The sequence below is a fragment of the Melospiza georgiana genome, chromosome Z, assembly GCF_028018845.1.
Source record: "Melospiza georgiana isolate bMelGeo1 chromosome Z, bMelGeo1.pri, whole genome shotgun sequence".
In the NCBI taxonomy this organism is placed as follows: Eukaryota; Metazoa; Chordata; class Aves; order Passeriformes; family Passerellidae; genus Melospiza; species Melospiza georgiana.
In genome coordinates this window covers 81133715-81255610 of record NC_080465.1, presented here as the reverse complement: position 1 = coordinate 81255610, position 121896 = coordinate 81133715, and the positions used below count along the sequence as shown (strand labels likewise).

General features: G+C 49.5%; 1 protein-coding gene across 1 annotated transcript; it reads left to right on the top strand.

The window, feature by feature from the left end:
• Positions 1 to 12890: 12890 nt before the first annotated feature.
• On the top strand, positions 12891 to 102165 carry ZBTB7C (zinc finger and BTB domain containing 7C). Its single transcript, XM_058044158.1, has 4 exons — positions 12891 to 12945; positions 29895 to 29952; positions 94905 to 96098; positions 101529 to 102165. The coding sequence occupies exons 1-4, from the start codon at positions 12894 to 12896 to the stop codon at positions 102163 to 102165; spliced, it is 1941 nt and encodes a 646-aa protein (XP_057900141.1). The 5' UTR covers positions 12891 to 12893.
• Positions 102166 to 121896: the final 19731 nt, after the last annotated feature.

The following is a 121896-nucleotide window of genomic DNA, read 5'->3' as shown; positions in this document are numbered from 1 at the left end:
GAGCTCTTGCTCCGCGTGTGCAGAGCAGATTTCTTTCAACAAGCCAAAAGAAACGACACAGCTATAGACTAAAAAGGGCAAAAAACCCCACATGCTGTGCTATTTTGGTAGTAGCAAATTATGCGTCCTACAAATTACCATTGGTTATGAACATTGTCCGTCTGTCTGGGCGACAATGTCCCGCTTTCAGACCACTGCTAATGCGTTTAGAATTAGGGTAATACTCATTGAACTCCAAAGCGGCTCCTCTTTTCTTCGCCCTGATTTATTCCTACCAGCAAATGTCACATGCAAGTGGAAGTTTTATGGCTGGATAATTCACAGCCTGTTGGGCATCTTATTAGGAAGGGCTCGGACTTTTAAAAAAAGTGACTTGAGGTTGTTCTTTTAGTGTTGGGAAAGTATCGATTCCCCAAGTTTTCTTGCTTGCTGACTTTCTTTTTAAATTTTTTTTCTTTTCTTAACCTCGCCCTTTTTTTTTTTTTACTTTTTGCTCTCCCTTTCTGTTTCCCTCTTTGTTTTCTCATCCCTTTTTTATCCCCCTTTCTTTCACCCCATTTTCTTTTCCCTCTTTTCTTGTCTCCCCTTTTATTTCACCCCTTTTCTTTTCCCCTTTTCCTTTCCCTCTTTTCTTCCCCCTTCCCACTCTTTCTTTCTCTTTTTTCTTTCCTCTTTCTTTCTTTCTTTCTTTCTTTCTTTCTTCTCTTTCTTTCTTTCTTTCTTTCTTTCTTTCTTTCTTTCTTTCTTTCTTTCTTTCTTTCTTTCTTTCTTTCTTTCTTTCTTTCTTTCTTTCTTTCTTTCTTTCTTTCTTTCTTTCTTTCTTTCTTTCTTTCTTTCTTTCTTTCTTTCTTTCTTTCTTTCTTTCTTTCTTTCTTTCTTTCTTTTTCTTTCTTTCTCTCTTTCTCTCTCTTTCTTTCTCTCTCTCTTTTAATCTTTCCCTCTTTCTCTTTCTCCCTCTTTCTCTCTCTTTCTCTCTCTTTCTCTCTCTTTCTCTCCTGTTTTTTTTTTTTTTTTTTTTAATTTTCCCTTCATTTTGCTTCCTATTTTTTTGTTTATCTTATTTTCTCTGTTCTTTCCTTTTCATTCTTTCTAGTGGAGCACAAGTTGAACTGAGGGCTGGCTCACCTTTCCATCTGAGCTTCATGAACATCAGCTCTGAAATATGACTCCAAATCCACAGCGAGGACTGTGATACTATAAGAAATAGATGTAACACTGTAAGAAATGGATGAGGATTGCAAATAATGATTTTCCCACTACAGTATCACAAGCATATTCACCATTTCATTTGCCTTTCAGAGGTGGTTCAGGCCCACATCTTGACCTGTGGCTGGTCTTTTTGGGCAGTGTAGAGTGAATACCCTAAGCAGATATTTCCAGATGTGACATTGCATGGGGGGTTCATGGGCAGGGCTGGGAGTAGGGTGAAGACTCTGGTGCTCCAGCTCAGTGATGGGGTGTCTGTGTGTGCTGGTGAATCCCAGCACAGGAATACCCAGCTTTGTCCTCTCCTACAAGTCCTCTCTGGACCAGAGTGTCCCCTGCAGCCACGCCAAGGGCAGGTTATGCCCTTTCCAGCTGTGAGGCTTGAGAACAGATGGTGTCTTGTTCCACTTTCACACCACCCCTGCCTTCCTTTCCAATTTTCCTGAGTCACCTTTTTCACAAAAGGGATTGAAAGGAAGAGACTGGCATGTCCACGGGGGCAGTAGCTTTTTCCCTCCCGTGCTGCCTGGCACATTGCAGTTGCAGAGTGTCTGATTGGGGTTTCTGCAGCCTCTCTCTGCCCAGCGTGTCCCTGCTTCTCCTCTCGGGGCTTTCCATGCTGGCTGTGTGTGCCAAGCAGGAGACAGGAGGTGAGCTGCTTTGGACTGTCTGGGGGGAAAACAGTGCTGTGGCCTCGTTTTGTGTCAGATGGATTCAGGCATTGCTCCACAATTAATTCAAAGACTGATTCCTTCCTTCTCTTCCTCCCCCTCTTCTTTCTCTCCTCCTCATCCTCCTCTGCTTCCTCTCCTTTGGTGCTTCCTTTCCTTCTCCTCCTCTCCTTTTTCTCCTTCTCATTTTCTGCCTTCTCCACCCTTCCTTCCTCTCCACCTTTTCCTTCTTTCCCTCCTTTTTTCCCCTTTCCTTCCCCTCCTTCCTCTCCTTCTCCTGCCTTTCTCTCATTCTTTCCTCTCCTTCCTTCTCTCCTTCCTCCTACTCCACCTCTGTCACAACCACTACCACATGCTTGTGCTGCTGCAGGATCCAGATGCTGCACAAATCCAGAGCAACATTCCCAGCTCTGACAGTCCACAGCCCTTATCCCATGCCAGAGCTCTCTCCCCCTTGCACTGCAGTGGCAGCTCTTGCAGAATTTGGGAGACCCCAGAGCATCCCAGCAGAGGGCTGGTGCTGTGGGACCCCAGGAGTGCTTTTGAAGGCTCCTCCCTTCAGGTCCCAGGGGTGTTTGTTGCCAGGATCAGTCCCATTGTCACCCTCCAGTTGCTGCTGGGGTGGCCAAACAGGACAGCAGCCTTTTATCTCCTGGTTTACACCCGTGGGTACAAGAAAGGTGTGAAACCCCATGATTATGAAGGTGCTTTCAGAGGGCTCCTTGCACAGGGACCCATTTTCTACAGTCCTCTATCCCCTGCAGGATGAGGGCAGGGCTGGCTGGGCTGCATCCTCAGATGTTCAGGAGCTGCTTTGGGTGGTGTTTCAGGTCATAAAACCCAAGTGCTGTGCCTGGACAGACAGATTGCTGCCACAGCATAAACAAATCTATAGAGCCCAGGCAGCCAGCAGATTCACCATGTGCAACGTGTGTGTCCCTCCGCCCCTCTTGTGCTTTCCTGTCCAAGCTGAGAATGGCTTGAGCATTGAAGGAAAATCCTGTGGGGAGGGGATGAAGGAACTGGGGGGGCTCAGCCTGGAGCAAAGGAGGCTCAGGGGGCCCTTGTGGCTCTGCACAGCTCCTGACAGGAGGGGACAGCCGGGGCTCTGCTCCCAGGGAACAGGGACAGGAGGAGAGGACATAGGCTGCGCCAGGGAATGCTCAGGTTGGACATGAGGAATTTTTTCACACAACCGGTGGTTAAAAATTGGAAGAGGCCTCCCAGGGAGGTGTTGGAGTCCCCACCCCTGGAGGTGTCCAAGGAAGGCCTGGAAAGGGCCCTCAGTGCTCAGGGCCGGTGACAAGGTGGGGATCAGGCACAGCTTGGACTCCATGGTCTTGGAACTCTTTTTCAACCAAGATGATTCTGGATTCTCTGATTGCTGCCCTCTGGAGAGGGAGAGAGATGATGTGTATCACAGGCAGGTGGCTGTTACTTACAGTGAGCCCCACATGGAGCTGGGACTGGCATGAGGTGGCACTAAAGCTTTGTCAGAGCCTTTGTCATTCCATCTGCGTCAAGCCCCTGGAGCAGGAGTGAATCTGCTGTCCTCCAGGTGGTTTTGCAGGAGCTGTGTAATGATTGCTGGACTGTGGATGTGCAAATCCCTCCTTGCAGGTCCCTGAACCTGTGGCAGTGGGTAGGAATTAAAGGCTGTTTCTGCTGAAGGATTGATGAGCTGTGGCTGACGCTGCTCTTTTGTACACCTTTTCCATCCCCTGATGGGTAGGGTGCAGTGGCCACTGGCAAACTGAGCAAAAGCTCTTCAGAGCACTGAAAAGGGCTGTGTCTGTGTGTCTATGGGCTGCAGAGGGGCGATGCACACCCACTTGGGGGCTAGCAGTGCTTAGAAATGGAGGTTTTCCTTTGGAAGCCTGTGTGAGCACCATTTCCCGGGAACTGCCTAATTTAAATCATCTTTGCTCTGTTTTGTCCTATCCATTATTTTCAGCTGTCAACATTAAGTGCCACAAAGACCCTGTAATAGGCTTCTTTCTGCTTCCCTCTAATAATCCCAGAAACAGTCACTGGGCCCTTTGTCTGGGGCTCTGTGATGGCTCTCAGTGTTCAATTTGCTGGAGAGGAACCACTTTGTGGAACAGTAGGACAATCAGTGAGGCAGTGGCTCAAGTGCTGCCATCCTCCCTTTGAAGAGGCAGGAGAGGAGTGAGATGGAATTGTGTTTTGCCCATCATGGTTAATGACTTCTAAGAAAAGCTTCAGTGGCAGCTCAACAAAAGTGGTCCTGGCTTGCAAAAATAGATGCATTTAATTTGCCCCAGAAGTTGTTGGGGTTCAGAGTGATCCTTGGAGCTGAATGAGAACAGTGAGATCTGGTGGTCAGGTCTGGGTTAGGACTCGGAGTCCGTGTCCAGCAGGAGGGTCCAAGCCTTGTATGTCATGGCCAGGATGAAATGCAGCAGAGGTGAGTGTTGCCAGAATTCCTTGGCTTTTTTAGGCATTGGTAGGACCCAGTGAAAGGTCTTTACACTGATAGCAGGTCCTCTAAAGAAGAGGTGAAAAATGAAACAGCAGGGTCCCGTCAATGCTGTGGATACATCTTTGGCAGTCCTGAACTACACAGACATTTCTTACGTGTCCTCAGGGATGCCTGCTTGGGCTGGGGGTGAACCCGGAGGCTTCTTCAGGGCTCTTTCAGTATTTGGATGCTTCAGACTTTATCTCTTCCTTGGGGTTGTGTAAGGCATCCCATTCCTAACTCAGCATAGATTGAGGAAACTTTACCTTGGTTTCTTACTCCTCGTCTTTTACTGAAGTGGAGGAACAGGAAGTGCCTCCATTGCATGAAATATCTCAAGACATCCAGCGTTCCATGTGATTCTATACAGATTTTGTGCTAAGTTTTCCTTATCTTACTTGTGCTGCTGCCCTCAGCCGTGCCCATCTCCTGCCCCTTCTGCCATCAGTTCTTGCTCCAGGTCTGCCCTCCCAGTATGGGGGACTCTGTTTCAAAACTATGCTTCAAAATTTCTGCTTCACAAATTCCTCTTGTCCTCCCAGTCCGAGGGAGTCTGATTCAAAATTCTTCTTCAAAATTTCTGCTTCAAAAATTCCCCTTGTCAAGGGATCAGCTCAAGGCAGCTAAAAGTGCCCAGATTACAACTAAAAGTACCTTAACAGTGCTGCACTGGGGATTAAAAGGCTGTTTGTCTTCACTGGTCAAGAATGGCTCTGTAACAACCTTCTTCCAGAGATTTTAGGGAGAGTAAAGGTGTGAGGATGGAGCTTGGTGTGTTTTTGAGGAGCTCCTCCATGCACTGCCTGTCATACCTTTCTTGCTCAGCCCTCTTGGTCCTGGATGGGAAAGGTACCAAGATGGAGGGAGTCAGGGATGGCTTAGAAAGCAGGTGAAGAAAACTAATAATTCAGCTTTTTCATAAGTGCATAAACTAGCTATTATGATGGGAACATAAATAATAAGGAGAAAAAGAAGTTTCCAAGTAAGTGTTGCAAGAAATAACTTTGATTTTTAAATTTGAGCTGTGCATGCAGAAGCACAGGATGGTTTCTTCTGAGTCTATTTATCCTGAAACTTAATTCTTACAGGGACCATTGTCAGGGTTTGGTTGGTTTTTTTTTTTTTTTTTTGCATTGGTTTTATGTTGACTGGTGCTACATTTAATCTGCCACCACTCTGCTCAGACCCTTTGCCTGCTGCTTGGCTTTCTTGAGTCCTGCTGGAGTGTCTGATGGGTTTTTGTGGCCTCGAAGCCTTATTCCACTCCGTGCTAAGACAGCAGCTTTAGGAATTAAAAACGAGTTCAAAAATGCCATTAAAGAAAAGCTGTTGGTGTGACATGATTTTTCCTCAGTCCCATATGGCTTGGGGGTCCTAGGCTCATTAAAAAACCCACTCAAAGTGTGCCCTGCCTCACAAATGTCCCACAAATATCCCCTTGATGTTAGCATGGCCCACAGCTACACCTGGGTGCTTCCCATGAAGTCCCAGGTCTGCAGTTGGGTGGAAAGCTAAAAATCCAAGGAAAACTGTCATGACAAAATCCAGGCTTGTTTTTGCCCATTTGGTTGTGGAAAGAAAAGTTGCAAACTGGACCTCTGAGCAATCCCAAAGGAAAAGAAAAACAATGTGTTAGAAGGAGGAAAAATAAGCCCAAAAAGAGCTGTAAGTGTTGAAGGCAGTGTCATGAGCTTGGGATGGCGTGAGCACTCAGCTCTGGCCAGGGCTGGCAGTAAAGCTGAAGCTGTGGTTGAGAGCTCGCCCTTGGGCTCTTCCTTGGAGTCAAGGAAGGTGGATTGTTTTCCAGCAATGAAATTTCCTATTGAAAAATTGAATGTTTCCTTCTCTCCCTTGTGAATGGGATGCCCGGGAAGCGAAGCATGCTGGTTCCAATTACCAGCACAGCCAGCCCAGGTGCTGCAGTCAGTCAGGAATTTATACCTTTTCATACGTTCTAGAAAAGATAAAAACTTTTTTATGATTATTATTTTTTTATTCTTTTCTCTTTTTCGATGTATGTAATGAATTCAAAGCGGGAGCCCAGCCAGACTGCTTTTGATTTGTTCCCATATTAATGTTTTATGTCTGAATATGTGCCTGGTCACTCAAATAAGTCAAACTTGCTACTGCAGTTGAGCCCAAAAATACGGTCCCCAGTCAATGCAGGCTCATTGATAGGGCTGGAGCACCTCTCCTGTGCAGACAGTCTGGGAGAGCTGGGATTGTTCAGCCTGGAGAAGAGAAGGCTCTAAGATCTCTCCAGAGATCTTATTGTGGCCTTTCAATACTTAAAGGAGGCATACAAGAGAAAAAAAAAAGAGTTTTTAGTAGATAGAACAAAGGGTGATGGTTTTAAAGTGAAGAAGGGGATGACTAGAATCTAGGAATTCAGACTAGATGTAGGGAAGAAATTTTTTGCTGTGAGGATGGTGAGGCCCTGGCACAGGCTGCTCAGAGAAATGGTGGGTGCCCCATCCCTGGAAGTGTCCAAGGTTAGTCTGGACAGGGTCTGGAGCAACCTGGGACAGTGCAAGGTGTCCAAAATCCCTTCTCCCCAGGCCTTTCCCTGCCTGGCTGGGCAGGGTGGATGGCCTGATTTACAGGCAGTGCTGGCTGGAGCTGGTGTGAGCTGTGACTGCAGATGGGCCCGCAGGCCCCAGCTTTGCATGATGCCTTCTGCAGATACCTGGCAGAGCACAAAGGCCCCGTTAAGGCAGCCAGTTTGACTGCAAGTGCACACCCCTTCCAGAGCACAATTGGCTAAGTGGTGCTCCAGGACCAGGCTGCTGCACCCCCACGTTCCAGTTGATATTTAAAATAGGAGCATACATCTCTGGCATTGTTTCCATCCAGGATTGCCTACAGCTCTTCAGGCAGGATCATCCCTACTTTCCTACAGGGTTACACAAAGCCTCCACAGAGGCAAAACCTGCCCTGCAGTCTGAGAGAAGGGGTAGCAGGCAGATCATGGAATCTGAGTCCTTTACAATGGGAAAAAGATCTTTGAGTCCAGCCGTTCTCCCAGCTCTGCCAAGGCCATCCCTAACCCGTGTCTCGACACAGCTTTTAAACCCCTCCAGGGATGGGGACTTCACCACTGCCATGAGCACCCTGTGTCAGGGCTGGGCAACACTTTTCGCTAAGAAATTTCTCCCAATATCCCATGTAAACCTGCCCTGGTGCAATTGGAGGCCTTTCCCTCTCATCCTGACCCTTGTTCTCTGGGAGCAGAGCCCATTCCCAGCCTGGCTGCGCCCTCCTGTCAGGGAGCTGTGGGGAGAGAAGGTCTGTCTCCTCTCAGACTTCTTTTCTCCAGGAGTAACTGGCTGGAGGAGAATGAAAGGATACACAAAGCAGCTTACAATGCATGGAAATGTTGCATATAGATGTGTGTGAGTGCAGGAGATTCCCGTTGTACGGTTGTGTTACCGGGAGTACACGGTCATTAGGAGGGAGCTGGAGTGGGAACACCTGCAGGGCCAGAGTTGAGGGTGATTATGCATCCCAGCCCTGGCTTTTCTTCACTTTGGAGAGCTGCACAGCATAATTTCATCATGGGTTTATATACAGCTAATTGGCATATAGTTTGATATGCAAATAAAACCATATAAATATCAAGAGAAAGACCTAAAGCTGTGCTTTCCACTGTCATGCTACAGTCCTTGCTTTTCTGGTCAGTCTAATCTACTCTATTGCTCCTTTCATCATCTTGTGTTTTGAAAGCATGATATCTCTTTCAAAGAACATCTGTCAGACGTATATTAATTAGTTAATTTTTCTGCATGGAATGTAAACACGAGGGTGGAGAACCCAAAGCCCTGAGGATCCAATGAGGTGTGTGGCCAAGTAATTATTTTGGAGTAATGCAGAGATGTGGCCTGTGCTCAGTCTATAAAGGCTAGAAACAGGTTTACGAACAGATATAGTCAGTTTATGCTGAAGACTGAAGTGAAATTGTCGTGATGTGGGCACTGGAGCCTGTGTCACAGACACACCATGGAGATGGGATTTCCAAATTGAGCTTTCTAAGCCAAAGATGCTACTGGCAGTGGTGCTGAAGTATGTTTAAATTCAGTTTTTAATTAAGAATATTAAGTTTCAGTAGTTCAAGACTGGAAGATGGCATGGAGAGAGCCAGTATTTTTATGTTGAAGGAAAATTTAAGGTGTAAATTTGTTAGCTGGTAGCACCAATTTTCACTCCTGACTTGGGGCTGCCTGGATGCTTCTCATGTGGTTCACACTGAGAACCAGATTTACTGGGATTTTTGTGTTTTGATCTTGGGTGAATGGCTTTTGCTGTGAGTCTTCAATCAGATCTATTTCGTGTGATAACAAGAAATAGGTTTTTGTGTGAGGGGACTGTGACGTGGTGTACAAGCACAGCAGTTGGGCTGGAGAGGAGCTTGGTGTGCAGTTCTGGGGCCAGAGGCAGTGCTGGCAGTAGGGCAGAGGGGTGAGTTGAGGCAGGGCCATGCACAGGTAGGTGCTGTACAGGAATTCCCAGGGGGTTCCCCAATCCCAGAGCACATCACTGGCACTGGAGCATGTCTTGCCATTGGGGACATTCAGAAATCCTGCTAAGACAGGGTCCTCTCTGTCAAATCCCTCCTTGGACCTCTGGCTGAGGTGTTCCCAGGCTCACTGGTGGTCACTGAGCTGGGTTCCCATTTCTGACCCGATGTGGGACAGCTGCCCCTCTATTCTTGACAGCAAGGCTCTTCCCTTTGGCATGAAACAAACTGCAGTGTCCTTTCAGCAGCATGAATTTTGGATTTTTGCAGGTTTCACCAAAGCAGTGTTTAACTTCTACCATCTGTCTTTACCACTTCTGCCTTTCCTTATGTGTCTTTTTATATTTTTTCTTTTTTTATTTGCTTCCTGGCTTCCAGTCCACTTGGTAATGTGTTCAGTGTGGACTATTAATATATCCCAATAGAAGCAATTCTACTTATGTTTTCCTTTTGGAGTAAGGATTAAGGAATATCCCTTAGCCCTTCTTTCGCCCACTTTTTCAGTTTTTTTTTTTTCTTTTTTCCATCCTTCTCCTTCAGAGCTGAACTCCAGAGGAGGCCACGGAGCTGCTGCCAGGGCTGGAGCCCCTCTGCTCTGGAGCCAGCCTGGCACAGCTGGGGCTGCTCAGCTGCACCAGAGAAGCTCCAGGGACACCTCAGAGCCCCTGCCAGGGCCTCCAGGGGCTCCAGGAGAGCTGCACAGCCCCTGGGGACAGGGCAGGCAGGGACAGCACCCAGGCAATGGCTCCCACTGCCAGAGGGCAGGCACAGATTCTGGCACATTGGGAATTAGGAATTGCTGGCTGGGAGGGTGGGCAGGCCCTGGCCCAGGGTGCCCAGAGCAGCTGTGGCTGCCCCTGGATCCCTGGCAGTGTCCCAGGCCAGGCTGGATGGGGCTTGGAGCAGCCTGGGACAGTGGGAGGTGTCCCTGCACATGGCCCTTCCAACCCACTCCATTCTGATTCTGTGAGCTGTGTAATTCTGCAGTAGAGTGCAGATTGGTACTAAGGGCTATTTTTTTTTTTTTTTTAATAAGCATTGTTTTGTCATACCTGTCCAGCCAGATAATCACAAAAATGCCTCAAGGACAAAGGGAAGGTGGCATTCACCATCAGCTGGGGATCTGTAAAATGCCGTGTATCCCGAGATTGTCGTGAAGCCACAACACTGGCAAAGCTAGGCAGAGGATTTTTTTGCTGGGTCTCGTGGTTTCCTTGCCTTGCTGGATAAAATAAAACCTGCCAAAGCAGCGGCAGCGAGCTCCCATCTATCTGTTCTCATACTCCCAGCCGCTTCTGCCTGAATTATTCATGCTCCTTAAGTGATCTGCAAACAGCTCCTGTGATCTCCCTGTGATCTGTGGGGGTATGCCAGACTCCCCCCTGCTTAGGTCAGGGCATTTTCTTGTTTCCTTCCCCGCGGCAGGGAGTCTGTGGGAATCTCCAGATTCCTCACCGCCTCTTTCTGATTAGCCCAGACGTGTATTTATTATTTACGTGGCAGGATTTGTTCAGCTGTCCCAGGCACACGGTATTATCAGCGGATAAGCAGGAAGACTCACTGCAAACATCTGTAGTTGTTGCTTGACAAATCCTGTTTGTATAAATAATATTAAGGAGCTGCAGAGGCTGTTGTGGAGTAAATACCCTCGTGACTGGAGGCAGCACTGCCAGCTTTTCACCTGTGTGTGCGTCTCAATAGAGATTTTCTGGGCTCTTTTACACACACATATATATACACGTATAAAATACTTCAGTTTATTATTTGTTTAGTTTAAAGGCCCCTTCCAAGCCAAATTATTGTGCTATTCCAGTATATATGTGTGTATATTTTCTGTATTTGCCTTTTTTTTTTTTTTCCACAAGCTCTTTCCCTGTATTTATTTCAGCTTTTAGGGTTTTTTTCCTACTGATTTGGTCATGGAGATAGGTTGGCAAAGCCAGAGAGAAGAGCAGTTTATGGGCAGGTTATTGGCAGGTATTTTGCGTGTTCTGCTATCCATATCATTAATAAAATGGGCTGTGGGCCCGCCTCTTCCACCACCAGGTACCACTTGGATCTGCGTCTGCCTCTCCAGTGTCATCTACTTCTTTATTTTGGGATGAGGACTGGGATGTTTCAAGAACCCACTGCCAGTGGAACTGCAGCTAATGCTCTGAGCAAGGCCCCTGGTCCCCTTCTCCAGCTGAGGGAGTAATTTGGGATGAGAAAAGCTCCATTTAGGCTACCTGCTTTTTTATGCTAACCCATAGGAGGACCTGTGTCTCGTTCAGGATATCCCTCACCTACGACATAACCGGGATACAGTGAGTTTGTTAAAACGTCCTGTCTATCTGCGTTCTGGAAAGAGGATTTTCTATTAAACCTTAGGGAAATTACTGGCCTTGTTAACTAGTGTGGAAGTAATGAACCACAGCAGGGTGACTCGGGAGATTTGGGCCCTCGCTTTGTAAGGCTGCATTGTTTCTTCAAATGAGAGAAATAATTTAAGCAAACAAACGAACAAAGAATTTCTGGAAATTAAAGTACGGTACAAATGGGATGATTTGCTCATCCTCTGTTTAATAGGAGCGGTGCAGTGAACAATTGTGTGGTCGACCTCAGAAATCTATCCATGGTAACTAGTCACAGGAGAGAAAAATAGACAGCCTGCCACCAACTTGGTATTAAAGTTCTATTTTCCCTTTTTTCCACAGTTGCGGGCCAGTCAGGGACTTTCCATGAGCAATCAGCACAGCAGAAATCCCCTTCTGCTCCTTAGCAGCCATCTCTGCTCAACAATCCAAAGTGCTTTTTGTGCTGGTTTTGGCTTAAGTGGGGTTTGGTCCCAGTTTTCAGTGGGATCAGGCTGGGGCAGACCCTTCCTGAGAAATGCATCCTGCTGAAACAGGGCTGTCAGGATCACAGAATGGTTTGGGCTGAAAGGCACCTCTCAAACATCCAATTCCACCTCCTGCCATGGGCAAGGGCAGCTTCCACCTGACTGGGTTGTTCCAACCTGGCCTTGCTCCTTCTGCCCCATGGCTGATGTGTGTTTGTTGTGAAGGAACCTTTGGTGTTGTCACCTCTACCAGGTGCTGGGTGTTAAATTCCTGATGGATTTGAGGTCTGTGCAAGCCCTGCATGACCCCAGTGGCTTTGGGCAGGTCCTGCAAAGAGCCCAGAGGAAGGGCAGAAAGACACTGCCAGGCTGGAGTTCAAAAATAAACACATCAGAAATACTGGGCCTTCAGGCTCGATGGTCTGTTCCTCAAAAGACAATTTTGGAAGGCATCGCTGTGCTTTTGTTCTTCCATTAGGCAGCTGAGGGGAGAGCATTGTTTTCCTGCCCTCATCCGTTCCCCTTGTAGGGGAAGAAGGAGGACTTGGCCACCCTGAGCCGAGCATCCCAGGGGAGCTCCCAAAACAAAGGGCTGCGTGGAGGAGGATTCCGTCATCCTGTCCCCGCCGTCCCCTTCCCTCCCTTCACCCTGCCCTTGGCACGGCCGGGGAGAACGGCGAGGGGAACGTTCCTCCTCCTCCTGCTCCCTGGAAACCCAGCTAACTTCTCTTGCCTCCAGGTTTGCTGCTGCCTGTAGGCTTGGCAAGGCAGCCCCGAGTTTGTCTCCTGTCAGGAAGGTGTGTGAGCCCTGGGATGGTGTTGTGGCAATGTGACATGTCCAGGTGTGCTTGGGTAACACAGCGCTCCTGAGGAGTGTGGTGTGGGTGCTCCTGGATGTGGGTTGAGGCTCTGTGGACACATCCAGGTGTAATTCTCTCCTGCAGACATCCATCCTGATCTGCAGAGAAGGCCTGTGGGCTGGAGAGCAACTCCTCAGCCACACTCTGCGTGACCCTTGAGTTAATTCCCCAGGCAGGAAAATGTGGCTGGCTTGTGAAGCTGGAATGGTTTAGGTTTTTTTTTTTTTTTATTTTAGGTTGTGTAGGTTTATTTACAAATAGCTGGACTAACACCAACCTATCTTGTTTTGCCCAGGCTCCAAGACTGACCCTGCTGAGAGCCCCTGAGATACTGAACTCTATGAGCAGAGACCACTTGACTGCACTCAGCACCTTTCAGGACCAGGCTCTAGGTAATTGTTCTAATTCTTTGCCTGGATGATGGGGGAAATTTGCTGTGCTGGCCCATACAGGCCATCTAAAATGACATTTCTAGTTCTTTGTCCCATGAACCTGTGGATTTTTTTTTTTCCTGTTGAAGGTTGTCACTCTAGATCAGTGGCTGGGCACTACAATAAAACCCCTGACCCTTCAAACATAAAGCAAAATACCAGTCTTGCTCCCAGATGGGGAGTCATAGAATGGTTTGTGTTGCAGGAACCCTAAAGGCCATCTAATCCAAGCCACTTGTAATGGGACATATTCAACTAGACCAGGTTCCTCAGAGTCCCATCCATCTTAACTTGAATATTTCCAGGAGGAGGGAGGCATCCTGGAATTGCTGGATCACCATTCTGGTCATTGTCACCAGCTGTGGTGCTTGGGAAGTTCTCCTGAAGTTAACTTGCTGAGAGCTGTAAAAACAAGCAGTCAATGTCAAAAAAAAGTTGTTCACTACCATCAAAAGCAATCAAAGGCTTAAAATACCAATATTTTTTGGCAAGGATGCTTGTTCAGATCAGGCTTTTAAGAATTGCTTGAAACCTACAGCTGCAGGAGCCTTCTTTTTAAAATAAACTCAGCATCTTATTTGTCTGGGTTTCCAGTAGCTTTATTCTCCTCCAGACCTGACCTCGCTGTTATGCCTCTGAGGAACTTTAAATCCTTGCTCCAAGGTGGATAGATGGAAATGGAAGAGCCTGGGGCCTGGCACTGTCCTGCTCTGCATCTTCATGGAGATGAAGATGGTGCTTTGCCTGGGGGATGTGGGCAGGATTAGACCCAAGATTTGTGCTTTTATCCCAGCAAGGCCAGCTCCAACACAGAGCACCAGCTGGAGAGGTGAGGGTGGCAGGGGTGGGTTTTAAGGGGAGTAAGAAGGAAGCAGGATGCTGTGGATGTTACTCCAAAGCACTAAGGATGAAGGATTTCCTGTAGGATTGACTTCCTGAGTGAGATGACATTCCTTGCAAAATTCTCCACGCTGATAGAAGTATCAGTCAATAGAAGGTTATAATTTTTAACCTGTTTTGCTGAGTTTTTCCCCAAGTCAATAAAAACCAGCTCCACACCGATTTCAGCAGAGGCTGGAGCCCAGCTCTCAGATCAGAGCGGCACGAGGGCAGAGGGCCTTGCTGCCCCCTCTCCCAGGGCATCCTCTGTCCATGCAGCAGCAGAGGGCTTTTCTCCATCCCTTGCAGCTCTGTGTGGTGACACTTTCAGGTCTCAGGAAAGGGGACATTGACTGGGTTGTTTCCTGTTTTGACAGTCTCCATTTCAAATCCTCTGTAACACAGCTCTGTGCAGGGAATTAGGACAGCACATCCCCTGTCCTCCTCCCTTGAATATTGCACTGGGGAGCTAAGCTCATGTTTCCAGCGGGGAGGGAGAATACACAGGTCACGAAACAGGCTCAGAGAGTGAAAGAGAGGAAAATGGAGAATGAGAAAGAAGGAATACATTCAGCATCAGGGCTGCAGTGGGATGTTTTTCGTTATCCACACAGAATTTGTGGGAATGAGGTGCTCCCTCAGTGCCAGAATTCATAGGCTTTGTGTTTGAACTGCTGCTGCCAAAGCTTGGAGAATAACTCAAACGAAAAGGTTGCAGGTCAAGTGGATGTTTTCCAATTAACCAGAGCTCAATATAAATCCTGGGGAAGGAAATAACCCAACAAACATCCACCAGCCCTGTGCCCGTGTCCCCTGCTCAGGTGCTGGCTGCTGGTGGCAGCAGGTCCTACTGGGACATGCCACAGGCAGGCAGCTGCCTCAGCACCCTGAAACAGTCCTCAGGCAGCATCCCCTGCCCAACAGACTTCTGTGCAAATTTCAAATTCAGCAGGATTGGTTTCAGGTTTGCTCTAAATCAGCAATCAGGAGGGTCCAGAGGCTGCTTCAGGTGAGCATGGAAGGTGAGAGAACACCAGCCTGTGGGCTGGAGGCTCATCCTAACCCCTGCAACACATCTTTGGCCGAGGGCTGGTGTTTGCTGCTCTAAATTCAGCAGTTTTGGGTAGGAGATGCTCCAGGGGAGCATCAGGCAAATGTGTCTCTGCCACTGCTGCACATCACCCCTTGCAAACTCCCCCCACGAGGTTTTGGAGTGGCCAATTGCTCTTCCCTGAAAATAGTGATAGATAAAGGCAAAGTGTTCTGGGAGCCATGCCAAGCCAAGGCTCTGAGTTGTTAAGAGATCTGTATCTCAATAACAGATTTTTTTGGTCTTTATCAGCTTTTAAGAGAAAGCATGGTGTTTGCAGGAGCAGGTTGGGATCATCCTAAGGAATGGAGCTCTCCTTTTAAAACTGTATTGCTTTTATTACTATTATTTAATAAATAATAGTAATAATAGTAATAATAATAGTAATAATAATAGTAATAATAATAGTAATAATAATAGTAATAATAATAATAATAATAATAATAATAATAATAATAATAATAATAATAATAATAATAATAATAATAATAATAATAATAATAATAATAATAATAATATTTCTGCAGTGAAGCCATATATGAGAATGTTATTTGTGTAGGAACTGGAAACGAACCTGAAACGATCAGCGTATTTTTTTTAAAGGCGCTTTACAAGTCATTTGGCATTGGAAAAGGTACAACTATCCATCAAAGCAGGGCTTGGGGATAAAATAATTAGAAATCACACAACCATAGCAAAGGAAGATTAGTGCTAAAATTAGAAGCCATAAAGTTGTTTTTAGATTAGGCTGGAATCTGGGCTGGCTGTTTTATTGTAGCCTGTTACTTTAAAAAAATGCAAGGTGAGAGATGTGAATTGTCTGCATTTGGTTGTGTCCCAGTGGGAATGCTGTTGTGAGTGTTGGGTGGGATGATCTATAAGGTGAATTTCAGGGGAATCCTGAGGGGATGGAAGTGCAGTCCCATGTGAAAGGTGACCAGCTGCTAAAGGAGCTGGGTTCAGTGCTGAGCTCTTCTCCACAAGGGTGCCCCTGTAAGTTTGGTTTGCTCCTGGTTTTGTTTCTGGGTTGCAGTGGCCATACACCCACACTGCATCCAGAAGAGGTGGTGGGGTGGCTGGAATTGGGAATTTAGGTTGGAATTTCCACCCACAAGTGGGGGTGGGTGTGAGTTGGAGCTGCTGTGGTCCCCAGACCTGAGCTGTGCCCTTGGGTCCAGACATCAGGTGGGCAGAGCCCATGGAGCTCCATCACTTTGTTTTCCTGCTGGACCTCCTCAGGCATGAATAGGAACAAATCCTCTGTCAGAGACAAACCCAAAATCCATCAGAGAGCAGACCAGGAGAGGTGGGGCTGTTCATCCTGCACAAGAGAAGAATCCAGGGACGCCTCAGAGCCCCTGCCAGGGCCTCCAGGGCCTCCAGGAGAGCTGCACAGCCCCTGGGGACAAGGCATAGAGGGACAATGCACAGGGAGTAGTTTTACAGCAGAAGGAGAGATCCAGGCTAGATAGGAGGAAGAAATTTTTGTGATAAAGGGGGTGATGCCCTGGCACAGATTTCCCAGAGAGGTGGATGCTCCATATAGAAATCCCTTCAGGAAAAAGGGCCTTGGTACTCAAGCCCTTCTGGTATAGGTGGAAGGGTGTAACATGAGCAGAGGGCTGGAGGACAAGGTCAGGCTCATCCAGTGCTTTCACTGAGGAAGATGTCTCTATCTCAAGCAGAGATCCCTTCACCCAGAGAAACATGACTTCTTCAGGGCTGATGCCTTCAGATTTAGAGTGGGGGGTTTCTGGGACAGAAGCCCAAGCTTTGTGGGATGTGCTGCCTAAATGCGGACACAGTTAGGTGTACCTGTTCCCCGTCCCAGCAGAGGTACCGAGTGGAAAGGGTCTCGGGTTCCTGCTGTCTGGGAAGCACCAGCCCTGCTGTGGCCACCCACAGCATCTTCCCCTCACGAGCGTTTCGCTGTGCCCGCGGGGGAAAAGCGGAGTTGAGCAGACTGCCTGCTCCCCCCAGCACGCTCCCCGCTGTGCCTCCAGCTCGCTGAAAGCAGGACAACTCCTCACCGACTCTTTGTAGCCCGAGAACAGAGCCTTGGCAAAGTCCAGCAGCGGGAACTTTACTAATTCCAGCTAATGACTCCGAAAGACTGACTGAGGGGAACAATTGCGCGTCATCAAAAGTCGCAGACAAAAGAAATGCAGGGCATTGTAATAGCAAACGAAGCTGAATCTGATCTGATGGAGCACCTTTCATATTCCAGGCATTTCAAAGCCCTTGGCAGAGTAATGAGCTGCGTGCTGACAGCGGGGCCACTGGACCGGGCTTTATGTGGCCAACAAAAGCCAGCACAGTTGTTGGCAGAGGACTGCTCGTGGTGGGAGAGGGGATGGATGGTGGCTGGCGTGTTGGGGCTCTCCTGTGCTTTCCTGGTTTTTTTTAGAGCTGTTGGATCCTTGGCTGGTGTTTGTATGGGTGCTGGAGGTGACCAGGCAAAATATGCTGATCTTTCTTAAAGGGGGCTTAGAAGGAAGATGTAGACAGAGGTTTTAGTAGGGTCTGTAGTGAGAGGGCAAGTGTTGATGGTTTTAAATTAAAAGCAGGGAGATTCAGACTTGGTATGGCGGATAAAGTCTTTATGATGAGGGTGGTGAGCCCCTGGCACAGGGTGCCCAGAGCAGCTGTGGCTGCCCCTGGATCCCTGGAAGTGTCCAAAGCCAGTTTGGGTGGGGCTTGGAGCAAATCCTGGGATAGTGGAAAGTCTCCCTGGCAAGGGGTTGGAACTGGATATTAAGGTCTCCTCAATGCAAACCATTTCAGGATTCTTATTTAAGAGGGGTGGAGGGACACGTTCTGACACACACGAGGATCCCTTGGTGCAGCTGAGAATAGCCCTCGGCCTCCCAGGTCACCATCTGGCCCTCTAATCTTGTGGTCCCCGTGACAGTTTCATGAAGGCCCACGTACAACTCCAGCTCTTTAATTTTAGCTGAGCCAGAATAGCCCTGGTGCAGCTGTGGGAACAGATATCTTAGTCCTCAAACTATTCCTGTGGCAGGGAAGTTTCTTGCCAGTTGTGAGGAGAGGAAAAGGTTAATTGCGTTTTTTTTTCCTTTTTTTCTTTCCTTTTTTTTTTTCCAAAGAGGAAATAAATGTACCTACCCCACCCTAAGGGGACAGCACAAATCTGTCAGCCCTTGCAGGGTGGGGGCAGGCGGCTGGGCTGCGTTAAGGAAGTCACCCTGGGGAGGGAAGGGGTTTGGGGCAGGGCTGGGGGGCCTTGGCTGCCTGCCCCGAGCTGCAGGCACAGAGGGGGCTCTGCTCCTGGGCTGCATTGCACAAGGCTCTGGTGCTGCCTGCAGAGCCCTAGAATTGCAGAATGGTTTGTGTTGAAGGGACCTTAAAACTCATCCAGTGCCACCCCTGCCATGTGCAGGGACACCTTCCACTGTCCCAGGCTGCTCCAAGCCCCATCCAGCCTGGCCTGGGGCACTGCCAGGGATCCAGGGGCAGCCACAGCTGCTCTGGGCACCCTGGGCCAGGGCCTGCCCACCCTCCCAGCCAGCAATTCCTAATTCCCAATGTGCCAGAATCTGTGCCTGCCCTCTGGCAGTGGGAGCCATTGCCTGGGTGCTGTCCCTGCCTGCCCTGTCCCCAGGGGCTGTGCAGCTCTCCTGGAGCCCCTGGAGGCCCTGAGCTCTCCCTGGAGCCATGGGACTTCTACACAAGTTAGTCTCACCCAGGGAATAGCAGATCTGTACATAAGCCTGGTTTGGAGTTAGGAGGGGTGAAGGAGATCTCAGACCTTGTCCTGTGTGACCCAGTCCTTCACTAACTCCCTCCTTCAGCTCCCTGCTAGCCAAGACCACCAGATTCCAGCACCTTCATGGCTTTTCTGGAGGAGCCTGTGGGTTGGTGTTGGGTTTGCTGCATCGCCCCCATCCCAGCAGTCAGGGGAGGGTGGGAGGCTGAGCTGCTTTGGAAGCCTGGATCCCCCTCACTCCATCTGTGTTTCTGTGCACTCCAACTGGGTCGGGCTGATGCCATGGCAAGGCTTCCTCCTGCAGACAGCAGTCTTGCAGGCTGTCATCCTGCAGCAGGGGCTTGATGGTGTGCAGATGGATTTGCTTTCCCATTTCCCTTCCTGTTAGCCTCGTGCTGAGGCTGGCCAGCCCTGCTTCCCAGGCAGGAATATCTCAAGAGGAGCTCACCCATCTCCATCATTACCCAGCCTCGTGCAGGTGTTCTGTTTCCACTTCTGAATCAATGCCCAAAGGAGTAGTAAAGGAACCAACATTTTAAGTTTCTCGGGGAGCTGATTGCAATAAAAAAATACACAGAGCCTATCCAAATCTTTCTTTTTGTGGTTTTATATCAGCAGGGCTGGTGTGAGCAACCTGTGCTCATCATCTGAGCACATTAGGAGGCAAATCAGCTCTGGGGGATCAGGGGAGGCTGTGCTCAGAGAAGGAGCAGGGGAAGGTGGAGTTGATGTTGGTCCTGGTGGTGTGTTTGAGGTGGATTTACATCCTTACACTCCTCAGAGGAATGCTTTGCCCATGGTTCTCACTTCAGCTGAATGTTGTGGTAAGGACAGGAGGGGAGACGTTAGGAAGGGAAATGTTGGATTTTTAATTCCAAGCTGTCACTGTTTGGTCCAGGAGAGCATCAGTGGAGCCTGGGTGCCGTTTCCCAGAGCAGGGGTGGATCTGCTGAGCCTGTGGGGCTGTGGGACAGTGCTGTGCCCAAAGCTGAGCCACAGCCCTGGGGCAGAGGGGCTCTCACTGCCCCCTCTGGCACAGCTCCAGGGCAGGGGGCTCATCTGCATTCTGCCAGATAGGTTTCCTTGCCTCCTGTCTGGGATTCACCATGTGTGTGAGCTTTGAATATCACTTCACTCTGCCTCCCTACATCCCATGCCCCTGTCCCAGATGTATTTGTTTAAGTGGCTTTAATTAACTTACATTTTCCTGTGCGTGACAGCTCCTCGAGGCTTTGGTAGCTGTTTTCTGTCCTTCCACAGTTGCCACTGACATGCAGCACTTTCCCTGCAGACCAGCTTTCAAGCCTACCGTGTTCTTCCCTTCCTCTGCGGAATTAGTTTAACATGCTGAAGGGAATCGTTTCCATGTGAGCATAGTTGCACACTCTCAATTGATTATTAGGTGTGATTTTCGTGATCCCTGCTGGTATCTGCGAGGATTTTGAGCAAGGAAGCCAGAGTGGTGTGGGATGATGGCTCAGGTCAGATAGATTTATCTTCACCAGTGACAAGACTGATAACTCTGTGGTGGCATGGCTACGGGTGTTATCATTTGGGTGTCTCCTCAAGAGTGAAGGTTAATGTCTTGCCACTACTGATCCATCACCGTGTTATCTGCAGGATTTACAGGTCTTCTCGTGCCTTTCCAGCAGCAGCAGGTGCACTTTCCTGGAGCTCTGAGCTGGGTACCTGCTCCCTGCTTGCAGCAGCCATAGGGATCACGTTGGCAAGCCCTTGCTCTCGTGGATTTGTTTGGAATCAAAGTCGGGGATAATTCCTGTTTGTCACTGCTTAAGTTTTGTGGATGGACTGGGGCAAGCCCAGGGGTTCAGTGCTCTGCCAAGGGAAGGCATCACAGGATGGGTTGGGTTGGAAGGGACCTCAGAGCTGATCTCTTCCACCCCCTGCCATGGGCAGGGACACTTCACACCATCCCAGGCTGCTCCAAGGCATCAGGCAGGGGAAGGCAAGGCAGGCCTTGATCCTGCCTTCCTGAGGATCACCCAAGAAATCTGGCCAGGAGGATGGAAAAGAGCAAGGAGGGACTCAGATCTGGAGTAAAATCTCCCGGGGAAAAGAAAAAAAAAAAAAAAAAAAAAGAAAAGAGCAATAAATCCAGCAAATTAAAATGAAAAGGCAGCTAACATGAGTGACAATTGTACAGCATCAGATAACGCTGCATCCTGAATTCCAGTGGGATAGGAAATATGAAGCAAAAATCACTCAGGTGCTTCTAGATAGCGATAAGGAAAGCAATTCCCATTTACTGGTAGAAATAAAATAAGAGGTCGTGATAAACCCTCCATGACTAGACTGGATTAGGGCTCTGGCTGTGAAAATTCATTACAGGCATGCAAAAGAATGCGTATCGTGCCAGCTAAACCGACTACAAACACCATTTATTTGGAGAAGAGACGATTCAGTCAGAATAAATAGATTTCTTTCAAAGGGAAGGGAGGGTGATCTGACACAAATCTATATTCCTGCCTTGTCATTTATTATGCAAATAAGTCTCACACCTCTCTAAGACATGAGGGATGAGTTTATGTCGGAGTTTTATGTTGGAAGAATAACCCTTAACTGCTCCAAGGATTCCAGGGCCAGGCTGGGGTTTCTTGCACACAGTGGCAGGAGATGCTGATTTCAGGAGGGGTTCTGGTGGCAATGAGAGTCATACAGCTTGCTCAGATGTTTTTTCACATTTCCCAGAAACAAACCCATCCCTTCACATTTCTTCTTACTGTTTGTGGTGTTTTGCTTAGGATTATTTTATTTTATTTTATTTTATTTTATTTTATTTTATTTTATTTTATTTTATTTTATTTTAATTTTTTAAATTTTATTTTAATTTTATTTTTGCTTTGTTCTATTTTATTCTGGAGTCATAGAATCACGGAGTGGTTTAGGTTGGCAGAGACCTTAAAGATCTTCTACTTCCACCCCCCTGCCATGGCCAGGACACCTTCTACTATCCCAGGTTGCTCCAAACCCCATCCAGCCTGTCCTGGCACACTTCCAGGGATGGGGCAGTCAAAGCCTATGTGGGAAATACCTTTTCTTGTATTTTCTAGTATTTTATTTTACTTTATTTGCCCATTCTCTGCAGGAATGACTATATATGGGGGTCATGGGCAGATGGGAGCCTGTGGTGTGTTATCTGTCCTTATCTTCAGTTCTCTTTTTTTTTGGCATCAGCACCCATGAAAGCAGCATCACTCTGCTGGGCTCAGTGGAGCAGCACAAGTTTGAGGTTCAGACTCTGAGGTGGTTGTAGGTGGCAGCAGAAGCACTTAGCCTGATGTGCAGGGACCGAAAAGTGACCTAACACCTCCTGTTCTAGCAATTACATCTCTCAGGATGCTAATTTTAGATAGAGAATTGAGCTGGCAGGGGCCACAAACAGTGGATGGAACCCTGATATTCTGCTCGGCGCAGAGAGGGCTGAGCCAGTGTTAAAAGAACAAAAAACAACAACAACAAAAATGAAACAGAAAAGTATCTCTAGAAGGTTTTTTTCTCCTGACAAGAATGTTGTAATTTTTGTAGCTGTGTTTTGGAAAAAATCCTGATGAATTGTGTGGTCTTGAATTATATATGTGTGAACAGATCTCCAGGGGGGGAATCCTGACTCACAAAGCCACCAAGCTCCCATCTCTGAGATGAACTCGGGACATGTGGGTCTTCTCTCTAATGCAGCATGGAAGCCAGGGGGATGCTCGGGGAGTAGAGGGATCCAGGTGAGACATTGTGCACTTGTGGGACACCCAGAGAAACTGGGTTGTAGCAAACACACACTCAAAGGACTTCCATAAGTGCTTGATTCCTTCTCCATCACAGCCAGTCGAGGTTTTTGCGTGGATTTCTGTTTCTGGTGATCTTAGGAGAAGATGCACGGGCAATATGATGGGAGTCAAGGGCAGGGGCAGGTCGTGGATGAGCAGGAGGGACTGAGCACCCAGCTTCTCTGCAGCCAGGGAGGAGGACAGTGCCCCACGCGGGCGCCTCGCTTCTCCAGGGGTATTTCACACTCGTGCTGTGCCCCAGCATTTCTCTGCTGCTGGGCTGGCCGGGCTCTTGCGGCGCTCTGGAGAGATTCTGCTCATGGGATCTGACCTGATGGCTTTGCATGTTTTAAGTAAATTAAACACAGCTGCTAGGAAAATCCAGTAACCTTAACAGCACCACGGCTCCGTTGTCTGCATTGTAATTACAGCGGCGACCGCTGGGAAGTTCTACTTTCTGGTTTATTTTAAAATAACTTCTGAGCCACCCTTTGATCAACGGCTTCATCCCCAAGTCCTGCCTGTCCTCTCCCAAGGTTTAACCCTTGCTGTATCTTTAAGCATCTGTCTGATCACACTTTCAGTCAGTCACAAAGGCAAGCAGCTGATTGCAAAAATTACTTTTCCCCCCAAGTATATCCTGTAATTTTTCAGCTGAGGGAGAATTTTAAGCCAGAGCTTACAGGGTACATACAGACTGCAGACAATGAGCAGAGTTTTATGGCTCCTGGGGAAGGGCAACTTGAAATATGCATCTTTTTCTAATGCTTCATCCAGAATCCTTTGTGCCCTGCAGAGAAATGGGTTTTCTGTCACAGTGACAACAGCAAAAGGACTTAGATTTATGTAGGAAGCAAAATTAGGAGCCTAATTAGTTTTTCCCTTGTCAACCCTTGAGTGCAACCCATGCTGCAAAAGCCTTGGTCATCTCAAGGCACGGGCATAGCTGTGTGCTCCTTCCCTGCATTAAAAACTCACACCAGCTTCCTGTAGGAGCTGGTGGGCTTGAATTTCTGAAGGACACCCAGGATTAGGGAAATGGCTCAGGGTATTCCATCAGAGCCTGCAAAAGGCCATGAAACAGATATGCTTTGAGCATATCCCAGTGCAAGGAGGTTGGCTCAGCATCATGGGGTGCTGGTGGTACCTGGATGGCTGCGTGTTCAGGGCATCTTAGCTGCTGCACCTGAGGTGGTGTTGTATTTGATTATATAATCATGGTTGGGTTTGGGTTGGAAGGGACCTTTAGAGGCCTTCTCATTCTACCCCTGCCATGGGCAGAAACACCTTCCACTGTCCCAGGTTGCTGCAAACCCCATCCAGCCTGGCCTTGGGCACTTCCAGGGATCCAGGGGCAGCCACAGCTGCTCTGGGCACCCTCATCACCTTCATCATAAATCGTGGTTATGGCTACCCTTCATCCTGCTGGACATGGGATGAGCTGTCTCACAGAGATCTGAGGGTATGTTTTGCATCTTGTTTTCCAACCTAATTCCTTCTGTTTGCATCCAGGCTGCTCAGGACAGGCAGATCCCAGCTGTGGTGCCCTGCTCTGCTCTCCCGTCTGCCGTCAGCAGCACGTTGATGTGTGTCTGCCTTGGAGAGCAAAGAGGGTGCCTGTGCATGTGATTTGGGTGAAAACACTGGCTGAGTGTGATTGAGGCTGTAAAGTTTATGAGATTCTGCGTTTTATGGTAAATTTTAAATTGACACTGCAATCAGGAGCATTAGGGTCTGTAAAGGAAAGTCGGTGTGATGTGTTGCAGAGCACGAGGTGGTAATTTCCTCTCTTATATTGATCCTATCAACAGCAAAGAATGAAGCAGCTGCTTCTTGGAGGACTGGATTTTAATGCGTTCATTTTATGTATTTGTAGAATATTATTTATTATGTGGGGTTTTCCCCCCCTATGCTGCCTTTCCCTCTCCCCCCCATTTCTAGAAGGGTGCAGCGCAGTCTTACCTACACTCCTCACCTGTGGATCTCAAAACCCCTTTCCAGCCACAGCTGATGCTGCTGTTTCCATTTTCACAGAGGAAGGGGAAAACTGAGCATAGGAGATTGGAAAGGATGTCAGCCCAAAGATGCAGCCAGGTCTCCTTTCCTTCTGAGCACAATCCACACACTCAGTTCTTTCCGAGCTGGGAGCGATGATCTGTCTCAGGGAGGTTTTTTTTTTTGCTGGAAGAAACAGTCCCTGGCAATAAAAAAACCCCAGCAGTAATCATCCCAAACACTCTCCTAGGCAATGAAATGTCCACGTGTGCCAGGGCATGGTAGAAATGCCTTTTCAGAGTAAGTTTTCCATGTGGGATTTTCTGCAGGGGCGTGGGTGACTTGGCTCCCGTGATTCTAGAGGGCATCTCCAGGGCACTGCCCTGTTTGAGGCAACAAAGGCTTTCAGTGAAGCTCAGGAAGAGTTTGAGGAAATCAAAGACTCTTTAGAGCATATGAAGGGAATGGGCAGAGGCCTTTGGGAGGAATTTGGGGGTCACCTGGGTATGGAAGATGTGAGATGAGCTCTTCCCCAAGCTTAGACCCATTACAGATGAATCACAGCAAAGGGGTTTTTTCAAGATGTTTGGTTTTCAGACATGCCAAGAAGATTTAAAAAGAACTGATTGCAAAAGTCATGGGCATTTTAAAGTAACATTTGATGGGGATTTCTTGAAGATGCTGTAATACAGCCTACTGTAGAAGCATCTGCTTCCCAGATTAACAGAGGGTTTGCAAACAGCACTTGGGAAGCACCCTCCAAGATTATTTCAAAAGTGCAGAACAGATTTGGTGAATGATTTATGACATGGATTTGCATATCAGTTTCTATTTCTCCTTTCTTTGTCAAATTTACTTGTTTCAGTCCTATTATGCACAAGCAGTGTAACCATCCTGGGAGTGTGGATGTGCCAGGATTGTGCTGCTCATCACAGCAGGGGCCTGAGGGTGCAGAGCTGCAGGGCATCCCCATCCCATGCAAATGGGTTTTATTTAGGAGCTGCTGAAACTTAGACCACGAGCTGGAGGTAGGCTGCAGTGGCAGATAAAAATACTAACTTGGTGCTCAATCTCCTTTTAGGGTCAGTGGATGTTTGGCCAGTGAGTCTGGAGGGTGTTTCACACCCCAAGAGAGACACTGAAGTTGGGGTAACTGAATGGCTCCCCAGACACCCAAAATGGTGCAAACTGCATCCCCATGGCAGCAGTAAGAGCTGGGGCAGCCACCACACGTGTGGCCACAATTCAGCTGCTGGCCATAGTGTCCACTTTTACCCTAGGACACATTGCTTAGTCTCCCTCTGTCAGTCAGGAGGGATGCAGGCCCAGGGTTTTGCCCAAGAAAGCCAGGCATGGGTCTGGGTTAGCTCGGGGAGTCCAGTGGAGCAATGAGAACCTGCATTAAGCCACCTAAAGCCAGGATCTGTGTGGGCACCCCTGAGATGCCTGAGCTGGAGCTGAGCCCTGCCACAGGTGCCAGGGACTGGTGTGGGTTTGTCAGGCTGTCCCTGGGAGTCACCTCCAGGCCTGGACACTGGGGAGGGCATGCCCATGGTCTGTGCTGGCTGTCCATCTCCATCCTGTGCTCCAGGTGACCCAAATTCCAGCTGCTGGCTGCTCAGAGCATGGATGGCAGCCTCGGAAGGCCACTGGAAATACGTGAGTGCTTGTTCTGTTGAGGACAGTGCTGTTCCCTGGAGAAACCTCTGGTGTCCTCAGCATGGACATGGACCTGTTGGAATGTCCAGAGATGCTCCAGGAGCCCCTCTGCTCTGGAGCCAGCCTGGCACAGCTGGGGCTGTTCAGCTGCACCAGAGAAGCTCCAGGGACACCTCAGAGCCCCTGCAGTGCTTCAAGAAGGCTTAGAAGAAAGATGGAGACAAACTTAACAGGGTGTGTTACAATAGGACAAGGAGTGATGGTTTTAAACTGAAGTGGAATCAATTTAGATCAGCTTTCAGAAAGAAGTTTTTTACAGAGAGTGTGGTAAAACTGACACATGCTGCCCAGAGAAGCTGTGGATGCCCCAGTCCTGGAAACATCCAAGGTCAGGCTGGACAGGGCTCTGAGCCCCCTGGTGTAGCTGAAGATGTCCCTGCTCATGGCAGGGGGGTTGAACCAGATGGCTGTGAAGGTCCCTTCCAACCCACACTGCCCTGTGATTCTGAGATGAAGGCTGTTTCTCCACGTGGGCCTGGCCTCGGGGGCAGGGCAAGCATTCCACATCGCCCGTTCCTTTGGGAATCACCTCTCCCAGCCCCGCAGCCCAGCCCAGCCAGGTGATGGGGAGGGAGGTCAGCGTGCTGAAGGGGCAGGAGCTCCACTGCTGGGACACGTGGCGGGAGGAGCAGCCCCGTGAGGGAGCCGATGTGGCACAGCAGTGATGTACCCAGGGAGGGTAATTAGAAATCTGAGTGTCATCTGCAGGAGGGCGTGTTGGAGTCGTTCTGCAAACCGCCCCGAGAAGCTAAAAGGGGCCCTGTGGCTGAAGGGGAAGCCACAGGCAAGCCTGGTTGATTTGCAGCCTCTCATCGCACGTGTGCTTTGGGAACAGCAGAATGAAGCCTGGGCTGCCCTCAGCAATGCCCATCCTAGTTTGGAAACTGCTACAAGAGCATCAGGGCATCCCCTGGTGCAGAGGGTGGATCACGAGTGTGTTTATTCACAGCCACTCTTCTTGCAGGGTTGATGAAACTGAAACCCTCTTGGAGGGCTGAGGAAACTGTGATTCAGGTGCAGCCTTTTCTTAGCCCAGGAACTCCCATTTATTGGCCCATGAGAATTCTGCTGTGCCTCAAACAGGGCTTTAATTGTTTTAGGTGGAATTATAGAATCACAGAATGATTTATTTGGAGAAGTCCAGCCATAATCTCAGCTCTGCCAAGGCCACCACTGACCCCTGTCCCCCCATGTGCACATGGGTTTTAAATCCCTCGAGGGATGAGGACTCCACCACTGTCCTGGGCAGCCTGTGTGATGGCTGGACAGCCCATTCTTTGAGGGGATCTCTCCTCATATCCCATCTCAACCTGCCCTGGCTCACCTTGAGGCTGTTCCCCCTTGTCCTGTTGCTTGTGAGAAGACACCAACCCCACCTGCCCACAACAGGGTGTTGAATTGCAAGCTGAGCTCCCCTTGCTCTGGGGAGCAAGGCAGTGAAGGACCTGTGGAGAGAAGAAGGCTTTAGGCAGAAGTTAGAGCTGAAAGCCAACACTTCTCAAGGGAAATGTGGTGCCAGCCCCTGCCCTGGTGCTGGGGGAGGTTTTGTGCTGACCCAAGCAGAGCTCATGAGCTCTGCCATGAAGCCAGGATCCATTGCAGGGTTTCTGCAGCCTTCTCTGTGAATTTTGCCCTAAGGAAAGGCGATGGTGCTGGCCCAATGTGGGCATGTTTGCACTAAACTCTTTGCCTGCTGTTGATCACTTTCGGCTGTTGAATGGCAAACAAGCCATTAGTCCCGGACAGTGGTGGCTCCCTGTGAGTTAGGAACTGAGGTAAGGAAGGAGGCTGATGAGCTGGCTAAGGAAGGAGGTCCCGCTGGAGGGTCACAGCAGCTGGATGCTCTTGAAAGCACATGGACCCACTGGCTGCAGGGAAGTTCCATTCTTGGGGCTGATGGTGGCCCCGGGGCTGGTCTGCAGCCACTCCATGCTCTACACTCACATGTGCTCCATGAATGTCCTCAGACTGCCTAAATGTCCTCAGGCCAGTGAGAAGGAGAATTAGGGACCATCACAAAGGTTACTCTTCATGGTTTTGCTCTGTTCCTTCAGTGTATGTGCAGAGCAGTAATTTAACACTGTCATAGATTGGGTAGGGTGATCAGAGCCTGTTGGTTTCTCCATCCTGGCATCCAGGTGTCAGCCTGGCTTGGAAAATGTTGTTGACACTTCCCCATGAAAATAATAAGAATCTCATAAAAGCTGAATCAAGATTGTTGGCTCTTGCTAAAAGCTGGGAGAGGAATCCCATTTGCTTCCTTGTGTCATGAGTAATGGGAAACAATGCTCGTGGGTCCTGCACTAGTAAACCCATTCAGGGGCTGCCTGGAGAAGAAAAAGAGATGGTTGGGTGATTGGTTCAGTCAGGAACCTCTTGGAGAGCTGGGGAAGAGAAGGCAGTGTCTCCATCTCCAGCTGCCCCATGGTAACCAGTGTCTCCTTGCCCTTGGATGTGCCGCTTGGTGCCATGGTTTAGTTGAGCTGCCAGGGAATGGGTTGGACTTGATGATCTTGAAGGTCTCTTCCAACTCTGTGTGATTCTGTGATTCTGTAATAGAGAGGCTGCACACAATGAGTGGCTGTTCCTTGCTTTACACACCCCTAATCCTTGGCAGAGAGATCCAGTTTCATTTGCAGCTTCCATGAGTAGGAGGGAGCCTCTTCACCCTGTCCAGGACTCAGGTCCAAGGACAGATGTGAGCTGGTGGTGCCATTTTAGGGAGTATACCCCAGATTATTGCTTCTTTGGCATGCAGACAGTGCATTTCCATCTGACTGCTGAGCCACAGGAGCATTTTCCAGCTGAGCACTACTCCATCCTATGTTCCCAGTGTTGTAAAAGCCACAATGGTCTTCCTCCCTGTCCTCACCCAGGAGAAGGCCTGGGCCAGCCCCCAGATTGTCCTAGAGGACACTGTTGATTTTTTGGCTACCTGCTGGTGGGGTTCTCACACCTTGAGGTTGTTCTGAAGTGGAGTAAAGCACCCAAAAATCCTTCTGCCGATCTCCTTCATCAGCCCTGAGTCCAGCCGAGCTGCTGGGGCTCCCACATGGAGGTGTCAGCTTCTGGAAATGCAGGCTCCCCCTGTCTCCATCATTTACAAGTGTGACTGGTGGCCAGGAGCTTCTCTAGAGCTCCATTTCCCCAAAAGGTTTTCCCTCAAAGCTTTTTCCAAGCTGAGAGGGGCAGGGAACTTTTATGGGCAGAGCTGGGAGGATGCTGGTCATACACCTTCATCTCTGCGCCCCAGCAGTGCAGAACGTGGATTTGTTGTGGATTTGCACTGCAGGTGCTACTGAGCTGCCACTGGTGACTGAGCTGTGGGTGTAGGAATAAGCTGACAATGCTGAGGGGCCAAAGTGTAATGGTGATCTGGGGGAGGGATGGGTGAAGCAGCCCAGAGTGTGATCCATGCCTGGGGCCTTCATCTCCCAGCTGCCACTGGAGATGTGATACAGGGGGAGGATGGGTGGGCTTGCCCCTCCGTGGCACAGTGTTGCTAGGTGATTTTGTGGGACAGGCAAGGAGGGAAGGGTGATGAGCAGAGGAACTGACCCTGGGAACACGTGTGGTGGGAGAGCAGGAGCAGGCCTGGCTCCGTTTTCTCATTGTCCCAGCAGAGGCTTCTCCAGAGCGGGCCCTTCTTAACCACACAATCAGTCCTGGATCTGATGAGGGGTTTTGTTTTGTGTTTTTTCTCTCTGTTTTTCCCTAGGAAATGGTCAGAGGAGCGAAAGGAGCATCACCATTTTGAAACAAAACCAAGGGCACTGGTGAGTACACACCGGGGTGAGCCTTGTGGGGAGAGCTGGCAAGCAGGATGCAGACTGGGGAGAGCTGTGTGGCTGTCCTGCCACCTTTCTGGGCTCTTGGGGTTCTGATCTGCCCTTCAGTTATTGAGATTTCCTGAGGGAGAGGAGGTAGTTTGCTATGTTAAGGGATCAGCACAAATCATCTTCACCACCACCACCGCGATTCTCTGCTGTCGTCAACGACCAAACCTCTAATTGCTCTTCCTGTAAATGCGTGGAAGATGCTCTCATCAATATGTGTGTTCTCAGGGCTGAGTGCTGGAAGGAGCAGGCAGCAGATATGCTGGCAGCTGCACAGGAGTGCACCAAGCAACAATATTTGTTAATGCTTGGAGTGCTTTTGGCTGTTGTTGTGCTTGGCCCCGTCCAGACCCAGTCACGGGGCTGCGATCTGGGTGGCATTTCAAGGTCCTCTCCAGACCTGTTTTCTGCAGCTGTCACACAGGAGGCTGGGACTTGGATGTTTGCCTAGAGGTCTTGAACAGGAAGAAAGGAGAATCCTTTTTTTATCATCTGAGCTAGCTCAGATATGCCAGCGCCAGACCCTGAGCTGATGTTTTTGAGCTGAGATATTTTGCATTGTGTCAGGTGGGAGGCTGGGGTTTTTATCACCATCTTCTCATGAGAACTTCTTGGTTTACACTGGCCAAACCCTCAGCAGAGCCATCCTGTGAGCCCCCGCAGGTTCCCGTCCCTCAGGGACCAAATTCCCACATCTTTCCTCTGTGCATGTGTGATGGATGCTGAGGAGCATTTTGGGGCTGGGCTGTAGCAGAATTTTAGAACTGTGGTTTGGGTTGGAAGGGTCTTTTAGAGCTCATTTCATTCCAACCCCCTGCCTTGGGCAGGGACACCTTCCACTGTCCCAGGCTGCTCCCAGCCCCATCCAGCCTGGCCTGGGACACTGCCAGGGGTCCAGGGGCAGCCACAGCTGCTCTGGGCACCCTGTGCAAGGACCTCACCATCCTCATCATAAAAAATTGCCTTCTTACACCTACTCTTGTATCTCTGCTGTAGCCTGGACTACAGGAGCAGTGCTAGTGGAGGTTGGATCATGGATCGTGGGGAAATGGAGATTTTTAAGACACACCTCAGCTGCTGTAGTACAGTTTGAGTGTAGATGAAGGGAGAAACTTACACAACGTGGTTTCAGGAAGCAATCTTCAGACATGTAAAAATGTAGGGGCCCTTTATAGTTAGTGGAGGTGTTTCCAGCCCATGTTCCATCTGATCTAGTTTGGGCAGCATGTGAGGATGAGCAGAAGCCTGTCCTTCCTCTCTGGCTGCAAGAGCAGCCCAGGTGAGGGGATGGTGTGTCTGCAGGGTCACCTCCTGATAAGGCAGGGAGAGTACTGAGAGCCCGTTTTTCCCCAACACCCCTGCCAGCAGAAGAGCTTGAGAAGGGATGCTTTGCTCACAGGAATCATCCCTGACTCCAAAACAGGTTCTAATCAGTGCCTGGAGCACAGACTAAACTCCTTTCTGTCTCCCACACCTCCTACAGCTTCCCTGCTGCCTCTGCAATCAGCTAGGAGAAAACCCCAGACTGTTCCTGAGAACAGCAACCCCTTCTGCTGTAAACAGGGCAGCCAGCAAGGCTGCTGCAGGGCTGAGTGCTGTCAGCCTGGGTGGTGAACGTGCACCCGTCTGCTCCCAAACTCCAGCTGCTCCCCCTCCATGCCCCCAGCCTCCTGGCAGGGTGGTGAGGACTGGCAGGGCCAGTGTGTGTCTGAAGCATTGGGTATTTCATCGTGCTGGCTTTCCAGACTTACACCACTGGGGGTTTGGCCCCCTGAGCTCCAGCAGTCCTGAACTGATGCAGCTTATTAAGCATCCGTTTGCGCTGTCTTTAGCATTAAATAATTGGTTCCTCAGCATATTTGAGTTGGAGGGTATCTGATAATCCTCTGAACTATCCATCAGGCTCCATTACCATCTCTGCACTCCTGTGCCAGCTGCCTTGTGTCAACTCTGCCTGGGGTTTACAAATAGATTTTGTTTCTCCTGCAGTTTTACCTCTTTTCTTCAGTCTCCCTCTCTCAAAGGAGCTGTTTCAGGCTCCTTAAAAATTTGTGCAGACACCCCTGTCAGCATCTTTCTGCTGCTGGTGAGTGATGGGTCCCATCCTTGTGCTGCCTTCTGCTCCTGACGGGGTCCCCAGGCAAAAACTCTTCGTTTACCTCAAAAGGAATAGAATTGTTGTCTCCACTGAAAGAATTGATAAATCTTCACATTGTTTGAGTTTTCTTACTGGCTCAGAGGGTTTGTAGCAAGCACAGTGATGACTTGTCAGCTGCCCTCTGGCAGACCAGCACTGTACATACATGTGGGGCACAGACCATGTGTGTCCTGATGGTATTTTAATAAGGATGCTTCAGAGGGCTCCTAAAAAGCCTCCTAGCCAGGTGGGTAATGTGAGAGCTGGGAGTAGAATAATTAGAGTAGAATAGAAATAGAAATAGAAATAGGAATAGAATAGAATAGAATAGAATAGAATAGAATAGAATAGAATAGAATAGAATAGAATAGAATAGTTTGGGTCAGAAGAGACTTTTAAAAGACATCTTGTCCAAACCCCCTGCAACAAGCAACATATACCATATTCAACTATACCAGGTAGCTCAAAGCCCTGTCCAGTCTTTATCATATAATTTTTGTTACCTGTTGCTGCTACTGCCATGCCAGCTGTGAGGGGGATGCTCAGCATCCTTCAAAAATCAAGCTTATGCTCTCCAGGTCTGCAGCATCCTGGAGGAGGTGGGTGGGTTGGGAGATTAAATCCTTGTGGATCTGGTTTGTTTTTAGAGCTAATCCTAAAGTCACATGCACCAGGGCTAGGGCCCGCAGATGCATATTTCCCCATTTTACAGGAGGTGCTGCAGGATGTTTTGCCAGTATCAGGAAGGGCATAGCTGGGTTTTACTCATGCAAGATGAACTTCTTCCTTTTTATATAGCTTAAGAAATGTTTTTCCCAGTGAAATGTTTGGGTTATCAAGGCTGGTCTCAGGCTGATTGCAGGTCATACCAGGGTGTAGCACTGCAGCAGGCAAGAGGAGTCAGAAAACCAGGGCCTGGCTCTTTTACAAACACCTTCCCATATAGTCTGAACCCTTGTTTTCTGACTTGTTCCAGAGGCATCTTTTGCTGCTAGGGTGTAAAACATGCAAGGTAAATTCTGGCATCTTCAGCCCATTTAGGAACTCTCCAGCTCATACATTGAATTTTACCCCTGCATTTCCAGATTGCCTCTTAAAAATTTTTTCTTAGTTCTAACCTGTCAAGAGGAGATTGATAAGAGGAGATGAATATCCTAAAATAGCGACTTGGTACTTCTGTAAAAACACATCCGTGCGACTGTCTAAAGGACAAAAACATGGCATTTTGTACCAAAATATATTTGCTAGTGCAATAGAAAGTTTTACTTTGCATCCCTACCCTGGGTGCAGTGTATTGTTGGACAGGAGCCATCTCTTAAGTGAGCTTGCAGTATGAAGAAGGAAAAACAGGATGACAAAAACCTATAAACAGGGTAAGTTATTGTGGAACAAGAGGCATTAATTGTGCTTAACACATGGAGGAGACTGATGCTGGGTGGTGTAAAGTGACCCAGCAGAATCCCCACGCCTTCAGCAGAGGCAGAGACCTGCTTTTCCAAGGCATTTGCAGCGTTTCAAAGCCTGCAAATTCTGCTTGTCCAGAAGACGTGACAGCGCCCCGGTGTCACTGTGAGACAAAAACCTCCCCGATTCCTGCGCCGGTGCCCTAATGTCATTACTCCCCTTCCCTTGCAGATCCGCATAATGACATTCATGGTCACACGCGCGCACAAAAATACTTTATATAAAGAAAATGAATCTGGCTTCAGCCGGCTCTCGCCTTCTGCCGCGCTTACCTCCAGACCCCGGCTCGCCCAGGGTGAAATGAGAAGGGGAGTTAATGTGGCGGGGTCATTCCTCACTGCTGAATTGGTCAGCCGTCTACCGAGCCAATTTCTGCAGCTTTTCAGTGGCGTGGCAGACCCCTGGGTAATATTTGCCTGAATAGAGCCCTAAGTGTTTAAGCTGTATTGCTAGGAATGGCTGTTTTATCCTATGCATCTGAGATTTCAACTCATCAGACATGAAGCAGGTCAAGACTCTCATGCCATTGTGTGCATTATAGCGAACAGAACAGAATATGCTTGATAAAAGGGAGGACTTAAAAGAAATGCTTCTTTAGACCTGAAACTTTCAAGTCCCACAATGCATCAAAGACCCCTCGTATAGACTTTGAAAGGGGTGAAAGGCATTACCTAATATTTGGAGGAAATGAATAATAAAGCATCCCAAGTGCCTGGAAACTAATTTAGGAGTGCACGCTGCACTGTATTGCCTCTGCTGGATTTGCTCCCCAGAAGAGTTGCTAACAAAGGGTTTAAAAAATAAAATAAAATGACGTTTGGCGACCAACTTTTCTGCCTTGAAATGCCCCCTTTTTTGTAATGTTTCCTGGTAAGACTTACTTATGAAAAGATGAAATACAGCCTGTGCTGCAAACACCAGGTCTCAAATGAATCTCGGGAGCCCGCAAGGTTTCCCACCATTCTCCTCCCCACCGCAGCCTTTTGTTCCTTCATGTTGAAAGCACTGCTTGCAGGATGCTTGCAGGATGCCCAGGCACTACCTGCTCCTGGAGTTTAGTCATATCTCAGGAAAAAGAGGAAAAAAAATCAGCCTATTTCTGTGGCCTTTGCTTTTGTTCCAGCAAAACCACCTTTGTGTAAAGCCAGGGCTGCTCTGTTGGTGACCTGTGGCTCCTTGCAGGTGGAATTGGAAGCTGGGTACCCTGCTGAAGGCACCAGTTGTGTTTCTGGCATCCCCACGGATGCTGGAGGTGCTGTTTGGAGCCTGAGATATTTATTGTAGAGTCATGGAATGGTTTAGGTTGGACAGGACCTTTAAGCTTGTCTAGTTCCAAACCCTCTGCCATGGGCAGGGACAGCTTGCACCAGACCAGGTTGCTCCAAGTCCCCATCCAGCCTGGCCCTTCCAGATGTTTCCTTCCATCGCTGGTTCTGGGATGCACTGACTCCCAACGCAGTGTTCTCCAAGGCTCCCATGGGATTTGCGAGCTGCAGAGCTTGTGTGGGCTCAGCCTCTGCCTTGTGTCATGAGATGGGAGTGTCTGGTGGGACATCTACCCCCTTGGGGTGGGTGGGAGAGGCCTGATGGCTCTGGGGTTCAGCAGAGGGGAGGTGGTGTTGGCAAGGATAATCTGCTTCAGAGCAGAGAACCAAACCTTGTGCCTCACAAACTGTCCTCAAATCTCACGAGGTGTTGGGAGATGAGGGCAGCTGGGCGAGGGTGTTTGGGCCTGAGGGGCTCTGCTGTCCTGCTTGCCCTGCCCCTGCCCATCCCCTCTGCCCGTGCTGGTCTCACTGAGCTCTGCTTTCACCATCTGTGGAGATCAGTTAAATCTGAGTGCTTTCTTACCTGCTTCTCCCCCAGGCCATGGTTAATTGAGGGCAGGAGGGCAGGCAGGAGTGCTCAGGCAATGTTTACAAGAAGAAGGGGATGTTAATGGGCCAGCAGGGCTGGAGCAGTGGGGTATGGAGATGATGGGCAGTGGTTGCGGGGCAGTGATTTCCCACTTTTTTTTTTTTTTTCCCAGTTACCAGAGGTGAGCTTTGTGTCCAAAAGAGTTAAATCTGGACTTCTACCACCATAAAATTTCCAGTGATGGGGCTGCTGTTTCAGTGGGACCTTCTGTAGTGGGAAAACAGTGGGACATTGGGATGGGGGAGGATGCCTGTGAGTTACCAGTCATTGCAAGATTGGGGGAAGGAGAACTTCTAGCAAAATAATGTCTTATTTTATCAATCCAGCAACCTTATCAGTCTGGGCCAGTTATTCTAGTTACCAGTTATCAGAGGGGCACTGGATGCCCCATCTGTGGCCATGTTGGACAGGACTTGAAGCACTCTGTTCTAGTGGAAGGTGACCCTGCCCATGGGCAGAGGGCAAGAATAGATGGCCCTTAATAGTTCCTTTTCATCCCAAAGCATTGCATGGTTCTGTGGATCTGTTTAGTGTATCTCCATAGCATCCTTCCTGAGCAGGGTGTGTGCAGGTGCTGGTTCAAGGCATTGATGGTCTCAGCCACAAATCCCAGTGGGTAGTGAGGCACAAGAAGTGATGTACAGGGTGCCAAACAAGTCCCAAGCTTTTCCACCACCTTTTTTCCTTAACACTGGAGAGCTAGCTGACAAAGCCTGACCTATCTTTGACAAAACAATAATCAGAAACCAGGATAATTTCTCGTGGAAAGGAAACCTGGCAGCGCTGCGAGGGGAGTTTCATGCCCTGTCTTAACGATACATCAGTGTCCGGGGACTTTTTAGTCCTGTGCTTGGCTTTTATGATCCGTATTACTTCTCCTTTAATTTTTATTGCTTGGCTTTAGTTTTTGATACAGTGCTGGAAGCCCCTTGGTGGGCAGGGATGGCTCCCTTAGCACTGGCTGTCACCTTGTGGCTTGACCCACATTTCAGGGAGGAGCAGAGGGGCCGGACGTGGGCTCCACAGCCCTGTATGTGGTGACACCCTGCCCGTGTCAGCCCTGCCTGCCAGCACTGTGAGCTGAGGGGGTGGCCTTGCTGATCACCCCCCTGGGCTCTGCTGCTTTCTCCTGGGCTTCAAGCAGAGCGTGGCAGGACACAATCTTCTCCCCTGCAGAACATCTCCTTCAGGGGGTCTGTGACCCATCATCGTGTTCCTAGGACGTGTCTGAGCCAGGGAAACCAGGTAAGGCATGGGTGCTGGCTGGCTCTGGTTTCTTCCTCCCAGCAGATCGGGTGAGGTTTGCTTCCCTTCCGTGTGGGCCATCCTTGCTGTAGTTTTGCTTCTGATTTGCTACCCACTGCAGAGAGAAATAAAATCTTCTCTAAGATCATTCTGATAGGTAAAGGTAGTGAAATGTGGAAAACTCTGAGGTTCATCTGGGAAACTTTAAACACTTCAGGAGCACGAGGGTTCAGCCATGCTCTCCTGAGCTGGACCCTCAAACACAGTTTTGCCAGGTCTGCTGGTGGCTCTTGTCTCAGAATAGCTCTGGATAGGATGTGCTGTCAGAGGAAGCACAAAGGCATTTATTTAGCCTGACTGGGAAGCTGGCATTGCCCAGGCTTTGTGGTCATGGGGTGACTTGTGTTAAGGAGATACTTGGGCTGCACTGGTGGGCACCTGAGTGTGAAGGGACAGCCCTGGCTGTCCCCTGGGGCTCCCTCCGTGCCAGCTGAGAGCCCATGCCATTTAGGAGAGGCTTCACTCCTTGCTGCTTGGCATTTCTGCTCGCTGCTCCAGGACAGATCCAAACCCGCTGGCACCAGGGAAGATTTTCTCTGGCTTCAGCTGGCTCCGTCCTCCGGGAGAGAAGACGCGACACAACTTGTGCATCGCGGTTTATTCCTGGTGACAAGTGCACCTTCCCCGGTGCCCTTTCACACCCCTGCATGCAGGGGCTGGGATGCTCGTCCCCTCCCAGGCAGCCCACGAGCAGGGCTGTCAGAGCCAGGGAGCTTGCATGCTGTTGAGAGAAACCCTCCCCTCGCTACCCAAGGGACCTGAGTGCTGCTTCAAAAGGTCGCCAAGCACTGTCAGCTCCTGTTTGGGGCTGCCGTGCTGAAGGGAGATCCTGCCAAGGAGGTCACAGGCTGAATTTGAAGTGATTGTGGTTTGAAATGATCTTCCAGGTTTGTCAGCCCCGTCAGAATTCTGCTCGTGTAAGAGTGGCCAGAGGTTTGGGGTGCATGGGGCTGGGAACCACCCCAAGGAGGGGTGGCACACCTGGGCCCTGGGCCTTCCCCAGCAGGCAGGGCCCCAGTTCACCTGCTGCAGGTGATAAAATGCAAGTGGCCACAGGAAAGGAAGGAGCAATGACATCAACCTCACCATCGTGTCTGCCACAGTGCTGAAGTCCTTCTGGTGGCAGCAGTGTGGTCAGGATCCCTCCATCCATCCATCCATCCATCCATCCATCCATCCATCCATCCATCCATCCATCATTCATCCATCCATCCATCCATCATTCATCCATCCGTCATCCATCCATCCATCCATCCATCCATCCATCCATCCATCCATCCATCATCCATCCATCCATCCATCCATCCATCCATCCATCCATCCATCATCCATCCATCCATCCATCCATCCATCCATCCATCCACCCATCCATCCATCCATCCATCCATCCATCCATCCATCCATCCATCCATCCATCATCCATCCATCCATCATCCATCCATCCATCCATCCATCCATCCATCCATCCATCATCCATCCATCCATCCCTCCATCCATCCATCCATCATCCATCCATCCATCCATCCATCCATCCATCCATCCATCCCTCCATCCATCATCCATCCATCCCTCCATCCATCCATCGTTCCATCCATCCATCCATCCATCCATCCATCCATCCATCCATCCATCCATCCATCATCCATCCATCCATCATCCATCCATCCATCCATCTATCCATCCCTCCATCCATCCCATAGTTTTCAGGCTATGCATATCCTTCCCCATGCATGCAGCTACATCCCTTTCCCTCTTCCCCCAATCAGATCTGACATTTGCTCATGCCCACAGTGGAGACTCCACTGATCTGTGCAGCTCAGGGTGAAGCTTTCTGTCCTTGTCTTCCATCAGCATTTCGTTTGAAATACAACCTTCTCATGAATGCTCTTGCTCCAGGTTTCTTTATTGAAACACTTTGTAAATAAAATTAGAATACCAAAGCAGTAGAGCCTGGCAAAAAGTAAGGGGGAATGTTTCTTGGCATGGAAAAATATCCTCAACCAAGAAAAAGCCTAATTTATTCTGGTGAAGCAGAGAGAATCCAGCAACCTCCCTTTTGTTGTGCAGTTCACATGTATTGCTGTATTCACACCTGAAATCTTTTGCTGAAAATTTGGCATCATTTATTCCCTTTTTGCTCAGAGAACTGCTAGATTCGAAGTGGCTTCATCCTTTCTGGCTCTGTAAGAGCTGATTCCCACAGAACCCACAGCTACCACAGAGGAAAGGACTTGTTGGGCTGGGAGCTGCAGCCTGCATTTCATCACCTACCAGGAGTCCCATCTGTCAGTGGGAGCTGCACAGTTCTCCCCTGCTAACAAAATTATTTATTTTGTCCCGTCATTAAGGATATTCATGCAGCAGAAATGGGAATGATCTCTGCTTTGTGAGTTTTAGAAGCCCATTTTGTATTTGTCTTGGTGGTAGAGGAGCTGTAAAGAGCTCTGTGATCTCGCCTGTTAGGATAAGTGAGTTTTGGAAGAGGTTTTCTGTCTGATACTCTGTCTAAAAGCGTGGGGAAATGCCATTCTAAAGGCTGTTAAAACACAATTGCTCACTGATTTACACCGTCAAGGAGTGCCTCTTTACTGGGAGATGTACACTGAATAAAAGCAGTTCAAGTGGTGCTTTTAATAAATAGATAATGGAACAGCATTTTATCTTCTGCTTTAATCTGTTATGTTAGCATAGGGCAGTGTATCCCTCTGATAGATTTTGAGATAGCAGAAACTGCAAGTCGAACCACTTTCCTTCTGAGTCTTTGAGGAGGAATTGCACACTGGTGAAAGGTGCTGGGAAAGCTCTCAGTGGACTGGGATCTTTCTCCCCTGGATGGATTCAGTTGGGTCCCAGTGGGTTGGGGTTCAGGGCACTGATCTTAGAAATCATGAATTTCATAGAATATCTTGTGTGTCCAGAGCAGGGAACGGAGCTGGGAAGGGGCTGGAGCCCCAGGAGAGGCTGAGGGAGCTGGGAAGGGGCTGAGCCTGGAGCAAAGGAGGCTCAGGGGGGCCCTTGTGGCTCTGCACAGCTCCTGACAGGAGGGGACAGCCGCGGGGGGTTTAGATTGCATTAGGGAAAATTCCTTCATGGAAAGGGTTGTCCAGATCTGGCACAGCTGCCCAGGGCAGTCGTGGAGGTGTTTAAAAGCTGTGTGGATGTGGCACTTGGGGACATGGGTCAAGGGTGGCCTTGGCAGGCTGGGGGAATGGTTGGACTTGATGGTCTTAAAGGGCTTTTCCAATATAAACAGTTCTGTGATTCTAAATTGGAAGGAACCCGTAAGGACAATTAAATCCAACTTCCCCACTACTTGCAGGATTGTCTAAACATAAGAGCATCATCAAAATGCTCCTTGAACTCTGTCAGGCTTGGGGCCATGACCTGGGGAGCCTGTTCTGGTGCCTGACCACCCTCTGGGTGAAGAGCCTGCTCCTGATTTCCAGCCTGAAATTTCTGTGATGTAGCTTCATTCCGTGATGCCTTGGCTTTGGCCGTGGGGCTGTTGCCTTGCTGGGTGGCATCACCCATGCTTCCCATCCCAAATGCCGTGTGGAGCCCTCTGTAGCCCCCAGCTCCCATGGTTATGAGTGGGAAGGGTGTGGAGCCACAGGGGAGGAGGTTCCTCTGTGGAAAGCTCCTCTCCAAGCCCTTGGACTTCTCTAGAGGCACCAGGTTGCTGGAGCTGAGTGCCTTGAAGCTAAATGAGCTGTTGGCTGCTTGGTTAGGAAAGAAACAGAACACTTTGGGAGGCAGGAAAAAGGTCATTTATCCTGTTGCTGCTCATCCTTGTTAATTCATTGTTTCCATTGAAAACCCTGCACTTAGCTGCTTCATGAATGAACCCAGTGTCTGTGCCTCCAAAAACAACTTGGCCTGGTGAAAAATAAGACCTCCTTTCACCTCCTCTCTGCTCTGCCCTGTTTTTCCCCCCCTTGTTTTCCTCCACTCACATCCATCCTGCCTGGGTGGCAGTCCCAGTTTGTCCCTGTGGAGCGGGGCTGGAGCCCAGGGCTGGGTTTACAGAATGGTTTGGGTTGGAAGGGACATTAAAGATCATCTCATCCCACCCCTGCCATGGCAGGGACACCTTCCACTGTCCCAGGCTGCTCCAAGCCCTGTCCAGCCTGGCCTGGGGCACTGCCAGGGATCCAGTAACTCTGTGGGAAACCTGTGCTGATGTTTTGTCACCCTCAGCATGAAGGATTTCATCCCCGGGGCTGCTCCTCTGTGTGGGAGAGGTTTGCTGTGACCCTGCAGGGGTGCTCCCAAGCCAGAGGGGATGGGAAAGCTGGAAGGAAAGGTCTGGAGAAGGGGAAGTGACTCAGCTGCATGGCAGGAGGGACTGTCAAGGAGGAAGGGTGGGTAGGGAGATGGAGATAGAGGATGGGGAGGCTGGGTGTGCGGGGCAGAGGGGCTGGAGGGTGGCCTGGGTGCTGGGGTGGGGCTGAGGCATGGCCCAGCTGTGGTGAGCAAAGCCTTGTGCAGTGACTGCCTGGTGTGGAGGGGCAGATGGAGCAGAGCAGAGGTGTCTGTGCAGTGGTGGCCGGGCTCCTAATGCCCTTCAGCAGCTGGAGTGGAGCAGGGCTGGCACCACATCAGCACTGAGCTCTCTGAGGACCATCTGTGAGCCAAGGGCAATGAGAACAATTACCAGCCAGAGGAAAAAATCACCAGGAGAGAGGCTGGAAAAAGCTGTGGGGGAGGCTTGGAGCCAAGCAGAGGCAGAGAAAAGGGGATCTCTAAGGTAATGAGTGGCCAGAGAAAGTACACTGTCTGGTCTCCCTATCTCATAACACAGGGTCTGTTTAAGGAAACAGCTGTGTCCATGAGAAAATGCTTTGTCTTGGGCTGAGCCTGTGAAAGTGACTGGCAGCAGATGCCTCCAAAGCTGGGAATTCAACACTCAGATAAGGCTTGGATGTTGTTTGTGAATGGTAACAAAAACAAGAGCTAAAAATGAAACCTGGAAGAGTGACTACTCTTTATTCAGGGGTTCAAAACAATCTTGAACTTGTTGGAGCTGGGAGAGCACCTTCTTGGAAGCACAGCTGGGGTTGGCTGGTGTGGTTTGCAGGTGTATCAGTCTGTGGGTGCTGGGCTCTTTAGGGCAATGGGTAAAGCCTGGATGGCACCTAAAGCCATAATGCCAAACTGCTTGGACACAGGGACTTGGAGAGGTCAGCCTGGAGAAGGCTCCAGGGAGATCTTCTACCTCCTGCCAGGGGCTCCAGGAGAGCTGCACAGCCCCTGGGGACAAGGCAGGCAGGGACAGCACCCAGGCAATGGCTCCCACTGCCAGAGGGCAGGCACAGATTCTGGCACATTGGGAATGAGGAATTGCTGGCTGGGAGGGTGGGCAGGCCCTGGCCCAGGGTGCCCAGAGCAGCTGTGGCTGCCCCTGGATCCCTGGCAGTGCCCCAGGCCAGGCTGGATGGGGCTTGGAGCAGCCTGGGACAGTGGAAGGGGTCCCTGCCCATGGCAGGGGGTTGGAACTGGATGGGCTTTAAGGCCTGTTCCAACCCAAACCACCCTGTGACTCTGAGATTGCTGGCCTTGTCCACAGAGCTTTTCTTTGAGGAATCCTGCCAGCAGGGAGAGCAGCTTTGAAGCTTTTCCCAGGGCAGGGAAGGAACCAAGAAAAGAGTAGGTATTTCCTAAGGGTAATCTGGCTGGTCCATCTGGTGCTCCCAAAAAGGCCGGTGAGATGGCACAGCACGGGGGAAGGCTGCGGAGGATCGGAGGCATCAAAGTAGAAGGTGATTAGAACCCAAGCAGAATGGCAGCAAGCATGGTCCCCAGGGAGGGAGGAAGCCTGGCAGGGTTCCATCAGGGAGGGCTGGCAAAGGGAGGCAGGAAATTGAAGCAGGGCAGTGATGAAGGTCGAGCTGCTCTCTCCAAGGCTTTGGGAAGTAGGAGTTTCACTGGCTCTGAGCTGCAGAGCCTGCTGCTCCAGGGAAGGGGGATGGGAGGGACACATTAATTTGTTAAATGGGTAGAAATAAATTAGTGTGTAAACCTGTAACATTTGTTTCCCCAGTCTGAAGGGGAGAGCTGTGCTCAGCCTGGCTAGGCTGATGTTTCAACCAGGTTTGCTGAGGTTTTGAAGGTTTTTAAGCCAAACCTCCTTTTTGGATAGTCTTGATTATAAAATCTCCTCCATCCTGTCACCCAGTGAAGCTGTGTGGATGGAGATGCTGCTTTTCTCACCTCTCTCTTAAGTGTTTGGTGGCTGTTTTCCCCCACAGCCCTGCAGTGCTGGGGAGGGAACCTGAAAGCAGATGGACCAGTTGGGTCACCCTGTCCTGGATGTCACCCCAGCCTTAACCTGGCTCAGTCTGCAGAGCCTGCTACCTTTCCAGGGCTCTTTGCTGGCCTGAAAGAGCCAGGATTCTGCATCCCCCACACACATCCCAGCCAGCTGCAGCACTAAGTCTTCCCTGCTAATGAGGCTCGTTAGGCTCACACGGGGGAGTGGATGTGGGGGCCCCCACCATCTCTCATTCTCTCCTCCTGAGTGTGCATCTCTCATTCCCTCCTCCTGGCTGCTTCAGCCAGCTCTGCTCCATCCTCCAGCTGGGACAGGGCCTGCTCTGGCCCTTGGACTGAGGGGGTGCCACTGTCCCCACCACGAGCAGGAGCCCATGGTGATGGGGTTCAGAGGTGGGCAAGGGAAGATGCTGCCACAGCCTTTGGTCCTATTTTGCAGAGTTTGTAGAGGTTTTTACAGCCACCCACTGCACTTCTAGCTCTAGGAACCTGCAGGAGTAGGTGGTGGCAGCATGGCTTGGTGTTGGGATGGGTCAGAAGTTGTGCTGAGGTGGCCTGAAGTGCCCTCACCCCAGCTGTGTTATGGCTGATGGAGGACAGTTGTGGCCCACACAGGTTTGCTACAGGATCAGAACCTCACTGCCATTCCCCAGGGACCCAGCACAGACAGGCAGGACCAACACCTTGGCCTGGAGCAGCTGGAATTTGGATGCAAATGACCCCAACTAACCTGGCCTGGCCAGCCCACCACCAGCACGGGGGTGCAAGGTCTGGGCAGCCACCACTGCCACCACAAGCTGAGCATGACCCAAATGGAGCAGCCCTCAGCAGGACCAAGCTCTGCAAAGCAGCTTTCTCTCAAAATAGCACATCTCTCATGATTGCCCTCCCTGAAGTGACTTCTCATTTACAGGATTGTGACCTAAAGCCCTGTCCCAGCGGGAGGAGAGCAGGGGGAAATCATGGGGCTCCCCTGCTTCTCTAAAGATCCTGATTGCCTTTTTGTTTCTTTGCTGACTTTCCCTGTTCCCATTATCTCGGTTTTTTAAGTGAGTGTCTTTAAGTGGGAACAGCAAGGCCATGGAGATAAGAGCTGAGACAACTCCCGTGCTCAGAGATTCATTACCTGCTCCCATGCAAGCCAGGAGGGAAGCAAGCCTGCTTTCCTTTTTCTTTTTGTTAATAAAAATATTGCAGAGGAAATTTTAAAAAAACAAATTGAAACACAGGAGGACCTGAGGAAGTGTGGGGGCTACAAACTACTGCTGGAGCAAAAGGGCTCATTAGAATACGAATTATTGAGGAGGACAAACTGGAATGCCATTGTACAAAGTGTCACGGACTGAGTCCAGCCTAGTGTTTGGCTGCACTTGATAAATGAGTCCATTCTACTCCTCCTCCTCTCTCTCTCTTTTTTTTTTTTTTTTTTTTTTTTTTTTTTTTTTTTTTTTTTTTAATATAGGGGAGAAAAATATGCAATTACAAGTTCAACCTGTTGAAAAAGTCACGTCCTGCTGGAGCAATCAGACCCAAACCCTTTGGGCCATACACATCTCCCTGAATGTGAAATCTTGGGTTTTACCCAGCTGCTAAAATCTGGGTGAGCACTGGGGTCCCTGCTGCTGAATTTTGGGAGGGAGTTGGTGCTGCCATGGGGTTCCCAGCGCAACCCCAGCACAGCCCCTGCCCACACAGCATCACCTGAGCACAGTGCCAACCTGCCTGATGTGCTGGCTGAGGGAGGGCTTTGAGACAAGAAGCCTTTGTCTTCTGTGGTTATTTAATTTTACTTTTTTCCCCCCTTCTAAGTAATTTACTCTGGCTGCACCCTCCCTCGGGCTTGAGTGGAGCAGGGGTGGGATGCTCTGCCTCGCCAAGCACTGGCTGTGGTGGAGGAAAAGCACTCTGTCCCAGGGACCTGAGCTGGAGGCAGGGTGGGAGTGAAGGCAATGCCCTTTTTGGAGGCACTGGAGGGATTGGTTGTGCTCTGCTCCTCAGCGTGGCTGCTCTTGGGTGCTGAGCTGGGCAGGAGGAGAAGGTGGGAGGCAGGCAGGGCAGTGGGGCTCTCACCTGCTGGGGCTTTGTGCCAGGCACAGCTACTTAAAGGTGTGCCCAGGAGTGAGGCTGCAGAGATCCCATCTCCCCTTCAGTGCACAGAACCACAGGATCCCAGAATGGCTTGGGCTGGAAAGGACCTTAAAGCTCATCTCATTCCAGCACCTTGCACTGGAACAGGTTGCTCGAGGCCAAATCAAACCTGACCTTGAGTGTTTTGGAGATGAGGCAGATGCATTCAGGTGAGATAGAAGAGGCCATCAGAATTAGTGACTCTTTGGGGAGATGAAGTTGCTTGTGAGCTCCTGACAGTTTGGGGAGTGGAAGCCACAATGGGGAAGATGATCCTGTGTCTAAGGTCTTTGATCAGTTCCTGCTGCATCTTCCTAGTGGCATTTACACTGAGACCCCAGGTGATTTTTTGGGGTTTTTTTGGATGGGCACCTGTTTTTTACCTTGCATCTGGGCAGCCCAGCAAGGTGGCTGCAGTGTTCTTTTTGCCTTTGGTTTGGATCACCTCACCAAAACTCTGTTGGTTGGCATTCAGTGATTTTAAGACAAACTGGCTTTTTTTCCCCCCCTTTTGGCAAAGGTTGAAATATTTTGTAATGTCTGGCATTAGGTAAGACTTGAGATTTAATGCCTCATCCCTTCAATTCACCTTCAGCAATAACAATGTATTCTAATCCACTGCTCAGGTGTTGATGGATGGGGCCTGTTTGGGTTAAACAGTTGGGATTTGAATTGTTGACCTCATTCTGTCCCTGGAGCAGGAGCAGTCAGAGGAGCCCTTGAGGAACGTTGTGAGCAGCAGCTCTCCATCACCAGTTAGTGGCAGAGTCAGATGGAAATGTGAGGCCAGCCTGGCCCTCTGCCAGATTTCCCATGGCAAACTGGATGTGTAGGACAGGTGCCATATTAAGAAGCCCTCTGCAAATCCTGACAAAAATAGGTTGGAAGCTAAATTTCTCCTTGAGTTGGATTCAGGAGGATGGAAAGACATAAGATGAAAAAAATTCAATTTTTTTTCTGTGAGGCTGTTTCACAGGGACCATTGCCCACCTTTGCTCTGTTGGTGCATGTGGAAGTGAGCAATCTTTGGGCTAGGTTCAGGCTGGGATCAGGGAACAAACATCCCACATCCCTCTCCAGTCCAGTGTGAGACCCTCCTCCCCATCCTCGTGCTCTGGGACCTCCATGAGGTCCAGTGAGGGTGCCTGACCTGGCTGTGGCCATGACACTGGTCAGGGCTTTCTTGGCTCTTGAGATGAAGAGGTTTCCTCTCACCTTTGGCATGACTGAGCAGGTCTGGTCCCTTCCAAGGAAACTGCAGAAGCAGCAGGAAGAGGAGGAGATACCAGACTGTCCATCCTGACCACAAGGGAAGGCTGGGCAAGAAACTGCTCCTGTGACCTGGCTTGGTGTGTCCAAATCACCTCCTTGCTCCTGTGATGCTCTGAGGACCAAGGACATGAACCTGAAAGTGAGGAGCACACGTGAGCTGGTGGGCATGCACCCTTCTCTGTCCCACAGGGCCCTCTTCTGCTCTGAGCCCAGGCAAATGCACTCTCACTTGAATTTTCTGAGCCCCACATCTCTCCAAAACCCACCCAAGCAAGGAATAGATGTTGGCTGGCCATGGCCAGGATGAGTGAACAGCTTTTCCTAAACACAATGTGCCCCATGTGAATATGAGTAACCTTTGGTTTTCAAGGATGGAAGAGTAGAAGTAAATCAAAATAAAATTGAATTGAATTGATAATACTTCAGGAAAAAAAAAAAAAAAAAAAAAAAAGATATGTTGCTGAAAGGGGTGCCAAGGGTAGTTTAAGTGATTTTGGTGTAACCATGATGCAGAAAAGCTGCTTCACATAAGGTTGTTTGAGCATTTAGGCTTGCTAAAGGTTTCTCAGAACCTTTTCTTTCTTGTCTGGAGCAGCAGACAGGGCAGTCCATGTGCCCACAGGGATGTCACTCCATGCCTGGTACCCCTGCACTTCCCTTTGGGGTGTCACTGAGGTGTCCACCCAGGCACTGAGTGTTTTCCCAAGGGATGGATAAAGCTCAGGGATGGGAAAGGCCAAATGGGATATTCCTGTTAGGAAAAACTGGCTCAAGCTTTAGTTGATTTCCTCAGGGTCACTAGGGTCAGTGTCAGAATAAAGTGTGGAAAGGGCTGGTCTGGGTCATGCATCCTTTCCCAGGCAATATCCAGCCCCAGATGCAAAGTCCTGCAGCAGGGAGTCATTCCTTCCCACCTCTCTCATCCCAGGCTCTGATTCACCTCCTGAAACTCACTCCAAGGAGTTTTCCTTGGGAATGTGTGACATCCAACCTTCTGCCCTCCTGCTGAGCCTGGGGTCTGTATCTCCCCACCACCAATGATGCTACAGCATTGCTGCCCTGGCTCTGAGCATCCTCTCTCTGCTTTCCCTTGCCTGTCCCCTTCCTCTTCCCTCCTGAGGTGCAGTGGTGACCCCAGCCAGATGCTGAGCTGTCCTCATCTCAGCTGTGCCCAAATGGCTTGGCCTCTCCTGTTTGTCTAGTGCATAGCTGATCAGTCACCAAGGATGTTGTATTTGCTTCCAGATAAGAAAATGCTGAATCTTAGAGCTGGGATTAGGCCTTGTGAAATCCCCCTAGAAACAGCCTGGTTCCTCTCTGGCAGCTGTTTGTTGGGATCCCCTCTGAATCCCCTGCAGATGTGCTTTGTTCTTGTAATCCAATGCTCATTTTATAATCAACCCGCCACGCCCTGGTAAACCAAATTCTGTACAAAAGCATATGTATATTATCTCTAAGCAATTATCTTTATTAACCAAACTTGTAATCTACTCAGAGGACGAAATCAGCTTTGTTTGACATGGTGTGTTGACTGCAGAACCTCTCTGACAAACATGAGCTGTATTTCCATCCTTTAATTCCTCCTCTGGGTGACTCTTGGGAGGATTCCCATTATTTTACCCATGACTGATGGCAGGCAAGCCAACCTGTTCCTCAGGCCATCCCACTTGCCCCTTTAGCAGATCAGTGCAGTATTTTCATGCTTCCATCCATCTGGATCTTCCCTGGTATTCCAAGATTTATTAAAAATTAACACCAGCAGGCCAGAGAGCTTCTCAGCCAGCTGTTGGAGGGCCCTTGGGAGCAAGTTATCCAGGCCTGCTGATTCAAAATTGTTTATGGCTGGTAGATGGTGTTTAACAACCTCCTTGGTTACTAATGGACTGGAAAGTACTCCATCCTCCTCGTGTGATACAAGCGCCTCATCCTGCCTTCTCTCCAGATGCGGAGCAGAGATATTGATTGAGCACTTCTTGCCTTTTCTGCATCATTACTCTTCTCCCCATCTGAGGCTGCGCTGCTGATTTATGCAAAGGCACTGCAATATGGCCTGGATTGTTGGCCATCCCTTCCCAGAGCAGCTGGACACGCTGGGTGCTTTGCCTTCTGACTCTGCACAGAGCACAAATCCCTGTTTGACCCCGTTCCTGGGAGGGCCATTCCTTGGTTTGACACCGTGTAGGACTCTGGCCTGAGGACCAGGAAATTCCTCTCTCTGCCCCCCATTGCTTTTCACTCATTAAGGAGGAGTTATGAATTTGCAGAGCCACCTCTAAGAGCTCCTTACAGAAACATTGAGATTTGCCCCCAAAACTTTTGAGATTCTGTTAAGTGGTGACCATTCTACATGTCAACCCATCAATCCCCATCTCCATGCTGCCATGCTATTTTTGGGTTAATCATCCCTGGGTATACAAGCCTTCATCTCTCCTAGCAAACTTGTGGCAGCTTGCTCTCTCCCCTGCTCTCAGACAGAGCTGCTCTTTGTTTCTCCCATCTTTGCCATTTTCCTTTCCTCCTGCTTCTTCAGCTGTGGGTTGTTGCAATAATCAGTCCCACATCTCGTGGCAGGGGGGGCAGCTGCACTCAGTGGTGGGGCAGAGATCCCCCAGGGCCTTCTTCTACTTCCCTCTGGTGAGACTCTGACCTGGAGTCCTGTGTCCAGCTCTGGGACCTCCAACATGAGGAGAATGTGGAATGAGCCCAGAGGAGGCCATGATGCATCCAAGGCTGGAGCCCCTCTGCTCTGGAGCCAGCCTGGCACAGCTGGGGCTGCTCAGCTGCACCAGAGAAGCTCCAGGGACACCTCAGAGCCCCTGCCAGGGCCTCCAGGGGCTCCAGGAGAGCTGCACAGCCCCTGGGGACAAGGCAGGCAGGGACAGCACCCAGGCAATGGCTCCCACTGCCAGAGGGCAGGCACAGATTCTGGCACATTGGGAATTAGGAATTGCTGGCTGGGAGGGTGGGCAGGCCCTGGCCCAGGGTGCCCAGAGCAGCTGTGGCTGCCCCTGGATCCCTGGCAGTGTCCCAGGCCAGGCTGGATGGGGCTGGGAGCAGCCTGGGACAGTGGAAGGTGTCCCTGCACATGGCAGGGGATGGAATGAGATGAGCTTTAAGATCCCTTCCAGTCCAAACCATTCTGGGATTGTATTGTGAGATACTGTGGGAGATGCTCTCAGCTCTCATACTTACTCATAAGATTGTAGCATTCAAATCTCCTCTTTGAAGAGATTCAAAATGTTTTAGCAGAACAATGGTTGGTGTGATGAGGTGTTCAGAAACAAGAGGTAAACATGGGAAAGAAAATAAGTGCAAATTTTATTTTATAATGAGACTAATAAACTTCTAGAAGCAGTTGCCAAAGGATCAGGGCAAGCTCCTTGATTTGAAATCTTCCAGCCAAGATTGCCTCTGCTTCTAAATACTGGAGGGCAGGTAGGAATGAGAGCCTTGCTGCAGAAATTGCTGGGTGAAATATTATATTTTGTATGAAGCTGGAGAGCAAAATGCATGATCATAACAATCCCTGTTACTTGAAAATACTGATATGAAATAAACCTTTGTTTTGTAGCCTGAACTTCTTACAAAGTGTGGTCTGAAATCCAGGAGTAGATTTAACATGGATGTCAAAACCTTGAGCAATGGAGTGATGGATGTTAAAATCTTGAATAATGGAAAAAAACCCCCAAAAGTTCTGCTGTAAAGTTTGGGATGGCAAGGGAGAGGATGCTTGGGGGAGCAAAGGTGGGAGCTGTGCAGGAAAATGCTCCTGCATCCACTGAGGGGGGATTGAGCAGCCGTGTTCAATATTGTGTGCAGCTCAGGTCCTCCCTCCCGAGTATGGCGTGAAAGCAGTGGAAATAAAAGCTTGGCTTTTGCTAAGGAAAAGAATGACCCACAATGTCAATTTTTTTTTTTTTAATGTGGGAAGAAGGGCTGAATTCAATGTTTTCCTTTCTGCTCCATCCTGCTGCAGCGCTTTGCTGTGCGGCCAGGCGGGCTGGCGAGCAGATAATGAATCTGCCGAAATGTGGTTATTGATACAGCTAAGATCATTATACCTGAGGGTCTTGTGAGCTTTCCCATCTAAAGGGGCATTTTTCAGAAGGTTGTGGTCATGACATAAACAGTCTCGTTCCGTCTGAAATCTCAGCTGGCAAAGTCCCGAGCCCGGGAACGTTTTTTTAAATACATTATCAGGAAGGTAAATCAGGTCAGCTGCATTTTCATTTTTTTCTTTCAGCTGGGAGAAGTAAAATGGTTCATTTGCCTCTCACTATTAGTGTGATGCTCTGCAAGGAGCTGTGGCCTGATCCACAGCTTTTGAAAGCAAAGGAGATTTGTTTCCACCTACATCAGGGAGCTTCTGTGGAATTTCCTATTCCCGGGTAAGGATAACTTTCCAGTTTGGAAGGAAAGCAGGAGATCTGTGCAGAGGGTTACCAGCACTTGGAGGCTGAAATGCTGGGCCATTGTCTTGGTTGTCCTTAGCCCATCCAGGTGTGGGATGCTGTGAGTGGACCCAGCGAGGAGCTGTGGCTCATTTTGTGTGAGAGCAAAGGAAAAATAACCCGCCGAGAAATTACGAGGCAGAGAAAGCATTTCAAAATTGCAGCTGGGACTGTGAATTGCACAGGGAAGTTTAAAGTGATTGCAGTGGAGGCCAGGCTGCTCTCTGCAGCCTCAGTAGCATCAGAGTCTTTGCAGATGCTCTCCCTTCCATCCTGCAGCAGATTTATTTGGGGTTTTGCCACCTGTCTCAAATTTGGTCTGAGGTGCTGGGGAAGTTTTTGGCATTGGGGCTGGTGACAGATGTACAGTGAATATTCAGAAACTCTTTGTGAGCTGAACCTCCTTGGGGGCTTTCATCTCACCCAGCTTCAGCAGCCTTCGTGAGAGGTATCCCTGATAAAATTATGCATCAAGCCATCAAGCCCTGAAGAGAGGGTCTTTGATCCATGTCATGCTTTTTATTGTTAACATCCATTTGTGTTTAAATTTCATTTTATCACCATTTATTCTTAGTTGCCCTTACCCAGTCCCAGTCCTGCACCAACACAAATTGAAGCAAACTCAAAAGTCTTTCTCAGTGAAGAGAAAGTGAAGACTGAAACATTAAAAGCAAGTAAAGTGACCTATTCTAGTGGAAGGTGTCCCTCCCAGTGACAGGGGGATTGGAAAGACATGGTCATGCAAGTCCCTCCCAATCCAAGCCATTCTGAGATTTTTTTGACCAGAATGTTGCCTTCAGGCATGTGCTGTCTAGCCAAATACAAGTTTAATGGCAAGTTTGTGCAGAAGTTTTGCCATGTTCTTGCTAACATGAGATCTTCGTCATACCCTGAAGCTGCACGGGCCCAAGAAAGGCTGAGAACTGTGGATCAGGAAGGATTTGGGAGCTCTGGGGATCCAGAGCTGGCTGCATTTCCAGGCCAGGGATGGTCAGGGGGACAGCTCTTTCAAGAGTTTCTCAATGAAGCCATATGATGTAGGGAAATCCTTCCGTGTAGTTGCACATGTATTGTGTGTGTGTGTGTATATATATGTGTGTGTGTGTGTGTGAGTGTGTGTTCATACACGTGTTCAATATCACCTTGGCTCCTTCCAGCCCTGTTTCTTGAAATAAATCCAGCTGTGCTTCCATTCTTTGGGAAAGCTGGGTATAATAATTGATTGTCCTGCTGTTGGAGACAATGGTGCCTCGTTGACTTCTGTTTTCCGTAACAGAACACTGGGGATCCCTCAGGATCAATCCGGATTGCAACCATTAACGTTTCAACTATGAAATCACCGAGGCTGTTTAGGGAAAGCACTTCATCAGCATTGGTTTTCACTGGTTTCCTATAGAGCTTTTTGGTTTTTTTTTTTGGATAAGGGTATTGTGGCAGCAGTAGCTTTGTCTATGGACACATCCTGGACCAGTGAATCTGCCCAGTCTGTGGCATGGAGTAACTAATTCAGCCTCTTGCTGGAAACTGCTCCTCATCTGCAGGGTGTGAGACTAGCAAAGAAATCTCTACCCATTCATGCTTTCTTGAGGTTCACAGCTCTCTTTAAAGGTGGAAAACCAGCAGCTCATCTCTGCACCATGGACAAAGAGACCTCAAACAAGTTGTGTGGTGTCCCCATCCTCATCCCTTCTGCCCTGCTGGTGCCCCAGCGAGGAAGGTGTTTGTCAGGATTGTGGGCTCACATCTCTTCCTTCCCCATACTCTTTAAAATAAGGCCAGCATTTGGAAGCACTTAGGCCAGGTTTAACTCTATTGCTATGTTGGAATTAACGGAGACACACACCACTGCAAATGGAAACCGAATGTGTGGGATGGACACCTTGGAGGAAACCTCCCCAGGCTTTTCCAAATTTCCCATTTCCAAGCATCTCCAGTGAGGTTTGTGGGGGGGAAATATTTTTATGGGTTCCATTTCTTAGCAAAATCAACCTGTAAAAAAAAAAGGTGGTTTTTTTCACCACTGCAGTTTGGCAATGAAATAGGGATGTTTGAGGAGGCAAATTATTTTCCTTTGAAAAATGTGACTGATGCAGCAAGTCTTGTTGCAAAAAATATCTTCCTCTAGCTCTGAGAGAACTGTATTCACTGAAGCTGATTATTGGGCTCCAACTAAAAAGTTTAAAATCAGCCTGGAAAACTGAAATACAAAAGGAGAATATTGTATAAATTCGCAGACCAAAAAGAAACCCCAAAACTCTGTGAAAATTTATTTTGCCCATGAAAATCTTTACGTTTGATGATTGCTTGTTTGGTTTTTTTTTTTTTTTTTTTTTTTCCTGATTAGACAAGCTGCTTTACTCTTCTGTAAAGCTTTCAATTCAATATACTTGAAATCAGAGTTTTCCTTGCCTGTTGTAAGCAATCATTGTAACCTTTTCTATTATATTTTTACTAGGGGTTACCTTTTCTCCTTGTAAATCAAGGTGGGGTCTGGCACAAGCTTTTCTTCTTTTTCTCCTGCTGTTCTTATTTCACACCTTCTTAGAAGCACTTTATTTTCTCCTAATTTGTAGTGTAGGAGACCTGTTCAACCTTCCATTAATGCTGATCAAAAAAAAAAAAAAAAGTGAGCTAATTTCATATGGAAAAGGGCAAATAATTTCCAGGGTTCAGTGGGTGCTTAATTGGTCTGCGGTGGTTTTTGAGTCAAAGTTATCACTGAGATGTTTCAATTGTCACAGTCCACACCCAGGTATTTTTCTGTATTAAAGTACAGGGTTTGGCTTGCAAGAATTTGGAGTTGGAATAGTTTAGGCTAGAAAAGCCCTCAAGTCCAACCATTCCCTCAGCACTGCCAAGGCCACCACTGTCCCATGTCCCCAAGTGCCACATCCACACAACTTTGAAACCTCTCCAGGCGTGGGGACTCCACCACTGCCCTGGGCAGCTGTGCCAGTGTTGGACAGTGCTTACAATGAAGAAATTTTCCCCAATATCCAATTTTAACCTCTCCTGGTGCAACTGGAAGACATTCCCTCTGCTCCTGTCCCTGTTCCCCCCGGCTGTCCCCTCCTGGCAGGAGCTGTGCAGAGCCACAAGGGCCCCCCTGAGCCTCCTTTGCTCCAGGCTCAGCCCCTGCCCAGCTCCCTCAGCCTCTCCTGGGGCTCCAGCCCCTTCCCAGCTCCGTTCCCTGCCCTGGACATGCTCTGACACCTCCATGGTGCTGAGGACATTTTTGTACGCCCTGATTATAAACCGTCTTGAGAAGCAGCACCATGAGCAATGTGCTTTGCTAGCATGGCAGAGATGCAATTTTTTCTTCAACCCTTTTTCTTGGCTTTGGTGAATTGATGAAGGCAAATCCTTTTGATGGGGGAGGGAAAAGAGAGTTGTGTTTTGTGGGAAGTGAAGAGTTGCATGGTTTTGTGCTTGAGGAGCTTGGGTGGGTGGTTGCACGGGTGCTCCCATCCCACAGGGGATGCCATCTACAGGAATACCAGGAAAAGCAGTGGGTGGCAATTGGTGTTCCTCTCTATGCCGACTTTGACAGTCACTGGATGCTGCCCAAGTTTTTCTCTGCCCTTATCTGGGGCCAGACACATTGTTCACTCCGACTTCATGTACTGATTTACCCAGACACTCCTTAGAAACCCAGTAGTCAGAGGAGCTGCAGATAGTGCTTTGGGTGTGGGGATGGAAACAGCATTAATGTTTTTTTCCCTGCAGACTGAGAAAGCGTGCAATAAAAGTTTCAAAAGTAACCGTGCGCTGAGCACGGAGCTTTTCCAAGCCCTGTCTGGGAGTGCCAGGTTGCCCCAGGCTATCTTACACTTGATTTTGCCTTGCGCTTCAGAAAGGTTTCCCTTGTATAAACAATTTTGGTTGTGATTTGGGGTTTTTTTTTAGTGTGCCTCTTTAGAGGAAAACCATCAGAAAAGCCCGTAAAATGGAACTCGGTGTCCAGCTGCTCTCGAGTTTATTGTATTAACAGAAAACCCCTATTTCCTTGTTGTTACTATACCTGTGCCAGAAAGTAGCTAGCATTTTATGAAATGCAGTGTTTTATTCAGTGTGACTGCTTAATTTGGGGCAGAACCTCAAGAACAAGCTGTTCCCTGGGGGGCACCCAGTGAGGAGAAGAGGAGGGAGCCCAGTTCTTTATCACTCAACACAGTGGCCAACCCTTTGGGGTTGTGTGCATGCCAGCAAGCTGGGCTTAGCCAGGCGAGGCTGCTCAGGCTGCTGAGATGGGCTCCCGAGGGGTGAATCCTCCTCTGGGAACATCCCTGTGGCCAGGGGCCACGGGAGGTGCGTGCAGGATGGGGTTGTTGGCCGTCTGGTGCAGCTGAGGTGGCCAGGGGTTGGCTTCCAAACCTCAGTGCTGGGGGTGGGGCTTGGAAACCTCGCACTGGGCACTCGGGAAGGTTTTTCAATCACTCATTGCTTGGATGGGACACTTGGGTTGGGGTCTTGTCAACCAGGACAGCTCGGTGACTTGAGTAACCAGCCTCTGTGTCTGAAGATAGTTTGCCTCCATCTTCTTGCTTGTTTGAGTCATTCATGTGCAAACGTGATTTTTTAACTGAATTACAGACAGTTATTTTTTCAAAGGAGGTGGTTTTCACCCCCCTCCCCACATTTACCCAACTCACATGGCTGCAGTTTGCAGGGGAAGTGGAGCAGATCATAGGAGAGTCAACCACAGAGTGACCTCTGTGGGGGCAAATCGGGGGTCACCAGTTAGACCAGGGAGGGGATTGTCTCACTGAGCAGAGAACACAAAGAATGAGATAAATCTGCTTTAAGAAAAATAAGACCAAAAAAAAAAAAAAAAAAAAAAAAAAATCAACAAAACCACAGCAACCCCCCCAAGTTTTTCTTTCTGAAGAACTTTCTGTGCTGGTTTAAAAAAGGAAACTTGAACAGATCCGGTAAATATCAGCCCGCATCCCGCGTGTTATTTAGACCTTAATAGTACAGGTGGACGAGGAGGGCTTGGTGCCAAATACTTTTGGTTTAGAGGGAGTGGTGGGAGTGAATTCTCCCAACCGCTCCTAGAAAGGCTTAACTTTCTGCACACAAATAAATGACAATCTCCGCTTGGCTGCAGACACCCGGGGAGCGACGCTGCCGGAGTCCCCGCGCAGCCACGGCAGCCGAGGGGCGGACGAGGGTCGGCACCTGGAGAGGGAAGGTGGGTCGGATGCTGTCTTTTTGCCTTCTGAAATATGTGATATTTTTTAGTTTTTAAATCCTCTTCCCCCCTCCCCAAGCTTTTAGGGGTTTTGCAGGATATTGAGGGGAGGGAAAGGCACTTGAATTTATTGCTCGGAGGCTAATCGTGCTCGTGTTGGAAATCTTTGGCGTGTCGTAGCGATCCTCTGTACTAATCTATCGCCATTTACTTGCATTCCTAATTGCTGTTTGAACTCAAACCCGTGAATCTCTGTCTGATTTCCTTCCTCGTATCTTGAATCTTTACCAAGCTTGGAGATTTTGGCTGTACATCAACACCTGTACGATACTACCTCTCAATTTGTGGGGCTTGGGCTCTTTTTTTTTTTTTTGAAGTCTAGCTTAGTTATATGTTTATTTGCTTTAGATAGGAAATACCAGTGCAAAACCAGATCTGCCAATATGTCCAGCTGTGTAGGCAAAAGAGATCTCAGAGGCAGTTGATTAATATTTAAAATTAGAATAGAATAGAGTAGAATAATAGAATAGAATAGAGTAGAACAAGAATATATATTAATATAAATATTTCAGTACTTGGAAATATGTAACAGATAAAAATATACATCTAAAATTATAGAAGATAATATTCTATTATATATTTTTAATACTTGTTTGTTAGTATTTGTGTTGAAGGAGTTTCTGTTTAAGTTGTTCTTTGCGGAAAACTTGCGAGAAAAAAAATCCCATTCTTGTCTTGAGTAGTTAAAATGTCTTGGAAGGTTTAATGCTGGCAGAAAAATTGTGATTAAATACATTCTGGGAAGCGTGGTCGGGAGGAGGCTGATGCTTGGTGCAGGGTTAAGCCCGGCTCATGCTGACCTGCTCCACACTGCCCGTGCTGCAAGCAGGGCTTGCACGGGGACGCCCCAGCTCCTTTATCTGGAGACCCCATATCTAGAATTTGGGTGTAAATCTCAGTCAGTCTGGGGAACTTCTTGCTTCTTCACTGGCAAACGGGATGCAGCAGGGCAGCGTGCTGCACCTAGCTAAGCGCTTACATTTTTAACAGCTCCTTCTGGAGATGAAGCTCAGTTTCAGCAGCACAAATCCCCTCTCCAGCTCCCCTGACCCCATGCAGGCAATTCCCAGATCCGCACCGCGGATAAAAACAACAGCGGTGGTTTTGTTTAAGGTTGGGCTGAATGAGAACAGGAGGGGAGGAATGTGCCCAGCGGAGGAGGAACCGGCGCTCGGCCATCCCGGCGCTGCTGGGCGGACGGGAACGCTGCTGCGCGGACCCTGCGCGGACCCGCAGCCTCTTCTGCCCTCAGAAAGGGGATGTGAACCCCCCTCCAGTTCACTCAGGTGCAATGTTTAGGGGATGGAATTGGGCTTTTTCCTTCCCTCTGCTTGGAGGGAGTGGAATCAGAGAGGGGTTTCTCCTCCTGGGAGGATTTTGGTGTTGCTGGGTCTGTCCGAGAGCTGTTTGCAGGTACCATGGGCATGAGCAACTCTTTGTGCCTTCCGCATCTCTAGCACCCCACATCAGAGAAGAAACCTTTCACAGGCTTCTCAGCACATATCCTGATGTATCCACACCAGGACAGCCCAGCAAGACTCCTGGGAAGTCTCAGAAGGTAAAGGATGCTCTGTGGTCTCTCCTTGGTCTTCCAATGCTTTCCATCACTCCCACCATTGCAGCAAGGACTTTCCAAACCCCTGATCCAGAACAGGCAGCGTTTAACACTCACTTTTTGCCTGTGCTTGACACTGTTTACTTCAGGTGCCAGGCAGTGAGGAGTCAGACCCAGCGTGTTTGAGCACTGAGCAAGCATTAGCTGGAGAAACCTGGGATTTTCCAGCAAGCCCGGGGCTGTCCAGCACCTAACTCCCATAGCCTCCTTTGAAATTCCTCCTCTAATTAATAAATAAGTAGCAAGTTTCACTGACATAATTTCAGAGCTATTGCTCTTAATTAAATAACAAGTTATTAAAATAGTTTCAAAACTGGAGTCTTCCCTGCCCAGTTCATAGTCCTGGTCTTTTTCCCATTAAGTGTCCCTGGCGGAATGCATTTGTACACTTGGAAGAAATTAGAAAAGGTGAAGGATCTCAGACCGCAGAGAAATATTATATTATTGAGTGTGTGGACAATAAATTGAGTATGTGGATGATCTTGGAAAAGCAGGCAGTGATGGGAGGACTCATCCCTGCTCCTGCCAGTGTCCGTGCCTTCCTGGCAGGATGGAGATGGGAATACGGAATCAAGATGGGTCTCATCTGTGTGTCATTATTCCCCTTAACATTTGTATTATTTTTCATATATATATATATATATATATATATATTCTATAAACACAATATATAATATATTTATAGATATATACACCTTTATAATGTATCTTTTTGTGTATAGTACCTATTAGAAATTTACATACAATGTAAAAATTAACATAATATGCGTGTATGGTGTTACATTGTGATTTAATGTTGGAGAAGGGGCAGCCAGCACCCAGCTGCACCCTGCTGCAGGTCAGGTCATTGAGGTAGCTGCACGGTTTATTTTCCTTTGCCTGAGAAAGCTTTAGTGATGAATAGAGGGAGGGGATCTGAGGCTGGGATGCTTCTGCCAAGTATGATTTGGAGGCCTCTTTATATTAGTCAGAGCTTTTTTATTCCTTACTGGAAGCCTGAGAGGAGCTGCGTGCCTGATGGCAACTTTGCTCACAGGTCTCAAGTATCGCTCGTGTGAGCAGCTTGCCTTAATTATAGATTTATTTCTCGCTGCTCTTGGATTGCCTTCTTCCCTGTTCCTCAAAAAGATGCCCTTGCACCTGAGGGATGGGTGTGTGGTGGTCCTGAGTGGGTTTTTTTTGAGGAGGGTGAAGGCTGCTGTATCCCAGCTGTTGGTTTTGCAAGGGACTTGATGTTCTTGGCAGCTGCAGAAGAGGAGGAGGAGGGAATGTCCACACCAAGAAATCTCTGCGCTGTCTCCATGTGGGTTCAGGCAGATGTTGGGACCATCAAATGACTTCCACCTCCCAGGCAGAGGCAGCAGCCCAGCACCGCTGTCCCCCACCCTGCCCTGCCTAGCAGGAAACCAGTTTGGGAAGTGCCTCCGTGTTGCCTGAGGATGAGCCAGCCCAGGAGGAGGAAGGAGACCACTTTGGATTGAGGTCCTGGCGCTGCTGGGAGGAGGCAGGGTGGAGGGATGGAGACCAGCCAGCTTCCTAACTATGCAAACAACCCACACCCATGTTCAGTGTTTATCCCTGCCGAGCCCGTCACCATGGTATCTGGGCACCTTTTGCCAAGGTGAGTTGAAGCTGATGGAGCAGATCCTCAGCCAAACCCCAGGCTCTCTAGGCATGTGCCTGGGAGGTCTCCTAGATCAGCTGGATATTCCAGAGCTACTGCTGCTGGGATAATCCCAATCTTTTTGCTGTTCCTCTGGACCCCCTGCTGCTGCCTGCCCAGGCCCTGGGTGACTCCCATTGCCATGAGCTCCTCCAAGCAGGTGCATCCTTGCCTCTGCCATGGAATTTCTATATGTGTCACACCACAGTGCCAGGTGGGCTGCTGGAGAGGTGGATCCATGACACCCTGTGCTGGCACTGCTGCCTTCATGCAAAATGTGGGCCCTTTCTCCACCATGTGGCTCTGGGAGGGAAGAGAGAAGGAAGAAGGGAGAAGTGAGAAGGGAGAGGAGAGAGGAGAGAGAAGAGAAGAGAAGAGAAGAGAAGAGAAGAGAAGAGAAGAGAAGAGAAGAGAAGAGAAGAGAAGAGAAGAGAAGAGAAGAGAAGAGAAGAGAAGAGAAGAGAAGAGAAGAGAAGAGAAGAGAAGAGAAGAGAAGAGAAGAGAAGAGAAGAGAAGAGAAGAGAAGAGAAGAGAAGAAGGAAAAAGAAAACAGCAAAGAGGGAGGAAAAGCAAGAGCATATGTTTTTCTGCAAGTCTGTTAGGCTTAAAAAAACCCAAGAGTTTCTTGTTAGGGATGTTGGGCAGTCTCAAAATGGGAGATGTCCCCTCCTGCCTTAGCAGCAGGTCACTGTCCCAGCCCCTCACTGAGGGGTGTCAGAGGGGATGAGCCACATCAGCTCATCCCTGCCTCCTGTCTCCAGTGTCCCTCCAGATCTTCTCCCAGCCTTGCAGGGGTGCAGACTCCTGGTGCAGCTGCCTTCCCTTCACAGAAATAATCATTCAGGGGATGAGACTCAAGGCAGCTGCCGGTGGATTTGGTGGCTTCTCATTTCCAAGTGGCTGCTGTTGCAGTCTGTGCTGAGAGACCGAGTGCCAGCTGGGAGGGAACATCTCTCATTCTGAAAATTGCCCAACATCCATAACCAAAAACTCTGGAAGCCCACCTCAGCTGGGATTAGTCCCTCTGTGCCACAGCTGGATGCTAAGGAGGAATGGATTGTGAAAGAAGTTGATCAGAATTGCTTTCCTTTGTTGTAGAATGATTTGAGTGGGAAGTGACTTCTAAGATCATCTATTCCCACACACCTGAAGTAGGCTGGGACACCTTCCTCTACCCCAGATTGTTCAAAGCCCTGTCCAGTGTGGCCTTGGACACTTCCAGGGATGGGACATCATCACTTCCAACTCTCACTGCTGTCTGTCTTTAGGGAGATCTTTTGCTTCATGTGGAATTCATGGATGAGGCAACCTCCTCCAGGGGCAGGAGGCAGATCCCAGCCTCTTCAAGGTGCTGGGTGGCTTTGGGAGCTGCAAGGGAACGTGAGAACCTCTGAGTGTTGCAGGGCTGTGATTTACTTCCTGGACAGGGCCTGGTTTACTTTGGGCAATTTATACCCTCTTAGTCACGTCTGAAGAGAAATTAAAGAGATTAACTCCTCTGAGCCTTGATTTCCGTGGATGTAAAGTAACCCAGTAGTTGCATTCCATGAGTCTTGGTCTGGAATGAGAGGTCTTGGAGATCCTGTGGATAAAAGGTGGTAAAGTGAACTTTTTTGAAGTTTTGTGTGGAAAGAGGATGGCAGATTTTATGCTTGTGGCTGCAACAGAGGAGTCAGGTTGCAATATTCCAGCCTTTCCACTGTGCACATGCACTTTCCAAACAGTTTTGTTGCAATTAATTACAGTGCAATTAAAGCAGAACGACAGTGCTAACTAAGGGCAAAATCTTGTGAAACAAATGGTGTTTGGGCTGATTTTGTAATTGCTCCAGGTTCCCCAGATACAAATTACAGCGTCAGGGCTCCTGATTTATGGCAGAGCAATACACACGCAGATAACTCAGGGCAAGAGCTGCCTGTGTGGGCTGCAGAGGCAGAGGTCCCATCAGTTCTCCTTGTTGCTGACCCGTGAAGGGCGGGCCAGCAGGACACAGGTGGCACCAGCTGTCCCTCTCTGCCTCATCCCCAGGGCCTCTCACGAGGTGTGGGTGCAGCTTCATTCTGGGCAGAGGGGATGTGGAGGGCAGAGGGATCCCCTTCATCCATGGTCCAGCTATGGGGAACATGGCTGATGATGCAGGACATGTCCTAGGAAGGGCAGTGGGGGTCAGGAGCACAAGTCTGATGAGGAGCAGCTGAGGGAGCTGGGAAGGGGCTGAGCCTGGAGCAAAGGAGGCTCAGGGGGCCCTTGTGGCTCTGCACAGCTCCTGACAGGAGGGCACAGCCGGGGGGGTCGGGCTGTGCTCCAGGGAACAGGGACAGGAGCAGAGGGAACGGCCTCAGGCTGGGCATGGGCAGGCTCAGGTTGGATATTGGGTAAGTTTCTTGATGGAATGGGTGGTCAGGGATTGGCACAGCTGCCCAGGGCAGTGGTGGCATGCCCCATCCCTGGAGAGGATTGAAAAGCTGTGTGGCTGTGGCACCTGGGGACGTGGGTCAGCGTTGGGCTGGGCTGTGCTGGGGGAATGAATGGTTGGACTCAGCAGGCTTTTCCAGCCTGAATGATTCTGTGATTCTGCTGAGTGGCTTAGCCCTTGGGTCCCAACCTTTAGGTGCCTGTGAGGTCCTGTGAGGGTGAGCAGGTGAGGCTTGGCCCTGCTGAATCACAGGCCAGCCCTGTCCATCTGTCTGCTGGGGCTGTAGCAAACCCCGGTGGATCACAGTGACTCAGCTGGGGGAGGTCACCAGCATAGGGAATACAAAGAGGTTCTACCCTCGTCTGCTTGTCCAAGGGGTACCAGGCATTTTGTTCCATGGATTGGTTCCCTGTTCTCCTGTTTCCAGCCCTGCTGGGAATATCATGCTTTGTTTTCATGTGGGAAGTCCCTCTCCAGATTAAAGAGCTGGAGTGGGTGTTTTCTCACCTGTAATTAAAAGGAGCAAACCTGTGACATTTTAGCAAAGAAATCATGTGTTGTGAGTGTTTAGAGGTTGTTAGAGTTAAAGCATTTCATGAAACCCAAACATAAAAACCCCAGATAATTCAGATATCACTATCTGGAGTTTAAAAATAAGTGATGCAAATTTCTGAAAATATCACGAGATCAAGCAAAAATTGAGATGAGCTTTAAGCAACACTTTTTTTAATTAAGCCCTTCTGTGTTCATTTTTCAGCCATGGACAATGGGGTTTGGGCTGTGAGTTGATGTTCCAGTGCTGCCATGAACCTATTTGGGTGCACCAAGGGCTCCCCACAGGACCATAAAATGAAATCATACAAACACAGAACAGTTGTTTGGAAGGGACCTTCAAAATTACCTACCTTCAACCTCCCCCAGGACAGGGGCACAGACACCTTCCACCATCCCAGGCTGCTCCAAGCCCCATCCAGCCTGGCCTGGGGCACTGCCAGGGATCCAGGGGCAGCCACAGCTGCTCTGGGCACCCTGGGCCAGGGCCTGCCCACCCTCCCAGCCAGCAATTCCTAATTCCCAATGTGCCAGAATCTGTGCCTGCCCTCTGGCAGTGGGAGCCATTGCCTGGGTGCTGTCCCTGCCTGCCTTGTCCCCAGGGGCTGTGCAGCTCTCCTGGAGCCCCTGGAGGCCCTGAAGCCTTCTCTTCTCCAGGCTGAACATTCCCAGCTCTGCTAGGCTGTCCTCTTAGGAGAATTTTTAGCCATGGACTGCTAATCTGTCCTGTGGTGCTCACGAACATCCTTTGCTGTGGGTCTCAGTGTCCCTGGAAAACAAAGGTGGGCACTCAGCACCAGCCCAGCTGCGGATTGGATTTGAGCATCTTCCCCCAGCAGGCTCTGGTGTTGGGTACCAGTGCTCCCTGCTCACATCCCACCATCAGCTGGGCTCCTGCTCTGAATACTAAATCCTGAGACAGAGAGAAGGAGCCTGAACACTGATTAATTTGAGCCTGCGCTGCTCTTATCCTGGTTTCAAAGTAATTGTCTCTCTTGTCCACAATTTTCTCTCCTTACATTTCACTGCATATTTATTAGGTTTTTGTGAGGCTATCTGCAGCCACATTAAACCAATTTACTTCTTGAAATGTCTGACCTTTGATCTTCCAGCCACTGCCTTTCGGAGCCAGAAAAAGAGCCTTTAATAACGTGTCACATGAACGGCTGGCTGCAGAGCCTGTCACTTGCACACCCCAACTCCAGTTAATAAACTATCGGATGAATCAATTATTGCCTCATAATTGTTACCTATATTTTTGTGCTAAACAGGAAGAATATTTCCCCCCCCTCTTCTCCCAGACGCTTTGTAAGGCCAATGCATGCAAACAGCTACAGCTAATATTTCTCAAAAAACATCCTCAATCTTTGCAGCCAGTTCTGGTCTTGGCAGATGTGTGTTGGGGGCAGGGGGGGTTTGCAGAGACATTAGACTGTCTGTGTGCACCTTATTTTAGGAGTGCCTGCAGCATCCCTCCCTCTGTACTGTCTCCTTAGCCCCTCCAGCTGCCCTCTGCAGCAGGCACAGGAGAGGAGAGGGGAGTCAGTGGCTTGCAGAGTGCTTTGCTGGAGGTATTGTGGCTTTTCCCAGGCAGCAGCAGTGTGGCAGGGGTGTGCCTGGATTTCTCCATCACAGCAGGGCTGGAAGCTGCCACCCCAGTGACTGCACTCCTCAGCATCACCTGCCAGCACCTCCCGGTGTCCTTGTGCCTCAGGGCTGGATGCTTCTGTGTCACTGCTGAGGGACAGGCATCCTGCTCCAGGGGTGGGGCCTCACCTCCCAGCCCGTGGAGAGGACAGGCTGGGGACAGGGCCCTCCCAGTGGGCTGCTGGCACTATTGGCACAGACAGCTCCCCCTGTTTACGAGCCAGGGCACCTCACATCATGGTCTTGGCTGCATCCAGCCGCACCATGTACCTTGTATTTTGCATTCCAGTTATGGAGTACCAAATGTGTTATGTCTTACTCCTACAGACCCACAGAGCTCTTGCTGTGAAAAATAGAGGCAGATGTGGCCAAGCTGCTGTTGAAATAAGGACTTGGGGTTGGGCTGGGGGGATGCAGTGTAGCTCCCTTGGGGTCTCTGCAGCCTCTGCACACAAGACACTGCTGCCCTGAACCCCAAGAACACACTGGGTCTAAGATTCCCTTTTTTTCAGGCTGTACCTGGTTTGGGCTGGTGTTGGGGAGGATGGAGAATGCTGCTCAGGTCCAGGTCCTCATGGAAACCAGAACATCCACAAGGCCCCAGGGGCACAAGGAGCCCTCTGCTCAGGCTTTGGGGAGAGGGATCCCTACCAGCTGCCCTGGTAGGGGCACATCCTTCCCTCTTCTGCTGAAATCAGCAGCAAAGCTGGGTTTCACAGGGGTGCAACGGGCCAGTGAAGTTTAAGCACAGCAATTACAGTTTCTGTCACCCACAAGGATTTCTGACGCATCACTCTGGAGCAGCGTCGTGCTCAGGAGCTCCATTTCCCTCCCGGTGACATCTCTCCAGGGCAGGAGCAGGCATCTGTCCAGAGGGTACAGATCCATCCTGGAGCTGGCCTTGGCAACACACTTCAACATCTATGTATTATTTATTTCCCCTGACTCCTCACATCTCTTACATAGTTGCTTAACAGCGCCAGCCTTTCACAAAGGGATGGAGAAGGGCTGAAAAATGCAAAAGGCAACCCAGGTCTTCTCTCTCTGCTTTAATCTTCCCAGGGTGACTTTTCATTTGCCATATGGGGAAGACTCCTGACATTCCCAGTCTGCAGAGCACCACAGCACTGAGCAGAAGCAGTCCTGAGTTTCAGGGGAAGGAAAAACCCACTGCATTGCTCCCTGGCACATCCCCGCTGATTCGGCTCTGTGTTGACATGATTTCAAGCTTGTAGGATTCAGCCTCTTCAGAAAGGCTGGGATTAATTGCTGAAATGAGAAATGCTAAAAAGCTGGGTGAAGAAGAGGTAGAGAGAAAGGGAAGCATGGAAATACTCTGGGTTGATAATTCCTTGTGTCACTCTTGAGTTTATTGGCATTCATGGTTAAGATTGTTCTGTAGGAGATCATCTGCTGGGCTTTGCCTGCTGTGAAAGCTGGGGGAGGCAGAAGTGAGCCTCACTGGGGAATCATAGAAACATGGAGTTGTTCAAGTTGGAAAAGCCTTTCAAGACCATCAAGTCCAACTATGTCCCCAACACAGCCAAGGCCACCACTGACCCACATCCCCAGGTGCCACATCCATAGGCCTTTTAAATCCCTGCAGGGATGGGGACTCCTTCACTGCCCTGGGCAGTCCATGTAATGACTGGACAGTACTTTCCATGAAGAAATTCTCCCTAATTTCCAACCCAAACCACCCCCTGGCTCTGCTTGAGGCCGCTCCCTCTGCTCCTGTCCCTGTTCCCTGGAGCACAGCCCAATCCCCCCGGCTGTCCCCTCCTGTCAGGAGCTGTGCAGAGCCACAAGGGCCCCCCTGAGCCTCCTTTGCTCCAGGCTCAGCCCCTTCCCAGCTCCCTCAGCTACTCCTCATCACTTGCTTCAGACCTCCACTTTGTAAGTTTCAAAGCAAATCTCAGATTTGAGATAAGATTCAGGTGGCCCTGAAGACCTTAATAAACTTCCATGCAAAAAAATAAATGTGCCAAACCTTACTGTATTCATTGTTGATTGCATTTTGGATAGAGGCACTTAATCTACTTTCCAGCTTTAATCCTGAGTCACACCTCACACCTTGCTTCCTGCTTTCTGGGCAGGGAAAATGTCATGATTGGGCACACATTTTATTCATTACTGTTTCCAAGTGGAGCTTCACAGAGGAAGTTAGCCTGGAATAAGGCAGGGAGAAGTACCTGTGTTAGTTCTCACCGTGGAAAGCCACGTGATCACACTGACACGGAATCCAGGAAATGCCTGCAGAGACTTCCACCTTGTCCTTGGATGTCCCAGAAATCAGAACTTTGCTTCCAGGTATTCCAGCAAAGAGAGCCCTGGCATTGTGAATTGATTCTCCTTAAAATGATGCTGTCACTTCTGCCTCTTTTACATTTTACATCCTGTTGTACCCTGGCAGGGCCATCCCAGCCAAGGTGTTGTGCATTGTTTTCCAGCTCTAAATCCATGAACGCTCAGCTTGTGGCCCCCACCATACCCCATCCAGGTGGGCAAGGAGAAATTCAAGCCTTTTTGACCTTCGGCTTTCCTCCTTGGGCGATGAAATTAATACTCCCTGCCATGCCTTGGAGGGATGCTGCTGGGATTAATTAGTTAATAGAACAAATCCCGCTCGCCTGCCTCTGTGAGGGCAACCATCGTGTGGCTGAGTCTAACATCCACCTTTCCAATGACCACAGGGGACCTTGGGTCTCTGTGGCTGGGATTTTGCCACGACTTGGGCGGGAGCATCCTGTGGATGCTGCCAGGACCCACCCCTCGTGTGGCAAAGGGCTGAGGCTGTTGCAGAGATGCCGCGGGTGCCTCCCTGCAGCCCCACACCGCATAATTCCAGGCTCGCAGTGCTGCCTCTGCAAAGGTAGATTTGGTTTCTATTAATAAGGGGATAATAGCATGGGAAACCTGGCTGCAGGATGGCCCGTGCCCAATTACTGCGGTCGCTGGGCTACAGCAGCAGCTTCCCTGCAATTATCCCACCGCGCGCCAGCACAGCGCAGCCCTCTGTGGTTTATTCTTAGCAACAGAGCCCCGGGCAAGGTCAGGGGGGTCCCTGCAGCGAAAGTCTCTGGCTGGGGGGTGCTGGAGTTGGGATGGGGGATGGCAGTGTCACCTGCTGGAGATGGGGCCGTGGGGATGACAGTGCTGTGCCCTGGAATTCACAGTCGTGAGGCTGGCAGCAGAGCAGTGCCCTGCTTTGTCCTTGTCCACAGCCAGGCAGTGCCAGGGGAGTCCTGGTAATTCCCAAGGGGCTTGTTGGCGCTGTGGGATCATAGCAATCAGCCCCTTTTTTTGGGGAGGCGCAGAAATCCCAACCTAGGCAAAATGCAGGGGTTGTCTTGGCCACGCTGGGTTAGCACTTAGACCTGATGATCTTAAAGGGCTTTTCCAGCCTAAACGATTCTGCAGTTCTATGATTTAAGGCTGGATGTGATGCTTGGTCTTGGTCCCAGTGTAAAATGGGTTGTAGGGAAGCTCTGCTGATTTGCACCCACTTAGCAAGCCCATAGTGGAATTATGGTTAGGAAGGGCAGGGGATATCTGGGGATTGAGATTTGGGAAACCCAGGGTGAATTTCTTTTCCAGCACATTCCCTGTGCATCTCCGGGAAGTCACTTTCCTTCTTCATCCATCAGGTTGGTATCCATAGACATGGTTAATGGCCTGGCAGGAGGGATACAGGGAGAAGAGGTGCACGCCAGACAGGGGGGGACGCTCAATGCCAAGCCACCCAAATCACTCTGAAAACGCAGAAGGCCCTTCTTAAACTTGTGTTGGCTATGGGAAAAAAAGATGAATGAAAAATATGTGCCAAGGATACAAAGTGATGCTTAGAGGGCAGGAGTAAAGCTTTTCTGTGAGAAAAGTCCAGCTCGAGCCTGTGCTGTTTCAAATTAAGTTTTTGGTTTCCTAGAGGCAGCAGACAATGGTTCACTCAATTCTCTCCCCACTGTCATTAAAACTCGAGTGTGTTGTCTGGATATAGTATTTTGCCCTACCTTAAGAGCTCTAATCTTTTTAGGACCATTTCTTGCCGCTATCTGCAGACACTCGAAAGCCTTCTCAACCGCGGAGTGAAATACAATCCCTGTCTTGGGGAGCTTTCCCTCCCCTTTGTCTTCTGCACAGACAGAGGGAAAATTACCACTTAACAAATCTGCCAGGTCTGAAATTTTCTCCCCCCCCTCCTTCACCCCTTTTGCAGCTATCATTTGTCGGGGGTTGCTTTCTCCCAGTACCATCTGCCTTTTGCAGGGAGATGGCGAGGAGCGTTTTATTGTTTGCCGAACAATTCCCTGCAATTTGCTGTTCACTATTTCTTTCGGGCTCCTTTAATCCCTTTTTTCACTTTCTGCTGCTTATTTTTAGCTTGCACGCCATTTGTGTTTGTTCCCCAAAACTGTTTATATTTTTTAAAGCCTCACTTTGTTGGTAATTTTTTTTTAGTATCCCTGCTTGCATGCAAAAGCCTCCCTGTCGTGCCCTTTCCCCAGCACCCTGCCAGGGTGGGTGGTAGATGGGACAAGCTGTCATTCCCAGCTTCTCTGATTATCCCTGTTTTTCCCTGGAATCTCACTCTTCTTTCATGCCCACACCATTTTGGTTTTACCCAGTGAAAATCCCAGCTGAACTGTGGAGGTGCTGAGTGATGCCACCAGCACAAACCTTGCCCATCCCAGCTCCCTTTGGGTGATTTACTCTGTCCTGGTGCACTTGGACATCCTCTGGCTTTGCCAGGTGCCAAAACACTGCCAGGGATGGGCTGAGCCACCTGCCTGCTGGGCTGGTGCCACCAACCACGGGGTGTGGGCTCGAAGTTCAGCACATGGCAACCACCTGGCACATGGGATTCACTCAATGGTTTGGGTTGGGAGACCCTGCCATGGGCAGGGACACCTTTCACTATCCCAAGTTGCTCCAAGCCCCATCCAGGCTGACCTTGGACACTTCCAGGGATCCAGGGGCAGCCACAGCTCCTTTGGGAAACCTGTGCAAGGGTGTCACCATTCTGGTTATGAAAAACTCTCTCATACGTAATCCAAATCTCCTCTTCTTTAGTTAATCCCTTGTCCTGTCACAGCGCCTCTGCTAAGAAAACTTTGTCCCCATCACAACCCATGCGATGGCCCTGACCTGAAGCCCTCTGAGCTTTAGGCTGCCTCTATCCTTGAATAAAGCTGAGCCTTAGATGAGAGCTAGTTCAGGCTGATAGTCTAGACAGAGGGCTGAGTTGGGATTTGTAAAAGCTAACATCAAATTTTGGCTCTGCCAAGGGCTTCATCCATGGCCTTTGCAAGTCATCAAGTCTTTCTGTTCCTCTTCTGCACAAAACAGGCAATCTCTTTTTTTCTCCCACTGTTTCTTTGGACCACAAGCATTCAGGAATGTATTATTCCTTCCTTGGTCTCACTCACACAGTGCCTTTCAGGGCATGAGCATCCAGACTGTAGCTGTAAGACTATGGTGCAGTTTAAATGGTCACTGCAATTAATAGCAAGAGTAATAATAACAGTAATTGTCATAGTAGTAGTAGTAATAATAATAATGATAATAAAACCTTGCCCAGTAGAAACTTAGTCAGATCTGAACATGCTCCGAGCCACCATCAGTAAACAATAATATTCGATATTTTTATTTCTTTGCTTGTATGTGCACTGGTAGGGCTATGCCTCACTCCTGTTATTCAGTGCTGCAGCTGGAGAATTAAAATCCATCTTTTCTCCAGCCCCCTCTCAGGATTCAGAAATTGGAGCAGGAGTTTTATTATCTGTACAAACATCTCCTGATCTGCCCCAGTTGGCTGCCCTGAGGGCAAGTAGCCACGGTCCAGCATGACCCCCTTGTTCCTGAGCTACCCAAACTGTGTCTCCTGTGCCAGCCAGGAATATATATATTTCATTTGTCCCTGGTGGTCCCATCTTCTCCCTCATTAATATTGCAACAACCTTTCCTCCCTGGGAGCACCACCTGGCCCCGGGAAGGCTTTGAGCCTCCCTTTTTTAGGCAGGTACACAGAAACTCTACTGGCTCCATCCTTCCTACAGACTCAAAGCCACTGCCTTTTTCCTGGGATCACTCAGAAAGTACATTTATTGCAGTCATCATCTCTTCTTCTTTTTTTTTTTTTTTTAATAATCAGGTGGATTTATGTTGGAAAACATAAATTATGTTGGAAAAACAACTTGAATTTCCTGACTTCAGAAATTATTAGGCATAGGTCTGGAGGCACTTTCATTTTGATGCTTTTTTTGCTTTTCCTGGAGGTGCGACCCCAGAGCTGCATCTTTAATTGCTGTTTTCGTGAGCATCACAGCAAATGCACTGTGGTTTAGAGGAAAAAAAAAAGTGGGATCTCTGTTAATAACCAACACATCTCACTGCCGATATCTCAGACCAACAGAACAGTGTTATTTCTCCTGTCTCCTAATAACAAACTGATTTTCTCTGTTGTCTTTCAACATCTGATGAGTTCTTGCTCCCATTTCCCTTTAATAAGTGCTATTTTGTTTCCATTATTACTCAATAGTAAAATCTTTTCCCGGCAACTTTACCAGAAGTAGATTTACAGCTGTGAAAATAAGCTTGGGCGTGATGAGATCTTGTCGTTTTATTATCTATTAAGTGCCTCGCACGACTTTGTTGTTATCAAAATGTAATTATGCATTTAAATAGGCCCATCACCTCTGTTTGTTGGTTTGTTTGTTGTTTGTTTTTTTTTTTTTTCTCTTTAAGAGGGAAATGATGAAAAAACTCCAAAATTGATGCTTAATATAACTCAAAATGTGAATGCCACTGACTTTGCTGGCCCGTTCTAGGGGAAGGGCAGAAAATACTGTGTGCAACAGCGTTGCGGATCTGCCTGGGGAGGTGTTCATGTTAAGACACATCTTTGGTTTGGCTTTTTTTCCTCCGTGCACATGGAAGAAGCCGTCGTTTCCTGGTTGGAGATTCGGTATTTACTGATCCGTGTGCGGCGCTGGATGTGAATTGTCGTCGGAGGCTCTGGGCGTGGGCGAATCATTGTATAATGCCCACACCCTTGGGGTGGCTGAGGGTGTGGCGCTGTCTTTGCCTCACCGTTCAGCTCCAAGATGTATTATTACCCAAAGGGAACACGCCCTTCCGTGCCTCTTTTGTTTTTATTAGGGATCGCTCTGAGCCAGCGCTCCCAGCACCTGGCAAAGCTGCGCTGGATGGAACTGAGGCTTGCCCGGGCTTCCCGCTGGGATTCCCTGCGGAGCAGCTCTCACTGCCATTGCTTTGGGGTGGGAGTGAGCCAACTGGGGCACCTCCATGGGCCTGATGGCTTCTAACCAAAGGTGTCTGGCGTGGCTGAAGACCACAGGGAATCTATATTGGGCTGGTCTTACCTAGGCTGAGCTCGCAGACGGCGTTTACCTAGGCAAAGCTTTCTGTGATGAGGAGCGGTGGGAGATGGAGAGGTGGGAAAGTATTTCTGGTCAGAAGTGGATGGGGCAGGAGAGGATTACCCCTTTGCAGTGGGCTTGCCGCCTGATCCCTGTTTTGGGCTGGAGATGCCCTGTGTGAGGGCTTTTGAATCAGTGAGCTGCTCCACCTCAGTTTCCCAACCTCCTGGCAGCCGCCCAGCTGCTTCTCCCACATGGTGCAGGTCCTGAGGGTGACCAACACAACCAATTCCTTCTTCAAACGGAGCCATTTCTTTCAAAATGTTTAGGAAAGAAGTGTCACAGTCAAGAGCCCACTGGGTACATCCCCATATTGCCTTTTGTAGCAGAACACCCCATAAATGTCACATCTTCTCCACCCTTGCACAGCCACTGTGGTGTCTCTTCCACCTGGACAGCTCTCAGGAGCATCCCTGGTGTCAGTGGTGACACCCATCAGTGCTGACTCCTTTGCTCACCTTTAGGTTGCTCCCACTTCTCCAACCACCCAGCTTTCCTTCTGTGAAGAGTTTTATTACTTTCTCTTGCCTGAAGCAGGGGGCCGTATTTAAATGAAACACATCCAAGGCAAACTTGCAGAGAAGTCTCACCTTTCCTGTGCTGCATGATTGAATAGGGGGGCAAAGATGCAACCCCCTTATTAGGGTAATATAATTTTCCATCTCAAATAGGAACCAGAGATGTTTTAATGATTGGGCTCATTAGGTGGACTTTCCACTTAAAATGTCTGTCTGGCAATTAAGTCTGGAAAAAGCATGACTGATGACCACACCTTCTGTGACTTAATGGGGAGTCTGAAGGCTGATCTTATTATCACACTGATACAGTCTGTGATAAAAAAGAATTTAAGATACTCTCCAGAGATTTATTTGCCCATTAGGAAACTGCCAGGAGAAGGTTAAGGGAACTCGTAAGGTCAAAACTGAACAGAGGAAAGTACTAAACACTTGGGATACAGGTGGGCAAAAACAGGATGGCAAGATTTCCACTCTTGGCTCCTCTACTGACTTGCCTCATGGCCTTCACCAAGTCACTTTCTTCCTGTGTTTTTCCCAGAGTGAGTGGTTGCCACCTCGTTGGGCCCTGTGGTGGCCCTGCAAATACTTGGTGTATCTGCACCATGTCTTTGCCTCAGTGACACAAGTCCCTGATGCCATCCACTGCTGGATGAGCACATGGAAAAAGTGGTGTGGAGTGGAAGGAAGCACAGGCAGTCAGTAGGAAAGTGGTGGTGATTGAGGCAGGGAGATGAAAAAGGCAAAATGTCTGTTCTCCTCCAAGAGGATCCTCATGGGTCCTAAGTGATTTTCTCACCTGCTCTGTCTGCTTTAAAACATGACCTGCTGTAATATTTTACTTAAACGTGGTGTTTAAAGGACTGGAACTTATTGTAGAGCTCACTGTGCTGGCTTCAAACCTCCTGTTGGGTACCATTTTACTGACATTAGCTTGCCATAGCTTGTCAGTGATTTTAACTCTGCCGATGGGTTGAACGCCCCAGGATAGAGGAGCCGACTCTTCTGGCTTTGTACTTCACTTTAGCTTCCTTAAGTACAGTGGGGAGAGATAATTCAGCTAAATACGCTTCAGTACAAAGTGAAGGTTTTGATGACAAAAGAACTGCTCTGCGTCTGGGTCAGTTTTGTCAGATTAATGGTGGAATTGTGAAAAAATGGAAGCGTTTCATTTCAGCATCTACAGAGTGAAAGTCTTGACTCTCACAGGCAGCATGGTTTGTTTAACTCAACATTTGCTGTGTTTTTGATGAAACAGATGCCTGGAATTTAGGAAAACATTTTGTTTTCAGGCTGAGCAAGTCAATTTTTAGCATTTTTCAGTTCCAGAAAGAAGAAGTTGAGCTCACTCCCATTGTTCCTCTCCTGAAAAGCCTCCTCCGCTTCACCCTGTATCCTTTGCAAGGGGGTCTTGCCAACTCCAGCCCTGTCTCGTCCATTAGAAAAACAAAGAGTCCCAGACTTCTCTTATCATCCTTCCACTTTGTCTTCCCTCTGTGCCAAATGGAGTGTTGGGAGGCAATCCCCCCACCCCTCCCCCCATATACTATTTAGATTTGTGTGAAAACTAAATAATTTAATATAAAGGCATTTGCTCTATGTCTTTAAGGAATCCTTTTGAAGTTGACTCTTTTGACCTTCAAGGCCCTGCATAATTTTTTCCTTCTCCGTTTCCCTCCTCTTTGTTGTTCCCTGCGCTCCTGTAATCTTCTCTCCTGCCCGCTTCCTTCACCTCCTCCCACCCTGCTCCATGAATCCATGTGTTATCTGCTCGCCGTGTTTGAAGCGCGCAGTGGCTGGTGCAGCCGGCATCCTCCTCTGCCCCACAGGCCTTCATCTCACCCCTCTCTGTGAGGAGCCTCTCCTGCCCACCCCGTTCTCTCCAGATGATGTTTTACCTGCGCCCTTTCCACCCCTCAAATTGCTTTTCTTTTGTCTCCCTCCCATTGGGAAATGTTCAATTAGGGGACCTGCCTTAATCTTCTGGCTGGCCAAGTGCAATACGTCCACCCACAGCTTTCAGCAGGGGACGGGCTCCCTTCCCTCTCTCTGGACAGAAGTAGGGCTCCACCCTCCCGTGCTTATGGCCTTGTAGCTGTGTGAGCTTCCTGAGCTGAATCCACATCTTGTCCATCCCCTCTGGCTTCTCTGCTGGCCCCATGGTGTCCCTGCAGGGGACTGTAGGGTTGTACATTCCCACACTGCCCAGCACGCAGTGGGGTCCTGCATCCCCTGACCAGACTCTGCCATTCACAGAGTTAGGAGTGATTAAATTAAAAAGGTTTCAGACAGTGTTTAGGTTATATGTAAGAATTGCTGGAGAGTCTCAGTTTTACAACTTCAGGGAATGTTTTTCTCTGTTTTGCCAGGAGTTGGAGCATTCCTGGGGTGAACAGGAGGACTCAGCTGACCTATCACAGAATCATAGATTGGTTTGAAAGGCACTTTTAAAGCTCATCTAGTTCAACCCCCTGCCGTGGTCAGGGGCATCTTCCCCTATCCCAGGTTGCTTCAAGCCCTGTCCAACCGGGCCTTGACCTTTTTCAGGGCTCCAGGGTCAGCCACAGCTGCTCTGGGGAAACCTGTGCCAGGGCCTCACCACCCTCAGTGTAAAGAATTTCTTCCTTCTTTCTGGCTTAAATGGGACAAGCAGTCTTCTTTCTAAAGAGTAAATACAGCTCTGAACAAAGGATGTGTACACATGCACACACACAGAGATTTCGTGGAGATATTTAGGCATGGGAGTGCTGGTTCTGGAGGGGAAGCCAAGCTCTCACCCTGCATTTATCTGGGCAAGGTCTTCCTGCTTATTCACCGGGAGGGAGGAATATGGATTTGCTCCTAGTGGAGGTAAATATTCACAGTGATTTCACCAGGACTCGCACTCCTCCTGCAGCAAATGTGTGAGCTGAGAAAGGGCAGCAGTGGTTGGCTCCATGAGGAGCTGCTCCCCCTCCTCGCCAGGGCGCAGAGTTCATTTTTCCACTGACGCATCCCTGACAAACGCCCAAGGAGAGCTGGCATGGGCAGCCAAGTGATTGTGTTGTCACGGCAAAGACTAGTGAAAGAAGAGCAAGATTTATATCCTGGCTGCTCAGAGGGCTGGAGAGAAATGGCCCAGCGCCAGGAGTCATGCAGGCATGGCTGATACTGTCTTCAGTCCTCTGCCAAGTGTGGGCTGGATGGTGGCTGATGTGAAATGGGCTGCACAGTGCTGGTCCAAGTCCTGGTGGGCATGGTTCCACATCACAGGAACCAGCCTTGCAGTTGACGCTTTCACTGACAGTCTTAGCAGAAAGATGAGTTGCTGAATTTGCCCCGAAGTTGAAAAAAAAAATTAAAAATCCAAAGAAGTTTGCAGCAGGAGAAGCTCAGGCTTCTACCAGGGAAGCAGATGACCCCAGAAAGCCCAGCGCACACAGACATGACTGTGGTGATGGGTTTGATATGTTCAAAAGCAGTGAGGGTAGGGCTTTGGGTTGCTCTGTGGAGATGTGGCCTCAGGTGCAGGTTGCCTGCATACCTGTGGTTGTGCTATTTCATCTGCTCTGTGCCTTGGCTCCCTGTCTGCACAACTGGAGCACAGAGTCGGGGAATGGTTTTGGTGGAAAGAGCATTTGAAAACTCCTGATCCAACTTCCACGTCCCAGTCAGGCTCATGCCTTTGTGTGGTTGAGTTTTGAGCATCTCCAGGGATACAAAGCTCAGAATTTCTCTGGCTGCATGGTTCAAGGTTTGACCAGCCTCTTACTAAGAAATGTTTTTCTTATGTCTGATATAAACTTGCTGTGCTGAAACTGCTTCCCCTGGCTTCCTGTGCTCTGAGACCAGTCTGACTCCTTCTTCTCTATAGTTTCACCCTAGGTAGGTAGATGAAAAAAATTAGATTCCGCCTTCATTCTCTCTTCTCTGGGCTGAACAAAACTCTCTTCTCCCGTCGTGTGCTCCTGCTCCCTGACCATCTTGGTGCCTCCACAATGGCAGTGTCTCTGGAGACTCCAGAGTGGACACAGCCCTCCAGCTGTGGTCTCACAAGTGATGGATGTACCTGAAGGTTCACTTCCCTCGACCTCTGAGGATCACTTTTGTTATTCAGCTGAGTGTGTGCCTGGCCATCTTCAGTGCAAGGACGTGCCTCTGAGTCCTGGGCGCCTTCTTGGCCACAAGGTCTTTGTCTACAAGGTGTCTCTCTGGACAAACGTGGGTTTCTCTGGACAAATTGCTTCCTCTGAGGTGGGATGGATGGGAAATGCCAGGGTCTTGGCAGAGTTTGGCAGGTTGTCCATAAAAATGCAGGATCTGGAGGATCAGATGGGGCAAGACCTTGGCCATGTCGTGTTCCCATCTACATCAAGAACCAAGCAAGGCTGAAATTTCTTCTTTGAAAGACTGAAGCCCTGCTAACTGCAGAGAGGTGAGGTAGCTGTAGGAGCTGGAAAGCACTGTAGAAAGGATAAGGACACACAGAAACACTGGTGTTTTTTGATCTCAGGCTTGTTCAGAGGAGGTGCAGCTCATGTAGCCACTGTGGTTGCTGATTCAGTGCCTGCCCTGTGAATATAATGGGAAGATTTCAGTCTCCACTGCTGCCCATCTATCACCTTTCAGAAGCCTAGAGCAAAAGGAAGAATAAGAGGAATAACAAGAAAATAAAGAAACACTGCAGCCAGAAAGCTATCCTCTGTGTTTCACAATTCTATAAATTATGCCCTTTCCTTCCTCTTTAATCGCCAGGCATATAAAATATGCTTGGAGCAGAATCATATCCTTCCATTAAAGTTTCAGAAGAGAAATACAGGTCCCATCTGCCTGTTTAGCAAAGCAGGGCAGTGCACAACCATTTCTTTCCTTTCACCACCCCCCCTCAAAATCTACTTTATGGCAGGAGTTTTCCCTTTTAGCACTGGCTGTTTATTTAATTTTCTAATTTCAACATGGTTTTCCAGAAGCAGTCTCCTCTTTGTTCTCACATGGGTCTTCCTCCAATGCCTTCACCCTCAAATGCACCTAAAGAGTAGAGGTCCAGTCTGCCCTTGGTGAAGGTCAAAGGAGAAAGAAGTCTTTTAGGACTTGAGCAGGGTTCTTGGGGGTGTGTTTCTGCTCTGCAGACAGGGCAGACACTGTCTGAACAGCAGGAGTTGGCAATAGTGAGAATTGCTAAACTGGACTGTGGAGGCAACCATGAGTTCCACTGCCCATCGCTGTTTGCTCCCGAGGATATTCATGGATTTTTGTGTTGTTCTGAAGTCAGGGTGGCCATAAGATCTGAGGGCTGTGTTGCCTGCATGGCAAATGAGTGCATGTGGCAGTGTCCCCATTCACACGGGAGCTGTCCCCATCACCCCCTGTGCAGAGGGCAGGGAGAGGAGGCAGCGTTGGGGTGCATCTCCCTCTGTGTGTAGGGTGGCATGGTGGAGGGATGGGCACATCCTGGGGACATGTGACACAAACTGTTCCTGGCTCTGCATGTGGACAGAGCTGGCTTTCAGTTTTGGGAAGCAGTGATGGATGAGAGGGTGCGACAGCCTCCACTTCTGGTTCAACCCACTGGGTCCCCATGGAATCAAGCAATGGTTTGGGTTGGAAGGGGCTTTTAAAGGTGATCCAGTGCCACCCCCTGCCATGGCAGGGACCCCTTCCACTGTCCCAGGCTGCTCCAAGCCCCATCCAGCCTGGCCTGGGGCACTGCCAGGGATCCAGGGGCAGCCACAGCTGCTCTGGGCACCCTGGGCCAGGGCCTGCCCACCCTCCCAGCCAGCAATTCCTAATTCCCAATGTGCCAGAATCTGTGCCTGCCCTCTGGCAGTGGGAGCCATTGCCTGGGTGCTGTCCCTGCCTGCCTTGTCCCCAGGGGCTGTGCAGCTCTCCTGGAGCCCCTGGAGGCCCTGGCAGGGGCTCTGAGGTGTCCCTGGAGCTTCTCTGGTGCAGCTAAACAGCCCCAGCTGGGCCAGGCTGGCTCCAGAGCAGAGGGGCTCCATCCTCCTGGTCATTTTTGTGGTGTTCTCAATACCTGCTCAGTGTCTCATCCTGGGCTCCACAAGACATTTGCAAACTGGCTTGAATCATTATTTATAGCACTGCACCCTTAGAAATCTCTCCTACCCAGCAGAAGGACATGTACCTCTTTTTTTGCCATAAAGGCTCATTTTTATTCAGTGGCATTCGGAGCAGAGTGGATCCAAGGGCTGGGGCTGTGCATCGGATTTTTCCGTGCCTGGAGATTTACACCCGCACTCCTGCTGCCATTAAAGGTGCCCTGCTCCAAGTATAAATCAGACTGTGCTCTGGTAGATGTTTTATGTTTTTCCCAGAAGTCATGTGCAGAGGTAGGAAGGACCCACTGCAAATTTTGCACTGGCTTTTGGGGGCTTTTCTGAGTGCTGCTGGGGGAACACAACCACAGGAGGATTTATATTCCCTTTTCCTGAAGGGTTCACCATAGAAGAGGCTTTTTTTTTTTTTTTTTTTTACCACCTTGGGCAAGAAACTGTTTGGTTTGATTTAGGTTCAAATTTTATTTTTAAGCAAAATATGAGAAACACAGGAGAGGAAACCGCACTCTGTTCCTTAAAATTGGTGGCAGAAAAGACAGGGCTACAAAAATATTCTCTGCTGCATGCATTTGATGAGCATGTACCTTGGCTAACATAGCACTGAGGAGCTCTGGGTGTCCAACAGGATTGCACCTTTTCATCTAAAGGTGTTTTTTTTTTAACAAGGATTCAGCCCCTGGGCTTACCATGTCCTGTAGTCCATCTCTGTGTGTAAAATGTCAGCAGCTCACATTGAGCTCTGATTCTACAATACCATTTGGAAAAGGGAGTTGAAACTAAACCCTTCTCAGACCTCAGCCTTCCACTGTTTACAAGGAGATGATAAAAAAGGAATGGAAGGCAACTTTTCAGATGGGCAGATAGTGATAGGACAAGGGGGAATGGCTTAAAACTGGCAGGAGGCAGGATGAGGTTGGACTTTGGGAAGAAATGCTTTCCTGTGAGGCTGGTGGAGCCCTGGCACAGGGTTCCCAGAGCTGCTGTGGTGCTGTGGCTGTCCCTGGATGCCTGGAAGTGTCCAAGGTGAGGTTGGACTGGGCTTGGAGCAACCTGTGATAGTGAAATGTGTCCCTGCCCACGGCAGGGGGTGTCACTTGGTGATTTTTAAAGTCTCTTCCATCCCAAACCACTCTGTGAGTGTCATGACCTACCTGAGGGAGCCTGTGTTCAAGGCCATGACTCGGGGAAAAAGGAAAGAGAAAAGCTGTGGGTAATTTGGCCATCCACCTCCTTTAATCCCCTTCCCGTTGCTCCTGACCCGGTGAGACAAGAATCTTTTTAATTCTCCATGCTTTGCCTCCCCTGATTCAATGCTCAGCCTTCAGTAACCACGGAGGGAGACTCCAAATCCCCCTTTTTCCCTTTTTTTTACCCTCCACAGAAGCTGGACCCACCAGCAGCCACCTGGGCAGGGGGAGCAGCCCAGCAGCTCTTGGCCGCGCTCGCGCACACGCCCACAGCGCCGTTCCCTTGTAATTAAATCCCTTTTTTCCCCCGGCTGGAAGGATCCTGCTATAAACAAGGGTTTTCTCTAACCATAATTGCGCCCGGCGGAGGGCACAGCTCTGCAATCACTCGGGGCTTTGTTCGGAGCCAGCGCCTCTGCCTCTCCTCAGGTATGCCAGCAATGCCAGCGGAACTCCCCGCGACCCGACATGCGTCCCAGGGCAGGGCTTGCAAACACAGGCAGTGGTCAAAACGGGGCTTAAGTGCCTTTATAAATATTTTGAAGAGCTGGCTTAGAGAAAAGAAAGTCCCCGGCGGTGCCGGTGTTTCATCCAGCGCTGGTGCGCGGCTTTGAAGTGTGGTGTGAGCAAGCTGCTGGGCTCCTGCCCATCCCTGGGAAGGACTGGGTGAACAAAAATATACATATATGTACGTTTAGAACTATGCAAGAGATTGTATCCACACCCCTCTTGGTCGTGTGTCTTTGTGGACAAACAGGGGAGGGTAGAAATTGATGTGTGCTGCAAAGGAGTGTTCTGTTCATGTGGTTGGGACAACATCAGGTAGGTCAGGCAGATCCACAGGTGGGAGATGGGGCGGGGGAATGGACAGGTAGATGCTTCCAAGTGTCTGGTTTTATTGTAGCCCCTTACCTTTCCTCTCCTAGAGAGTCATCATTGTGATATATTTAACCAGAGGCTGTCGTATTTGTGCTGTGGAGGGAGATGCAAAGCACAGTGTGATGGCAGGCAAAGTGAGGTGAAATGCTGATATTTTCCCACCCAGGACAAAAAGTAGGTCCTAGGATAGTGTGAGTGGCTCCACATGCATGCTGTTGCTCTTCAGAACATTGCCCAACCACAAACACACACCCAGAGCATCCTCCATTCCTTTGCTCAGGAGGTGAATCAAGCCTGCACCCTGGGAAGAGGACAAACAAGCAGACGTGCTCCCCACACACGTGCAGTGCCCTCTTCCAGCCCATAAGCCATTGGTGTTGCTGTTGTGTTAGACAATTGTTTTTTGGGCTTTATTTCTTTTTTTTTTTCCTTTTTTTTGGTGTAAGAAAGAAAGAGCAAAGCAGCTCCATAAGATAATCTCTGTTTCAAAACATCCAGAGGTGTGCATATCACCGAAGAATTTGGGAGGAAAATGTCATTAAAGGGGATCTGATTCCACCCCCCCTGCCATGGGCAGGGACACCTCCCACTGTCCCAGGCTGCTCCAAGCCCCATCCAGCCTGGCCTGGGACACTGCCAGGGATCCAGGGGCAGCCACAGCTGCTCTGGGCACCCTGGGCCAGGGCCTGCCCACCCTCCCAGCCAGCAATTCCTAATTCCCAATGTGCCAGAATCTGTGCCTGCCCTCTGGCAGTGGGAGCCATTGCCTGGGTGCTGTCCCTGCCTGCCTTGTCCCCAGGGGCTGTGCAGCTCTCCTGGAGCCCCTGGAGGCCCTGGCAGGGGCTCTGAGGTGTCCCTGGAGCCTTCTCTTCTCCAGGCCAAACATCCCCAGCTCTCTCAGTCTGTCTCAATATGTCACAATGCACTGCAAGGTTGATCTGTAGCATTTTCTCTGGAAGTTGTAGCACTTTAACTGGACCAGCCTAGTCAGACTTGTACCATTTTCCCCTGAGCAGCTGCAGTCAGAGCTGTACAGATGTTGCCTTATGCACCCAGCTGTGCCACTGGAAGATAAGCCTCTCTTCTGGAGTTTGCTGCTGGATCCATATTCCAGGAGCACCGGCCAAGTTCTTTTCACCCAGCTGCCCATAGCAGGTTGGAAGAAATCTGATTGCTGCTTTTTTCCTAGCAGAAATTGGGATTTTCTTAACACCTTAAAGGCTGAGCTTTGTGGAGTAGTTACCTCTGGCCTAGTAGTGGATGAGAAGCTGGGGATCCTTTCTCATGGCTGTAGCACATCTTGGATCAGAAAAAAGCATCCCTCCTCAGGCTTGTAGTGCTCTGTAGGGGCAAATGTGTGAAAGTGGATCATCTTGATAAAAGCTGGTTTTTCAGTGGTGTAGCTATCTTCATTCTGCACTCCCATATCCCATCCCTGGAAGTGCTCCGGATCATGTTGGCTGGGGCCTGGAGCAGCCTGGTCTAGGGGAAGGTCTCCCTGCCCATGGCAGGGGCTTGGAACTGGGTGAGCTTCAAGGTCCCTCCAAACCACTCTAGGATTTGTGACCTCTATGGTGGCTCCAGCACCAGAGTACAAAGTGTATCCCAGTGAAATTCAGATCACTCTACTCCGTCTGTCCTGCAGACCAGTGTAATGTCCTGATCCTCTTTGTGCTGGTGCACATCCAGAACAAGATCAGTTAAACCCCAGGAGTCAATCAGAATTACACCAGGATAAATAAGAATACATTTTACCCAGAAAAGCCCCCCCAAAATGTAATTCAGTTCCAGCAAGGCCAAGTTGAGGCTGTAGGCAGTGCCCTGTAATTCAATGACTCCTTTGGACATCCCCTTTGAGTTGAGACATGTGAGCAGCTTCCCTCTTCCCTTGAAGCTGTTTCCTTGTAAAGCCTCTGTGAACTTGTGCATGTGTCAATGTTATGGTTATCACACATGTAATTTCATCTGACATTGTAATGACAGCATGGGGAGTTCAAAATGTAACAGTAAATATAGTTGTTAGGGGAAAAAAAAATACCAACATCCTAGCCCATCATCCTGAATGCCTCTTCACGTCATGGGAGGGATGCAGACAGACTCCAAACACCATCAGCATTTCTGGGTTCCAGTTGGAAACTGCCTGGAGTTCAGCATAGGCCAACACAAACAGGCGAGACTGTCTCTCTCTGCATGTCAGGGCTGCCTTTTCCCCTCCTTTTCCCTGTTTTGTTTTTTTGTTTTGTTGTTGATTTGGAAGGGTCACCCCTCTGAAGAGGGGAGAGGCTGGGAGTTTTCCCTGCTTTCTTGGGGTGTTTGGTAGCCTGTGGCACGATGCATCCCAGATCCTGCCCTCACCCTTGGCCGAGAGCTGAGTCCTGACTCGACCCCTGGTTATTTTTGAGTGCTGTCAGTTTGTGATGCTGTATTGAGGGGTCATTTGCCAATTCCATTATAAGCCTCATTTACGACTCAGCTGGTTTAAATCAGATCAGACTGTGAGTTGGCATGTGCAAAGAGTCAGCTGGGACACAGGACTTGCCTGCTGAGGGACCTGATCCCACAGACCCCCTTCTTGCTTGCAGAAGCATTGGTTAAAATAATTAATCCCACTGACTTTCAGAATTATTTTTTTTCCATGTGTTTGAGAGAAACATCTAAGCAGTGGATATTTTTCTTTTCCTTCTTCCAGGGAAAGTTCAAATGTTTTTTTTTTTCTGTTGGTTCTCCACCAGCTTTGGCTATATTTACCAAGCTGGGCATGGGTGGGCCCCGCCGGATCGCACGGATTGCTCAGGCGGGTGAGGCTTTGCAGGAGCTGAGGGCTGAGCTGAGGACTCAGCTGCTGTTTAGCTTGCAACCAGCTTGGCAGAGAAGCCAGGGACTTGGCACTCAGAAGGAGCTGAGATACAAATGAAATCTGAATCTGACCCCACATCTTCAGTTAAATTGCTCTGTAACCTTGAGAGCTGGATTAAATCATCCCTGGAAGACAGGGAGTTACCTCTGGATATTTGGTGCTTGGGCCATGCTATAAGGTTATGCCCATATATTACCTGTGGTCTTCAGAGAGCTCATTAGATGGCTGGTTTACATATAAAAAGTCTGGATGAAAGACTCATCCCCTTTCCCTGACCATCCTATGCTGAAACCTGGCAGTATTTCCACTAGAAACGCCCAGCTCAAGAGTTAGGGACGTGATACATCTCACTGGGGCTTCAGCATGGTCAGGACAATATTGGCTTGCAGAAGAAATGGTCATGGGACCACAGAGTCATCAGATGGCTTGGGGAGAAGTGACTCTTGAAGGTCATCTCATTCCAGCCCCCTGCCCTGGGCAGGGACAGCTTCCACTAAACTGGGTTGCTCCAAATCCTGTCCAACATGGACTTGAATGTTTCCAGGGATGGGGCAGCCACAGCTTCTCTGGGCAACCTGTGTGCATGTTTTGCCACCTTCATCATAAGAGTTTCTTCCTCCTAGCCAGTCTGAATCTCCAGTCTTTCCATTTAAAGCCATCACCTCTTGTTTCCATGGGTGCAGCATCTCGTGAAGCTCCTCTTCGGGGCAGCAAAGGATGGAGAGATGCAACATTCACCCACTCTGCCTAACTCCCCTCTCTGATGGGGCAGGGCCTGCAGGTGACTCAGGGGAGACACTCACAGGTAACATCTGTGTCTGTTTGGTCTCTTCTCTGAGCCAGGGTCCTGAATTTTCATCCTGTGTTGGGTTTGACTGTGACACCACCGTACAAGCCCAGGACTATCATTCTGCCCATGGTTCAGATGATGGGGTGGTGGTGCTGGAGGGGCTGTGTCTTTGCAAGCTGGATTGCCATGGCAGGATGAGATGCTCTGCAGAGGCACCTTCCATGAACACACCTCTCCAAAATCCACCTCATGTCTATGTGGGAACTCTTCCAGCCCAGCCATAGCACAGTAGCTCGCGTGTTCAGAGATCCAGGACTGAAATGGCAATTACAAACCAATGAGGCTGCAAGGGCTCTCATGAGAGCTGAGCAGGAATAGAATATTTTGAGTTATGCCAGAGTTAAATAGACCAATCTGAGGTACCTTTCTCCTAAATACCTGTGGGATTTATGAGCCTAATGAACGGCAACATGGTGTCAGCCACGCAGGGCACAGTGGGAGCTGAAGGGAGAAGCCAAGCTCATGTTACAGGGCTTGGCTCAAAGCAGGCAGGGCTTTAGAGAGGTGCTGAGCTGCTGAGGATGTCCTCCTGAGAGAGAGGACAAAGTTCCTGCCTCTGCCTTGCTGTGATCTGGAGATACCTCAGGCCTGGCAGTGTCTTGGCCAGCGCATGGGAATGATTGGGTACTCCTCCTGGAGGGTTGATACCGAGGGACTAAATACAGACCAACAGGAAACCCCCCAGAAAGGGATGTGTGCCACTGGGGATGCCCAGTGATGCTGCCAGGAGCCTGGGCATGGTCTGGAGGAGCAGTCCTGCCCGGGCAGGGGATGGGGTGCAGTGCTGCCAATGCCACTGCTGAGCTGAGCTTCCCACCCCTCTGCTGCTGGAGCCTGCCTGTACCTGCTCCCAAGCCGATATTAAGCCTGCTCAAACACTGCACCGCCTTCTCCTCGCATTGTTTTCTGTACCCCACACCCAGCACCGAAATAGCGATAACCCCCCCTTCCCCACCCTCCCGCGGTGACTCAGGCTGGTGAGCAGGCACACATCTGCTTCTGATTTAATGTGCGAGCGCTCTGACCCTTTTATTTTTGTTCCCAAAGTCCTCCCATCGTCGGTGGCTTGCTCTCTGGGGGCGAGGTTTAGAGGGGGGGGAGAAGAGGAGGGAAAGCTGGATCCCCATCCTTCGTGCTCCGCTTTTTCGGAGCCCTCAAAAAATGTATTTATTTTGGAGCTGTGTTTTCATGAGCAGGCTGGTGACAGCCTCACCCGGATCCGAGTCCAAGTCCCTCGCAATCCTGTCCACTCCGGAGGGACGCCAGCCAAACCAGTTTTCCATGGTTAAGCTGGGCACATTTTTCCGCCGTGGTTGGTTAGTTGGTTTTTCTTTTTTTTTTTTTTTCTTTCTTTTTTTTTGTTTGGTTTTTTTAAACTTTTTTTTTTTTTTTTTTTTTGTCAGGAAGCAAACCCACCCAGTGTGTGCAGGCCGTTCAATAGGAGCCCTTTTTTTTTTACAATTTCTTTTCCTTTTTCTGGCTCTGAAGAAGAACAGGATGAGAGAGAGTGAAGGGGCTGGTGTGTTTTCCCAGGAGAGTTCAGAATGGGAGGAAATTGCTTTTTTGGCTATTTTTAAGGCCATGCTGGAAGGAGGTACCTACCACTGATGTGCTCATTGGATTGCAGTGTTGTGTGTTAACAGGGATGTATCCTATATGTGTCTCCTATGTCACTCCCTGTAACAGGGTCTGGGCACAATGGGAAGGTGTTGGAGGAGAGTGGGTGCACCCACATGGGCAGAAATGCCACCAGCAATGTCACATACCTCATGGACCTTCATCTGTCTCATACCAGAGCTGCTGGGGAGACCAGCAACCAGATGTTCAGCCAAACCCTGCATGGGCATATCTCTGGTGGGGATTTTCCTCTTGCTTTCTCTTTTTCTCCTCATTTTGGTGGTGTGGGAGGGGGAGCGTGTCACTTGAGGTGTGAATGAGTTTCCATGAGAGTGGGGTGGTTGCAGAGGATGTCTGGAAGCCCTCCTGTTTCACTTAACATATTCCCCCCTCCCACACGTGTTTTGAGTGTGTGCATATAGATTTGGGTGGGGGGGAGACACTCACCCAGCATCATTGCCTGTATCAGCAGCATTGTATTAACACGGCCAGGAGACCATCAAGGCTACACAGAGCTATGTAGACAGTGCTCCAAGAAAATGGGTTTCAAGGAAAAAAAGGATCTTGAGCATCTTCAGCTGTGCAGCACCTTCTGAAGCCTTAGCAGAGAGGAGCAGTAGGAAGCTGATGCCCAGAGCACCATCCCCTCAAGCTCCAGACCTCCAAGGAAATGCTTGGATGGGGGGACAAGGCTGCAAGAAGACTGTCGTCACTGTGTGACCACTCTGTAAAGTCTTCTCTCTGGTACCTGCCTAGATGCTGTGGTTAATTAATTTGCCCCTGCCCTGTGTGTGGATGAAGCCCTCAAAACACCATCTGGAGCCAGGTGGTGCCTTTGATGTAGCTCCACTAATTGTTTATGTTTATTTGACCATTTATCACCAGGATGCCCCTTTGCCAAGGCCTGCTCAGCACATCAGATGGCATTTGTCATGCAGCATGCAGACTTCATCAAGCTGCCACCCAGAAAAGACCTGGAGCTCCTGATTTTGGAGCTTTATATAAATTCTGAAACTGGGCAGTGTGACGGGCAATTTAAGGAAGCTGGGAAAAGGAAACCAAAGTGAAAACATGGCCCTTCAATTACAGCAGACACTGAATTCTATTCTTGCCATGACAGGGCTTGTGTTGGTGTTTATCTGGGGCTGAGAACTGGTTCCAGGGAAATGGGAGGGGCATGGGACTTGGTGATGTGATCACAGAATGGGTTTGGGTTGGAAGGAACCTTAAAGAGCAGGTACCTCCTGCATCCTGCCTTGAGCTCAACCTCTTCATCACCCTGTGCCACCCAAGAGCTCAACTTCAGCCACAGGTTCCTCCCCAGAGAGGAACTGAGGACAGGAAATCGAGTTTTATATGGACTGGGGTCAGGTCCTGGTGGTCATGGAGCAGCAGCAAATTCCCATTACAACCAGCAGCACCCAACTGTTCAGCATGCTGAGGGGTGATTTCATTCGTAATTTGCAATTTTGCCAGATCATATCTGTATGCAAACAAAGTTGATGAAGTACAGAGTATTTCATGTAGGCTCTGGGTAGCTGGAGTCAGCCTGCAGGGGTGGATTTGTTCAAGGGTATACATTTGCTGAGGTGTGTAAGGAGGGTTTAGAAATTCCCTGGGATGGATTCACACAGGGCACAGGAGCTGCTTTGGCCTCCACATCCTGGTGAGCAAATGAGTGGCACCCTCCTAAGCAAATAATCCCTGTGGAGCTTCCCAAGTGATGCTGTACCAGAGATTCCAGCAGATCTCCAGTACTGATGTGCCCCAGATCTGCTTGGCTGGATAAACTCCTGCATGGATTTTGGAAATTGGGAAGAGAAAGGGTTACTGTTGGGATCACTGGAAACTCTGGAGATGTTTCTAAAGCACCTTTTGTTTTGGACTCCCTGATGGGACTTCAATGAATATGGCTTTTTTTGTGGCCTGCTTATAGGAAACTAGTAGTTCCAGCTGGAAAAAGGTCAGTTTTATATAGTATGTGCAAATATAAATAGTTCACATGGGCTCAACTTGCCAGCCAGATGTTGGTACGGATGAATCCTTGTATGCCCAAGGATTTTGTTCAGAGATTAGTATGAATTCTGACAAGTCCAGTAAGTAATGAAGAAATAGCAGGGTGAAGGTCACCCCTGGGATTTCACTCCCTGAAGCCTGACCACTTTAATTATGTGATCAAACCATGCTCGACTGCTGGGGCTCTTCCATCTCACACATCCTGTGGAGGGCTGGGCTCCTTGGCCACCCCTCTCCTCCTGGCAGCACAGGCAGGTCTCCATCTGTGTCAGGGACTCTGCTTGGCCTTTCCCCTGATGTCCCACAGACCATCTCTCCAAACTGTGCTGAGCTGTTCCATTTGCAGAGCTACTCCCTTGCCAGGAGACCTTTGGGGTGCTGCCACCTCTGCGCCCACCCCCGGGGCTGCCTCCCATCCGTGCTGCCAGCAGGGAGAATGCCACCTTCTGTGCATCCTTCCTGGCCAAAGCATCGCTTTGGAAGCATCTTCCCTCTTCTGCTCTGTCCAGATCCAAGCACAATCCATGGGTTTTTGGCATGATCTTAATTTCTGTGTGGATGAACTCAATTGAAAGCCGACCACCCCAAACTTTCCCAGCTCGACCCCGTGTCCCCCCGACTGGTCGCAGTTCCTGGAGAAGTAAAACCCTGCTGGTGTTGCTGGGAGGTGGTTCCCTCACGCAGAACCACCTTTGGGTCTGCAGAGGGATGGTGTCCCTCAGAACCATGGTGATTTTCCTTGCACAGAACCACCTTTGGGCCTGTAGAGGGGTGGTGTCACTCAGAACTGGGGTGATTTCCTTGCGAGGGAGGTAGCGGTCAATGTCACCACGTTTTCCTCATCGTTCCAGGCATCCCAGGGAAGTGATTGAAAGGCAGGGAGCTCCGTGCCCCACCTTCCTGCTGGAGGGCAGAAACGCATGCTGCTGGGGTGGGTGGTTTAATAACATGTTCTTCTGGAGACAGGATGTTCAGAGGGGAGGTGTGCCCCCATAGAAAGGAATAAATATAAAGGCAATAGTTACCTCTTTTAGGTTTTGCACCTTCCTTCATTTTCAAATAAAAAGGTAATCCCACCTCTCTGCTTGCCTTCAAATAGGCATTTGGGGATCCCAAGTCTTTCTTGGTGCTCCCAATTGGAGTGAGGTGCTTGGCCAAGGCAGTGGTGTTGTCCCTGTGGGGCTGGCTGTGGATGGGGTGTCAGTGTGGGTGGCTTTGCTCAAGGACATTTGCACAAGCGACTTACTCAAGGTTGTGGATGCAGGAACAGAGCCTCAGCATCCCTATTGCACCAAAATAGAATCAGAGTTTGGTTTGGGTTTGAAGTGACTGCTGTGTCCAAGCCCCCTGCCATGGGCAGGGACACCTTCCACTATCCCAGGTTGCTCCAAGCCCTGTCCAACCTTGTCCTGGGCACTTCCAGGGATCCAGGGGCAGCCACAGCCTCTCTGGGCAACATGTGCCAGTGTTTTTCCACCAAGTAACAGCAGCAGGAGTGATCAATCACTGGCCAGCATACCCCAGTGAAAGAAGCTGTAATATTTTGACAGATTATGGTGATCTCACATGCACATCTTAATTGCCTCATTATGAAGAGACACAAATAAAACTGGGGGGGGGGGAAAGAAAAAAATAACCCACATATATATTTATGGGCTGATGGATGTAGCAGGCAGGTCGGCACATCCATGGGTGGATGCAGAGGGAGAGCAGCCAGCCCACCCTGGCTGCTGCCTCCGCTCCTGCAGCCTGGAGCAGGGATTGGGAAAGAGGTGCAGGTAGCAGAGCAGCAGAGCCAAAGCATCTGAGCCTCAGGGTGCTGAGCAGCCCGGGCTGGGGAGGTGGTGATAGAAATTAAATCAGGGTGAGGAAAGGTGTTGAGATCTCCTCCTGACTCTCCCATCCTTGGAAGTGTCCCAGGCCAGGCTGGATGGGGCTTGGAGCAGCCTGGGACAGTGGGAGGTGTCCCTGCCCATGGCAGGGGGTGGAAGGAGATAGGGTTTAAGTCCCTTTCCAGCCCAAGCCATTCTGGGATTCAATCTGTGGTTCTCTGACTCCCTCTCCTGACAGGGTCAGCAGCCTGGGGTGGCCTGGCGTGCTCAGCACCCCAAAGCCTGGTCCTGACACCTCTGGGATGCTCTGCTTGGTGGTCTCATGCTTCAGGGGTAGAGCTGGAATTCCTGCAGGAGTTTTGTGTCAGCTCAGGAAGGGGGGGCAGCAGCTGGCTGGGATGGGGGAGCCGTGGTCAGGGATGCTCAACCCCAAGCCTTGCCCCTGGCCTTGCACCCTGAATCCCTCTACACACACAGGCTGGGTGAAGGGAGGAACTGGAGACACCTTGTTTTGCCTGGAAAAATGACATTTTGACACCAGGAGCAGGCAGAGATCAGCCAGAGCCTGAGGCTCCTTCCTCCACTGTGCTGAATGCAGAATGAGCCTGGCATGGGGGGGGGGGGCAGCTGCTTTGCATCCCCTGCTTGCCCTCGGGCACCCCCATATCTTGGGGGGGCAGTCCCACAGAGAGTCACTGGAGGCGCAGAAAAAAGAAACACACTCAGGAGCCAGCACTTACCTGAGGGAAAATCACAGCAAAGAGAAGGCCAAGCAATGCACATTTTAAAGGGAAATGTTCAGAAAAATCTCAATGCAAATAACGAAAATACAAAATAAAACCACAAAAAATATGAACGTATACAATATTAATGCAAAATTATAAATATCTAAAATACACAAATAATAAAATATTAATGTACCGGAATATTAATATATTAAAATATTAGAGTATTAAAATATTGAAACGCTGCATGTTACAGCAATTACATTGCGTGCCAGCAAGCAATTAAAAGCCAAAATTGCATCTCCCAGCCAAGACTCAGGGTGTGAAGCGCTGTCCCCGCGCATGGGAAGGGGACATCCCCCATCCCTGAACCAGCAGCCACGCCTCGCACAAGCCTGGGCTCCCCATGGCAGCCTTCATCTCCTCCAAGGGCTCGGCTTTCCAGGGCGTTGTCACCGGGCTGAGGAAGGGGATGGGAAAGGGCAGTGCTGGTGAGGAGCCCTCACAGGTCACAGGTCTCCTGCTCCTGCCATTGAGCAGCGCTGAGAGCCACCGGCAGGATGCTGTCCCTGCCCAGGGCTGGCACATCTCCTAGGGCTGCTCCAGGCGGTGTCAGTGCTCCACTTCCACCCCTACAAACAAGCAGAGGCAACACGAGTTTGCTTTATCTGGTTTCTGTGCATGTGTCTTTGTAACCTATTGAGTGTACTTCTGGTTTTTACTTAGCGCGGTGCTAAAATCAGCGTTTCGCCTCTCTCTGGTATTTCAGTTTTACATTGCCGGTTTGGAGATGCTGAGATCCTTCAGTGTTATAGTGAAGGAGGGTGGAGGAAAAAAGATTATTAAAGAAAAAAAAAGGAGATTTTGAGCAGCAGAGTGCCTGGATGAGCTCTGGGTCACCCAGAGAGTGCACATTGCAGGTGGTTTATGATAATTGCTGTAGTCCCTGGCTTGTATCTGGCGTTTTTCACCCAAAAATCTTAGCCCCCACCAACCCCTCTTTTTTTGCCTGTTGCAGCTTCAGGTGTCTAAATCTGTTGGCAGAATGTTTGAGGGAAGCAGTCCAGTATCCCACCATCATTTTTTTATAAGTGGGGCTTTTCCTGGCAAGAAAGTAATGAATGAGTTTTAAGCATGACCATAAACACAATGTTTCACAACGTCATCTGCAGAATACATTTATCTTAGGTGCCCTCCACCCTTTCCACCATCTCCCTTCAGTTTATTTTAACAATGCTGTAATTTTCTATTATAAAATGGGATTTTGCTGTTTTAACTCCATGTCGCCTGCTCAGCATTTGCGTGTGTGTGTGTGTGTGTGTGTGCATGCTCTGGTGACATTTGTCACCATCAGAGGCTATTTTTAAGCCTGTTATTATTGAGGACCCCACCCTTGGCTTGGGGATGGGAAGGGGGGAGTGCAGGAGGAGGGAGAGGAGGGAGGGGAAGGAAGGAAAACGTCAGGCTCAGCACACTTCCAGCCTCTGGCCATCAACCTCCCCGGGGGCATGGGAACCATAAGGTCATTTCTCAAGCTCGCTGAGCTCCAGAGCTGTCAAACCACCCTGAGAGTTTAAAAAATGCAAATGCATGCAAATGAATGGGCTGTTTCTCTCCCTCTCCCCCCCCCCTCACCCCCGGTTTAAATGACATGAATCACCTTCAATTTTGCCAGCATCCTGTAAAGTTATCGGCTTGCCTAAACGCTGCAGTTAACAGAGCCACATCTCAGGAGGACCAGGGAGGGATAAGAAAGGAAAAATAGCTAATTTCCACCAAAACCCCGTAATTTTTAAAATATATTTTATACATATAAATTATATGTAACTATGCATTTGTACACCCCAATCTCCCAATTCTAATTTTTCTTGCTGTTGAGCAAATAAGCCACTAATTAGGGAGAATGAAGCCTAGTGTCCAGAAAAAACCCTCTATAAAAACATTTCTCAGGGTAGCCTGATATTCTGCTGTTCTGATTTTTGGCACTTAGGGTGATCTGGCAGTGAAAGATGAAAATAGGAAGACACGTTCCTTCATGCAAGAAGCTCCTTTAACACTCAGGCTCCTTCCAAACAAAAATAAACGAGTAGATGATAAAAACAGCAATAGAAATTTAATTGCTCACGCTTATTATTCGGGATACAAAGCCCTAGAAAGGAAGCTGTCTGTTCCTCCCTGGCTCAGGGGTTATTTATTATCTTACACTCCACTTGGAGAAGGTATTAGATTTACTGTCATTTATCGGCGATTTTCAAGGAGGATTTGATACAGAGCTGGTCGGGATCGCAGAGGAGCGTTGCTGGTTAACATGGTTAAGCACAGCACACTGTAATGAATCAATTTGTTTCAGACAACAGACGTAATTAGCGTGGAGGTAATGGGCACACCATGGGATGAGGGGCTGGAGCATCCTCCCTCCGCTGAAAATGACCAGAGCTGGGTGTGATTCCTGGTTCCTCTGCCCAGCTCCAGGCCTGGGGAGCTGGTGGGAGAGGGCTCCCATGGCTGGGGCTGCCCTCCAGCCCCTGTGAGGCTTCCCTGAGCATGGACAGCTGGACACTGTCCCCATCCCTGTGAGCATTCACTGGGCATGGACAGCTGGACACTGTCCCCATCCCTGTGAGCATTCACTGGGCATGGACAGCTGGACACTGTCCCCATCCCCGTGAGGCTTCCCTGAGCATGGACAGCTGGACCCTGTCCCCATCCCTGTGACCATTCACTGAGCATGGACAGCTGGACCCTGTCCCCATCCCTGTGACCATTCACTGAGCATGGACAGCTGGACACTGTCCCCATCCCTGTGAGCATTCACTGGGCATGGACAGCTGGACACTGTCCCCATCCCTGTGAGGCTTCAGTGAGCATGGACAGCTGGACACTGTCCCCATCTCTGTGAGGCTTCCCTGAGAATGGACAGCTGGACACTGTCCCCATCTCTGTGAGGCTTCCCTGAGAATGGACAGCTGGACACTGTCCCCATCCCTGTGAGGCTTCAGTGAGCATGGACAGCTGGACACTGTCCCCATCCCTGTGAGCATTCACTGAGCATGGTCACTGTCCCCCATCCCTGTGGCTCCCCCCAGGCCTGTGGTCCATCACCTCCCTGCAGGTTGCATCATCCTCCGAGACCTTCACTCTCTGTCTCCCACACACCCGTTTTTGGCAGTGCTAGATAAGTGTGGGGAGGATACCTGCAAGGTCTCCCTGGGGAGGGAGGAAAAGGGAGACGGCGTTCCTTTTCCCACGGGAATGTTTGCTGCTGAATCTGATCCCCTCTACAGGCCTCCCAGGCTTCCCAAGGGTTGCTGGCCAAGGTGAAGCGCAGGTTTTCATGCAGAGCCTCCATCAGACCAGGCTCTTTCCATCCCCAAGGCAGCTGGGAGGGCAGGAGCCAGCTGAAGTAAACCGAGTCCCTACTACTGGTGGCTTAGAAGGAGGTTAGGAGGTTTGGAATCAGCAGAGCCATAAACTGAGCAGTGAAGGATAGCCAGAACATGGCAGTGGGTCCCAGGAGAGCTGCAGAGGTGGTGTGGTGTGGAACTGGGGAACCTGCCTGGTGATGTCAGCCTTGCAAAAGGGATGGAGTGGGGCTGCAGTTCTGCTTTCACGTGTATGAGTTCTCCTGGAGATTAACTGCTCTGTCCCTTGGCTGTGAACCAAGTGTCTACCTGCAGCAGGGCCAGGGCTGGTAGAGGTGACACTGCATGAACACATGCTCTGTGTCCTGGGGGTTTCCAAGGGTTAGTGTATTCAAAGTTATTCTGTCTGTTTGATGTATTCTGTCTGTGAGGGGATTAATATATTCGTCGCCTGCTGGAGGAAATCGCTTTCCTTTCCTGGGATTTCTCATGTGGAAGGGCTGCTGGAGCCATGTGAAAGAGGAAACATCTTACAGATTTAAAAATGGCAAAAAAAAAAAAAAAAAAAAAAAAAAAAAATCAGGTTTTCCTCTTGGGTGTGGGCTTTTTGCTTCCGAGTTTTCCTTTGAAGCTAAAGCTGCTCTAGCAGGGGAAGAAGTCTGCCAGATGCACGGGGCATTTTGATACCATGCTGACAAGTCCAAGCAGGATTGGGAATGGAGAGAGCTCAGCTCATGGGAAGAGATAGCAGACAACTCTGTGTCTGGCCAGGTCCTTGCTACCCGGTTGTCTTCCTGAGTGTTTAGGTACACACTGTGACACAAATCCTTGCTTTCCTCCCCATTCCCAGATCCCTCAGCTGGACATTCCTACATGGCATGTCCTCATGTGAGGTGACATGTCATAGCTTCCAGGCATGAAGTAGAACTGAAGATCCATAAGGATTGCTCTCCTGCTCCTGCGGGAAGCCGTGCCCCTCCTCTATGGGATGTCCACTTGTACCAGCCCCAGAAACAATCATGTAGATGATTTGGGCACTCCCTGGCTCATCTCTTTCAAGCAGTGTAGGTGCTGGCTCTTGGCAGTGTGCAGCAATACAGCATCACTTTCCCCACATAGCTCCTGGCAGGGCAAATCCAACGTGTGCCTGGAACAATGCTGGCTCCAGGAGGACGCAGAAGAAATGTGGTGGGTAGGGAGTCATTGCACAAGGTTCCTGGGGGAGGGGTGTGAGAGAGAAGAGGGAGCTTGTGGAGATTGTGTAAAGGTGAGCAGGGTGGGAATTGAGAAGGAATTGAGAAGGAGATGAGGAAATGGGGATGGAAGCAGAGGATCTGGAAGGAGCTGAAGGTGCCCTGGAGATGCACGGAGACATGCAGGCAGGAGGTGATGGCAGGTGAGGCAGAGGAGGGAAGGCATTATCAGCTGGTAATGCCCTGCTAACGCTCTGCTGTTGGTGCTTTGTCCTAGGGCACTAAATGAGAATATGGCCAATGGCATTGAAGATCTTATCGGGATCCCATTCCCGAACCACAGCAGCGAGGTGCTGTGCGGCCTGAACGAGCAGCGGCACGACGGGCTCCTGTGCGATGTCATCCTCATCGTGCAGGACCAGGAGTACCGCACCCACCGCTCCGTCCTGGCCGCCTGCAGCAAGTACTTCAAAAAACTCTTCACTACCGGCACTTTAACCGACCAGCCCTATGTTTACGAGATTGACTTTGTCAAGCCTGAAGCACTTTCTGCCATCCTCGAGTTCGCCTACACCTCAACCCTCACCATCACCACCTCAAACGTCAAGCACATCCTCAGCGCCGCCAAGATGCTGGAGATCCAGAGCATCATCAATGTCTGCCTTGAGATCATGGAGCCCGACAGGGAGGCCGAGGAGGAAGATGACAAAGAGGACGACGATGACGATGAAGATGAAGATGAAGACGAGGAGGAAGAGGAGGAGGAGGAAGTGGAAGATTTTGTCAATCAAGAGAACCGAACTGATGTGCAAGAAGTAAGCTGCCACCAAAGCCCTTCTGAGTCCGATCTCACTGAAGAAGCTTATACAGAAGCACCTAAAGATTTTCCAAATCACTTCCCAGCCAGTAACTCCTCCGGACACTTGGGCATGATACGAGACTTCTCCATAGAGTCCTTGCTGAGTGAAAACTTGTACCCTAAGGCAAACATCCCAGAACGGAGGCCAGCTCTGTCTCCTTTCGCCCCCAGCTTCTTCCCCCACCTGTGGAACGGCGACTTCAACTCCTTCCCCCAGCTCGAGGAGCCGCAAGTAGACAACGGCCCCTTGGATCTGGTGATCAAAAAGAGGAAGATCAAGGAAGAGGAGGAGAAGGAAGACCTGCCTCCACCTCCTTTCCCTAATGACTTCTTCAAGGACATGTTTGCCAACACACCAGCAGCTCCCTTAGGGCATATCAAGGCAGAGACTGACTATAGCGCTTATCTCAATTTCTTAAGTGCTACCCAGTTTGGAGGAGTTTTTCCCCCATGGTCCCTGGAGGAAGAGAGGAAAATAAAGCCCAAGGCGTCCCAGCAGTGTCCCATCTGTAACAAAGTCATCATGGGGGCTGGCAAGCTGCCCAGGCACATGAGGACCCACACGGGGGAGAAGCCCTATATGTGCAATATCTGTGAAGTTCGCTTTACCAGGTGCGTGTTGGTCACCTCTGCTGTGTGTGGGGAGTGGGGTGGGGCTGGAGGGGCCATAGCATAACCCATGAGTGATTTCTCTGCTGCTCATCAGAAAAAACTCACCAGAGTTTTTGTCCCAGAATAAATGTAGGGAGGAAAGCAGGGCATGATCTCTGTCCCCTTAGAAAAAATAAAAAGGGAGGAAGGGAGGGTGGAGGGTGGAGGAAGAAAAAGAACCTACTGATTTTTGTGGGTTGTGGATGACATCCACAGCTCACTGGATCCATCCCTTGCTGGACAAAAGCTTAAATAAGTAACAGGATATTTTCAACCCCACCATAGTTCACCACAGTGGGACCAGAGTGAGCTGGAAAACAGATGGTCAAACAGCCAAGGAGGCTTCATCTCTAATGTGCTGAGAGATGCACTGAGTTGGGAGGGCCATTTAGCCACAGGATGTAATTAGTTTGGGTTTGCACTTTTTGGCATCAGTGTAGACCACAACCAAATTGCACACATTGGGACGTGACAGTATCTGGGCTCTCTGGGCTTTCTGGGGCTGGAGTGGCCCTAATTATTATGTCTTAGTAGTGCAGTTGGGGTCTCGGTCTCTTCCCCAAAGTAAAAAATGGCAGGATAAGGGGAAACGTCCTCAAGCGTCACCAGGGGGTTGGATATTAGGAACAATTTCTTCATGCAAAGTGCTGTAACAGCCTGTCCAGGGCAGTGGAGGAGCCCCCATCCCTGAAAGGATATAAAAGATGTGTAAGTGTGACACCTGGGGACATGGTCTGGTGGACTTGGCAGTGCTGGGGAACAGCTGGACTCACAGAATCATGGAATGGTTTGGGGCTGGAAATGACTTTAGAGTTCATCCAGTTCCACCCCCTACCGTGGGCAGAGACACCATCCACTATCCCAGGTTGCTCCCATCACTGTCCAACCTAGCCTGGGACACTTCCAGAGATGGGGCAGCTGCAACTTCTCTTGCCAAGTTGTATTTAGCTGTGCAAACATAATGTTCCAGCCTGAAACCGTGCTCTGCAAAGCTGGGCAAATTTAATCGGTGAGCAGAGACAAATAGATTCCTGGACCTGCTCTTGCTGAGTATAATTAATATCTAATGAGAACAATCTTTACCATAATAATAAAGCTTTCTGACAAGAGCATGGTATTTCAGCTCCTGGCTGCATGTGAGAGAGAGAGAGAGCCCTATTAAGCTGGGGTGAGAAAACCAGAGGAAAATAATCTGCACAGTAGGCAGAGGCGAGCTCCTGACAATGGCCGGACACCTGGGGTGCTCCTGCATTCAGCCTGTCTTTTCTTCTCCTGTCCCTATGATAATATACGAATGGAAGATATGCAGATGATGAGAATTTGACCTGAAAATAAATTTCCATGCTCCCCTCCATTAACACAGCAGACACCATATTATAATGCGGGGAGCATCGTGCCTCAGGCGGGCATGTGCAGCGTGAGCCAGCTCACCCTGGTATTTGCAGGGGAAAGGCCACTGCATGGTGATAATTCCTGCCTGCAGGAATTTGGATCTGGCTCCTGCTGGTGCTGCAGCCCCAGGTTAGCACTGTTGTCTCCGTGGGGTGGGTTCAGCCCTGTGACTGGAGGGACAGCCTGGCCAGCCCCATCCTGTGGTCCCTGTCGCTCTCTTGAGTGTGCTGCTGCAGGTGCTAATTTTTGGTGAGGAACTAGCCTGCCTAGATCCATCACTGACATCTTCCCTGTAACAGGAGTATAGAGCTGAGCCCTCCCAGAGGGCTCCCAAAGTCATTTACAGGCAAAGGCCGTGTTGTTCACTTAGTTCAGGGAAACTGAGGCATGAAGCCTAATCCAGACAAGTTATATCAGCGTGGTGGTGGAGATTGAAAACTCCACACAGAGCTGGTCTAGCATCACCCATTACTAATACAGGACTAAACCTGATAGTTTCAACATCCCCCATGTGCTCAGCATCTTCTAAACACAGGGCACAGGGGTAGGGGGACTTCATCCAAGGGGAAAAAAATCAAAAAACTGAGACTTGTCCAACAGTGCAGTCCCCCAACATGACTGAAGAAAACTTGTCTTGTGGGTCACTCCATGCAGAGCTGGGTGATAGAAGGTCTTTTCTTTCTTTTACACCCTGAGCAAATTTGATATATTAAAATATTGATTTCTTTTTAAATGCATTTGGAAGGATTTTGAATAGCGTGCAGCTAATTGGCTTTGTTTGGGGTGGGGTTTTCTTAGCTGTTTTCATCATTACTCTGGTGTGAGAGCTCTCTTTTAGGAAAAGGTGTAGTTTTAAGCAAAGCGGAGTGATTGAGATGCAGAAAGAGATTTCTACTGGGATTTCCTGAGTGCTGCCACTTGGATTAAGTGTTTTGCTCTCGGAGGAGGGGGGCAATCCCATGCTCTCTGAAAGCATTGGACTTGCACCCACGGTGCCTTCACTGGGGAGGTGCAAGCTCAGATGGTCCCTTCTGGGGTCCCCTGGGAGTGAGAGTGCAGGGAAGCAGAGGTTCTCAAATGGAGTCTCAGTGTGAAGCAGTCCTTTGCATTACTTCTGCATTTAAGGCACTGTGGAGGTGAAAATCTGCTGGGGAAATGGAGAAGGTATATTTTCCTGGGGTGAGGAGTGCCCCAACCTCCCCAGCAGATCCCTTGCCCTCCACATCAGTGGGGTCTCTCATCCCCCAGCAAGGACCCTGCGTGCACCTGGACCTGCCCCTCCTGCTGCCCACGGACATCTGATCACAGGAAGCAGGACTTCATTTAATGGCTCATTAATTATTTTTTCCTTAAACAAAGACTGCTCAGCTTCTAGTCTGCTGTTCCACCCCGCTAGAATGCCAGAGAAAGCTGCAAATATTTCAGCTTTTCCACCAAGACAACCCCAGAGTGCTCAAGGAGATACTGTTCCAGCTGGAAAGGTTAACATTATTTGTTCCTATTATTTGTGTTGTGACAGCTCACAGAGCCCTAATCGCTCTCCTAATGCAATTGCATTAAGGTTATTCACACACACAGAGTGCGGATCTCCGTCGGAGCGAGCCTCCAGCCCAGCTCCCAGCTCACAAACCCCGTGTTCCCCATGGCACATCCCCCTGGGGTGCTTCACCACAGAGCACCTCACCCTCCCAGCCTCTGAGCAGCTCCACAAACCTCCCTTGCATTCCCTGGAGATGCTGCCGGGCCAGGGAGGACTGGGTTTCTCCCCGTCTGCTGCCGGAGATGGGTAATAGCCTGAAAAGAGCTTTGCCTGTATTTACATTATACAGTCCTGGCACGCAGCGTGTTTATTAGGAAAAGCGATCCTGCTAGGTTAAACATTACCTACAGAGGTTTAAATTAAATTATAGGTGGGGTCGGCAGCTCTGCTTTTTATTAACACTGCCCCCCCTTTGCAGCACGAGCCCCCGCGCTCATCCGCGCGCGACTTCGCCGTTCGGGGTGAAATTCTCCCTGCTGCTGCTTTGTCTGCTGCTGAGCACTGGCTCCAGCCCCTGCAGAGAAAATGCACTCTTGTGAAAACCTCGGGGTAGCACCAGATTTAAAGATGCCACAGTGGGAAGTTGACCTGTGCTTGGCACAGGGAGTGAGGCATGCATTTTTTTCCGTGTCTCCCTAAAAAATTTGTAGGTGCAGGGCCAGGCTGGGATCAGTCTCCCAAGAGCAATAAAGCATCATCTCGTGAAGAAGTCACTCTCCTGCTAGGGAAACTCCTTTGCATCCTTGATGGCGTGCAGGGATGCCCAGCCCAGAGCTGCATTCCTCACGGTGTGGCCAACACCTCTGTGCTGCTGGGCACGTCACCAAAAACTGTTTCAATATGGGCTGGGTGACAAAAACTAGTTCAGAGGCAGCACCTTGCAAGTTTTGAAGGCTTGACCTTCCAGAAGAAACAGATTTTTGTCTGGTTTTTATGTTATATAAATTAAATCATCATAATACATATTAACATTATTTAATTTATAATATAATTATATTTTAAAACAATAATGAATTGTATATTCTTTACTGTTTATGCTAAAATACACCGTATAGTTTTATATGACATATCTGTAATATATAATAGATTTTTTATATCTAATAATGAAATTACTCCACATGTTCTACATATTTTTAGCCTCAATACTAGCATGTTGGAGGGTTCATACTGAAATAATTTTGGAAAGCAATATGAATTTTCCCACTTTGCTCTTTACTTGAACACCACTGGTGCAACCCAGGAAGCAATGTTCAGCTCAGCTGGGCCATAATCAGCTTCACTTTTTATAATCATACTCTTTAGCTGTGATTTTGTTTTTTTTGGATTTTGGCTGCAGAAGGAAACATTTATTTTTTTGGGAAAAAGCAGTGATTGGATTGCCCATATGGGAAAATATTCTCGCTTTTAGATGTTCCCCTTAAAAATACATATATAAATATTTGTAAATAAGTGCCATTGGGATGGATATTACAATATTCCATGGCTGGACTTGAAAAACTTCTCCAAGCTGTGTGGGAGGTTGGATGTGTGCTGGCCTTGGAGACCCTGGCAGGGAAGGGCAGAGAGCCAGGATGCTGCACCTCTGGCAGCATCGCCCTCTGTGCTGCTCCTGCTCCAAAAGAAAGCTCCTGAGACACCATGTGGTCAGTGCAAGAATAAAAGGAGAGGAAAATCGGCTCCGAGAGGGACTGCATTTAAGCAGTATTGTCCTGCATTTCCAGGTACTGAAATCCCAACTGATTTCATTATTTGCAGGCTGGAACAGGGCTGTATTTGTTTAATAATCCCAGATTTAGTTATATATAGATATATTCCCATATTTAGAATCTTGCTTTTTACAAGTATGTGGAAGGAGGATGTAGCCTAGTGGGGGTCAGGCTCTTCTCCCAGGGAACAAGGGACAGAACAAGAGGGAGCAGCCTCAAGTTGTGTCAGGGAAAGCTGAGCTTGGAAAATCAGGAAAAATGTCTTACCTGAAAGGTCTGTCCAGCCCTGGCACAGCTGCCCAAGGCAGTAGTGGAATCTCCATCCCTAGAGGGATTTAAAAGCCATCTGGATCTGGCACTTGGGGACATGGGTCAGTGGTGGCCTTGACTGGTGGTGTGGTTGGAATTGATGATCTTAGGTCTTCTCCAGCGTTAATGATTCTGTGGTTTTTAGGTTTATTACAGGGATTTTTCTTTTCCCTCCAATTTAAGCTGTTTTGAACTCTCTGGGATGGACTGCAAACTCCTGACGTGGAGGGCTCTGTGTGTATGGTGTTTTAGTGCCCAGGAAAGAGGAGGCGAACGCGAACATCACCTGCAAGACCATCCATACATTGGGAGAGGCCCTATGATGAGGGCCTTCCCATCTCCACCTTTCCATCCCCCTGATCCCAGCTGGGGAGCCAATCCCAAAAAGAGCAATCCCAACCCTTCCGGCCCACACCGCCTGACCAAGCACCTTTTCTTTTGCAGGCAGGACAAGCTAAAAATCCACATGCGGAAGCACACGGGCGAGCGGCCGTACCTGTGCATCCACTGCAACGCCAAGTTCGTGCACAACTACGACCTGAAGAACCACATGCGCATCCACACGGGCATCCGGCCCTACCAGTGCGAGTTCTGCTACAAGAGCTTCACCCGCTCCGACCACCTGCACCGCCACATCAAGCGGCAGAGCTGCCGCATCGCGCGGCCCCGGCGCGGCCGCAAGCCGGCGGCGTGGCGGGCGGCCGGCCTGCTCTTCGCGCCCGGGGGCCCGCCCATGGAGAGCGGCTTCGTGGTGCCGCCCGCGCTGGAGGAGATGAGCGGCCACCTTGGCAGCACGGCCATGTGCCTTCCCGGGCCCAGCCCCAAGCACTTCCTGAGCGGGGCCAAGGCGCCCTTCAGCCTGCAGGAGCTGGAGAGCCAGATTGAGGAGACGCAGATGAAGCTCTTCAGGCGGGCCCAGATGGACATGGAGAGGAACGCGGGCATCTTCGCCTTCGCCCTGGGCCACAATGAAAACCTCGCTGCCCAACCCTTCTTCCCTCTCCCCAACCCTTGGAGCACAGGCTTCAGTGGCTTGGCGGGGCTTGGCCACGTGGCTCCCATCTCAGAGGCCAGCAACTAAACCCGCGCCCGGTCCCACCATGCATCTGCTCCCATCCCAGCAAGGCTCCCACCCGCCCTTCTGCATCATCAGGCTCCCGAGAAGTTCTTTGTCCTCTCACTGCCATGGGGCTCGGGGCACGAGGCTGTCCCTGGGGTGAGCAGGGCATGGGCAGGTGCTGTGCCCCATGGCCACCGGCACTTTAGACTTTGGGGCCCTCAGGCACTCCCTGTCCCATCCCTCCACTCATGGCTCCATCTGGGAAGGCCAGGCCAGGACTGCTGCTCTCTTGAACACCCCTAAAAATGTCACTTGCCTTAGTCCAGGGCTCGGCCATCACCACGAGATGGCTTTTCTGTGGGAAATGTTCCCCATTTTCCCACACAAGGAGCTCGCTGGACACTGACAAGCCGTCCAGACTTGGGTTTGTTTTGTTGCATTCCTTGGCCCTTTGGGTCAAAAGGACTTTTTTGTTTTCTTTCTGGTTTTGTTTTTTTTTTTTTTTTTTTCTTCTTAATTAATTCCCATGTCTGGTGACAATATTTATTCTACAAGGGATAAAGGGGAGGTCTAGCAGCCTTACTGGGAGAGGGAGAGAGGGAGGATACTGGCCACTGCCTTTCTCAGCAGTATATCAGATTTACAGGGCTGGTGAAAGCCCTGACCTGCAGCATGAGTTGGGACCTTAAAAACATTAAAAACATTAAAAAAAAAAAAAGGAGATTGAACACCTAGCGCAAAGCTAGGTGGAAAAGGGGGATTTTACTTATTTTGGTTCTTTAGCTATTTCAAAGTTTCAAAAGGAGAACCAAAGCCTATTTTGAGTATTTTAACTTCAGTTGCTTGAAAAGGTGAAGGAAAAGTTTTAGAAGAATCAGTAATATTTCAATACTGAGCTTTTATTAAACCCTTGCTTTGAAAAAATGAACAAGTGGGAATTTTGAAATGAAAAAGTCGTTTCAAACCAAAGAGTCAGAATTCGCTGCCGCTGACCATTCAGAAATGTCTGAAGTTCTGTCCTTAATTCCCTCAAATTCTTATGTGATAGTGATGAGAAAAATTTACAAAACACTCGCGTGTCCCCAAATCTGCAGTGTTGGTGGGAAAAATTTGGGTGTGCAAATATCCCTGCTGCGTGTCTTGAGGGATCTTTCTGGAAAAGATGTTCACTACTGGTGTGTTGATGGTGATAGCATCCTTGACAGCAAGTAGAAATGCTGTTTCTTCCCTGTAGTTGGTTCAAAAGAGAAGGTGGTGACGTATGACAGGGTACTCCAAGTTGAAGGTCACCCACATTGGCCAGCAGGTTTGGGCTGACTCCCCAGCATCCCTGCAGACCCCATCTGGTAATTCTTTCGGGGCACAAAAAGTGGCCACTTGGCTGGAATCACCCTGTCCACCTCCTTCAGCCCCAAATCCACGAGCTGCTCTGAAGGATAAAGGCTTTGGTGGCCATCTGCCTCTGATGGCTCCTCCTGGATGAGCCATGGGAGGCAGGCGTGGTGGGATCCCACTTCCACCCCAGGCTGAGGTGGGTTGCAGTGGTTGTTTTACATGAAACCAACACTTAGAAATGTAAATGTTACCAATTGGGGCTTTTATTTCTCTTTTTACTATGACCTTCCAACGTCAGCAAAGTCGAAGGGAATGAGAGGAGCGCGGGTTCATGAGGTTTTTGGTTTTTCCATCAGTGGCGAGGTGGCTGGATGAGAATCTGCCCACCAGAGGCAAGGAAGGGGACACAGGGAAGTCAAGGGTTCCACAGCCCTCAGGAGGGTTGAGGGGCTTCTGCTCTGAGACCAACCATAGCAGAATGGCCCCAAGGAACTGCCCAACACTTGGCTTCCTCCTCCCAAAAGAAATCCTTAAAGACTCCATGTGCAACAAAAGTCAATGGAGAGAAAAAAAAAAAAAGAAAGTAAGAAGAAAAAGAAATCTTCTTAAAACTGCATCAAACTTTTTCTTTTTAATCCACATCAACTTCTTAAACAAGCGACGTTTTGCAGATGATTGGTTCCTTCAGGTGTTTTTTTGTCTACGATTTGGAGTCATTGTAAAATATCCAAAGATGCTGAGTACTGTATGATCTGCAAGGACTTGAAGCAAGGTGTTTTTTCTGTCTTGGTTTGTTTGTTAGGTGGTTGGGTTCTTTTTTTTTTTTTTCCTATATGTCTAAGTGGGGATAAACCTTTGCAATTTTTCTATTTATAACTATTTTTATGTGATTGCTTTATGTACAAAACAATAGAAAAAAAATCAAAACAAAAAAGTAGAGAGGAACACACACGTACACAAACAAATTTGCCTTAGTTACTCACGGGACAATCACCCTTAACTTTGATTGATGCTAAAAAGCTGATGGGAAAAAAAAAAGAGACTAGATCACTTTATGTATTTATTAAACTGTATTAATTGATGCTTTTAAATTATTAGCAGGACTTGATTCTCTTGCCTGTGGCCACGGTGTGAAGGCAAAGGCGCTGCGGTTGCTGAGCTGCCAGCACAGCCACCCGTGTGGCCTCAGCTCTGTGGATGTTTGCCTGACACCTTTTGGAAAGCTAGAATAATCACTTATTAATTAAAGATTGAGCTGGTATGGGCTCCAGCCCGAGGGGCTGATGCTGATGACAATTATGGAGTTAAGGTTGATTTTCCCGCGTTGGCTCTGGGTTGGGCAGGGCTGGAGGGAGCTGAGCGCTGGCTGTGATCACTTTTGGGGTGTAGAGGGATGGTTAGAGAAAACTCTTGTTTCTTCCCGTTTTGGTGTCGTGTGGTGAGTCCAGGCCACAGGTATCCCCGTGGGAGCCCAGCTGAGCGTGAAGGTGCCTTCCTGGGGATCTGCTCCCGTTTCCAGGGCGGGTGTGACGAGCACCAAACCTCGGCTGGAGGGACACGAGCTCTGTCCCAGCTCACGGTGTGGTGGCTCCTGGTGCATCCCACCCTGGCTGCAGCAGGGCAGGGGGATCCTGCCCCTGTGCCCCTGCAGAGCTGCCCCAGCCCCGGCTCCAGCAGCACAAGGAGCTGGAGCTGCTGCAGGGAATCCAGAGGAGGCCACGGAGCTGCTGCCAGGGCTGGAGCCCCTCTGCTCTGGAGCCAGCCTGGCACAGCTGGGGCTGCTCAGCTGCACCAGAGAAGCTCCAGGGACACCTCAGAGCCCCTGCCAGGGCCTCCAGGGGCATTTTAGAAAACAGATGGGGCAAACATTTTAGCAGGGCATATTGTCATAGAACAAGAGGAGATGTTTTAAACTGAAAGAGAGGAGATTCAATCTAGATAGAAGGAAGAAATTTTTTACAATGAGGGGGACAAAACACTGAAACAAGTTGCCCAAAGAGATGATGACTGCCCCTGGATCCTTGGAAATGTCCAAAGCCAGGCTGGATGGGGCTTGAAGCAACCTGGGGTAGTGGAAGGTGTCCCTGCCCATGGCAGGGGGTGAGACTGGATGACCCTTAAAGGTCCCTTCCAACTCAAATCTTCTGATGATTCTATGATTATATGAACTCAAATGACACAAAAATGAGCCCTCTAATTCATGTGGCCGCACAAAAATTGCAGAATTCCTTTGCTGTTTTTGAATGAGGTGCAAAAGCCTGGAAGATAAGCTCCAGCTGGGAACGGTGGGACTCATCCCACATTGTTCAGCCATTTGGAGGTGAAGTAAACAGGTGCCCTGAGCCTCTTGGGACACCTACGTGTTGTCCTGCAACCTGCAGTGTGATTCCAGCCTGCCTCTGAAGCCTCCCTGGCTCTGGAGGGAGGCAGGTTCTGCTGGAGGGTGATTCACCCTCCCATGCTGGACCTCCCAGGGCTGGGATGAATCACCCTGGGCACCTCTCTGCCACCTCCCAGCTGTGCTTTCCCAGAGCCCGTGAGATAAGGTTAACCAGAGCAGGGGTGTTCCCACCAGCACCGCTCCCTCCTCTCTGCTCAGCTCACGGGACGGCCCCTGGAAAAGCCTTTCCCAAGAGGATGGGATGCTGGTACAGCCCAGGCACCCAGGTCAGGGTTTCTGATTTCTTCCCAGGCTGTTTTAACTGGGAACACTATGGGAAATAAAGGTCTGTGTCAAGCCTCCCAAGCCTGGGGACCGGAGATTCATGCTCATGAATCACCCTGCTGCAGTCCCAGTAAAACTTCCCAAGTTCTTATGGCCACAGGTTATTTTCCTTCCTTTACACTTCAGAGAAGGACTCCACAGCATCAGGTGCTCGGGCAGGGGCCCAGATCTGCAGGCAGAGTCCAGAAATGTGACTTGGGAACAAAGAAATACCAATCCCCCTCCCAGGGCAGGTGGTTGATTGTTGAGCAGCTCCTCTGTGCTTGGAGCCTACAGGACCGTGGCAGGGTCAGCCCATAAACTCTGTGGTTTTGAGCACAAAAAAATCCCCAAATGAAAATTGTGTGAATCACTTTTTAGCTATTTAAATACACCTGTAACTGCTTTTTTTTTTTCAGCTCTTGTGGGTTTTAACCCCATTTTATGCTCACATTCTGGTTTGCTTATAATGCCAGAACAACAACAACAACAACAAAAGAAGAAATAGATTTGCAAGGGGAGGGTGAAAAAAAAAATCTAAAAATCGCTCGGAGGAGCTGTGCATTAATCAGACACTTGGGAATCACAGGAAGAAACCAGCTTCAGTAAATGCTTGTTAGCAACAACATATGGCTAGATGCTTGCTGCTGAACAGCTGCTGTTATCTGCTGGAGCATCCAGGCTGTGCAGGGGGAACAGAACCAGGGTGATGCTGCACAGGCAGCGTTTGCCTGGACCAGGTGTTGCTGCCAAAGGAGCATCTCCTGGCACGAGTGGCAGGGATGGGCAAACCCTTTGCCTGGGCTTGAAGCCCTTTGCTGAGCATTGCAAGAGCCTCTTCCTGCAGTTGTGCAGAAGGAAATTACAGAGAGGAAAAAATATTTGTGTTTTGAGAAGGGAAGAAAGAGCCTGCAGTTTGGGAAGTGAGAGGCTTTTCCATTTGGCAGTCACCTGCGGGAAAAATATAAAGGGAATAATTTTGCAAAGTACAGCCTGAAATGTTTTAGGCTTGAATGTGTCAGCAGGACTCCTGGCAGCCCCAGTGAGGCTGCAAATGCTGCCCGGTCTCTGCTCCACTCGTGCTCTGCCTGCGGCCCCTGGGACCTGCTGTGCCCCCCATCCTTTTCCATCCACTTTGGAGGGGATTAGGGCTTTATTTACAGTCTCGGTGCCCTGAAGCTGGAATATTGTGTGGTTGCAAAAAAAAACTTTTAAGGTAAGGGAGTACATGAAGCAAGACCCCAACCATGCTGTTTTAAGAAAATTGTGTGCTTGGCAACAGGTCACCCGTGGCTGGGTTTTTAAGATCTACCATTGCCTGTTGGTACCTCTGACTGTGTGCACCTGTGTTTCTTTCCAAGCCAAAAACAAAAAAGGGAAGAACTGAGAAAAATCCCTTCTCGTAGAAGATTCACCCTATGTAGTCCAAGCCCGAGTGAACTCATCCCCATCCCACCTCCCAGCCCCTCCTCTGGGACCTCCAGCAGAGGGAGAGAGAATACCTGTGGCTTGGAAATACCTTTTTTCCCCCCGTGTTTTCCTATGTTGAACCAATGTTTTACATGACTTGCACTATTTGCTGTAGGGCAGGATACTGTTTAGGTTTCTTTGTTCCGGTCTCTTGTTTGGTTGCGACTCCTCTTGGCGGTCCTGTACACGTACCTGCTGCACATCTTACACCCCTGGAGAAAATAAACTGTTACCTGAAGCACTGAGCCTCTCGTGTGTCCTTGGCGCTGCTCTGGGGCTGGGGAATTCGGGTTTCAGCATCAGATTCCTGGTGGGACTTGGTGATCTCGGGGGTCCATTCCAACAGAAATGATTCTGCCATCGAATGATGATGAGCTGGGTGATGGGGCATTTTGTGGTGGCCCTCCAGGGTCACCCTTCCTGTGGCACCTGGGCTGTCACCACAGCAGGGGCTGAGAAGAATGAAATTTTGTGCGGGGAAAATAAATGCTGTGTGGTGCGTAAGTGGAATTGTTGGGGGTTTATTTCTCCCCGTCTCGGCACACCAGCTCGCTCAGCCTCCGCACACTCGAGCTTGGGCTGCCCTCGTGTGGCGGCCTGCGGGCAGCTCGGCCCCCGCCGAGGGCCGGGACCCGCATCTGGGGCTGCTTTAGGGGTCTCGGCAGCACCAGGGCACGCAGGACCCTCCCTCACCTCCCGTCTCACCCAGCCACGGCTGCTTGCCAGGAAGAGGAAATGCAACCCTCAGCCACATCCTGAGCGAGCTTAATGGTTGGACTTGGTTTTAAGGGTCTTGTCCAACCTAAATGATTCTTAAGAAGTTTTTACAGCTCAGTTAACCACCTCCAACTAATAAGGCCAGTGAGGCTGGAATGTGCCACAATTGTCGGTGGCCTCATGGGAACTCTGATTTTTTAGGGAATTATTCGTGCAGGGTAAGCCAGGACTGGACCCTCTGATGCCCAATGCTGGTATTTCCCACTTCCCCTCATGGTACCACTAATAATTTAGCTCAATTTGGGCAAGCAGGGCTTTCAAATGTAAATCTTACACAATTATATAAAGCCCATTTCCTTAGGAAGTGAGACTAAAAACCATAAATGCAAATGCCAAGCAAAGAGCCAAACAGCAGTGCTGAGCTGCAACCCCCAAAGTTTGATTTTATTTCCTTCTTTCTGCAGGGATGACACTGACTGAGATGTCACAAATCCGATCGGGCTTCCTAATACTTCATGCAGTGCCTCGAGCCCCGGGGGTCATCTGAAATTCAGGCAGCCAATTTGCAGGCAGGAGATGCAAAGCCAGAGCAGGCAGGGGCTGAGGTTTTTAAGGACAGACCCTGTCTGTCAGCTAAAACCTTCCTCTGCTCTTGGGTAACCTCTGGCAAATCCTTGCAGGGATGGCTGCAAACCTGCCTGTCTTTAAGGGCTGGCTGTTAACTCAGTTTCCATAGTGAACAGGACAGGGCTGTCTCGGTGGGACCAACTTCTGCAGTGTTAGCTGGAGTTCTGCTTCGTTGGGGGAAATATTTAAGGCTTCACCTCTGAGTTCTCAGAAAAAGGCTTCTCATTTAGGCAGCTTTTGTGGTATTTTTCTGGAGGTCTTGATGATAAATTCATTGAAAAATCAGTTGGAAATACAAAGTCCTCGCAGCCTTTCTGAGAAAAGGTCCTGGATCTGAAGTGAAAGTGAGCAGTGATTTGCTCTGGGTGTTGCTGCAGGGATGTAAGCCAGGCTGTGACACCCCAAAATTTAGGATGATTAGGATTCAAATAGGACCTGGATGAGAAAAATGAAGAGTGAACAGAAGCTCTGTGGGAGATGGAAGAAAATCTCCCATGGAGAGACAGTGAGGCCACACCTCCAGTGCTGGGGACAGCTCTGGGCCCTCAGCACAAGGGAGACACCGAGGGGCTGGAGCGTGTCCAGGGCAGGGAACGGAGCTGGGAAGGGGCTGGAGCCCCAGGAGAGGCTGAGGGAGCTGGGAAGGGGCTGAGCCTGGAGCAAAGGAGGCTCAGGGGGGCCCTTGTGGCTCTGCACAGCTCCTGACAGGAGGGGACAGCCGGGGGGGTCGGGCTGTGCTCCCAGGTGACAAGAGGAAACAGCCTCAAATTGTGCCAAGGCAGATTTAGGTTGGATTTTGGAAAAATTCCTTCATGAAAGGTCTGTCCAGCTCTGGCACAGCTGCTCAGGGCAGTGGTAGAGTCCCCATCCCTGGGATTTAAAGGAGACTTGAACAATGTCCAGATGGGTTTGGTGGAGTTGGCAGTGCTGGGGGAATGGTTGGATCTGATGATCTCAGTGGCTCTTCCCACCTAAATAATTCTGTGATTCTGTGAGCTAGGGGCAATCATCACTGCTGCAGCAGCAGCCCAGATGCAGATGAGCTCCTTCTGCAGCTGCCCAGAGCTCTTCATGTTCAATCAGCTCAGCCTGTGACAGAGATTTGTAGCTCCAAGCACTTGGGATGCTTTTTCCCTGGAGTGAAAACAGCCAAGCTGGATAATATATATGTGTGAGTGTGTGTGTGTACATATACATACATTAAATATAAATATAAATATAAATATAAATATAAATATAAATATAAATATAAATATAAATATAAATATAAATATAAATATAAATATAAATATAAATATAAACACACTTTCATATTGATCCAACAACCCTAATATATGTATGAACATGCTAATAATATAATATAATATAATATAATATAATATAATATAATATAATATAATATAATATAATATAATATAATATAATATAATATAATATAATATAACATAACCCTATATATGTGTGAATGCATTCACAGACTTACACACATCTAATATGCATTTAGCTGTTACCCTCACCAGATATTATATAGAAGACAACAGAATTTCTCCTTTGGGAGGGGAAACTGAGGCACGGGGAGGCACAGAGATTTATTCACAGCGCCCTTGCAGCACACAGGTATCTGTGAGTGCGCTGCTGGCCTGACCTTTACACAGGTGCAAACCATCCCTGGGGAGTGCTGGGCTTTGGCAATGGCTTCATCAGCCTGTTAAATTAAATGTTGGGAAGGAGCATTCCCAGGAAACCCCCCCTCCTTGTCTGCAGCATCCCTCCCTGTCTGATTGAGCAGGGATGGTTTGGCCGCCGCACAAATCGCCATCCGGCCGGCGAGGGTGAAATTTGGAGCGAGAGGGGAAAAGAAAGCGACCAAGAGAGGGCGTTTTCAGCCGAGAGGAGCCCCCGCCCGGTGAGCGGGAGAGCGGCGGGACCCGCACGGGTCCGGTGTCTGCGATAAAGGCTCGGCTCCGAGCGTGGAGGAACCTCTGCCAGCAGCCCAGCCCGGAAAACACCCCACCGCCGGCGGCGAACGCTCCCGTCCCCGGTGATGCTCTGAAGCGCCCGAGCGGCAGCGAGGGAAAATGAAACGCGAGCATCATTCCAAACGGCAGGGAGGAGGGAAATTCCTTCCTGGACTTCCCTATAAGCAGCATCCGAGTAAATCCCGGCAGCCGGGAGGGGCTGCAGACGCTGCCACCACCCCCCTGATGGGGCAGGGATGTCCAGAGCAGGGGATGTGGCCGTGTCACACACGGGGGCTCCTTGTTTGCAGCGAAATCCTGCACCGGCCAGTGCCAGCTGCTGCATTAACGCCCCATATGCCCGGCCATATGCTCCATCCACGCAGGGGACGCTGGGGGGGCCTCAGGGGACGAAAAGGGACATCCCAGCACGGGGGAGCAGGTGGGGTTTGGATAGGGCCAGAGGTGTGGGAAGGATGCCTGACGATTGTGAGATGGGGTGGGGTGAAACTCTCTGTGCCCATCAGCAGCACAAGGGGGCTGGAGAGGGCCAGGGACCTCCATCCAAGCTGGGTGGGTCTCCAGAGGAGGAAAAGGGACATCCCAGCACGTGAGAGCAGGTAGGGTTTAGACAGGAACCAGAGGTGTGGGAAGGATGCCCGACAATTGTGAGATGGGGTGAATGTCTCTGTGCCCATCAGCAGCATAAGGGGACTGGGGGGTGTTGGGGGGTGTTGAAGGGCACCACAGACCTTTTGAAATGGGCCCCTGGCATAAAGCAGCTAAAATCTGGGCAGGAGGATGCTAACAGGCTGTAGGAGGGCGCCACTGACACTTTGCAATGTGTTTCTCTAAAGCAGTTTGGCAGCAGGTGGCAATTACACAATTTATTTTGGAGCGGATTTTCAGGACACGAACGAGCTTGGCAAAGTATCACAGTGGGAATCAGAGGGTGCTGGGTGCTGCTGCACTTTGGGAGCACAGCCTGTCTGGGTGGCATGGAGGAAAGGGTGGAGGGAGGAAAGGGTTTCTGCTCATCCAGGTCAGACACTCACAGAGGTGCTCTCTGTGTTCCAGCTCCTCCTCAGACACTCACAGAGGGGCTCTCTGTGTTCCAGCTCCCCTCAGACACTCACAGAGGTGCTCTCTGGTGTTCCAGCTCCCCTCAGACCCTCACAGAGGTGTTCTCTGTGTTCCAGCTCCCCTCAGACACTCACAGAGGTGCTCTCTGGTGTTCCAGCTCCCCTCAGACACTCACAGAGGTGCTCTCTGTGTTCCACCTCCCCTCAGACACTCACAGAGGTGCTCTCTGTGTTCCAGCTCCCCTCAGACACTCACAGAGGTGTTCTCTGGTGTTCCAGCTCCCCTCAGACACTCACAGAGGTGTTCTCTGGTGTTCCAGCTCCTCCTACAGTCGAGGGGAGAGCAATCCTGGCAATCCAGCTACACACCTGGAATGGGTCACGCTTTGGAAATGCTGCTTGCTCTCCATGTCCCTTCTCATGCCCTGTCCCCTTTGCCTCTCGGTCTCCTGGTCACCTGAACTCATCATCCAAAGCTTTCCCCAGTCACCACTGAAGATCCCAGCACATTTAAACAGCCAGGATGGGACACAGCACGGCACTAAAGGACACATTCTCTGTGTGGAACAGCAGGTTGGAGAGGCAGGAGGCTGTGGATGCTCCCAGGTGCTGGAAGAAGGGCTAATAAGGGACACCACCAGCTGAAGATCCACAGGTGCAGCCCAAATAGCCTGGGGTTGTTTGGCTGTGCTGTTAATCCCACAGCACAGGGAGAGGGGAGCGTGGGATCTGCACCATCCTCAAGCCACGCTGTGGGGTGAATGTGGTTTTTCCTGCATTCTTGGTAGCTCAGACAGGTACTGGTGAGAAAGAGATAGAGAGGATACCAGCATGATGCAAGAGGCTGGTGCAAATGCTTGAAAAGACACTTTTTGCTCTGAAAATTCAATTTATCTGGACAAATTAGGGTATTGGCTTCAAACAAAACTGGGGACCTAAGCCTCATTACATTTAATAAACTATCGTGTGTTCTCTCCCATCAGCCTGCACCAGGCTCCCCGTGATTTACAGCCCACAGCTGTAACCTGAGCCATCTCCCTGCTTAGAGAGAAACTCATTTAATCCAAGTCCAGGTCTGAGGCTCCTTGAGGGAAGGCAGCTAATCTTTCTGCCTTAGCTCCTCTATTTGTAAAATGGAAATGGTGACTTTATCCATCTTTGTGGATGGCTTATCGCTTAATCTGAGACTCTGCTGTGCCTTGATCAGGAGCCTGGTGTGAGGGGCTGCATTAGCTGTGTTGTTTGGGATGCTGGTTCCTGTTATGGCTCCGAGGATGGGGAGGGATTTGTGGGGGGAGGAGGGGAGGGAGGCACAGGTACAGGCTCGTGCCTGGGGAAAAGTGAGGAGCTGCTTGCTCAGGAGGAGATGGGGAATATTGAGTGTAAGGATAAATGAGTCTTGTGGCCCTAAACCATTGGGGCCAGTGCAGAGGAGGCCACGGAGCTGCTGCCAGGGCTGGAGCCCCTCTGCTCTGGAGCCAGCCTGGCACAGCTGGGGCTGCTCAGCTGCACCAGAGAAGCTCCAGGGACACCTCAGAGCCCCTGCCAGGGCCTCCAGGGGCTCCAGGAGAGCTGCACAGCCCCTGGGGACAAGGCAGGCAGGGACAGCACCCAGGCAATGGCTCCCACTGCCAGAGGGCAGGCACAGATTCTGGCACATTGGGAATGAGGAATTGCTGGCTGGGAGGGGGGGCAGGCCCTGGCCCAGGGTGCCCAGAGCAGCTGTGGCTGCCCCTGGATCCCTGGCAGTGCCCCAGGCCAGGCTGGATGGGGCTTGGAGCAGCCTGGCACAGTGGGAGGTGTCCCTCCCTGCCCATGCAAGCCTCGAGCTCAGTCAAAGCAGGAGGACACAGCTGCTGTCCTCTTGCTGCTGTCCCTGCCAGTGCAGGACCAAAGCCTGAGAGGATCTGCATCTGCATGTTGTCTTCCAATGTCTTTATAATTCATGATGGTCTGTCTGAAAGAAGCTTCTGGCAATGTGTTTTTGTTACTGGTCTTAAAATAGGATGCAGAAGAAAGGTTTCTGGGACATAATTCATTTTATTGGCTCTTCTGCACCAGAATTAATTACAGCCATGTTTATTGCTCCAGCTAGTAGAGATGAGTTAGATAAGGGAATTACTTTGTTTAGGACAATGAATAATTTATGTCGCAAATTCGCCAGAACCTTGAAATTTGAAGGCCTGGTTTTGCTTCCTTCCATGTCCAGGGAGCAAGACTGAGCCATAATCCTTGTTTGTGACAAACATTTTATGATTTTTTCCATCATTGTAATCATGTCTTCAAACTCCTGTAGCACAAAACATGGAATTTCTCTGTGTAAGGTGCCTTGGCATCCAGGTTACTTCTGTGTGTGGTGGTGAGAGATTTGCCCAAGGAATAACCCATTCTGTCCTAGGATAAACACATAATGCACAATAAAACACACAACTGACTCCAGAGGGAGTTTTGATGGCTTTGATGGCTCATCAAATCTTCTGCCAAGACACAGGTTGTGTGTCAAACCCACAACTCCTAAGCTGAGCTGGAGGACAAGGTTTTAGAAAGACACCCTGAGCATCAGGGACTAAAAACCTCCCAAACTTTACTATAAATTTGCAATTTCTTTCCCAAAGTGACTTTCCCCCAGGCTTTGGGCTTCTGATGAGTATTTGAATCATAGAATATCCTGAGTTAGAAGAGACCCACAAGGATGATCAAGAACTCTTGGAATATTATTAGCATTTGTGCCCCAGGGGAAAAACAAAAAAAAAAAATCTATTTTTTCCCAAAGAGGATAGAGCTGTTGTTGAGTTTTCCTGTCCCTGGGGTGGGCACAGCTGCCTGAGAGCCTGCACAGCTGTGGGCTGTGTCCCAGGATGGGGCTGGGTGGGTTTGAGAGCCTTTCCTTGGAGATGGATGGTGCATATGGGTTTATCAGCCCGGTCTGCCTGTGTTCTGGAGCAGAGCTGGAGGGCTCTCAGACATTGGTGTCCCTTGGATGATCCCTCACTTCAGAATGAGGAGGGTAGGTAGGAGGGAGAGACAGAGAAAATCAGGAACTGTAACTTCAAAGACGAGCTGGGATGGGAGCCCGTCAGCTTCTGAGAGGAAAAACAGGGATGGTTTTCATTAGTGAGAAGGTAAAACACATGGCTAGACAAATAGCAATGCCCTTGCATAGCTCTCTTCCAGTCCAAGAAAGGACAGTGGTGGGGGACACTGGCACCCTCAGTGGAAACTGTTATGTCTTAGGAGAAAAATCTATTTATTTTAACCAACTGAGGAATAGGCTTCAGCCTTGGAGTGGCTCCCTTTTAGTGGCACCAGGGTTGCTGCTTGTGCAGAACAGAGGGCTCTGATATCGAACCAAGGCTAAAAGAAGGGACTGAGTGAGGAGAGAAGGACACTGGGGCCTAATCTGCCTCTGCAGAAGCTAACACTGCTCTGAAGAATGCAAGCTGAAGGCTGGTTATCCAGAGCTTACAGTCTGAAGGGAGGTCACCAGCATGTCCCAGCTGCCACAGAGTGTCCTCTGTACCACCCAGCATGGGCAGAAGTCCTGTCAGAGCACACAGAAGGTGGGCAATTGCAGGGAATACATGTGTTTTTCAGAGTCACTGAAAGCAAAAAGCAGCAGTGGGACCATGGTGTGGAGTGAGCAGGCCACGGGATGGCAGAAGAAACCCAAGCCACATAAAGCCCAGGTGCTGAGTGCGGAGGGGCAGTGGGGATTGGTGGCACTGCCGTGGCTTGTGCAGTTTGGCCAGTGTCTGACAGATGATGACAAACACCAACACTGGCTGGAAATTAACACTTAGGGCTTGGATTTTGGATGTGGGTACCTGAAATGGGATTCAGCTGCGGGATTTGGCAGTGCTCTGGTAGCTCTAAGTGTGGCCCCTGTGTTTGTTGCTGTGTGGTGGCTTGTGCTCTGGTCAAGCCTGAGCTGTGTCCTGAAGGCCTCAAAGGTCTTTGCTTCTAACACCCATCCTCATGTTTTGCTGAAGCAAAACACAAATAATAGTGGGGAAAAGGAATCACACTGTTATCTATTCTTTTTTTTTTTTTTCTTTCTTTTAAAGTACAAGTATGCTGGTGTTGCTCTCCTTTGCAGGTGCAAGGAAGGCACAGGTGTGTTGGACCCCCATTCTGCATTTTCTCAAGTTTGCAGGTCAGGATTCATCCAGCAGCTGAATTTTTGTCTCCTGCAAAGGCAGAGAAGAGGTGAAAAAGCATGATAGCTAAAAAGCCCCCTGTGGATCAGTCACAAGGAGGCAGAGCTGGAGGCTGCTGTGGGAGCACTTTTCACTGCCAGAAGTGACCAAAGTGGGCAGCTCTTTCCCTTGCTTGGTGTTGGGGGTTGTCAGGCAGTTGTGAGATGGTCTCTGTGCTGGAAATTTCTGTGACAGGAGAGGCAATTCAGCAGGTGCTGAAGTGTGCTGGCCCTCAGCTTCTCCTGCCCCCCTGGACGTGGCCTTAGAAGTCATCTTCTGTGTGTGGGAAGATTGGAACACTCCTGGCTCCTCCAGGAGGATACACTGCTGTCCTGGTGAAGAAGCTTTGAGGCAAAAGTTTGGCATTTGTCAGGGCCCAAACACCAAGCTTTTAACTGTGCTGTCTCCCAAATCTGCTAACCTCATCCATGCTGTTTGCTCCCCCGCCTCAGTTTTCCCTCCAGGATTTTTAATTCCCATTTACTCTAGTCTTCAAAGCTTACCCCGAGGGGTCAGGTTGGAGGGCATGGGGAGAAGTGGATAATCACAGGGAAGAGGGTGAGCACTTCTCTTTTTTTTGTCTGAGTAGGCTGTGGTTTGCACAGAGGCTTCAGGCCTGGGCAAGGGTGAGTGTGTCAGCTTACTGCAGGGTTAGATTTTGGTGCAGCGGCACTTTTTGCAAAAGCATTTAGTGACAGGACAAGGGGGAATGCTTGCCAGCTGACAGAGGACAGGGTAGGATCAGATATTAGGAAGAAATTCCTCCCTGTGAGGGTGTGAGGGCCTGGCCCAGGGTGCCCAGAGAAGCTGTGGCTGCCCCTGGATCCCTCGGAGGGTTCAAAGCCTTCAAAACCAGTTTGGGTCTGAGTGACCTGCTCTGGTGGAAGGTGTCCCTGCCCATGGCAGGGGGCTGGAACTGGATCATCTTTAAGGTCCCTTCCAATCCCAGCCACTCCATGATTCCCCAGCACCTGTAGGGCACAGGAGGCCCCATGCCACAGGCACAGCCCTTCAGGGCCCACTCCTTGGGTTATGGGTTCTTTTTCCTTCCCTAACACTGAAATCCCTTCTGAGATAAACCACAGCACAAACCAGAATGCAGTGAGTGCAGAGTCAGGCTCTGCCTCCCTGGCAAGGCCTGGATCAGTGTTCCAATGCATTTGCAAGGGTTAGGCCATAGTGTGCACCAGCCAGCCTGCTCCTAAGTTTGTTATCAAAGCCTCAGGAATTTGTCAAAGCTATTAGAACATAAATTGTGCTAAACTAAGAAAGAAGAAACTAAGAAACTGAATACCAACACAACAAAACCTAGATAACAGATAACTGTGAAACACCTAGACTATAACCAATCACAGATGCTAAGGGATTGAAGCAGAAAATGAAAGAGCAAAACAAAAGCACCAATCAAGAAGTGTGTACTTAGTAGTTTATAGAATCTATAAATATGTGTGTAAACAATAAAGTGGCTTCTACTTGATCATATTAGTCAGTTATTCAAAAGTCCTAAATTTCCCACAATAGATCAGTGTCTTTGTGACCCCTGCCTCTCTCTGCTCAGCCACGGGGAAGCTCCACAAGAGCTTCCACTTGTTCCCATCCATCCAAGGCTCTTCAGGACCATGCAGGGAACAGCAAGAGGGCTGAGCCCATCTGCGCAGTGGGACTGCACTGGGGGAGAGGCAGAGCTGCAGCCCCTGGGCTGACAGGGTGCCACGCTGGGCTGGTGGGCTGCAGCAACACCCCATATGAACCTCGTGCCCCTCTTCACAGGATCACAGCATGGTTTGGCTGGGAGAGACCTTGGAGACCATCTCATTCCACCCCTTGCCATGGGCAGGGACATGTTCCTCTAGATCAGGTTGCTCCAACCTATCCAACCTGGCCTGGAACACTTCCAGGGAAGGGGCATCTTCAGATATGCCCTGATTCCCCTTCTTCTGATGACTCCAGAATTTAGTCTGTAGTATACAGGCATAAGCAAGCTCAGCCTTGTGCTTAGCCACTAGCAAAGCATCTTCCACTTCCACTGTGTTCCCTTGGCCCTCAGATGGAATTTCCAAGTGCTGCCTTGTTGAAATGGCTTTAACAGCATCTTTGGACTGTGTAAGATCAGACTTCAAGGTGTCCATCTGAAAGGTGGCTGCTGCAGCCTCTCCCACAAGAGATCTGTGTCCTTTCAAAACCCAATCTCCACCTGGAATTCTCTGAACAGCCAAGCTGACAAATTCACAGACAGAGGTCCAGTAAGGGAGCAGCTGGGGTTACATGAGCATCAGGCTGTACAATACAGTTTTTTCAACACAGTAATCTAAAACCAGGGAGAAAGTTTTGTTCCAGTCAACCAAGAGAACAGATTTAAATTTCCATATTTAAAATCACTGCAATGTAAAGTAATGCTTCAATGAAAGCTCATGAAATATATTTATTCTGAATGATATGAAGGGGAAAAGGGAGTAATTACTTAGCCAAGCTATAATTTCATTCATTATTATTAGGTGGATTTAGATTATTTGCTCACTCGAGATTAGAGATTTGAAATACATGGCTGAAATCCTCTTTCTAATCCAGAATTGGTAAATCCTTGGGTATTTCTCCATGATCATGCTTTGATTTGTATCTGTGTTGATGTTCAGGGCATGATTTCAGTTCTCTGCCAAATATTTGTTCCTTTCTTCTCCCCCAAACACAGTCCCTGGTTTTCCTGATAACAAACACTGTAGACAAACCAACAGCACCAAGGTTCCACAAGGCTCCCAGCATTTCAGATCTCAGCACAGTGTTGTGATTATAAGCTAAAAGCAAAAGAGAATTAACTTTATTGAAACAAAAAGTGCCAGCAATGTGAACCCACTTGAAAATGTGATTTTCTTTTTTAATTTTAACAGCTCTGTATAATCATAGACTGGGTTGAGTTGTAAGAGACCTAAAAGATCATCTAATTCCAAATGGGCAGGGACAACTTCCACCATCCCAGGCTGCTCCAAGCCCCATCCAGCCTGGCCTGGGGCACTGCCAGGGATCCAGGGGCATCCCCAGCTGCTCTGGGCACCCTGGGCCAGGGCCTGCCCACCCTCCCAGCCAGCAATTCCTAATTCCCAATGTGCCAGAATCTGTGCCTGCCCTCTGGCAGTGGGAGCCATTGCCTGGGTGCTGTCCCTGCCTGCCTTGTCCCCAGGGGCTGTGCAGCTCTCCTGGAGCCCCTGGAGGCCCTGGCAGGGGCTCTGAGGTGTCCCTGGAGCTTCTCTGGTGCAGCTGAGCAGCCCCAGCTGTGCCAGGCTGGCTCCAGAGCAGAGGGGCTCCAGCCCTGGCAGCAGCTCCGTGGCCTCCTCTGCACTGGCTGCAGCAGCCCCAGCTCCTTGTGCTGTTGCAGTACACAGCATACAGCAGGTACACAAACTTGACAAACCTCTTTTCTTGGGCTGCAGCTGCCAGAGATGAATTCTAACCCCTGTCCCCAGTTGCTGGGTCCCTTTGGCTCTGCCTGCCCACGAGCTGTTCCTGAGTGTGGGGATGTGTCAAAGGAAGGAGAAAGCCGACAGAGCTGGTGCTCCAAGAAAAAGGAGTTAACCTCAGTTGGATAACTGGGGTGGCTCCCATAGTGCTAACGGGGTTATGCCAATTTATGGTAGGGAAGGACTTTTTTGGTCCTTCATCTTTTGGGAAGGGGGTTTCTAAATCCTACTGGTTCTCACTTAGCCATTTCTCTTGGTGTTAATGTATGAGGATCTTTGAGGGCCCTTCCAGCCAAACTATACTGCTTGTTTGCCCTTGTCTCTGTTAGGGGAAGAAGTGATTGTTTCTGGGTGCTTGTGTGATGTGAATCCTCGGTAAGGTGGAGTAGATTGTGATTTCAGGTTGCACAGTCAAAGCAGAAAGGCATCCAGTCCCAAGACTTTGCCCACTGCAGTTTCACCCATGGAAATTTCAGCTACAGAAAGGGTCCCAAGTTTTTACTTTGGGGCACCAGGATGTCACTTCATGTTCACTGCCACATCCTAGCAACTGAACCTCACATCAAGATATGGAGCAAGGAGAGGTGCTCAGGGACCAGCTCTGAGTGTTTAGGCAGCTTCTGAATTGTGGCACTCAGCACCCTGCTCATTAGTATGGCTGGAAAAGGCATCCATGTTTTCCTATGTAAAGTAAAATAAAACAAATAATTGTATGAGGAGGGGGAAAAAAACCGACCACATTTTGTAAAAAAAAAATCTCAAAAACAAAACAAAACAACAAAATAAAAACCACCAGAAAACCAGTCTTGTGGAGAGGCACCTCCAGTCCTTTTGGTTTTTCATCAGCCTAAACAAATGCTCAGGGCGTGAGTTTGGGTGCTGCCCAGAGCTGTAACCACAGTGGTTGATGTTTCAGTCACGTCTGGTTTCTAGCTGCTACCTGCTCTCACTCAACTGATTTTTAACTTGCTTGGCATTTTCTGTGCGTGCAAGATGTTTGATTAGAGCCCTTGTGTTGCGTGTGTGGAAATAAAAGGCCAGCCAGGAACAGACAACTTATTAGGCATTAGGTGAGGTATAATCCTCTCTAATCACATTTCTAAATGTGGTAGTTGGAGGTGGGATTAGAGTTATTAACATGCGGACAATAAAGCATATGATTTATTTAACAATTACTGGCTCTTTGTGAAGGGGGGTCTACATGAGATGCAACCACACACCAGCTCCTTCATCCTGTGCAGGATGGAGCTGCTGTCAGTGACAAAGCTGGCAGATAGGGATGGATGTCCATTGACATGAAAGGCAGGAAAATAATCACAAATTCCTCCACAGGACCCCTATAGGAGAACACTTGACATCTAGATATTAAACAGTACAAAAATGGAAAAAAAAGAAACTCAAAAGCTGAAAAAAAAATTTACTGAAGTTTCCCAGTCTTCTCTTCCTGGACACACTGAAATACAAATGTACAGTAACCTAAAAAGCTGTTTAAAAACTTGTAGGATGAAGAACAGGAGGCAAAGGCAACAGCTGGCACGCAGTGATGTTGTGCAAGATCAGCAAGGAAGGGAATTCCAGAGCTCCCAGATCAATCCCTGTCCTGACCCTGTCATACAGCTATGCTGGGCACTGTGGTGTTACACAAGAGATTTGCATGCCAGGTAGAAATTCTGGTAGTCAACAGATTTGTATTTTAATTCTTGAGTTTATCATGCCTGCCTTTGGAGAACTGAGGCTCCATCTTGTGATTGTGTTGAGGATGCTTGGGACAGCAAGGTTTTTTCCTTAGTACTTAAAAAAATGAAACAAAACAAAAGTCCCAAACCTGACAAGCAGACCCAAGCTTGAGACCTTTAGAAACACCAAACCCCCCAGTTCTGCACCCCAGCCTGTTGCCTAGGATAGGTATTACCCTGTTGAAGGGTAATTCCAAGTGGCTCCAAGAAGCATTCAGGTCTGCTGTGCAGCAGGACAGAATGCCAAAGCTTGGGGACATCTCAGCCTGATCCCAGCACCAAGCAGATGCAGATGAGCAAGCCCAACACACAGAGCTCTGTGTCCGTGCTCTCTGATTGCTGCAGTCCAGGAAAAGGCGGGGCCCCGGGCCAGATGCTGTTTGCAGACAAGTTTTGGGCATGGTTTGGGATGTAGGTCAGGCCAGGGACCATTTGCAGCAACGTTTTCCACATGCCTGCCCTGTTTGGAAAGAGG

Bases quoted from the DNA above. Each gene is read 5' to 3' on its own strand.
- ZBTB7C (XM_058044158.1), top strand. From the start codon at position 12,894: ATGAGCAGAGACCACTTGACTGCACTCAGCACCTTTCAGGACCAGGCT. The intron at 12,946-29,894 runs GTAATTGTTCTA...GTTTTTCCCTAG, and splicing joins CTTTCAGGACCAGGCTCTAG to GAAATGGTCAGAGGAGCGAA. The intron at 96,099-101,528 runs GTGCGTGTTGGT...TTTCTTTTGCAG, and splicing joins TGTGAAGTTCGCTTTACCAG to GCAGGACAAGCTAAAAATCC.